Here is a 144179-nt window from a genome sequence, read left to right as displayed (position 1 = left end):
TAGTAACATTTTTAAACACCTTACAATACTGTTTGTAATGGGCTGCTGCATTTAGATTTTGACTGTTTCTAACGTTTTGATATAATTGCCACTTTGTTCGACAAGATGTTCTTATCCCTCTAGTCAGCCACACAGGCTGCCTGTTTTTGCTAGTACCCAGTTTTAAACGTTCTAACGGGAAGCAACTTTCAAAGAGCATGAGAAAAGTTTTGAGAAAAGCATTATATTTATCGTCTACTGTATCAGCGCTATAAACATCTTGCCACTCTTGTTCCTTTATAAGGTTTACAAAGGTCTCTACAGCAACTTGATCAGCTTTCCTGAACAGCTGATGACTATATTTAACACGTGTTGCAGCACAAAAATCTTTTAAAGTTAAAATTTGTGCATCATGCTCTGAAAGGCCATTCACCTCTTTGCTAACAGAATGCCCTTCTAGTAATGAGGAATGAACAAAAATGTTGCCTATGCTTGTTCTACTGTTCCCTTGCACTCTCGTTGGAAAGAATACGGTTTGCATAAGATTATATGAATTGAAGAGGTTTACCAGCATCCTCTTCCTTGCACAATCACTTATACAATTAATATTGAAGTCACCACATATAGCTAACTTTTTGAATTTCCTATAAAGTGAACCAAGAACCTCCTCTAGCTTTAGCAAAAATGTTGTGAAATCGGAGTCTGGGGATCTATAAATAACAACAGTTAGAAGTTTAGCTCCGTTAAATTTAACCACACCTGCACAACATTCAAACACCTTTTCAGTGCAGTACTTTGAAACATCAATTGACTCAAATGGGATGCCGTTTTTCACATACGTGGCTACTCCGCCACACCGCAAAGACCTCCTCGAAAAGCTGCCAGCCAACCTGTATCCTGATAAAGGAAGCCTCTGAATTACCTCCTTATTTAAGAAGTGTTCAGATATACCAATAATTTCAGTCAACATCTATAAGCAGTTCACTAACTTTATCTCTAATACCTTGTATATTTTGATAAAATATACTAATTCCCTCATTACTCAGATACCTAAGCTTTGTCAAAAGTGATTCCCTTGTTAGAGAGACTTCCCTTAAGCAGGAATACCTATCAGCTGACTTCAGTCTAAAAAATGTGCAGCTCTAACACCCACTACTGCAGAAATTTTCCCATGAGTGATCCCACTAATCCCACCTATGCTGTCACCTATAAGCTTTGCCAACCTCCCCTTCCCATACCTGTTGAGGTGCAGGCCGTGTCTAGTGGAACCCGTCCTGCTGATAGACTCCACCGACACCACTGAAATGTGATCCATGCTTTCTGTCATCAGCGCACCCCTAAGTCTCATGTTATTACGCCTGACGGCTGTATTAAGATGAGGCCGATCGTGACGCTGAAACAGTTCCACGAAATGCACATTCGTGTTGCCAGTCTGAGTGGCTATCTTTTCCAGGTCACCATCTATGTTATACTCCCCATCCCTATCAATACTATTACCAGCGCCACCCACAATCACTACCTGATCCTCTTTAGTAAAATCCCTACATAACCCCCCTATGTTAACAGTCACCTGAGCCAACCCTGCATTAATCTTCACAATGCTGGTAACCTGGTACTCACTCCCCAGCACTTCCTGCAACTGCTGGCCTACACCTCTGCCATGAGAACTACCTAACAGCAGAACCTTCTTCTTCCTCTTCGACTTTGCAACTGTTCTAGGCACAGTAACTACTGAGGTCTGCTGCATACTTCCTGCATCTACAGCTACTAGAGATCCCTCTCCACTAGACACTGACAGTTGGTCATATCTATTGTAAACACCAATAGTATAACTATCTGAAAATCTTCTTCTCCTAGCAGATCTCTTGCCAACAGCCAGCTCCCATTCCCCAACCCCCTTCTCCCTCCTCATCCTATCTAGCTCCTCCTGTGCGTTTTTCAACTATACCTGAAGGGCACAGATCTTACGCTCCTGCTCCTCTATCAACTTACTCTTCCTACATAACCTGCAGTTCCAGGAGAGGATATCACCAGAATGCCCACTGGCTTCCCCACTGCATTCCCCCCAGTGAAAATACTTCGAACAAGTCTCACACCGCAATCCACTACTCATGAACCTACGGCAAAGCCCACACTTCTCACTCATGGTACAATTTTACATTTTCTAAGTTCCGCTACTGCAATAGGAAGATGTTAAAATCCTGACTACAATAATCACAAACTTACTCTACAAGGGAAGTAACTACTATCATTAACAGTATTAATAAACAACAAATGTGAATATAACAAAAGACTAATACAGAAAGAGAATCAAACGTCTAATGACACAGTAACGAAGCTGAAAACAGTTCCCAAAAGGTTCTTCTGAAATTATTTCACCAAATAACACCAAGAACACCGGTTGAAGACTACTAAAGTTCCTAAATAAACCACTATACACAAACAATTAATTAGTACTTAGCTTTCGATGCGCCGCTACAGCTGCAACTGGTCAGCGCGGAATGTAAACACAGGCAAGAGGTTAAGTTGCTCGATACGAAACACTCACAAATATCAGGTCACAACACAAGGCAGAGGTGAATGAAGAAACCACTAATAAGTCACTTATATAGTAAATATTATCACAAAAACCGTTAAAATATGTATCTGAAACCTAAAAATATATGAAAACTTAGAGAGCGATCTCACACGCAGTCACTCGCTTATGACGTCACACCAAAGAACAATGATATGCAGGGAGCCAAGAAATCATTCCGATTATTGTTACTTTTGCAGTATTGATATTACTGGTCATAATTCGAAAAACAAGAAGGTAATGGGCTACCCTAACCTTCCGTCCGCCATCCGACCAGTGGGGCATGATGTAAATTTAGGGTTCCTGAACCATTAGATGATTTAAATCTATTCCAACAGAAGTATTTTCGTATGTACAATGTGATTTACATGGAACACATGAATTCCATTCTAAAACAAAGTCTAGAGCCCAAACTGTTTACTCAGACCGAGGTTAACGATTTGGTTGGGGTTCTGGGCTTAACTAAAGAAAAGGCTGAATTTCTTGGCTCTAGATTAAAAGACAAGAACTTATTGGCTGTTGGAACCAGCGTATACATGTATAGAAAGAGAGAGCAGCAATTTTCCAAGTTTTTTCAACAAGAGATGGTTTAGTGTAGTGCTCAGACATTACCAATCTGATGAATCAGTTTGGTATTGAATACAAAAAGGAAGACTGTAGGCTGTTTACTGATTCATCCAAAACTAGTTTAAAGGCTGTTTTATTACACAGTGATAACACGTATGCATCTATACCTGTTGGACATTCTGTACATATGAAAGAGAGCTACGAAAACCTACATATAGTGCTAAATAAAATAGGCTCTTCTGCTCATGACTGGATGAGATGTGGCGAACTAAAAGTAACATGCATGCTCCTTGGTCAGCAAGGTGGTTTTACCTAATTTCCATATTTCTTGTGTGAATGGGGCACTAGGGCTATGGATCAAAACCGGTGAAGAAAGAAATGGCCTATCAGGTAGCCATTAAAACCTAGTGAGAGAAACATTACGATAAAAACTTGTAGCTTCAAAAAACGTACTCCTACCACCTCTACATACAAAGTTAAGCCTAATGAAACAGTTTGTAAAGGATTTGCCTAACGATTGACCATGTTTTAATCATATCTGTCAAAAGTTTTCACACTTTCATAAGCTGAACTAAAAGAAGGCGTCTTTGTCGGACCTGACATTAGAAAATTGGTGCTCGATGTTAACTTTGAATCCACAATGACCTTAAATAAGAAAGATGCATGGGTATCATTCAAGCAAGTCGTTGCAAAGTTCATAGGACATGAAAAAGACCCAAAATATGTTTCTATTATGGGTACAATGTTAAAGAAGTTTAAAACCTTAGGATGTTTAATGATCCTGAAAGTTCACTTTTTGAACAGTCACCTTGATTACTTTCCGGACAACATGGGAGATGTTAGTGAGGCGCAGGGAGAGTGTTTTCACCAGGACATTGAAGTGATCGGAAAACGCTACCAAGTCCGCTGTAACACCAACATGATGGTTGACTACTGTTGGTCACTTCACCGAGAATTTCAGCCAGCGACTCATTGTAGAAAAAGCTACTGGATACTTTCCGTATTATGTTGTACATCTTTTATTTCTGACGATCGTTATTGCGCAGAGTATATCACACAATAACGATCAAGTTATGTCAGCATCAGTCTGCTTCCACGTAATTGTTTCATTTCGGATTCGGTGCCTTATGCAAAATTAATATCGAACCATTAGCAACATGGTAATTCCTTAATTAGGCTACCACCTGGAGAGGAAGGGGAGTGTTACAAGGTTGTGACTCACACGTCCAGTAATCGATATTTTATTTTCAGTAGATCAATGGTCAAACCAAATTTCTGATATTCTCTGTACTTAGTTCCAACCATGTAGGTCATGTAACCGCCATCCTCTATAATAATGACTTGGTCACCACCAGAATACTTAGTGAAGAGCTTATTATAATTTATAACCACACCACCAGAGCGTAAAAAACGTTTTCATTATCTTAAAGCAGGAGTGAAGTTCATTTTCAATGATGATGTTATTGTGTATCTATGTCGTCCTCCTTTGATGAATGAAATCTCTCCATATATTTTTGTAAGTGATTTAATTCCAAAAGCTGTGAAATTATATACGTCTCCCACGGCCTGAACACATAAACTAGTTACCAAATTTCTCGACATTGCAGTCCGCAATTTACAGAAGGGAATGCTATCATCAGCTTCATTAAGATAAATGAAAACCATTGGGGTCTGTAAGTCTTCTTTCCGCGGCCTCTTCTATAAAAAATATTTGCGTGTGCATGATCTTCCAGCACGGAGATTACCATGCTCTTCATCGCCGAGAGTATGTCATTCTCGCCTTTATATTTTTTCCATATAATCTAAAGAATAAATTTGTTTTGTTTAGCCCTCTATAGTCTGAGGATTTCCTACTGTCGCCTTTTTATATACGCTGGATATTTATTTTGATTTCCATTCATCTGGTAATTTTTCACCTCTTAATAAGCAATAAAAAACACTTTTGGTTTATTCCAAGAGTTAACTGTTGTACTCTTGAGCAATTCAATAGGCAATCCGTTCTGACCTGAACGTAGTCCATTCTTTATAGTCATCAACAGTTTTTTTTTTATTTCTACAGGCATTACAGTTATTGCATGTACTAACAAAAGCTCGAATGTGTCAATAATTTCTTGACGGGATTAAAGTTAAAGGTTTATTCTGAATGGTACACTGTGGTAGCAAAAGTCATGGGATAGCTCCTTGCCCGGCTTAGTGCAGCAACTCGACATGGCATTGACTCTGTAAGGTGTCAGGCAAATCCAACAACTTTCATGAAAATCCTGACATGATAATCAAATCCAGTATTATGTCACATAGCTCCGAATAAATCGTGACATTAAATTAACCAAAGCAATACGAGTAACGAGCAAATCGAATACCACAGACAAGAATGCCTAAATGCATGTCATACCTTCCCACCGTGAGACAGACGCAGTTCCGAGGGGAGAAACGAGAACAGAAGCCGAGAGCAGAACCGCGTTGAGCTGGAAGGCCCTACGATAAGGGACGGACACCCACGTCACCAGCTAACCGCTAGGACCACCTCCCAGCCCATGTTAAAAGCTAGAGCCTTCCAGAAGAACAGTATAGAGCTTCGAGAAGGAAACTCATTACATCCACGAACTTTTAATGATCAATTCCGAGTAGGATTATCAGAACACTGGACGCTAGAACTCAACATTAGACTTTATATGTGTACACATGTCAGGAACAGTCGCAGAAACCTTGCAGAATGTTGCAGCGACATGCCGATCGTACGAAGATTTCAGAGAGAAGTTTCTCTCACGATATTGGTCCAGCGAAGCACAGAACAGAGTGAAGTACGAATTATTACAGAACCCATATTTTGAAAATTCGGGAGAGAAGAGTCCCGTGAAATTTTTAGAATTAATGGCAAAGAAAAATCAATGCTTAGATGCACCATACAGTGACGTAGAGTTGATTAAATTATGCGCGATGAAGCTACCATTGAAATACCGGCAACATTAGTAGGTCGCGGAGGCAATGACGTCGAAGCATTTAAAGGTATTCTAAGGGAACTAGAGTTCATATTTTCGGAAGATGACGCAAGAAAAAGACGAAGCGCACGTGAAAACGAAAGCAAAAGGCAGTGGAATCCACAAGAAACAGTACGAAGAAATAGTTTTTACGAACCATGTGATAACTTCGCACCAAGAAACGACAATAGCTTTCAACAAAGAAGCGGTTATGGATTAAGAAGAGAATATGGCAATAACTATAATTCACCCAGGAACGGCAACAACTATTACAGAGGGAATAACGACAACCGGAACGGGTGCTGGAGAACCAATAGACCGGCAAATTATCAACAACGAAACCACTATCAACAAGCTGAACAAGAAAAGAGAATACAGATAGAAGAGGTGGAGGTAAGACCACCAAACCCTGAAAACGTTCGAATTGACAGCTAAGCGCCCATGCCAAAGAGAATGACGCACCGACCCAGGAAAATTGCAGCACCTTGAACAGAGAAGTAAAAATCTCATCATGAGAAGAAGGAAGAAACAAATCCGCAGCGACCAGATGAAAACGAAGACAAGAAAATAACAATATCGTGTTGGGACGAAATTAATTTTTGAGAATACTGACGAGGAAGATGAATTACCAGAGGAAAGGACGAAATAATGAGTATTGCAGAGCTATTTGAGATGGAAACCAGGGAAAGCGAATTCAATGAGGATAATGCGCAGTCGACAGAAGTTGAAAATAAGTTACGAGTGGGCACACAAGCCAACGTATATAATGAAGGAAGTTATGAAGCGATAATTAGAGCATTTAGATGCGATTATGTGGAAGTAGCGACAAACAAGAAGAAGACAGACGAGGATGAGTAAAAAGTAGAGGATTTTGAAGAAAGCGTAAATGATGGAAGAAATAGAGAAGAGGAAATAAAAAAAGAGAGAAGTACCAGTCGAAGCTTATCCTACAGAAAGTTCGAATTCACATGGGAAATTCCTAAAAAGACTCATGTATGATTCAGTGGAGGATTCGTTGATGCAAGAAGAAGAACTGAACCAACCGTGTCAAATTCAACCAATTGTGAAGGCCATGGTAAAATATCCCAGTATTGTAAGTGATGGCGGAAGTGAACTGATTGCGATCTCAGAAAATTTATTCATGCAGTGTAATGCCAATGAGGAATTGCCAGTTCTGAAAACACGTAAGATTAAAGTAAGAGGTCCTATTAGGAACAATGCTGCGGAAGTTACTAGACAAACAAGGTTAACTCTTTCGTGTCAGGGTCAAAAGATAGAAGCCAACTTCGTGATTATACCTAAACTAACTGTAGATTTGATTATAGGTGCAGATTTTTTAAATGAGAGACGAGCGATAATAGATAAGGGGAATGTCACACTTCTCTTTGAGCAAAAGCTAAAATTTGAAGAAATACCAGTTATAAACAAACAATTAAGAATAACACAAGGTTAATAGAATGAAGAATTAGAATGCTATGCACAAAAGGGGGAATCGACTCAACTCATGTTAGAAGTCCATAAAGAAATCGACGAAAAATTGCATGAAGTTCAAGGTATTTCAGAACACAGTAAAAGAGAATTAGAGGGTATTTTACGAGATAAAGCAGAGGTATTTTTACCTAAGACTGACAGTATTAAACACCTTCAGTACAAGTTTGGAGATTAATTTTATTACTGGTAAATAATCAGCACAATATTTCAAGATTATGTTGCAGATAAGATCGTCAGGAGAAAGAAGAATCAAGAGAGACGAAGGTGGGGAAAAGAAAGTAGTTTCAATAAAAACAAAAACAAAATAACACCAATAGTACCACAGATGAAGGTGAAGGGATAAAGCGTAGATAGCCTAACAGCATGAAATACAAAAATGCTATACACCATGACACTACACAAAAAATAAAAAAACAAATTTGATGACTTTGGTAGAAGTTAAGACTCAAAATATCTTAGAATTGTAACATGGAAAGGGCGCCGTAATTTGTAAAGCTTTTAAGAAGGCGTAAAACAATTTTGGTACTAGACATATGATAGATGATTATAAGTAAAACTTTTTGTAAGAACCATTCTAAAAACTCTAGCAAGGACAAGATGCAACGACCCACAAGTTGCAACACGAGAAGTTTCAAGAAACAAAAGAACGTAATTAGCTGGACACGATTTCTACAAGGCAGAAGCATCGAGAGAAGAGAAAGGACAGCCAGACCAACAGAGGGTAGCTGAAGTGGGCAATAAATCTGCTGAACCACAGGGTGGCATAACCCTGCTTGGACAGAAGACGGAACCACAGAGTGGCGGAACACGGAAGGGACCGGTGCAGGGACTGACAAGCAAACACCCGACATTCACCACTCAGAAACCCCGGGACGCAACGACTCAGCGGAGCGAGCAAAAAACGGCCCGACGAGAAGACGGCTTGGGCAAGCCACCACTGGCAAAAAATATGTGTAAAAGTCACACTACCACTATTAAACAGCACGCTGATGCACGAAACTGAAGAAAACGTTCACAAAGTAGAAATGACATGCCCAAACCATTTATCGAACTGTTACCAGGAGGAGAACGTCAAAGCGACTAGTTATCAATAAATATTTCCATATCCTGCCCAGAGAAGAACCAAGAACCAAATTAGAAGCAGAGAAAAATCAGGAAGAACAGAAGTAGAAGTTTCGCGATATTGAGACCAAGAAACAAGATGGGTGAAGAATACATGACATACCTTCCCAAATCCCTATCCTATTGTAAACTAGTCGTCTGCAAAGTATTACAACGAAAAACGACCGCTTTCAGCGACACATAACGATGACTTTCACGCATACAAAGCCAGTAAACCACGAGATACTGCACTCACAGCTCCATTCCACTATGGGACCTCCACAACAGCAACACACACTTGCAAAGCCAACAAGGAACGACGAATGAAGCTGTACGTCAAATACTTGCCCACATCCATCTCACTCAAGTCCACCACCTTCGTGCAAAAACATTCGCCAACCTCATGCTTAAACATTCATAGGATTGTGTGAATGTGTGAAATCAAATTATGTGATGTAGGAATTGTGCAAAAGAAAAATGTGAAGAAACTAAACAAGTTAAGCACATCAGACAGTTAATAAACTACAAATTAACAGTCATTGACTATGGACTTAAGTAAAAAATAGACTATCGATAAAAATAAGTCATTAGTTCTGAAATGGACAGTATATAAAGAACAAAAGTAAGACATAATAGACACTAAAACTATATGCCACTTATTTTCTCCTCATAAAAATAATATAATAACTATAATTTACTTATTTTCTCCTTATAAAGACAAAGAATAAAAAATTATCTTGTTGGATGTTTTCCCTTTTTTTAACATTTGTACCATTTGTTAGGATAATATCTCAACACTTGTGTATGTATATTTCTTTGTCAAAGCAATTCTTGGAAATAATTCTTTTTTGTTAGTGTAACAATGTTGAAATGAGTGTCTAGAAACAAAAACATTTTACTTGTACATGATATTTAGAAAATGTGTTAGGAATAGACTTAACTTAATTACTACATTTATAAAAACAATATTTATAAGAAAATCGATGTGAAAGACTCCTCACTTTCGATAACAAACTTCTTAAAAAACAAACTTCACTTTAAATAAAGGAAGAAAATAATCAAAAAAATAATAATTATAATAGAATTTCCTTCCCTAGTCAATATAAACATATTTTTGATAATAATGTGGAAGAATGTAAAAATATATGTTAGTAATACAAACTAGCATAGAACAGAATAACGTGGGTGAACAGTAGGCAACAAAATTTAGATACCGAAATGATTTTTGACTGGCTTAGACAACGATTCAATCATTGCCTAACTTCAGTACAAAAATTAAGTTCGAAGGGTGGTGATATGTAAGGTGTCAGGCAAATCCAACACCTTCCATGAAAACCTTGACATGATAAGCAAATCCAGTAGTATGTCACATAGCTCCGAATAATTCGTGACATTAAATTAACCAAAGTAATACGAGTAACGAGTGAGCAAATGGAATACCACAGACTAACACAAGAATGCCTAAATGCATGTCATACCTTCCCACCGTGAGACACACGCAGTTCCGAGGGGAGAAACGAGAACAAAAGCCGACAGCAGAACCGTGTTAAGCTGGAAGGCCCTACGATAAGGGACGGCACCCAAGTCGCCAGCTAACCGCTAGGACCACCCCCGCAATCCGTGTTAAAAGCTAGAGCCCTCCAGAAGAACAGTATAGATCTTACGATAACGCTAAAAGGACCACACCAGCTGCAAGTTTTAGCGTGAGACTTTTTCGCGTCTCTGTTACGTTGCAAACTTTAAAAACATTGCCCCACCACGAAAAGTATAACGTTTCTCATTGGATGTACAGAATTTTTGTAGGCAGAGCTTAAGGTTAACATTGAGACCCTGATTGGTCAGATGAAAACACAGCCAGATAGTTTTTTTAAACCAACTTCGGTAAATTGTAGTAAGGAGAAGTTAGGAGAGAGTTGCTTCCGAGACGGCGAGGTGAGCGGAGCTGTGCTGTCTGCCACCCCCTGACGAACACCGACAAGGTAATGGACGCACGCGATGCCGCATAACAGTGCATAAAGCTTCACTCAGAATTGCAGAAGTCTCATCTGTCACACCCCCTTTTTGCGTAATACTAGTGTCGATCGTCAACTAAAGCTCATCGTGTTCACATTTGCTACTTGAATTAAAAATCTGAAACGCGATGATTTTTCTGTTATATAGTTATTGAGAAGCCACATCAGCCACTGTAATTTACGACAAGTTAGATAAGTAATTAAAGATAATTGAGGGTCACTATAGACCATTTTGATAGTTTTCTCTTTTGTGAAACTTAATTTAAACCTAGATTATAGATGTGATATGGCATAGGTCATCCATCGATCCATTGTAGAACTTGGAAACCCATTCAGGGAATATTTGTTCACATTTTTGTTGAACGGAGTTGGTTTTTATCATCCTGTATTAAAACATTTCCTTTTATCAATAGCGCAATTTATAAACTATGTTTTGTGAGTAGAATAAAATTTCCAATGGTAAACTTAACTGCTTTTTCGACGTTTTTTTACCAGCTAACTAAAATTAGGAAAGCCTTGACCCTCTTCCACTAAATTTAGTTAGTATTAAGATTCTTTTACAGGGAGTGCAGTGGAGCTGACGCTGAAATCATTAAGCATTTGGTTATATCATCGCTAGTCTCTCTGAACTCTTCTGAACTCTACATGTCATGTGTGGTCTGACATCTCCTTACCTGCAACAGGCACAGGTTCAAACTAGTCAATTCCCTAAAAATCACGCTCAGAGCCTCGTTGCGCGAAAGTGGTAGGGAGACATGATATAGAACAAACAGACACGACGCAGAATGTTAGAACTCGACAGGTCGTATGCCCACTGCATAAAAATTGAGTCATGCTGCCTCTACAGTCGTCCATAATTGCGGAATTGTTGCCGGTGCATTTTGTGCACGAACTGACCTCTCGATTATATCTTAAAAATGTGAAATAAGATTCACGTCGGGTTGTATGGGTGGCCTGGTGAGATGGTGCTCTGTCATCCATAAAGTTCCATCGTTGTCTGGGAACAAATTAGCCGAGCATAACGATTTACAAATGGTTCAAATGGCTCTGAGCACTATGGGACTAACATCTACGGTCATCCCCTAGAACTACTTAAACCTAAATAACCTAAGGACATCACACAACACCCAGTCATCACGAAGCCGAGAAAATCCCTGACCCCGCCGTGAATCGATCCCGGGAACCTGGGCGTGGGAAGCGAGAACGCTATCGCACAACCATGAGCTGCGGACTAACGATTTCCACTCAACGATCGGATTAGCTGGACCAGAGGTCACAGTCGACTGCGGAGCCACCACCAGTAAACACAGTGCCTTGTTGGCAACTTGGATCCACAGCTTGTGTGGTCTGCGCCACAATCGAATGCTCCCATCAACTTTAGCAACTGAAATTGGGATTCGTCTACCAGGCCAGGCTAGGGTTCAACCGATAGGTCGTGAGCCCAGGAGAGGCACTGCAAGCGACGTCGTGCTGTTAACAAAGGCATTTGCGTCGGTTGTCTGCTACCATGCTCATTGATGCCAATTTCGCCACACTGCACTAACGAATACGTTCGTTGTACTTCCACATTCATTTCTGCGTTTTTTTCACGCAGTGTTGCTTCTCTGTCAGCACTGATGACTCTATGCAAAAGTTGCTTCTCTCGGTCGTTAAATGAAGAATGTCGTCCATTGCGTTGTCCATGGTGAGAAGTAATGTCTGAAATCATATGGTTTGCACACACTCTTGACACTGTGGATCTCTGAGTACTGAATTCCCTAACGATTTCCAAAAGGTAGTGTTCCATGTTTCTACCACTAACTACAATTCCGCGGTGAACGTCTTTTAAGTCCTGGCTTGAGGTTATTATCACCTGATTACAAATGACAACTCCGCCAGTGTACTGATCTTTTGTACCTTGCGTACTCCTTCTGTATATATGGTCTATTGCTATCCCATGGCCGGCCGGAGTGGCCGAGCGGTTCTAGGCGCTACAGTCTGGAACCTCGCGACCGCTACGGTCGGAGGTTCGAATCCTGCCTTGGCCATGGACGTGTGTGATGTCATTAGGTTAGTTAGGTTTAAGTAGTTCTAAGTTGTAGGGGACTGATGGCCTCAGAAGTTAAGTCCCATAGTGTTCAGAGCCATTTGAAATATTTTCGAGCTATCCCATGACTTTTGTCATCTGAGTGCATACACTATGATTAGCTTGAATGAGAGGGTCGTTCTTCGACAGAGCGCAAAAAAATGGTTCAAATGGCTCTGAGGTCTATGGGACTCAACTTCTGAGGTCATCAGTCCCCTAGAACTTAGAACTAGTTAAACCTAACTAACCTAAGGACATCACAAACATCCATGCCCGAGGCAGGATTCGAACCTGCGACCGTAGCGGTCTTGCGGTTCCAGACTGCAGCGCCTTTAACCGCACGGCCACTTCGGCCGGCGACAGATCGCAATTCCAAAGTTTATACAGAATGGCATAGCTTTGAAACGTGCTGCATGATACAATTTTAACCTAAAAATTTGAATTTCAATGACATGGCTACATTTCAGCGGTTTTTGACAAACGCTAGAAGGATCAAAAACATGCACCGCCTATGAATTAACGCTTTGTAATTTCTGACGAGCACTTTTTCACCCTTCTGTTTCTCTCGTTTTTAGTACATTATCTGTTAAATCTCTCACGCAATTGGCAATCAACTGAACAGCTACAAATGGAAACGGTCGACGGTGGCAACAGAGGACTCACGCACCAACAGCAGTGCCGTTATGGCGTACAGCAGACGTTAATCAGCCGAGATAAACGCTGCGATGCGGTGCTGCGGGGCGGTGTGCTCAAATAAAGTCACCACCTGGGGGTGGCGCTGTCAATTCGATTAAGGGCCGAGCGGAAGAGAGGCCGCGCCGCGCAAATCCCGGGAACCTCGTACCGCGCCGCCACCGCCGTCCCATCCCCACAACCCCTCGCCTGAACCTGATGAATATGTAAACAGCGGCGTGGCGCGCCGCGCGGCTAATTCCGGAACTGACACAGTGGCAGTCCGCTTGGCGCTGGCGACCCCGCCCGCCAGGAACACACTTGCTGCCGGCCCACGCTCAGTGGCGATCCGTGTTCAGCGTCCCCGTCTCCACACCCACCATCCCTCGCGAGGTTGTCGTTCCTTTAAATAAAGAATTTGATCAGTATAGTACCATACGCAATTCACGTTTGTGCAGGACGTCCAATCATTAACAGTAAAGAGCCCTGCAACAGTTCTCACTGTATTCTTCCACCTGCTGGCATTCGCTCGCTGCTCGTACAGTCTCGCAAGCCATTCCATGAGCCTTAGCTGCAGACACAAGGACGCTTGGGTAAGTGGGGAACTACCTTTATTTTATGCTATGGATGCCGAACATGTTAATACACTCTTCTTCATCGAAGATAGTGAGTTTTTATGGTTTGTACCTTCTTCTGATCCTGCAGTTCCTACGATCTTCAATGACATTCTTGTTGTGGTAGGCGCGAGGGGGGTGGGATGGGAGGGTTGGCTAATTAGTCTCTGACTACGTGGTAGACGTAATGCGCTCTTGCGCCTCCTACTGCTAATGGTGAGACAACAATGTCCTCTTTTCTAATATGGCCACTATACGCAGAGGAAGACACCTACATAGCAAGGCACAACTTTAAAGTTTTCCACATTATCTTTATTCTACTTAAACAAAAAAGTTAGCCTACAGGATAAGTGAAGGATCTTGAAATGGTAGCAAGTCTGCTTTTAACGAAGTCTTCATCTCTGTATACATATAAAAGGCCATATAGTGACTGACAGACTGACTGACGGACTCATCATCACCCAGCGCAATTGGCTAAGTGTAGAAAAAGGAAATCTTGAGAGGATGTAGATCGTATACATCTAAGTGAGTGAAATAGCAACCGAAATTTTTTTGAATTTATGTTGTTATTAATGTAATTTTGAAGCTAGAACTACGAAAACTGGTATTTGGTTTCTCGATTAGAAATAAAGAAGACTGCATTTCAACATTTTTCTAGAAACTGAAACATTATACCGCTGAATTTTTTTTTCCATACAAATCATTATTTAAAAAATTACTAATACATTTTCAAAGCTACAAGTATGAAAATTGGTATTTGACTTCTCAGTCACAAGTGTTTTTGGAAAATTCAGTTCCAATGGGGATCAAATATGAGACGAAAGTTTTATAGAAATATTTCGTTGTGAAAACAGTTTTTAAGCAAAATCTATGAAACGCTGTATTTGGCTTGTCGTTTAGAATTAAAAAGAATTGGGAATTCACCCCTAAACGACTGATTCACTGCGTCATCATCACATCATCACCAACTCAAACCAGTAGGGATAGAAACACCATACTCTGAGAGGATGTTGACCTTATGCTATAGGCATCGTTTAGTAATGGATTGTTAAAAAATCCAGCCTAAAAGGACGAAGTAGTCGATGAAAGGTATTTTGAATATATACCGCTATTAAGACAGTTTTGTAGTTAGAACTACTAAAATTTCTGTTTGGTTTCTCGGCCAAAAATAAAAAAAATACGTGTATGATTACTTTTTGGAATTCAACCAGTGAGAGGTAAAATAGTAGGTGAAATTTTGTTTTGAAAATAAATCATTGCTGAAATACTAATGAAGCCTATTTAAAAATACAACTTTAAAAACTGGTACTTGACTTCTCGGTTAGAAATAGAAAAGGAACGAGTTGCGTTGTTTCTAGAAATTCAACTCATAAGGAGGTGAAATTCACCGATGAAAACTTTTATTAAAATATTTCGTTATGGAAGCCTTTCTAAAACTAAATAAAAGAAAATTTATGTATGGCTTCTCAGTTAGAATCTAAAAAACACATGTTTCAGTGTTTTTTGATAATTCCACCCCTAGGACAATGAAATATGGAATGACAATTTTACACAAAATATTTTATTATATCACGAAGTTTCTGAAGTAACCTTACGAAAACTGTTTGCTTCGAAAGGAATATGTGTTAAGGGACGAAAGTTATGGTGGAAATATCACCACAAGAACTGAAAATGGAGGATCAAAAGTGACCTCTGAGTCCAGCTACCATAAACACTTTTTGGTCAGAAGTACAATCGGAAAAGACCTCATTAGCGTACAGAATTTAAAAGATATTGCAGTTTTTGAACAACATGAAATTTCGATTAAAGAATGTCTATGCGGACCATACCATCTAACCGATTGAAGCAGCGAGTGCTGAGCTAGATTAGTATAAGGCTGAAGAAGTATTCTCTGAAAATTTTTTCGAGCAGTTAGTTCATGAGCCCACTCGAATAGTAAACGGTTGTGAAAACACACATGACCTCTTTGCAAGAAATAATCCTTAGCTAATAACGAGCATCAAATTTGAAACAAGGATTAGCTCAGCGTAGCGAGACTGAATACTGCAACTGCCAAATCTTCCAAAATAAATGAATATATATATATTCAAGAAATGAGATAAAAATTAGCTTGACGCATTCCTGAGAGATAATATCTGCTATTCCGAAATTAGCCATGTAAGTGTAGACCAGATGTGTCTTGAATTCACAGAAAAAGTATCGACAGCAGTTGAGACATTTATATCAAATAAATTAACAAACGACGGAGCTGATCCCCTATGGTACACAAAACAGGTCAGAATACCTCTACAGAAACAACGACAAAAAGTATGCCAAATGGGAACGAACCCAAAATTCCCAAGATTGGTGACCTCTTACAGAAGCCCGAAAATAAGCTCAGACTTCAAATGCGGCATATTTGTAATAGCCTCCACAAGAAAAGTTTATCTCGAAACCTGGCAGAAAATCCAAGGAGATTCTGGCCGTATCCAAAGTACATATGCTAGCGCCAAGGCACAACCAATGCACTCCCTGCGCGATAGCAATGGAAATACTATCCGATGGCAGGGCTGCTAAGGCACAGTTCATAGTCACAGCTTTCCGAAATTCCTTCACCAGAGAACACGAAGCAAATATTCCAGAATTCGAATCAAGAACATCTGCCATCATAAGCAACTTAGATGTAGATATCCTCGGAGTAGTGAATCAACTTAAATCATTTAGCAAAAGCAAGTCTTCGGTCCATACTGTATATCAATTAGGCACCTTTCAGAGTATGCTCAGCAATCACATACAACTGCTTGGTGACGAAAGATTCCTACCCAAACACTGGAACGTGACACAAATCACACCAATATTCAAGAACGCCGGTAGGAGTAACCCACTAAATTACAGGCTCATACCATAAAGGTCGATATGCTGCACGATTGTGGAACAAATATTGTATTCCAACATTATGAATTACTTCCATGACAATGGTGTATTGACACAAAGTCAACATGGATTTAGAAAGCATCGTTCTTGTGAAGTATAACTAGCTCGTTAATCACATGAAGCGTTGAGAGCTGTCGGCAAGGGATTAAATTGGATTCCGTATTTATAGATTTCCTGAAGGCTTTTGACAGCGTATTTCACAAGCAGCTTGTACCAAAATTGCGTGCTAATGGATATCGTCTCAGTTATGCGACTGTATTCGTAATTTCCTGGCAGAGATGTCACTGTTCTTCGTAATTAACAGGAAGTCATCGAGCAAAACAAAAGCAATTTGTGGCGGTGGTGGGATTATTTGGGAGAGGAGAGCAAACTGCGAGGTCATCGGTCTCATCGGATTAGGATAGGATGGGGAAGGAAGTCAGCCGTGCCCTTTCGTAGGAATGATCCCGGCATTTCTCTGGAGCGATTTATAGAAATCACGGGAAACCTAAATCAGGATGGCCGGACGCGGGATTGAACAGTCGTCCTCCCGAATGCGAGTCCAGTGTGCTAACCACTGCGGCACCTCACTCGTTGATTTGTGGCGGTCTCCAACGTAGTGTTACAGACCTGTTCTTCCTTAACTACACACATGATTTAGGAGACAGTCAGAGCACGTGTCCTAGGTTGTTTGAAGAAGATGCTGCCGTTTATCGTCTCTTTAAGTCAGGAGAACATCAGGACTAATTGCAAAACGATTTACAAAAGATATCTGCATTGTTCAAAAATTTATTAATTGACCCTAAATACTGAAAAGTGTGAGAGCATCCACAGGGGTGCTAAAAGGAATCCGTTAAATCTCGATTACACGATAAATCAATCAAATTTAAAGGCTGTAGATTCAGCTAAATATCTACGACCTACACTTACGAACAGTTTAACTTGGAAAGCACATAGGAATTGTTCACGGGAAGGCGAACAAAAAAACCGCATTTTCATGGAAGAACTCTTAGAAGATGAAACCGATACGCTAAGGAGACTGCCTACACTGCACTTGTCCGTGCTCTTTTGGAGTACTGCTGCGCAGTGTGGGATCCTTAACAGATAGTATTAACGGAGTACATTGAGAACATTCTAAGAAGGGAAATAGAAGAGAGTGTCACAAACATGAAACAGGATCTGGGATGAACATCATTAAAACAAAGGCGTTTCTCGTTGTGGCGGGATTTCTTACAATTTCTTCTCGGAATGCAAGAATATTTTGTTGACGACGGTCTACATACGGAGAAATGATCATAACAATAATGTAACGAAAATTAGAACTCGCAAGGAGAGATACATGTGTTTGTTTTTTCTGGGAGCGGTTCGAGAATCAGGTTTCAGGTTGTTCGAAGAACCCTCTGCCAGGCATTTAAGTGTGATCAGAGTATCTATATATATATGTACAAGTAGATGAACAAAATAAGTTAAAAGTTACTTGCCATTATCGGAATTTAATTGATACTGAAGTTGTATTGTATTGTATTGTATGGTAACCGGGGGCCTAGAAACGACGGAGAGGCTCCGTCCCCGCCGCAGCCGCAGTGGTCCACACCCTCACGACGAATACTGCAGCCCACTTCACCCCTCTGCCGCCCCACGCCGAGCCACTCTTTCAGGGTTATTGTGCGGTTCGGCCCCCGGTGGACCCCCCCAGGTAACGTCTCACACCAGACGTGTGGAACCCCTATGTTTGCATGGTAGAGTAATAGTGCTGTACGAGTACGTGGATAACTTGTTTGCGCAGCAATCGCCGACATAGTGTAGCTGAGGCGGAATATGGGGAACCAGCCCGCATTCGCCAAGGCAGATGGATAACCACTTTAAAAACCATCCACAGACTAGCCGGCTCACCGGACCTCGACACAAGTCCGCCGGGCGGATTCGTGCCAGGGACCAGGCTCTCCTTCCCACTTCGGAAAGCCGTGTGTTAGACCGCACGGCTAACCTTGCGGGCCAATACTGAAATTAATAGAAAGTAATCAGTCTTTTGCAGAATACTATTTCCTCTGGAAAGGCGCAAGCATTACATAATGTGAACTGCGAAAAATTTTTTTGTTGCTCCCCCAATTAGGATAAAAGGGTGTGACTAAACCGTTGGAGGAAAACTGTGGTAGTAAGACCATGTGGTGACTGTGGCACCAACCTCTCATTGTCTTTGCCGCTTCCTGATGCAAGATTAAGGGGGGTTAAGTCTGCAATATATACTGTGCATCCGAAACATATGAGAAGCAAACTGCTCATATTACCGATCAAGCTAACACGGATTGCAAAAACGTACCTCTGCTCCAAGATAGGAGGAGCGGTAAAACAGTTGGGCGTCCGCTCCCGTCTCTTTAGATCTCAGACAGCTTGGGTTGAACTCCTTTTCCTAACTCTACCAAAATAAATATTCCTTATGCCTGAGTGCCAGCCTCTCAAAAATCACGGGTTGAGGGACTTTCTCTGTACTACTGCAAACGTGAAACCCAGGAAATACCACAAAATTTTCGAAGAATCGGGGAAAAGGCAGCCTAATTCTCCCTCTCTGCGTACACGAACTACGTTTCCCTTCACGGCGCTGGTAGCCGTGTTGCTTTTCCCATTGGTCTGTTCGTCGGCGCTCTACACTACGTGAACCTACGAAATCACATTGGAGACAATTTTTGGAGCACTCCAGCACTTCCACTGGCGCCGGACGTGATTCCATCAGCAGCTCACACAGGAGAGGCAGGTCATCGTAACCACATAATCACTATGGGATGGCGAGGCCAATGCGGCATCACCGCCTACCTTGGCGCCGCTTGGCAAAACACAAAGGCAATGGTGTGAGGTGTTCGACTTACGCCAAGTTTTTGCTAAGGGGGCGTGGTTGATGCAACGAGATTTGCCGAGAGCAATATGTCGCTACAAAAGGCCAATACAGCCTGTCCTGTGAATCAACGGCAGCGTGCATAGTCCCAACACACCACCAACTAAAAAAAGGGAAACGTAAATTTGTCGCGAATGGAATTGATATCACATAGCGGCCTATGATAGTTAGGTTTTATTTTATCTAATGACTAGTTTTTATATTCCGTAAAGCTACCATATCTGCTTTGTTATTAATGATACAATCCTTTAAGCGACTATGGCTTGGCCCATGTAATACAAGGGTCGTACCTAAAGTAATGACTCCTTTCTTTGTGGTCACTTTCAATGCCCGCGCCAGATGTAGTTGGTGTAGCGCTAACAAATGAACCTTACTCTTTCATTTGCAGGTGATTCCTTTGCCCTACGGCAGTTGGCGCCAGCAGAGGAGCGCTCCAAAATGGAGTCTGATATGGATACGCGTATAAAACAGCGACGTGTGATTGAGTTCCTCGTTGCTCAAGAAATTGCGCCGTCTGAAATCCATCGATGCTTGCTAAACGTGTATGGAGACAATACAATAGACGTGAGCAATGTGAGGCGATGTGCACGGCATTTTCAAAGCGATGAAAAGGGAGAGCAAGACAAGCCACGGCCCGGTCGATCCTGCACAGCTGTCATCCCTCGCAATGAAGAGCGTCTTGATCAAGCCATCCGTGCTGTTCGGCGGATAACGACGAAGGAATTTGTCCAAAGTTGTTGGATTTAATTCCTTGGAAACAATGTTGGAACATCTTTGTTATCGCAAACTCTGTGCGAGATGGTTCCTGCGGATGCATGCAGAAGAACAAAGAAATCTCATCGAATGGAAATCTGAGAGGACCTGCTGGACTAATATGAAGCCGAAGGTGACAATCTTCTGAACAATATCGTCATCGTAGATGAGACGTGGTTTCAGAACTACGAACCGGAAGAAAAAAGACAGTCCATGGGATGGGGACATGTGAATTCTCTGCCAAAGAATAAATTCAAACACAGCCTCGGCAGGCAAAATGATGTGTACAGTCTTCTGGGATAGGCATGGTGTCGTTCTTCCGGATGTCCTGGAGCCTGGCGAAACCGTCAGTTCAGCACGCTACAAGACGACACTAAGCTGAAATGCCGAATTTCCAGGCCAGAGGAGAAGGCCAACTTTCACCGGCAACATGATAACGCCAGGTCACACACCAGTTTTGCGACCACGCAGCTCATTGCTAAATTCGGCTGGACTCTCTTACCACATCCACTATACAGTCCCGATATAGTGCCTTCAGACTGCCATCTATTTGGGCCTCTGAAAGAAGGTCTAAGTGGCGAACATTTTCAAGAATCGGATGCTGTTGTCAAAGCTGTAAGGAACTGTCTAGCCTCACCTGATTCTGATTTTTGGAAGCGCGGCATGCAGGCTCTGGTTCATCGTTAGCAAAAGTGCATAAGGAACGGTGGTAACTATGTGGAAAAACAACAGTCTGTCGATGAAATATTGCTCTATTTAGCTGTTCTGTTGTGACTTATGTATCTATTGTAGTTTCCATGAATAAGAATAGGAGGCATTACTTTAGCAACGACCCATTATTTCTTTTATTCCTTTATTGTAGCATCTCATTTTTCTGTCCTTTGAAAATGAGGAACATACCTGTTGTTCACATTTTACACTTTTTCTCGCCATACTTTCACTACTCTCTTGTGTATCATATCGATTTTGTCTGTTTGTCTGCAATGAGTATGCAATACCAAACACCTAGGCGTTTCGAGGCACTGTTATCCACTTACCGTCCTGAAGGCACATGGCTGATCAGACTCCAACCAGCTAATCACCAGTGACATCACATCAACATTCCTGTAACAGTGGCTGTGCATGCCATCGACGCCGAACAACAAAAAAATTAGTCGATAAGAAGGAAGGTACCAGTCATCATAAGGCTGTGACTGCATCTATGACGATGGGTCGTACAAGGAATGTTAAGAAAGGTAGGAACATATATTTGCTCAGCAACGGTGACAGGATTCAAATTTCAGAATATCTCAGCAGTTCGGTGATGAGGACGAAGACGTGGAGAACAAATGGAAAAAATTCAAATGCATCTTTCAATATGCCCTAGACAAGTATGTACTGACTAAGGTTTTAAGGGATGGGAAAGATCCACCACGGTTTAATAGTCCTGTTAGAAAAGCGCTACTTAAACAAAGAGCACTTCATCTCAGATTCGAGAGCAGTAAAAACCCAGTTGAAAAACAAAAGCTGAAAGAAGCGAAAATGAGCGTAAGGAGAGCAATGAGAGAAGCGTTCAATGATTTTGAAAGTAAGACGTTGTCAATCGACCTGAGTGAAAATCGTAAGAGATTTTGGTCGTACGTAAAATCAGTAAGTGTGTCAAAATCATCTATTCATTCTCTCAGCGACCACACCGACACCGAAACAGAACAGAGAGAAGGCCGAAATACTGAATTCAGGTTTCCCAAGTTGTGCCGCCGCGGAAGATCGTAATACTGTCCCTCGTTTCAATCGTCGTACGAACGTCGACGCGTCAGATACTGAGATAACCGACTGTGGAATTGGAAAAAAACTACAGTCGCTTAGTAGTGGAAAAGCTTCAGCACCAGATGAGATACCTAGCACTAATTCATCGTGGAACGCTTGAGCAACGAAATGTACCTAACAACTGGAAAAAAGCAATGGCCGTTTATAATAAGGGCCGTAAGACAGATTCATGCAATTATAGACCTCTGTCGGTAACGTCAATCTGTTGTAGAATTACTAAACATGTGTTATACTCAATAAGTATGACGTTTTTGGAAAACGAATATCTTGTCCATAAAAATCAACATGGATTCCGCAAGCAGAGGTCCTGCGAAACTCGGCTCTCACTGTTCAATCATGAGATCCACATCGCATTTGACAACGGCGCTCAGGTTGGTACCGTGTTCCCTGATTTCAGTAAGGCATTTGACTCCGTCCCTCACTGACGTTTAATGAAAAAATACGAGCTTACGGCGTACCGGAGCAGACTTGCGATTGGATTCAAGACTTTTGTGCAGATAGAAATCACACGTCGCTCTTAGCGGATCAAAATCGACAGATGTAAAGGTAATATCCGGAGTACCATAGGGAAGTGTGCTGGAACTGTTGCTGTTTACAATATATATATATATATATATATGATCTAGTAGAAAGCGTCTGATGCTGTTTAAGGCTATCCGCAGATAATGCAGTTGTCTATACCAAAGTAGCAACGCCAGAAGGTATTAAGATTTTGCAGAACGACCTGCAGAGAGTTGGTGAATGGTGCACGCTCTGACGTTTGATCCTGAACGTAAATAAATGTAACATATTGCGTATACAAAGGAAAACAAATCCACTACTTAACAGCTACATTATTGATGACAAACAGCTGGAGACAGCGTCTGCCTTAAAATATCTAGGCGTAACTATCCAGAACGACCTTAAGTGGAATGACCACATCAAACAGAGAGTGGGGAAAGTAGATACCAGATTCATCGGAAGAATCTTAAAGAAATGTAACTCATCCACGAAAGAAGTGTATTATAAGGCGCTTGTTCGCCAGATTCCTGAGTATTGTTCATCTATCTGGGTTCCTTATCAGGTAATACTGATAGAAGCGATAGAGAAGATCCAACGAAGAGTTGCGCATTCCTTCAAGGGATCGTTTAGCTGGCGAGAGATCGTTACGGAGATGCTAAACAAATTCCACTGGCAGACGTTACAAGACAGCCATTGTCCATCACGGGGAAATTTGCTACTGAAATTTCGGGACAGGAGGAGTCGGACAACATTTCTTCGCCTCCACATACATCTCGCATATTGATCACAAGGAGAAAATTCGAGAAATTAGAGCCAATACAGAGGCTTACTGACAATCATTTTTCTCGCGCACTATTCGCGAGTGGAACAGGGTTGGAGGGATCAGATAGATGTACCGAAAGTACGCTCCGCCACACACCATTAGGTGGCTTGCAGAGTATGATGTAGATGTAGATGTAGATGATAGAAATGGCCGAAGTCGATGACCCATCGTCCGCGAAGAGTTAGGCGAAGGTGCACCTATGTGCCAATTAGTCATCGGCTTGTCCCTGGCATCCTGTGAACAGAGAGAGCCTTTGTCAGGCCGCCCCTGGCTGCACTTACTGCTGTGGTCCTGCGTCACGATCACTGCATACGCAACAGATGGCCACCCCTGCAGCACACCATCAACGCGTCACCTTAGCAGCATGCGAGGCATTCAGGCAGGACTACCTCCAATGCACTGAAGATACTATAGATCGACGCACAGTTGTGCCCTCCAAGAACACACCTGACAGCAGGAAGGATAGAGAAAGATCTGAAGACGAGTGACGTGAAGGTCAAATGGTCTTTCTACAACAAATCTCTTCTGGTATCGCATAATGTTTCTCGAATTGAGCATTTGTAGAATGGCCTCAGACGCCTTTGTGAGTAATATGGACATAATGCGGAAACAGAAGAAGGGAAGCGTTTGTAATTTTTAAGAACGGTCCGAAAGAGGCCTGTTAAAGTGGACGCGCAATACGATTGCAACGCCACCTGGTACAACGGCCGTTAACCGCAATCGCGCTGCTCTCAGTAATCACACTAATCAGACGCATTATGTCGCAACCGCAGTCGTCCTTGGTACATTGGTACGGCCAATCGACCGACGACCAGAGTTCTTGCTGAAATCCAGGATACTTCTGAAGCTTTGCGACAGGAGAGCTACGTGGTGCTTTGGGTACCTGCACGTCAACATATCTGAGACACCGGTAAATGCTGGTTGCTCAGTCAGCAAGAGGCATCGTATCGGTATTTCTTGTGAAGCTGGTTACTACTGAACGGTCCGAAACATGGTTGCGTTACCGCACTCCACAGGTGCTGCTATCAACGTCCGTCCTCCTATGTGGCTACCAGTTGTAAGGAGAAGCATCAGCTCTGTGAGCCCCTTCTAACCAAAAGAAACATAGCGTCTACTGTCGCCAGGCGACGCTAGCCAGATGTTGTGGGCTGGGGGCAGATGCCATCGCGCCCGTCAACACTTCTGCTGGGGCAGGTCACCAATACGCACTGCTCACGGCATCGCCGTGCCAGTTTGCTGCCTCTGCACATCACGCGTAGCTCCTGAGGAAAAGGGTTTCGGCCTAAATGTCCGCTTTCTGGACGAAGGCACAGAATATCCGTTACAGCCTGAACTTAATAAATAAATCATCTGCTTCAAACCGGAGCGTGAGAGGGTTTGCTACTTGCCTACCTGCTAGAGAACCCTGCGGCGTTTCAGACGAACAGTTCTAATATACAACAACCTCTTCCTGTTTTGAATAACGTGTCTTAAAGGGAACGTCTGTAACGTAACCTTGGACACCTTTGCAAGTGATACATGCATCATGGGAAATAGAAGAGAAACTTGTAATAGTTTGATATGGGGTACTAATAAGATTTAAAAGTGAACGAAACTGAGAGGTACAATTACAATTAAATTCATCAGGTGGAAATTTAACGCCCGTCACATGCCGATTAAATTTTAAAGTATAACTTGCATTATTTTTCAGCCATCATTAAACCATATGCTACGACCAAAAATTTCTTAAGGAATTAGAAATATGTGTGTGTGTGTGATAGCGTCAGTCAGTGTCAGAGACAGTAACGTGCAAGCGCTAATACTATAATGACATGCAAAGAGAGATTTCTAATGCCCATGTCAGAGTTAATGACTGTGTATGACATGTAGAACTATTTTAAAAGTACTACACAGCTCAGTCTATCGTATAACTGAGCGCAACGACTAATAAAGGATACTGCATATGGCATTGTATTATGAAATACACGAGTAAACAGATTCATGAAGACAACAAGTACAATTAATTGTCTTGTTAAAAAAGTAAATATTGATCATCAAAACATCGATACATATTTACCTTCCTCAGTGCTGATATATCTTGTGTGATATCGCCTGTTCTTTGTATTTTATTTTATTTTTATTTTTTGGGCTTGTATACAGCTGAACGTTTTCTGGCCTGTGACATTATGTACGACACATATCGCACTTGCACGGCTTACTTGTTAGCTTATTTGTTCATGCTTCTGCCGAGCAAGGCGAGGTTTCAACATATCAGCATAGACTCCAATCTTCGGATTCTTCTACAGCACAACATGTCTCGACGAAATAAAGGTAAGACAAATCATTCAAGTATTTCCACATTCTTTTATAACTTGCTAAGGCTATACAGATATTTCCCAGTTAATAGCTAACTATAAATTAATGTTATAACAGGTTTCAAATTTTCGTGTATCATATATGATGCACAGGCCTCAATGCCAACTTCGTATACGTCACTGGAAGTAGAATTATGTATGTATCTGTTAGTACTGACACGAAGTGCTTAACACATTCCACAGAAAATGAAATCTAATTACGACAAGTAATATTAACTTAACACTGATCCATGCGGTAATATCAGGAAAAGAGAAAATACTTTTAAAAAATTTTGCTATGGTAATTTTGTTAAAGTATTTCAAACTGATTACTTGCGATTGTTGACAGTTTTGTTAACAGGGGTTTATTCTGATCTACCTTGAAATCTATAGCAAATGTGAGTAATACGTGTCACGTATGATTGGTTGGTTGGTTTTGGGGAAGGAGACCGGACAGCGAGGTCATCGGTCTCATCGGATTAGGGAAGGAAGGGGAAAGAAGTCGGCCGTGCCCTTTGAAAGGAACCATCCCGGCATTTGCCTGGAGCGATTTAGGGAAATCACGGAAAACCTAAATCAGGATGGCCGGACGCGGGATTGAACCGTCGTCCTCCCGAATGCGAGTCCAGTGTGTAACCACTGCGCCACCTCGCTCGGTGTCACGTATGAGTTTTTTTTTAATATATAACAATAAGCTACAACGTTATGCTGAGGTATTATTTACGATACCTTCTAAAATAGATGTTCACTATGCTTTCAAAAAATTGTTTGAAGGTTATTAATTTCTAACCAACAATAACACAAAGCAATGAATACAAAACAGCGCACTAGTACTTTAATGACTCTTCGACGTACTAGTTAAACCTGAAAATCTACTTATACCCTTTAATGCGAATATACTTTTACTGACAGTGCACTTTCTTTTACTTCCACTTAGTTTCAATATGTCTTGTATTTTAGCGAGATGCTACCAATGGCATGCTACCAATGGTTTTAAGTGCCTCAATTCACCCTTTTCCAGGTACACTGTGAATGTTCTTCAGTCCGTAGACCAGTTTACCGTACTCTTGACTTTTTTTGTGCAAGCCTCATCATCTCTTCCTGAATACTGCAACCTATATGCATTTGAACGTTCTTACTGTTTCCAAGCCGTGGCCTCCTTCTACGATGTCTACCTTACACTTCTCTCCACAACAAAATAAACGATTTCTTCTTGCAAGTCCCTTCTTTTAGTCGGGTGTTCGATAAATTTCTTTCGCCCACAATTCAAATCAGTATCTTCCCATGAGCTATGCAATGTATCTATCAAAACTTCAGCATTCTTCTATAGCACTATATTTCAAAAGTCTCTGTTCTCTTCTTGTCTGATATTTTAATCGTCAACATTACACTTTCGTACATGCCTACGCTCCAACCGAGGGAGTTGACGTAATGTTTAACAAACTGGACTCGCATTCGTAAATATGACACTTCAAATACTCTTTCGGCCATCCTCATTTTGGTTTTCCGTCTTTTCCCTAAACTGATCCAGGAAAATGCTGAGGTGGTTCCATTGTAAAGGCCACTGAAGTTTTCCTTCCATATTTTTTCGCAATGCGATCTTGTCTCTAATGAACGTGCTGCCGTCAGGACAATTAAACTCTTGATCTTCCTCCTTCCTTCCCATTTACGTTCCCGACAAATACGTTCAGATAGCTAATTCTAACCCTATAAATTATATTCAGTCTTACCAAAAATCTCTTTCTGAGAAATACCGCCAGTCTGTCTTTTATATCAACTACACTTTGGCCATTCTCAGTTATTTTCTGCCCAAATGAAAAGACTCACCTCTGTTCAACTTTTATTGCCTCACTAGCGATCTGCTTCCTTCAGCGTAGCCTGAGGACTGAACACCATCAACCAAATTTCTGTACTTTAGTTGATATTCAGCTTTTAACCACTTTCCATGGCAATATAGAATCCGATGAACCATTACTAACAAGTCATAAGCTGCCATTAGAAAACCTCAGACTTTTAATGTCCTCTCTTTAAACTTAATTCCCTTTCAAAATTTCTCCTCAATTTCCTTCACTGTTCCCTCAGTGTACAGACTGGATAACATATCTTGCTCTATTCAAACAACTGCTTCCATTTCATGTCCATAACGGTGTCTCATTGCAGTTTGGCTTCTGCAAAAGTTGCAGATATTGGTTTCTGTACAAGCTGCAGATATCTTTTAGCTCTACTACGTTGAGAATTTTGAAGTGTGTAGGCAGTCTACATTTGGCTACATCTACAGTTGTTATAAATGTAGGTTTGACTTTATTTAACCCATTTCTTAAGTCAAAGGGTCAATACTGCGTCGCCTTTTATCTTGAGAGCTTCATGATGGTAGAAAGCAGATATGAAATAACATCCAGAACATGGCTGCCTACTTGTAACCAGACAGAACGATTACATCTAAAATGAAAACTGGAACTTCCCGTGCACCTGATGTCCGCAGCCAGCAGGAGGTGATGGCCGCCGGACTGCTACACGAGATGTGGACGGGGACCTGGACGTACGGTGTGGTCTGGTCTGTCGTGGCGGAAGCACCAAGGCCAACGAGCACGGGGATGAGGGCGACCGCAAGCGCCGACCGCGTCCGCTGCAGATGACCGCCGCTGACATTGGCCGCTCGGTCGTGTCACGGCGGAATACGCGGCTGCTTTCCCATCTCGTAACCGAAACTCATTGTAGCGCACGAGCGAGGAGGGATGATTTACAGTGTGCCCCGGAAAGGCGAATGATGGCGCACAGGCAACTGTATGTGTGTTAATGGAGACTCGTCTCTTTATAAGGCGAACCTTGACAACAAGAGAAAGCATCACTGAGTGAAACTGAGATAAACCTAATTCACCTGCTGGGAAAAGAAACGTTAAATCTGTTTCCATTAGGGTGTTCTTTGCGTCATTGAAACACAATAAGGACAGATTAATTTCTTCAACCAGTTAATATATATCTAAGTTTCATTTAAAAATATTGCACTGTAAAATAAGGCTATTGCTGATAACAGATGATTTTCATCTTGTGTAATAGTGAAATGAAGCATCTAGCAGCACGGCACCATGAAAGGTCCTCGTTTTCTATTCCATAACGGTTTCACGCTGCTATTTCCATATTCAATAGACTAGAGTTACGGTTTTACGTCGTTTATCGCCTTAGTATCAAAACAGCGATTTTTGTACACCATTAGAAACATTTTTCACTAGGAGATGAACCAAAATGCTGTGATCACTTCCCACCGAAGGACCGAGTCATGTCTGATGGTGTTACAGTCACGAGAAGCTATCTAGGAAGTGAAAGATACGAAGCAGAGAAGGATGGCAAATCATTCCAACGACGAAACAAGTCGCAAGTGAGGAAATCCACTGAGGTAAGTGAAATGGTACGAGCGGGAGGAGAGTGATAAGGTTCCAAACCACTTTCAAAACGTATATCAAAAACAGATTTATTGTTAGTCCCTTAAACACTTCATCACAGACAATCAGTCCAGAAAACTTTAAACAGACTCTGATAACCAGTGTTAAAGAACAATATTAATTTTGCAGTTGTGATTGCTGAAAGTAAAATAATATTGACAATAAACAACATGTACAAGACATGTCAGGAATCTTGAAGTTTGACTTTTCTCCTGGCAAAAAAATAATTACAGCTCATAATCTCAGAAACGACTGACTCGAGCAATCACTCAAGGATCCATTACAGTTTGCTATGGCACCTCACAATGCGCAACAAAGAAATCCTCCTCGCACTTTTAATGCCATTTGGGCGTCGGGTCACTTTCCTGACGCGTGGCATGAGGCAGTTTTTATTCCTTTTTTAAAACCTGGGAAAGACCGCACGAGCCCCAGTAGCTACCGTAGTGTTTCCCTCACTAGTTGCATGGGGAAGACCTTGGAGCGGATGGTCAACCGCCGCCTTGTCTGGATGTTGGAATCCCGGAAACTCATTAGTCGCTTTCAGCGTGGGTTCAGGAGGTTTTGCTCCACCTTCGATAACCTTGCCCTCCTGGAGGCGGCTATACAACAACCCTTCCTACGCCGTCATCATCTTGTAGGTGTATTTTTCGACATCGAGAAGGCCTTCGATACCACTTGGAGGCGTCTCATCCTGGAGCAGCTTCACGAATGGGGTTTTCGTGGCTGTCTTCCTCTTTTTATTCAGTCTTTCCTGTTGCCACGATATTTTAGATACCGAATTGGTGACGTTCTGTCTGATCGCTTTGAGCAGGAGAACGGTGTCCCTCAGGGTAGCGTTTTAAGTGTGACTCTCTTTGCCATCGCTATTAATAGCATTACGTCCATAGTGAAAAGTCCTGTCCAGTGTTCCTTGTTTGTGGGTGATTTCTCTTTGATTTGCTCTTCTTCAAGCCTTGCAACGACAACGCATCAGTTGCAACTTACTATTAGACGTTTGGATGACTGGGCGCAGAAGAGTGGTTTTAAGTTTTCCACCGAGAAGTCTGTCTGTGTTCTTTTTAACCGTTCTCGTTCGATTTTAACCTTTCCTGAGTTGAGGATGAGGGACACTATTCTTGCTTTTAAAACCGCGGTGAGGTTTCTGGGGCTCATTTTTGACTCGCGGCTTACGTGGTTACCTCATCTTAAAGACCTGAAACGACGGTCGCTTAAGGCTTTAAGTATTTTAAAATGTCTTAGCCACAGTACATGGGGAGCCGACAGGACTTGTCTGCTCCCGTTTTACAGGGCGTTTGTGGGATCTCGGCTCGATTATGGGTGCACGGTGTATTGGTCAGCGAGGCCTTCTTACTTAAAGACGTTGGACGTTGTGCACCATGAAGGGTTTCGGTTGGCCACTGTGGCATTCCGAACTAGCCCCATACCAAGCCTCTGTGCAGAGGCTGATGAACCGCCCCTTCATATGTGGCGACGGCTACTTACAGTTCGACGGACATATAAAACTTTGTCCACCCATACACCCCTGCATACCATACCGCTGCTCAGCCTCCTCTGGCACGATTATTTCATAACCGGCAACGTGCGACGCAGCCCTATGGAATTCGCGCACATGATTGCCTCGCTGCGATGTCTATGGCTGGTCTTCGTGTTTTACGTCGCGGTTGGAGCAGATCTCCACCTTGGCTCCTCCGGAGACCCAACCTTATTTTAGATTTGACTAATTTTAAGAAAGATGGCACACCAGATTTTACATTCCAATCTTTGTTTTTTAACATTTTAGATGCGCATCACGATTTCACTGTCGTTTACACTGATGGCTCCAAACAGGAGAATTTCCTTGGCTGTTCTGTGGTGTTCCCTGATCATGTTACCCGGATTCGCCTCCCTGCTGAATATACCGTTTTCGCAGCGGAGCTCCACGCGATTCTGAAGGCACTGGAGCAGATGCATCGTGTTTGGGGCGATCGATTTCTTCTCTGCTGCGATTCTCTTAGTGCCTTACAATCACTGCAGAACCTATACCCGACTGAGGAGATGGTCCAGCTGATATATGACCAACTGTACTTGCTCCAACGGCGGGGTAAGGAGGTATCCTTCTGCTGGGTGCCTGGTCATGTCGGAATATGGGGCAATGAACAGGCCGATCGGGCTGCCAAGGAGGCCTGCAGAGAGCAGGATGTGGTCCAGTGTCCTATCCCCTTGCAGTCAGTCATCGCTGCACTCCGCAGGAAGTGCATGGAGTTGTGGGAGGACGAATGGCTGGCGGTGACGGCCAATAAACTGCGGTTGGTAAAGTCAACCACTCGGCCGTGGTGTTCCTCCTGCCGGTTGCTCAGGCGGGAAGAGGTGGCCCTCACACGTCTTTGGATCGCGCACTGTCCTCCCACACGCAGTTATTTATTACGGCGGGAGGATCCTCCGCTTTGTGATACTTGTGGCGTGCACATCTCTGTCTGGCACATTTTAACAGACTGCATTTTATACCTTAATGCAAAGGCAGAAGCACAAGTTGATGGGGATCTGCCTTCTGTTTTAGCTAATAATGAGACGAGTGTGTTTAGGGTTTTTAAGTTTTGTAATGTGTCTGGACTCTGGCCTAAACTTTTAGGCTGGAGGTTTTAGTGTATTGCAGAGTGGCTGTCTCCTCACATTTTTTCCTTGCGGTCAGCCAGCCAATTCCATCTGTTACATTGTTTCAGCTCCCTCTACCATTTTCTTCCTGTGTTGTCCATGTTTTACTGCTGACACCCTGCTTCATCCCACGCTTCGGTGTGGGTGAGCACATATTTTTCAACGATTGTTCCCCGTGTTTTATGTTCCGTTTTATATTCCTGTTCTGGGATTTTTCTTGACACCCGTCTCACTATGTTACGGAACGGGCGCTGAAGACCATGCTGTCGTACGCCCAAAAAACCCCACTACTACTACTACTACAAGATGATCGACTAAACAACAGATACAATCCTTGCGAATCCGTTGACAAACGCAGAATAAATAACAGTAATTTACTCGTGGGGGGTTTAGGCGCCACAATTTGGTATTAGTTTTACAAATGGGACCTCGTTCAGTGCTGTTGCTGCCCTCTCTCTTTACGGTAGTTCACGTCTTGGGGCCTTCTGTTTAGAATAACTTACGTGTAACATAAACCTGGCGCATCCGTTACAGAACACGTTTAACAACGGAAACAAACATACGCAACCTCAAATATACACACACACAGAGAATTTGCAATGAAAACCTGGCTTTCGGACGCACTAATGGCTTAAACAGTCTTTTGGCCACCAAATCAACAAACAGTCACAGCTGTTTGTGAACACCCGTGCAAATCGGCCAAACAGACTCGGGAACAGTACACTCGTCAGAGTCACCACGCCATCTCCGCACAATCACAGTGGACAACACACCCCTCACGGCACCGCCCGATCGCTCCGTCACTCTTCCAGCAGCCACGTGACCCACAGACCCACAAACTCGTGGAGTATCCTCGCACCACCGCGGAACCAAACTAGAAAGAGTCCAAGGCAACGGACACGCAGCGCGTGCTTAAATAGCCTTCCAGTCAAACACCGTCAGACGGGCGTCTCTGGTAGAAAGACTAAACCACGGACTACCATAGACAACCAGAGAGGTACTATTCTGTCTGCGAAGCAAGCGCGCACAGCTCAATAAGTGGCGCCGACAAAGGACAGAGTTTTATGGCTTGCCGCCTGATAATGTCTGAAGTGGCGAAATCAATCGGATGGTCGTGTGCGGCTGTCGTAAGCACCAGTGGAAAGTGAGTGAAGTATTGTGAGCCCAAGAGTAGGAGACAAGGTGAATGACATCGAAATCTCATTGTACGACATGGAAATCGAAGGCTTGCAATTCCGCAAAGCAGAGAAGGAGACGATTTGTGGCAAATTTGACAACAGAGTGCGATGTTCTCACAGGCACAAGTGTATCTGAGCACGCCGTTTACCGCATGTTGTTGATCGTGGCGCTCTGCAGTAGAGAACCCCACGTGTTACAACGGTGACTCAATGGCATCGTCAACTACGGTAGCAACGGTCATCAGAACCGAATCGAGTGTCAGTCGAAACGTGTCGGTCGGAACAATCGTCTATCTTGTCACAACAGGCGACGCCGTCATTCACAAAAAACATCTGCTCGGAACATGCGTCGTAACTTCGACGCAGGGCAGTGGGGGCAGCACTGTGATGGAACCTGTGGTATTAATCGCAGGCACCTATTCACCTGTAGACTAAATGAACATTATTGCGGATCAACAACATCCAGTCATGCTTATGTCTTCCCTGATAGCGATGGATTCTTCTCACAGAGCAGTGTCGCAAAGCCAGCATCATAAGAGAGTAGTTAGAGTAGAATGTTAGTCAGCTCATACGGATGTCTTTGTTACGGCGTAAATTCAAGCGCTGGCACGTCAGTCGGGAACGATAGAGCAGAGAGGGCTGTGACAGGACGTCAGCCAATTGCACGCTGACCGACCCCTCTCCAGGACGACAACGCGATAGCAGCTGCCTCAACTGGTCGCGCCGAGTCGAACAGAACCCTCAAGAATAGTGACCTGAACAGAATCGTCAACTTTATTACGAGGCTGGTTTTTTAAGCAAGTACCGTCTCTAAATTAAAAAGAAAAGACATGCTAAGATATCTCAATAATTTTATTTTTACGTGAAAGCCTGTACCTTAATCTACTTTTCTACATAATTTCCGAAAATATTGAGGCACTTGTCATAACGTTTTACCAGTTTTTGAATACCCTCTTCATAGAAGTCTGCCGCCTGACTTGTTAACCACTGCACCACCACTGGTTTGACTTCGTCATCGTCTTGAAGACGCGGACCGCCGAGGTGTTTCTTCAGGTGCAGGAACAGGTGGTAGTCACTGGGCGCAAGATCGGGGCTGTGCGGAGGATGATCTAAAAGATGTGATGAGATCTTTGGTCTGATTCGCCACATGCGGACGGGCATTGCCTTGTGGTAAAACGATGCCCTTGCTCAACTTCCATGGACTGTTGCTTTGACTCTGGTGTGACTTAGACCACCTATGTTTCATCGCCCGTAACTATCTGGCTTAAGAAATCATCACCGTCGTTGTGGTACCTCTCAAGGAAAGTCAATGCACTGTCTAAACGTTTGGTTTTGTGCACATCCGTCAACATTTTCGGTACCCAACGTGCGAACAATTTTCGGTAATTAAAGTGCTCGGTCACAATGCCATACAAAACACTACGAAAAACATTAAGAAAGTCATCCCGCAAGGAGGAAATCGTAAAGCGTCTGTTTTCTCTCACCTTATTGTCCACTTCCTGCACCAAACTTTCATTAACGATCGAAGGATGCCCACTCCGTTGTTCATCCAGCACATTTGTGGGGCCATCTTTGAATGCTCTCACCCATCACTCATAATGTTTCCTCCGTAAACTGCACAGATCTCACGATGGATATCGATCGCTTTTATGCCTTTAGCACTAAGGAATCTTATAACAGCCCGTACTTCACAGTCGGCGGGACTCACGATTATCGGAGGCATCTTAAACACTCAGTTCACAATGTAAACAAGTAAGAATCAGACTGTAACGGCGTCAGTACGAAGATTAAGGTACACGCCTCGTACATCGTTTGTATTATGATTATTTATACTGAAGAACCTTGATTATTTTGTCTGTCGCCCTTTATATCTGTGTTACATTCAAAGTTCAGGATTGTCATTTCCTTTTTTGTAATAAAGCTCATTAACACGATTTGCTCGAAATTTTGTCTAGCGATCCAAGAAAGCAGGTTTCCTAGACACTTGATGGCTAGGCGGGATTTAACATTTGGCGAAGAGAGGGTTGAACGCACACCAACGCGACAATCCAGAGCCGACAGCCACCACTGTTTTCTTTTTTTTGTGTACTTTTGTGTTTTGCTGGCGCCTTAATTTTACTTTGTCTTTCCTATGCCAGGTGTGCATTTACTTGCTTTAACAGTATCTATTATAGTAGTCTGCTAATAACTGTTTTCAGGTGGGGGTTGCAGAAATGTTCTTCGCTTGTGTGTTTATATTTCTTGCTTGCGTTGTCTACTTATTGCATTTCCATAGTCCAAAATTACCAACTCACCTCTCCCTCACTTGCTCAGTTGCCACGACTGCAAGGGATAGATGCAACTCAGCTAACACAGATATTCCAGTTTCAGACTGTAGCAGATAGCAACACTGATGAACACGGTACAGCAGCTACTCACAACTCAAGCAGCCACCACAGCGTAAAATACAACAACTGTAGCTCCGTAGGCCATACCGCATTTTCGCCGGTTTGATGAAAAAGTCGAGGAATGACTCAAGTGGTTGCAACAGTTTGAAGCCCACGTAATTACTCTCAGCGTACCAGGTACTGTGAAATTATGTTAGTTTCTGTCAATGGTAGAAGTGCAGTGTTTCGCCTCATTCAGAAATCAATCCCTAACGCCATTCCGAGTGAACTTTCCTATGACCAGGTTATGGATTCACTAACTAACTATTATCACCAACAAGCGAATGTGGTGGCAGCTGGGTACCAATTATTTCATTGCAAGAAAGGTTCGGAACAAACTTACTGTGAGCGGGTAACCGCTTTTCAGGATATGACGAGGAAACGCAACTTCAGATGTGTTTCTGGTGCTTTATATTTGAATGTTATGTTGCGTGATGCGATTGTGTACAGTGTAACTCATGTCAAACTTAAAGAACAGATTCTGAAACAGGTAGATCCATCGTTTCAACATGTAGAGCAAATACTAGATCAGTACGATTCAGGTACCATGTCGGCCGATAAATTTGTCGGCGTAAGTCGTCCCTTGCTTACGACTGGCCCAGTAGACAGCTACAGCATGAGCGTGCCACTCCACGTAAACAGATCTCCATGCCATGTAAACTGCTCTCTAAACAGGCCAACGGAATTAAGTCACGCCCTCGGTGCTATTCGCGGCACAAACGCCAAGGCTGCCCATCCTGACAAGCACAAGCACAAGTTTATGGCAAGAAAGGTCACTTACAATCCGTATTTTTAGAATGGAACAATCGCACGAATTCTGCCCACTCCAAGAAATCTAGTCACATGGCCCATGTAGTTAATGCAGTGTATTTAAAGCCTGCTGGAAGTATTAGCAAAACTCGCAAGCAGTTTCTTCATTGCAATGCCAGTCCGACAAACTTTTTGTTCATATGCATACTGGCGGAAAACGTGTGAAATTTCAGTTGGATACAGGTGCCTCTGTTACATTGTTAAATCGTAACACGTATGAAGTGGTAGCCACCCCACGCTTGTCTAAAACTAGCATGCATCTGATGGTTAATAATGGACAAGACATTCCCATTCTTGGAAAATGTACTTTGACTGCCGCGTATCAGTCCCATATGTGAACTGTTACTTTCACTGTGCTACAATCATGTGATCGTGAGAAAATATTTGGCCTTAGATTGTTTTGATTTATATGGCTTTAATATTCAGGAAAATCTATTGTCAGTGCCTGCATTCAATCCCAAAGACAGTGCACCTATTTTACTGAAAGAATTTCCTGAGCTGGTTCAAATGGTTCAAATGGCTCTGAGCACTATGGGACTTAACTGCTGTGGTCATGAGTCCCCTCGAACTTAGAACTACTTAAACCTAACTAACCTAAGGACACCACACACATCCATGCCCAAGGCAGGATTCGAACCTGCGACCGTACCGGTCGCGCGGTTCCAGACTGTAGCAACTACAACCGCTCGGCCACATCGGCCGGCTTTTCCTGAGCTGTTTTCTGAAGGTTGAGGTACAGCTAACAATTTTGTGGCACATATCACTATGAAAGACAATGCTAAGGCGAAATTTGGCCGAGCCAGAACAGTTCCCATTGCATTGTGGGACCAAGTCGCTGTGAGTTTAAAGAATTGCACAATGACGGAGTTATTGCGCCCATACAAGCTAGTCAGTGGGCAAGTCCACTGGATTTGCTCCCAAAACCATTCGGTCGGATTCGCCTCTGTGTTGACTTTAAATCTATAGACAACCCACAAACTGTGATTGATATTTATCCATTGCCACGCCCAGAGGATCTCGTGGACAGATTAGGCGCTAGTCCCTACTTTTCGAAAATTGATTTGCGCGACGCTTATCTTCATATACCACTAGATGAAGAATCCCAAACTGTGTGTGTTGTGAACACTCATCTGGAATTGTTTAAATATTTGCGTTTTCCTTTGACAGTGCTTCCGCACCCGCAATTTTCCAACGGTATTTGCAACGGCTGACTGCTGAAGTGCCAAACTGTTCAAACTATTTGGACGATATTGTCACAGCAGGTCGTACACCTGAAGAACATGTTGCAAATTTGCCTGATTTGTTTCGTGTGTTTTCTGATGCACGATTCAAGTGTAGACTGCGCAAGTGGGATTTTTTGAAACCTGAGTTGCAGTATCTTGGTTACGTCATATACAATCAAGGTATATATTATCGTCAGTCACTCTGTTAGCCATACGTGATCTGCCAGTTCCCCGAATAGTCACAGAACTGCAGTCAGTCTTGGAAAAAATTAACTATTATATTCTGCTCATACCGAATGTTGCACAGATCGCAGCTTCATTGCTTCTGTTGCGTCTCAAGAACGTTCCTTTTGTTTGGAAAGATGAGTGCCAAGAAGCTTTTCAAAAACTTAAAGATGCATTGCTGAGTGATCGATGATTGGTTCACTTTGATCCTGAGAAACCAGTTGTGTTGCGAGTTGACGCTTCCTCTTACGGAATCCGTGCAGTTATTTCACACAGATTTGGTAATAAAGACAGGCCTGTTGTTTTCGTTTTGAAAGTGTTGTCCAAAGTTCAGTGTAACTATTCACAAATAGAGAAATAGGCATTGGCTGTTGCGTAGGTGTCACCAAATTCCACCACTATTTGTATGGCAGAAAATTCTACTTAGCAAGGGATCACAAGACATTGCCGTCCTTGTTTCATACGACGAAGCCGGTCCCGGTACGAACTGCTCAAACATTGCAAAGATGGGGTTGTTGTTGTCTCAATACCAGACCGAGATAGCATATCGTCCAACAAGGGTAATGCGGACGCACTTTCACGTCTTCCGATTGGCCCTGATACAGACTTTGACGCTTCTGCTACGTTTAGTTGCCACATCGATGCTCAGGATTCTGAATTGCTTCAATCCTTTCATCTGAATTATAGAAAAATTCCACAGGCCACAGAAACTGATCCAGATTTGCACTTTTTACTAAAATACATTTGCACATCTTGGCCTCACTCATTGCATAGCACAAAAAACTCTGTAGCGCGCAGATATTTCTATCGCCCGGATAGGCTCGATATACAGCAAGGTGTGATTCTTGTTCAAAATGACAGTGGACAGTCATGTGTGTTGATCCCCAAAGCTTCGCAAAAAGAAGTGTTGCAGTTACTCAACCAAGGACAGGGGGGGGGATTGTTCCTACGAAGCAGTTAGCGCGTCGAGGCTGTACTTGGCAGCGCATAGACATCCGAATAGAACAAATGAGGTCACAATGTCAAAAAAAAAGTCCGTCCGCTCCCCCACAAAAATTCTGTGCTTGGCCTAAGGCGCAATCACCATGGTAACGTGTGCACATAGATTTTGCAGGACCTTTTTGAAACATTCGTTTGTTGATTGTGGTAGGCTCTTATAGCCAGTCTCCTTTTGCTGTGCCTATGAACTCGATAATGTCAAGTAGCATAATTCCGGCCTTGTCCTCTATTTTTTGCCTCTGAGGTTTGTCTGAAGTCATAGTGTCGGACAACGGCACTCAGTTCACATCAAATGACTTTGAAACATTCTGTGAACGCAATAACATACACCATCTATCTAGTGCACAGTTACATCCACAGTCCAACGGCGAAGCGGAACGTTTTGTCAGAACATTCAAGCAGCAGATGCCCAAACGTTGCACCTCACACACCAGGAGTCAATCACTGCAACTGTTTCTCGCCTCCTACAATTTGCTCCCACGAGATGGGCCATCGCCGGCGGAATTGCTTCATGGACGGCGCCATCGGACGCTACTGCACCTGCTCCACCCAATCCACCCTCTCAGCGTCAGGTGCCGAAGTTAGGCCGCAAGTATCGCTTCGCGCAACATGATATTGTGTTTTGCAGGATTTTTAGTTTCAGCTGACGGTGGGAACGAAGCGAGATCCTTCGTCGACTTGGCGCGTGCATGTATCTCATTTCAGGTTCCGATGGATTGCAGGGCCCCCATTACAATCAAAATCGCTACTGTCATGTGCACGGTGATCTTTCTGTATTTCTTCTCCCAGACTCAGGGACCCCGAGGACAGCGCGGCCACAGCAGCCGCCAAGAGTGTGTCATCACGACACCATGGGTCGACCCATGGAGATGGAGGCAGAAATTTTATAGTTCTAACAACATTTATTTAAAAAAAAAAAAACAGACATAAATAATGCTAAACAAGTAATTGATTGAATACTGTAAACAACTAACAGGTGGGTTAAGATCACAATGGACAAGGATCTTTGGTGGCAATAATGAGTCAAATACTCTGGCCCTAAAAATGTGGATAACGCAATCTCAATTGATCTGACGATGAGCAGAGTTTGATTGATCAAATTTACAGCAGTTTCTCTATTAGGTGCAGCTGAGAGCAAGGGGCTATTGAGATCTGTAAGCCCTGACATTGCCGGAGCGGCAGTACGTTGCCCTGTTTGCTTCGTGCAGCGATGTAATTTGCAGCTGGTGAGATGTGTGCGACGGTGGCGAGAGGTGAGATGGCGCATGTGAATCGATCGCGGTCACAAAAGAAATGCAACAATCTCACGGTCTAGCGATCAGGCAGACAGATCACAATTTACTCTCTACCAGAGCCCTTAAATCATGGTAGATTTCAGTGTGTGATACACCCAATCACTGGTCATACCATGAACCAACTTGGCTCACTTATACGACAAAGCCAACAAGGATACCAAACGTCACGACGGTAAACCAAAAATAATAAGTGTGCCCTCGGCAAACGAGTAATCCGAGACATTTGATGCCACACTGTCGGTAGAGTAAGAACTTCACCACAGGCTCCCCATTCTAAACTACTTGCAAGTGAAGTCAGTCTTAGGACAGGTCCCATGTACCAACCACACAACAGCACAAACTCATCTCGACCCAGGGCAAGAGTTAAAAAGCCTGCGATCCTGGGAAAACGAAACCGCCAATTGCTGGCTTTTCTTATACAACTGAGGTGGCTGATGGAAGTGGTTCAAAGGCCTATTTGCAGTGTCAGCAAACACAACAGCTTGTGAATCGTTATTACATGTGGCTTTGCACCCTACTAGGCACCATCAAAGTCTGCTCAGGCCATTAGCTTTCTTCAGTCTGAGTGTATATCTGCTCCTGGGTATGTGTTACAATCCAGTATCTGATTCCGGAATTTCTGTCTCACCATGATGTACTCTAACTGAAATCTACCCATATCATCCAGCCTTTTCCAAGTATACTTCTTCCGCTTCTGATTCTTGAACAGAATATTCGCCTTTACTAACTGAAATTGACTAACAGAAATCAATTAGCCTTTCTCCTACTTCTTTTCTTGTCACAGGGCCATATTCTCCGGTAACTTTTCCTTCTCTTCCTTTCCCCATAACCACGTTCCACTCTCCCATGACTATTAGATTTTCATCTCCATTTACATATTGCATTACCCTTTCAATATCACCATATAATTTCTCTGTCTCTTCATGTTCAGTTTGCCTCGTCGGCATGTGTAGCTGAACTATCGTTATCGGTATAGGTTTGCTGTCGAATCTGCGAAGAGCAACCCTGTCACTGAACTGTTCACAGTAACACATATTCTGCCCTACCTTTCTATTCATAATGAATGCTACTCGCGTTACATCAATTTCTGCTGCAGTTGATATTACCCTATACTCATCTGACTAGAAATCCTGGTCTTCTTTCCATTTCACTTCACTGTCCCCTAATATATCTAGATTGAGCCTCTGTATTTCCCTTTTCCGATTTTCTCTCTTCCCTGCCACATTCAAGCTTCTGACATTCCTTGCCCCGACTTGTAGAACGTTATCATTGTTGTTTATTCAATCTTTTTATCATGTTCACCTTTCCCTTGGCAGTACCTTACTGGGGTCTGAATAGGGGACTATTCCAGAATTTTTTGCCAATGGAAAAATCATCATGACACTATTTTCAATTACAGGCTAGATGTCCTAGGAATAAACGTTATGTGCCTTTAATGCAGTGGTTTCCATTGCCTTCTCATGCCGTTGATCGTTGCTGGTTCTTCCGCCTTTAGGGACAGTTTCCCATCAGAGGGACATGAGAATGCCCTGAAACTCTGTCCACTTCTCCGCTCTCATTGACAAGACCGTTGGCAGAATGAGGGTGACTTCTTGTGCGGTAAGTCTTTGGCCGCCTATGTTCATTATTAATAAAAATTTAAGCGGTGGCGACTTTCGAACATGGGACCGACGTCGTTTTGTCTACTAATCAAAGACGCCACATCACTTTTTTATTTTTTGCTTTCTTTTTTATTCCATAGACCTCTTCCACTTCAGGTGTTAACCCCTATCACCTGCACTACCCCCAAAAATCTATCTAATCTAAAAACAAAAACAAAGTTAGTGCCACCGCCACTTTCACACTAACAGCTAACTAGAACAGTTGTTTGCCATCACTTCAGGCTCCGCCCATGGCCAAAAATTAAATACGCCTATGAACGTTTTATTAAAAAAAAGTAAAAGTACAAAGGAAGGAGTACAATACCTCCCTGGATGTTTGTCTTGCTTTCGTGGCCATATTAGATGCATACCTGTCTGCATCGGCTATCCTCATTTTATCACAATGTTGCAGCCCAGTGATCATATTTTCACCAGGGTTAATTCCCAGCTTTTTTTCTGTACCCAACACTTTCCATTATTATCTCAATGGAATGTAACAACAGCATCGTGAACTCCTAGTTTCATTGTGTGCATGCCTACAAATACAGTTTTAGGAAGGCTGTTCCAAATTATGCCGTTGAAACATTCATTTGGGTTCTGTGTCTGCCCATGCAGACATTTCCTTAGAAGGTCAGGATGAACCAAGTCTCTGAAAATAGGTTTAATTGCTGTAATAACAGCAGTAGGAAGAGAATGCTGGTGAGAATAGGATTCTCCAGTTGCCTGAGCCATATTGTATGGGTACCACGAGTTTCTCCTGACGGACACAATCCATGACATGGCTTATCATCAGTAGAGGACCTATGGAAGAATATGGCCCAAACATCTCTCCTCATTGTCTACAGATTTTCTTTATTTATCCTAATTTCCTACCCATAGGGTACCTGCAAGTTTTCGATTTCAGTTTCAGTTGACGGACCCTGTCCGGTCAAGAATTTTCCATCTTCTAATTTGTTTCCTCTCATATCAACAGATAATTTTCTCAGCCTTGTTTCCAAACGTTTTTGAACTTGGCCTACACATTCTATTTTGCTAATAATGGCCCCGTCTGGTAATGCGAAACGTAGAGAGCGAACGCTCTATTACTCCACTGAGGTAGCTCTGTTGTTTCAAGGCGTTACGGAGCACCTCGTGGCGTGCAGGGACTTTAACAGCGTCTTACGCCCTGAGGATCAGTTCGCTCACCATGTCCCATGCTATGGTCAGGGATCTCGCTTTGCACGATACATGGACTCTAATCCACGGCGACAGACGCGGATATACACAGTCACCAGCCACTCTAGCAGCAAGTTGGATAGAATTTACATCTCTCGAGGTCTTCGGGTAGCGACTGTCGGTGCTGAGCTGCATTCACCGTCACTGCTACCTGGTACTAATGTGAGCGACAGCGTCATACACACGCAGGCGACATTGGAATGATAAACGTACGGCCGGCCGGAATGGCCGAGCGGTTCGAGACTGTAGTGCCTGGAATCCTGCCTTGGTCATGGATGTGTGTGATGTCCTTAGGTTAGTTAGATTTAAGTAGTTCTGAGTTCTAGGGGGCTGATTACCTCAGAAGTTAAGTCCCATAGTGCTCAGAGCCATTTGAACCACAAACGTACGCAACAGGGCTCGCGCCCTCTTCCTGCGGACGATGCATCGCCTACGTACTTCGGACATGGACACCCCCCTTGGCACATTGATTCAGGAGGGGGTGCCTTACTTAGATCCTCTTGCCACCGAATCCTGTTGGGCACATCACTGTGTCACATTTGCAACTGTTGGATGTCTTACCGTCTGCGCGGGAGCCTAGAACCAAGAATTTCTACCGCTCCCTTCAACAGACGCTGATTGCTAATGGGGCTGAACGCGGCCTCCCGGTGGTTGGCTGGAAGCGGGTGTGGAGTAACATAAGTTGCCTTTCCTTCCCACCACGGTCAGGGCGCTTTGGAATGTGATAACGACTGAAAATATTTATTTACACATGACACATCTTGTCGCGGATCCTCTCTGCCCCAGATGAGTCGCTGTCGACACCGATGTGCGCCGTTTCGTTTGTGGTACGGCTACCGACTGCTGGCTGCTCACGTGGCGCATACTGCCATTGTCGCTGCGACGGACGCCTCGGTCCGTAGAGCCCACCGAACTGATCCATCCTGACGTCACTTACTTCACTACTACTCGTCACAACGCCACCGTGTAGCTTAAGGGTACGGCACTGTCATACCGTTTTAGTGAGAGCGTTGCAGGGTTGTTATATTTTTCTCATTATTTAATGAGCAGGGAGTGGCAACTGACCCTTAACATAGACAAATGTAATGTATTGCGAATACATAGAAAGAACGATCCTTTATTGTATGATTATATGATAGCGGAACAAACACTGGTAGCAGTTACTTCGGTAAAATATCTGGGAGTATGCGTGCGGAACGATTTGAAGTGGAATGATCATATAAAATTAATTGTTGGTAAGGCGGGTACCAGGTTGAGATTCATTGGGAGAGTGCTTAGAAAATGTAGTCCGCCAACAAAGGAGGTGGCTTACAAAACACTCGTTCGACCTATACTTGAGTATTGCTCATCAGTGTGGGATCCGTACCAGATCGGGTTGATGGAGGAGATAGAGAAGATCCAAAGAAGAGCGGCGCGTTTCGTCACAGGGTTATTTGGTAACCGTGATAGCGTTACGGAGATGTTTAATAAACTCAAGTGGCAGACTCTGCAAGAGAGGCGCTCTGCATCGCAGTGTAGCTTGCTCGCCAGGTTTCGAGAGGGTGCGTTTCTGGATGAGGTATCGAATATATTGCTTCCCCCTACTTATACTTCCCGAGGAGATCACGAATGTAAAATTAGAGAGATTAGAGCGCGCACAGAGGCTTTCAGACAGTCGTTCTTCCCGCGAACCATACGCGACTGGAACAGGAAAGGGAGGTAATGACAGTGGCACGTAAAGTGCCCTCCGCCACACACCGTTGGGTGGCTTGCGGAGTATAAATGTAGATGTAGATGTAGCAACTACACTGATTTATGGCGCAAAGCTTCGTATGGCTGGCTCTTTGCGAATTACTTTGGGGCATTGTCTGGGTGCCCCCCAGACCATTCAAGCGGTTTAGGCTCTTCAGTCCGGATCCGAGCTGCTGCTACGGTCGCAGGTTCGAATCCTGACTCGGGCATGGATGTGTGTGATGCCTTTAGGTTAGTTAGATTTAAGTAGTTCTAAGTCTACGGGACTGATGACCTCAGATAATAAGTCCCATAGCGCTTAGAGCCATTTGAGCCATTGGAACTCAGACCATTGGGGTGTACCGGGTGTAAGAAGAGACTGAGACATAGCACATCTGTCACAAATTGAGAAAAGTGGTCCAACTAAAACATTCATATTTATTTACGTAGTACACGAATATAGAATAAAAATGAGAGTTCCTATTTTAAAAAAACGCAGTTGATATCCGTTTGACCTATGGCAGCGCCATCTATCGGGCCATCCATAGCGCCATCTGGTTTTCCCCTTCAAGCTAGATAAGTTTCGTTTTTGTAGTTTCTTCGTTTGACGCTTATTTCGTGAGATATTTGGACCGGTCACGATTAATGGACCACCCTGTATATTATTGATCGGCTGAGAGAAGGTGTCCGTCCGAAGATCCACCGGCCGCGGGCATCTCGTTGTCACTCGACTCTGATATCATTCATTCCATCTCCATCTGAGACCTCCAGTCACCAAGCTTGAGGGGTAGTACGTTAGGCGACGCATGGCGATCGTCTGACCTCTTAGCAGCATTATGGCCAGGGGGCTCGTTGGTGAAATGAGCATCGTCAGCTTGGCTTTGTCCTTGGGCAGACATTGCCAGCACCGAACCCGGAACCTCCTGCAAAGTGTCACCATCTCGCGAATCATTTCCTGCAGATAGCCTCCTATCCTTTCGTCGCTTGAGCGGCTTCTGCTTGCGGGAACGCGTGTCTGCGTCCTGTGGATCACGACAAACCGTGGGCACTTCCCGCACCTCGATAACCGAGCTCGAATCGATCTCTTGGTGCTCTCCTTCCTCACACGACTCGAGTGCAAACGTGGTCAATGCTGTCGAGCACAGCGACGGTTCCGATGGAGGCTACGTCGTCGTGGTCGCGGAAACCCTGCCCGTGGGGGTCGGTAACTGGAACAGACCAACATCCGCGTCCGTCATGTTCCTCGCTGTCTCGACTTATGTAATAGGCAGCGTTGTCGGTTGCGACGTAGGCGTCGTGTCTGCACATGGTATCTGGACGATCGTCGTTGCAGGCAATCAGAGCGTACATGCCCTTCCTGCCCGCACCCTGAATAAGTCCTCCGTTGAGTGTCATAAATGAAGATCGCTCGACAGCAAGCAACAGTCACGTACTATGGGATGTGTTTGTGCAGTTCGATTAGCACCTGACGCACTCCATCAGTACAGGGTACGTCTCGACCTTATGCCACTTTTCTTCCGCGTGACTTAATACTTCCCCGTAAGGCCGCAAGACGAGGGTGACCGGAACTTCAAACGGCAGCTCGAAGATTCGGATGTTCCGAACGCCGAGAATTGCATGTTCGGCACTCACTACAACCACGTTGCCGTTCGAGTGGCCGCTCGGGGTAGCCGCGTAATCTAAGACGCCTTGTCACGGTCCTCGCGGCTCCCACCGTCGGAGGTTCGAATCCACCCTCGGGCATGTGTTGTCCTTAGCGTTTGTTAGTTTAAGTTAGATTAAGTAGTGCGTAAGCTAGGGACCGAATACCTCAGAGGTTTGGTCCCTTAGGAATTCTCATACATTTCAACATCTGAACATTTTGCTTCCTTCGTCAATCAGCTAAAGTGTTTCCTGTGTTACCCATGTTTTCTCCTTCGTACTTATGTTTTCCTTTCCAACACCTGCGATTATCCATTTTAAAGATGTCCATTCCTCTTCAACTGAAGGCCTACTGAGCTATTCCTTATCGCCAAGTCTAAAGCCACAGAGAAGTCAAGCGTATCTCCTCATTCCTTAGCACTTCCATATCCTACTTCTTTGTGCATTGATTTTTCCTGGCTGGTTTCCTAAATTTCAGCTTACTCATCATCACTACCAAATTGTGATATGTGTCTTTATTTGCTCTTGGGTACGCCTTAAAATACAGTATCTGATTTCGAAGTCTCTGCCTAACCGTGATGAAACATAACTGAAATCTAAACATGTATCCCGGCATTTTCCAAGTATACGTACCGATACTCCGTTTCTGATCCATGAACAAAGTTTTCACGCCACACAGCCGCGCTTCCGGTTTAGGAACCTCCTGCATGTAATGGACTTTAGGGGAACCCAAAACCCCACCACCCTACGGTGAAAGTTTAGAAATCTGTAGCCCACGCGGTCGCAGAACCGTCTGAACCTCTGTCTCAGACCCTCAATTCCGCTCTGTACCAGAGGTCCGGAATCGGTCCTGTCGATTATGCTGCAAATGTTGAGCTCTACATTGATCTCCCAGGCAAGACTGGCAGCCGTTGTCTTTAGTTATTCACCCGGCTTCGAACTGAGCCTCAATGATTAGCGTAGACATAGCTGGAGAGACAAATATGAATGTTGTCCGACAAAAGGCGCGGTAATGAGGAGTAAGACCTGTGTGGTTGCCCTCTTCGGCACGGGGATACGTCGACAATGTTGTATGCCGTCCAAATGGCTCTGAGCACTATGGGACTTAACTTCTATGGTCATCAGTCCTCTAGAACTTATAACTACTTAAACCTAACTAACCTAAGGACATCACACAACACCCAGTCATCACGAGGCAGAGAAATGTTGTATGCCCCGTCTGGCTGTCCTTCAAGGCAGGCCATACTCGGGTTGCGTATCAGTACGATAATGCCTGCCCGCACACGGCCAGAGCTTCTACTGCTTGTCTTCGTGCATGCCAGACCTCAGCATGGCCGGGAAGAACACCGGATCTCTTCCCAACTGAGAATTTTTGGAGCATTATGACCAGGGCCTGCCAAACAACTTGGGAATTTGACCATCAAACTCGCCAATCAGACCGAATTCGATACGATACCCTTTATGAAGGGACCCTACAACTTTATGAAACGTTGCCAAATCGTATAACTGCTTTCGTTAGGGCCAGAGTTGGACCAACGTGTTTTTGACTTCTTCAATTTGTGCAGTTGTTTCCTAGATATACATCACATTTACCGATTTCCGGCTCCTTTAGAAGAATTCCTTCGTGGCTTCGTGGTGACTGATTTTTTGTTTTTTTGTTTTGAGGAACGTGGGTTATCTCTTCGGTACTAACGGTGCCAGCCCCCTCCCCTCCCCTCCACAATCCACCGTGTCAGTGCGAACGTTATTATGTTAGTGCTGCACAGTCATTCCTCTTCCCAAAGTTTTCTGTCACATCCATCGTTCTAGCTCGACGTATGATGGACTATTTCAAAGTTTTAACTATCATCTCGAAGACATAAATAAAATGTGTTTTTTGTTGATTTGCAGGTATACAATAAAAACCCCGCGCAACAGAACTGTAGCTCAGCGCTTGAGGAGCCAAAACAAAGTGACGCAGCACATTGATAAAGTGTAGTACCATAGAGTAACTCTCCATTTGAAGAGCAGCAAAGCTGCTGCAGAGAAAGCAGAGTTGGTGGAAATATACAGCAACAACGCACCAGTCACCAGGAAGCGTGGACACCTCTAGTGATGTGAAGTCTTAATGACGAAGAACGATGTGACAGAACATCCCTATGTGAAGAACCGGTAACCTTAAGTGGGATTCGTGGTGCTGGAAGACCGACGTAAGAGGCCGGCCGAAGTGGCCGTGCGGTTAAAGGCGCTGCAGTCTGGAACCGCGAGACTGCTACGGTCGCAGGTTCGACTCCTGCCTCGGGCATGGATGTTTGTGATGTCCTTAGGTTAGTTAGGTTTAACTAGTTCTAAGTTCTAGGGGACTAATGACCTCAGAAGTTGAGTCCCATACTGCTCAGAGCCATTTGAACCATTTGAACCGACGTAAGATAATCGAGGCCATAGCGTAAACAGTGAAAATCAGTCATGAATCAGTTACTATTTGCACTACTTTTAAGCTTGAGAATGGTCGAAGTCCGGTGCGTTTCGCAATACTCATTTAAAAAATCCATCGAACGGAGACGTCAGCTGTAAAGCTGCAGCTACATGCTGCCAATCCGTATCTCCTTAGCCGCTTTGCTGGGCTGTGACAATCACTATGACCCTGAGACACGCGAACGAAGCAAGCAGTGTACACATGTGAACTAACCATCGCCGAAAGAGGAGAGCATCGGAAATATCACCCGATAAGGTGTGTCCGAGTAATTATTCGATCTGCCATGATGGCGCAACTAGATTATTCTCTTAAACGACAGACCTTCACTGGATTTACTGCTGAATTCACCTGGCGAGTTTAAGAAATGCTGCTAATAATAAGCGTAGCGAGAAACCGTCCGTAGGGGCAGGTGGCATGGGGGGGGGGGGGGGGGGAGCGGTTGTAGGTGTGGTAAGTTTGATCCACGACGTCGCACCAGTTTATTCAGTACAGGAGACTGTTCCACTTACTTCTAAGCGTGGGCTTCTGCGGCCATTGTCGCTGTCAATAAAATTATTCTAGATTCTTGAGCACATTGTCAATATAAAAAATTATCCGCTGTTTCGGCCATTATTGCAAGTGGCCTTCCAGCTTAGCACAAAGCCCTGAGTAAGGTCACTCAATGAGTCGGCTCAGCACAGAGCGCTGAGGAAGGCCATTTGCAATATTGGCCGAAACGTCGGATAATTTTACACATTGACAATACTCTCAGTAACCCAGAAGAATTTTATTGACAGCTCCACTTAGTCTCTCTAGGTTTTAATGTTATTCCTCACTCTCTATGTTCTCGTGATATAACCGCCAGAAAATTTTTTTCTCCTAAGACGAGGAAGCAGTTGTGTGGCTGACAATTTCAAAATGACGACACCATTATTTTCGTGTCTGAAGGTTTGCTTAGCAGCAAAAATAGAGAGTTTTACCATTAGTCATAGCGATTTGATTCACCGTTAGTAAAACGTGCCGCATTTGTGCTGAATACGTACAGCAGGACTAACGTGACGATGTTTCAAGTTCATGCTCATTGCAGTAATAGTCGGTCGAAGCTCCGTGTGTGTGTGTGTGTGTGTGTGTGTGTGTGTGTGTGTGTGTGTGTGTGTTTGTGTGTGTGTGTGTGGGTGCGTGGGTGGGTGTGTGGGAGGGAGGGTTTGGACGTTATCTCACCATGGCTTGCTGGTACCGGCAGTGACGATTCTAGGCGCTACAGTCTGGAACCGCACGACCGCTACGGCGCAGGTTCGAATCTTGCCTCGGGCATGGATCTGTGTGATGTCCTTAGGTTAGTTAGGTTTAAGTAGTTCTAAGTTGTAGGAGACTTATGACCTTAGAAGTCGCATAGTGCTCAGAGACATCTGAACCTTTTGAACCGGGAGTGAGCCATTGGCAGTGAGCCTTGTCAGCCGCTCGAACTACCCTACGCTCTCTGCTCTGTGTAATAGTGCTGGGCAAAACTTCATAAGAAAGCCATTCATTGATGCATAACGGGCTGTAATGGTGAACAATTTTTTGGTTCAACTTCCTCATTCTGCTTGTGTGGGCTTCAAGTTTTTGTAGACGTTGTCCGTTAAGTGGTGATTGGTGCTTGCGGCCTGCTGCTGTGGCCGAGCGGTTCTAGGCGCTTCAGTCTGGAACCATGTGACCGCTACGGTCGCAGGCTCGAATCCTGCGTCGGGCGTGGATGTGTGTGATGTCCTTAGGTTAGTTAGCTTTAAGTAGTTCTAGGGGACTGATGACCTCAGATGTTAAGTACCATAGTGCTCAGAGCCATTTGGACCATTTTTTGTGCTTACGCTTTCTGTCTCTGTCCAACCACGTTCTGTACTGGCGATAAGCATCAGTCTTACTCGGTTATTGTTATTATTGTTATTATTATTATTATTGATTTAACGGCTGCAAGCAGAGTCAGCATCGCCGGTATTCAGTTGCAGCTCTGTAAGAAAGATAAGCTTATTTGTATTTCCGTTCGAATCTCCGTGTTATTTGTTGAAGGAAGGTTTTTTTAAGCCATTTGTGTTACGCAATACAAGTTACTAAAAAATTCTATATTTGAGACCCTGCTGGTTTAGTAATTGTGTTATGTGATATTAAAAGGAAGTTATAGATTCGTTGCTGGGAAATGAATCTAATGTAATGAGCTCAACAGAAGTACGTAATTGATTCATTCTCAGGAGGTATGTTAAATTTGATGCATGATTGTTCATGTGTCTTGGCACCACTGTCGTGTTTCAGACTCGAGCAAATTTAAGCTTACTTTAGTGTAAACCAAAGAAAAGTATGTGTTGCGCACTAATTAAGGTATCAGCTCACTTGGACTGTAAGCTACATTTTTGGCCAGGTCATAAATTTCAAGTTTCATTTATCAAACTTTTTTTCTGAACTTCTTGAAGTCTCCTCTTGGCCAATGCATGTCACATATTGTTCTGTGTGTCAGTAAAGCTGCATTGTTAATGGTTTTGAGTGCGCTATATTTAATGTCCTCTTGGCTGTGTACTGAGTGGCCTGTGAGTCATTATTATAAATTCCACTGTCCAAGGGACAGGAAACCAAAGGACAGTGAAATTTAAATAGGCGTTGAAACAATAACTTAGGTTGTCTCTGTTTTTCGGTCTCACAAAAACTGTTCATTTCTTTGAACGAAAATTTGTAATTGTCTGTTAATTTCAGTTACTGGAATAATGTTTAAGATTTGTTTTCTTTTTATTGCCTGCTCTGTCCTGTAATGCTAAGGTAGTACTGGTAGGTTCATTCCACGTTTACTCTCTTGTTGAAAGTCAACATTGTTTACATGGTGTATCCAATGGAACTACATCCAAAATATAATAAATGTTGGAGGCTGTCTACTGTTAGTAAACGTTTGTATCATTTCTACCACAGACACTTTTAAAGAATACAAGCAACATAAATTTAAAGTCATTCTTGCACCAGACTGATACAGACGTATATCAGACATTCAGAGTAGTTTTGAAGCAAATATATTTAACTCCGTATTTTTAATCGCATTTATTGCAGATGAAATTATCTTACGTTTTTAATTGAGTGTAGTCCGTATTTATTTCATTTTTTTCAGTTGTGTACTTTCTGATGGCGTCCCTGTTGTAATTGAATCTGAAAAATTGCTTAATAATTGTTAATTGGTGTTTTCTCTGTAATTTTCACCCGGTTCAGCTCAAAATCACTTCCCAACCCGCTCCCTGCCATTTCAGTGTGACAATTCAGATTTTAGTCACTAAAAATGCGTACGCAATGGTTGAACCAACAACGGACAGAGCGTGTCTGTAAGTCTTTGCCGCTCAGTACATACTTAGCCTGTGATGTCATCGTACCATTATAGGCGCATTTGTGTGATTGTTACAGTCTTACTTTTTGTAAAGGTACAGATTAGAGCAGCATTGAAACGCATTTATCTAGGACACTGTGACATTATGTGGCTGTGAAAAGCTTGCGAAACACTACTAGAATCAATCAATAGCGGTATTCCGAGGCATATAACTGAAAATCAGTATAAAACTAAAAATTATAAAATAAATGACAGACTCCCAAATATGCTCGGAATTACAAAAATCGAAAACCTCGCGTCGGAAGAATCAAAAAAGCTTAAAAAATATCTAGCATTTAGCGAATGTGGGAACTAAGACGGAGTCTATGAGGAAGGAAGAAAACGGTGCAAAGTGATTCTTAGCCGGTCCATCAATCACTCACACGGCGGCAACCGACAGTCAGGGCATCTACTGATCTCGTACAGGTATCATGATGCAGGTGGCGACTATTGGGAGGCGTGGCAGATGGATGGTGTGTCAGGAGGCACGCTCCCAGTTGGCCAATTGCCGGTTCCTCAGGGAAGAGGAGGTGGTTGTAACCTGTGTACGCCGGTGGGTGCAGTAAGAGAAGAGTAACTTTTAACCATTTATTTCTGCAAATACAACTCCGCTTTGCGATGCTACGACAGTCCTCTACCACTGCTTCTACGGGTGTGCCGCGAGCACCCGTCAGCTACTCAGGATTTGGATGCTGCATCTCCACCCTCCACACTCGAAGAAGGTGGCCTAGGAGGTCCTCGATACCTCCCGCGACTGTGGCTCATCTCTGGTCTCTCAACCACGATGACGTTTGTCGTGTGGTCGCGAAGTGCGCCGACCCTGGCCTACCGTGCAGGTAGGTCCTGTGGCTCTGCTGAATTGTCAGGAACGCTGGTATCCTGGCCCACGTCGACACGGAAGACCCTCAGGCCTTGCCATCTGCGTGGGAAGCTGTCAGCAGCGCCAAATTTGTGACTGATGCTTATGGAGAGAAAGACGTCTCTCCGGGGGGTGTTGTTGGTGTCGAATACGAGCAGGAAACCTACAAGAGACCTATAGCCAGCGCTAATACCGTGTCAGGGAATCGACTACGCGCGTTCTGTACACCATCGATCTTCTGACCACCTCCGCCCTGAACTCAAATGCAGGAGTGTATATAGTGTGAAATATCGGCTGGTGTTGACCCAACGTCACTTGTAATGACCGCACAGGCTTTCGTAATACGAATGTATCGGTGATTCCAATCGCACCCTATTTGCTTAACACATTTGTTATACCAGCAGACTGGTCCGTAACATTATTCAGTGCGCCTTCTTGAGTTAGTGACGCGACTTCTTACTTCACGTAACACGTGGACGTGATACTTCTGAGACGTAATGCTGTACTAAGCTTCTGCTGATACTTGCTACCCAGTTCACAGAAAAGCGCTGATCTTCTGCTTTCCGCCTGACCTGCTAACGTGATGAAACGCTGTCGTTTCATGTCAGGCTTGTTGACACTCCCGCAAGGAACACAAAGCGAACGAGGTCTCGCAATTATGAAATTTGCGGCCATCTGCCTGATACAGGGTTGGTACATAACAGTGGGAAGGCAGTACAGAAATGAGTAATAATATAAATATAAATGGCAACGTGAGAGCGTCAGACGAGCATGCATCACGGCCGCCGAATGTCATCGTATGATCGACCGTGCTACATGTGACGAAAATGTGATTTATCTATTCCTTAATCATTATACTACTGTGTGTAACACTTGTGCTGATGAGCTTGATAGTTAAATTGTATATGAAACACCTGTTTTGATAATATTCCGACGTCTTCTCGAAAAACCTACAGCCCGCATCTCGTGGTCGTGCGGTAGCGTTCTCGCTTCCCACGCCCGGGTTCCCGGGTTCGATTCCCGGCGGGGTCAGGGATTTTCTCTGCCTCGTGATGGCTGGGTGTTGTGTGCTGTCCTTAGGTTAGTTAGGTTTAAGTAGTTCTAAGTTCTAGGGGACTGATGACCATAGATGTTAAGTCCCATAGTGCTCAGAGCCAAAAAAAAAAAAACCTACAAAGGAGACTCAAGCTGCAGATACATTTTCTTTTCTTCTGGTGTTGTTCAAAACTAGTGAAATAACAACAGTGCGAGAACTGAGAGCCAAGGTGCAGGTTGATGAGCACGTTGCTATCGTTTATAAGTCAGTAACCAAAAGTCCGAAGCGGCGTATAGCGGCTGCTGGTTGACTAGTGTCACTGCTTTCGCCAGGCGCTCCTTGAAGCGAGCCGCGAGCCGGCGACACGATGATGCATCACGGCCCGCGGCAGGCGCCGTGTACCGCGTTTAATTGCGGCGCTCCCCCCGGGCACGCCCGTCTGATTTACGAGGCAAAGTGTCGGCAGCTAACCGTTAAGGCAAACAAGGTGAAAGTGCGCGCGCCGCATCTGTCCTCATTACGCTGGGCCAGGGCGCAGTGGGCACGGCCCGCGGCGTTACTCACGGCACGGCCGCTGGCTCGCAGTTCGCCGCTCTTGATCACGTCGTCATCCAGCACAGACTCCTGTCGCACACGGTAATTCAAATGGTTGTAGTCTCTTTTTTTCGAGCAGGATCACAATATATAAGGCATGGCCTAGCAGAACTGAGCCCGATGTATGAATGGAAGACATATACTTGTTTATCTACAATCCGTAAACCTACGAGGTGCATTCAAGTTCTAAGGCCTCCGATTTTTTTTCTAATTAACTACTCACCCGAAATCGATGAAACTGGCGTTACTTCTCGACGTAATCGCCCTGCAGACGTACACATTCTTCACAACGCTGACGCCATGATTCCATGGCAGCGGCGAAGGCTTCTTTAGGAGTCTGTTTTGACCACTGGAAAATCGCTGAGGCAATAGCAGCACGGCTGGTGAATGTGCGGCCACGGAGAGTGTCTTTCATTGTTGGAAAAAGCCAAAAGTCACTAGGAGCCAGGTCAGGTGAGTAGGGAGCATGAGGAATCACTTCAAAGTTGTTATCACGAAGAAACTGTTGCGTAACGTTAGCTCGACGTGCGGGTGCGTTGTCTTGGTGAAACAGCACACGCGCAGCCCTTCCCAGACGTTTTTGTTGCAGTGCAGGAAGGAATTTGTTCTTCAAAACATTTTCGTAGGATGCACCTGTTACCGTAGTGCCCTTTGGAACGCAATGGGTAAGGATTACGCCCTCGCTGTCCCAGAACATGGACACCATCATTTTTTCAGCACTGGCGGTTACCCGAAATTTTTTTGGTGGCGGTGAATCTGTGTGCTTCCATTGAGCTGACTGGCGCTTTGTTTCTGGATTGAAAAATGGCGTCCACGTCTCATCCATTGTCACAACCGACGAAAAGAAAGTCCCATTCATGCTGTCGTTGCGCTTCAACACCGCTTGGCAACATGCCACACGGGCAGCCATGTGGTCGTCTGTCAGCATTCGTGGCACCCACCTGGATTACACTTTTCGCATTTTCAGGTCGTCATGCAGGATTGTGTGCACAGAACCCACAGAAATGCCAACTCAAGAGGCGATCTGTTCTACAGTCATTCGGCGATCCCCCAAAACAATTCTTTCCACTTTCTCGATCTTGTCGTCAGACCGGCTTGTGCGAGCCCGAGGTTGTTTCGGTTTGTTGTCACACGATGTTCTGCCTTCATTCAACTGTCGCACTCACGAACGCACTTTCGACACATCCATAACTCCATCACCACATGTCTCCTTCAATTGTCGATGAATTTCAATTGGATTCACACCACGCAAATTCAGAAAACGAATGATTGCACGCTGTTCAAGTAAGGAAAACGTCGCCATTTTAAGTATTTAAAACATTTCTCATTCTCGCCGCTGGCGGTAAAATTCCATCTGCCGTACGGTGCTGCACCGTGCTGGGACGTATTAACAATGAGTGCGGCCTCATTTTAAAACAATGCGCATGTTTCTGTCTCTTTCCCGTCCGGAGAAAAAAAATCGGATGCCTTAGAACTTGAATGCACCTCGCACTTCCGTTGTGTGGAGGAGGGTACTTTCGCTACTAGTTTCTCCTCTACACTGATCCACGTGCAAATGATGCTTGGAAAGAACAGCTGTCGGTAAATACTGTGTTGCCTTTGTTTCTAACCTTCACAGGATCTGCACACTCCCCACTCATTCCTCCTTCACTGGACAGAATTTGTGTCCCATCTCTCTCCATCTATTGTCTACCCACGTGAAGGTGTCCGAATATTTTCAAAATTTTTGTGAATTGTGTAACTAGGCGGGATGTGGGTGCCAACCCAATATTCGCATAGTGGGATGTGGATATCTGCTCATAAACCACACCTGGGGAGGTCGGCAAACTGGCCATCGTCGTTGTATGGAAATGGAATGCCTCCCTGAATTCCGGAAACAGTAAGTTAACGAACGTGACTATCCAGCCGGATTATGGTGCTTTGTCGTCGTAGTTTTTTGTGAGACATAAGTACAATGAGTTTCCTGGGTCTTCTTCAGATGTACGCTCTCCTCAATTCACCAATAAAACTCTCCGTGATGCACAACAGCTGTTTTAAAGCGTCTGCTACAGGAATTTGTTCAGAACTCTCTCTCGCTTACTCGGCAATCGCATGACGAAGCCTATCATTTTTTCTAGGATCACTTTTACATCTTCTGTTAATTCAACCAGTTATGGGTCCTAGACTGACGGCCAATAGAAAGATTCGCTTTTTTGCAGTCATTACGCTTAGGGTAGCACCTCATGGTTATTCCATGGTATCTTGCAATTATTACTGTTGCATTGGCTTATCGCCGATTACGTTATCGAACCATGATGTGTCTCTTCGCTTATTAATGCTCACTATGTTATACGTACAGGTATTTACACGATTTATCAGATCTCATGGGAAAGGCACCTAATATCCCATGGGACCTCCTCTGACCCTGCGGACTGTATTGAGACGCCATGGAAGTAAGTGTGAAAGTCGCCGGTACTTCTCTAGAAGCAGCTAACACAACATAGGTTGAAGAGCGGCAGCCAGTTTTGGTCTGTTCGTTGGTTCTGGATTCAGCGTTCCATGACGCCCGAGATATGCTCTGTAGGGATGAAATCTAGGCTCGAGGGTAGCCATCTAAGTCTTTGGCAACCCCTGCGTCTTCCTGGAACCATTATCGGGTGACATGAGAGCGATGTCACTGCGCATTATCATCTTGAAACATCGCAGAACCGTCAGGGAATTAAAAGGCAAAATATGAATGAACATGGGCCCCGAGCAGCTCAACATACTGTGGACCATTCAAAGTCCCTTCCGGGACAACTAATGGACCCATTCAATACCAGGGAACTGCATCCCAGACCAGATTGTAGAAGAGACACCACCTCCTTGGATGGCGCCTTCTTGGCAGGCGAAATCTAACGATTAAAGTGGTCAGCCCCATACACAGTGTCCCTTATCGATATGGTGCAGTTGAAACCACGGTTCTTCAAATTGAAACCGTGATTCGTCAGACCATATCACTTTACTATCACATTACATCCTTGCCCCAGTGTCCATCCCTGGTGACTGGCTGGAAATCCAGGCTGCTGTGCCCAATTACTTTGGGTTAACAGTTGCACTCATGTATGGCACTGGCTCTCATACCCCATGGAGCCCACATTGCTATGAACTGTCCACATCGAGACGTGTCTAGCACGTCCTGTGTTGAATGGAATCTTGCCGAACGGTTCTAGGCGCTACAGTCTGCAACCGCGCGACCGCTATGGTCGCAGGTTCGAATCCTGCCTCGGGCATGGATGTGTTTGATGTCCTTAGGTTAGTCAGGTTTAAGTAGTTCTAAGTTCTAGGGGACTGATGACCTCAGAAATTAAGTCCCATAGTGCTCAGAGCCATTTGAACCATTTGAATGGAATCTTGATTTGTTGCACTGTTGCCCTTCTGCCACCACTGACGGCCTGTCTCAGATGTCACACGTCACGGTCATCGAGAGTGGCTAGATGGCCGGTAACTCGTCTGTTATGGATTACGACACCCTCATTCATTCACGATACACCCTGGGCACTGTTGAACGTATGAAGCCAAACTGCCGAAATCGAAATTCTCAACTGTCGGACGCAAACCGTCATACCACGTTCGAAAGGCTTCAGCTCGCGACGACGTTGCACGTTACACAAATCACTTACGTAACCATTGCTAGGAAGGACTCCTATACAGCTACAACTGGTACAGAGGGAGTGTGGTGCGAATACAACCAACGCACGTATGCCATCTGTATGTGCCATCTGTACCTCACTATCCCATGACATTGGCTAAATTCGTAAACAACGAGGTTTCAACAACCGGTCCCTGCACCAATTGTCTGTATCACGCAGATATTTTAATAAACATCTATGAGGTATAGTTTCATTTTTAAAATTTCCTTTAACACTTAAACATCAATTTTTTGTAGTGAAAGACACTAACGTACGGTCATTTTAATTAACGTTCTAATCAGAAGTAACAGTAGGAGGAAAATATTTTCCATCATTTCCTCTTCCAATGCAGGAAGATGTGGGACATAAAGGTTTCCAAAAGACAACTGAGCAGAAACTACGGGATTGAAGATGCGATAAAAAGTCGTGCAGGAAGCATGTGACCATGTTATCTAAAGCAGGGAGTACGGCACAGATTCTGAATAGCGCGCTTAATGAAACGTCACCAGTTGGTTACCAAATGACTTTAATGTCACACGTTTCTAGATAAGCAACTGTCAGGTATCTCAAAATAGGGGGTAAAGTCATGAAATAAAAATTAACAGCAGTGACATCTCGCATGATTGGAACAAAAGTGGGCTGAAACAAAAGGAACACGTAACAAATACATCACGGTGTTCCGGTGAACTGAAACTCTATGTTCACTACATATCTGTCACAGGCAGACTGGCTGTACCACAATGATGACACCACCATTAAACAAATTCTACCGAGCTTTGTCATTTACTATATTCTTAAGTATTATAACTATTCTCTTACTTCAGTTGGATGTCATGCATTATTGATTGATTGGCAAGCAGCTCTGTTGAATGAACTCAGTAGTCACGTTCCGTGTTTCTATGTAGCACATTTATTATGGCACAAAATGTGACGTAATCTGATGTGTGATAATGTAAGGTCAATAACATCGCTTACAAGAGTGGGAGGACAGCTGATTCCAATCGCCAATACTTTTTTACATAGTTTTGCTACATTACATCCCTGTCTTTTAACACGCAAATTTGATTTTATCTTTGGATATCATGATTTACCGGTTGTGAAATGATAAATTTTATTTCAGTGTTCCGTATATTCACGTCTCTCATTTTCTGTACTGCACGTGAATTAAGATATAAAATGTCATTGCATTCGCAAATTTGTAATTTGGATCTTGAAGTCGAATTGTTGTAATATTAGTGACAGACATAAGTTACGATTTCTGTACTTTTGAATCTATGAGAAACTTGTAATCATTGTCAAGCCTGTTGATCTGGCGTTTATAAGTTAGTAGTAATTCTACACTTATTTCCTTCTGTAGCTGCGTGGATCATTGGTTACGATCTTTTGCAGTATATAGGTTTTCTTTAAATTCACATTTTATTGTTCTTATTATAAGTGTCTCCAAAACATTCCTTCGGTTATAAGGCAATTGCCTGTACAGTTTTTAGACAGTTCTTGCTTCATCTTATTTATACCAGTGTGTCTGTTAATTTTTACGAGTGTTATCTGAGTGCTTATTGTCTTTAACTGAACATCTATACGTTTTACATTATTATTTAAGTGTTCCACATTGTAAATAACACATATCATATTGTTTTGCTATTGGACGCTGAGCAGCTCTACTTCGGACATACTGTTATGTCCTGTCGGTAGAATATGTTTGATGATTGTGTCGCCACAGAGTACCGCCAATCTGCCTCTCAGCATTATGTAGCCACCGTATAATTTCAATTCATCTAAAGTGTCTGATGTATTTGATAAGTGTCGGTTTTGTTGTAACCCATAGTTGCTCTCACCAAGTGACACGCCACTGCTCTTAATTTTTAATTCATGACTATATATCCTCTTTTTTCAGGTATCTGATGGTGCGTTATCCCGAAATGCACAGTGTTAAGGTAATTTTATCACAAACTGATGACGTTTCATTAAGTGACCTATTCAACATTTGGGCAGTACTCTTTGTTTTAAAACTACAAGGATTACACAAAATACACACACAGTGCATAGATCGCCTCTCCAAGCTTCTAACTGACATTAATGCTCAATATGAAGACCGGTTTTGTCGCAGCAAACATCAATACGTGTGTGAAATGTGCGGTAACGCACATTGTCAGCCCCCTTTTAAAATCACTTCACTGGGTGGCCTACTTGCTGGCTGAACTAATTCGATGGGATAATATGAAGTGGAGCTGAACAGAGGGCGAACAACGAAACATGAAGACACGACCAAATCTTCAGGTCCAGTCTGCAATTGTAAGAATCCGGCAAACCATTATTTGGTTTCCCTTCTATCTGTCGGACATTGATACATATGAATAACACGCAGAGAATATCTACTGGCTGAATACAGCTCGGTAACGAGAGTTTCCATAGAGGACGTAGAGTATCAATTCTGGCGAGTTGGCGTCACGCGTGAATGTGGTGAGAGCCATTAATTGGCTGTGTGATTCGGTTAAATTGTCGTCACTCATGTGTGAACTGAAGTGATGTGCACAGCTAGGCAGATACAAACTCTTTAACACAGTATACAAAGATGTTTTCGCTAGTACATTACACGCCAAATACTAACTTTCAAATGGCTCTGAGCAGTACCGGACTTAACATCTGTGGTCATCAGTCCCCTAGATCTTAGAACTACCCAAACCTAACCAACCTAAGGACATCACAAACATCCATCCCCGAGGCAGGATTCGAGCCTGCGACGGTAGCAGTCGCGCGGTTCCGGACTGAGCGTCTAGAACCGCTAGACCACCGTGGCCGGCTACTAACTTTCAGCTCAATGAATGTGTGAAAGTTAAAGTTTTAAAATGAGCTTCTTGAATGCTTTGAATAGAGAGAAAACAAGTAAGAAGGAGCTGTGGGTGATTGTAAACAATCTGTAAATTCAGAATTAACACTAAAGAATTACGACATTGCGGTAATTATGAAATGTGGCAATGATCAGTTACTTGCCATTTCTTTATGAGTTTACAACTGGATGTTGAAGCACTAAAGCAGCATGGCTCTACATCAATTAATAAAAAGGAAATCAGTCGGAGCACCAACTTCAGTGGACGAATAACTAACTTAGAATTATCATTTTCAATTCAACATCGATGAATACAAAACCGTCAGCCGTTGTCGACGTAACACCTTGGGATCCAGACGTAAGGTAAAATGTCGCCTAGACCCATGAGATTAATGCGATGAACTCCTACGTAATGCAAGCACAGAAACAGAGTTATGTATCAGTCATTCTCTATTTAATTTCGAAGCTCAATTTTTTGTAATTAGTGCAAAATTATTTGCATCGAAATAATCAGCAACCAACTGTATAATAGAAATTTAATTTCCTTATCCGCTTTATGGCACTTAGTGCCCTTCTCCATAGAGTTGTAATTACCGCATCTAGCTATAATATTCTGAAGAAGGGCACTAAGTGCCTGAATCCTGTTAAGGAGATTAAATTTGTGTTATGCACCCCCCCATGAACCATGGACCTTGCCGTTAGTGGGGTGGCTTGCGTGCCTCAACGATACAGATAGCCGTACCGTAGGTGCAACCACAATGGAGAGGTATCTGTTGAGAGGCCAGACAAACGTGTGGTTCCTGAAGAGGGGCAGCAGCCTTTTCAGTAGTTGCAAGGGCAACAGTCTGGATGATTGACTGATCTGGCCTTGTAACACTAACCAAAACGGACTTGCTGTTGTGGTACTGTGAACGGCTGAAAGCTAGGGGAAACTACATAAATAATTTTTCCCGAGGGTATGCAGCTTTACTGTATGGTTAAATGATGATGGCGTCCTCTTGGGTAAAATATTCCGGAGGTAAAATAAACCACCATTCGGATCTCCAGGTGGGGATTACTCAGGAGGACGTCTTATCAGGAGAAATAAAACTGGCATTCTACAGATTGGAGCGTGGAATGTCAGATCCCTTAATCCGGCAAGTAGGTTAGAAAATTTAAAAAGGGAAATGGATAGGCTAAAGTTAGATATAGTGGGAATTAGTGAAGTTCGGTGGCAGGAGGATCAAGACTTCCGGTCAGCTGAATACAGGATTATAAATACAAAATCAAATAGGGGTAATGCAGGAGTAGGTTTAATAATGAAAAAAAATAGGTAAGCTACTACAAACAGCATAGTGAACGTATTACTGTGGCCAAGATAGACACGACGCCCATGCCTACTATAGTAGTACCAGTTTCTATGGCAACTAGCTCTGCAGATGACGAAGAAATTGAAGAAAGGTATGATGAGATAAAAGAAATTATTCAGGTAGTGAAGGGAGACGAAAATTTAATTGTCATGGGTGACTGGAATTCGACAGTAAGAAAAGGGAGAGAAGGAAACATAGTAGGTGAATATGGATTGGGGCTAAGAAATGAAAGAGGAAGCCGCCTGGTAGAATTTTGCACAGAGCATAACTTAATCATAGCTAACACGTGGTACAAGAATAATAAAAGATGGTTGTATACATGGAAAAATCCTGGAGATACTAAAAGGTATCAGACAGATTATATAATGGTAAGACAGAGATTTAGGAACCAGGTTTTAAAATGTAGGACATTTACAGGGCAGATGTGGACTCTGACCACAATCTATTGGTTATGAACTGTAGATTAAAACTGAAGAAATTGCAAAAAGGTGAGCATTTAAGGAGATGGGACCTGGATAAACTGAATAAACCAGAGGTTGTACAGAGTTTCAGGGAGACCATACGGGAAATATTTGTAGGGAAGCAGCCTACCCACGCCGTATAAAATTCAATCAGTCTTTCCATTGTGTGCCTGCCTAGTCCGCTGTAACTAGCTCTGACGTCATGAACGTTGTGAAGTAACTTAAAAATCAAGTAAATAACCTGAGACGTTTCTAGCATGTCAGGAGTAAAACTAAATCAATATGTGTTGAATATCAGTTCAATAACTTCAACCATTTTCGAAATTTGGACATTTTTCTGCAAAAATCATTGGCACAACAGAAAAGGGCTAGAAACTTAAAAATTTATATTTAGATTCCTTTTTCATAACAATTTAGTAGAAACAGTATTCTGGATCTCACAAATTAAAATTTTAGTTGAAATTCATGATTTTCTGGTTTTTGTCTTAAAAATTAAGGAAGCAAGAAAGATTAAGTGGGCGAATAAATAAGGCTCGGATGTTTAAATTTAAGTGGAAGGGAGATCTGCTATAATCATTAAGATGTGAGAAGTTTCAACTGAATAACTATAAAACTATAGCGATAGCGTATCTCCAAAGGGCAAGTTCAGAGCTCGTCTACTGTGTGTAGTGTAATTAAATTAATTCTCTCGCCCAAAATATTTGACTTAGCCACGTCAGACTTTTATTATGATTACTTACCTGTGTGCTGATTGCACATTTAAATTGAGAGCTTCATCGGCCATCAGCAAAGGAAGCAATGATTTATTCAATAACTTAAAGTGGTGCATTACTAGCCCAGCGGCTAGTCGGGAGAGCGGATTTGATCAGGCGCTCCCTTAGCCGTCCGCACCGCGGCTTTATATATAAGAACGCTGCGCGAGAAAAATAGGCCCCAGTTCTCTCCAGATGCTGATTAGCACACCACTTGTGCCGGGAGTCGCGTCGCGTTGGTATCATTGCTATAAACAGCCTCGGATGCCATAATAAGTTACTAGGGATACGCGTAACCATGAAATCGTTTTCGAGTGAAGTGTTAATTCTGGGATGACTTTAATGATCTATCTTCAGTTTGCGTATGTCGTATTTCTATGTGCCGCCGCAGGACAGACATTCTACCATTATTTGGCTTGGCATTTGATGAACATTATCATCAAATTACGGCGAGCATTCACTTAAACATTTAATTTGAACAGTTACAGTTGCATCAGCGCATTAGACTCTGAACTGCCCTGGTAGTAGGATTGTGTGGATTCTTTTTGGTCTGTAACTTTCAGGATATAGTGAACATTCTAGAGAGAATCGTTTTGATTATGAATCCCAGGCAATCTCCTAATTCCTCAGAGCTATAAGCTGTAGCTGTAAATGTATTTCTCAGATGAAGTGGGCACTAGGAATTATAATTACAGGTTTCACATTTTGCTAATCACTTTCTGGTTGCCAATATTGTAGTTAGAGAGCCAGTGTTGAGAACAGCAAACAACAGCATTAAATAAATAATAGGAACATTTTATAACAAATATTTCCACCTGCTGCCCCACATATGGTGCATTGTCCAGGTAAAACAAAACTATTCTATATGACAATTATTGCACCCACCGCCCCACATATGGTGCATCAGCGGGGAAAGAAACTGAGTAAATATGAGAGCGATTTATAAATATTCAGATTCAGGAGTGAAACGCGACACGCAACTGAGTAAGAGAACAGTGATAGTGTTACGTGTGTATATGGACGACGCAATTGGATTAACAACACAGCTGGGTTGACGGAGCTGGCACTAGGTCTAGCGGCGCTGCCAGCATCGCGAGAAGCCAGTTTCGCCTCACCACAGTAGTCCGCCGGGGCAACCAGAGCCGCGCCTGCAGTTGCGGGCCATGTAAACACACAGCACCTGTCGAAGTGCCGTCTGCAGTTGAACGCGCCGTGTCGCATCAGTAATCCTGGTATGCCGCGCCGGCAACGCCATACGTCGTGCAGAAGGAACTAAGTTAAGTGAAAAGCTGCTAAAAATTTTACTAACCTGCACTAAAAGACTGTCGGCGATGGAACCGCCAGAAGAAACAGAGGTTAAACCTAAATCAGAACCTATGTCTGTTGAGGGAACTGTAAATCCAGACAACGGTTCAAGTGTAAATATGCATGAAAATAGTAATGTTAAAGTGAAACATGAAGTATTGTCTCCTGACAGTAGTGTGAAAAGGGGCAATGATTCAATAATAGAGACCCCTGTAGTAAAGCAGAAATTGGTAATTTAATGGATGATAGTTTATCAGATGAGTTAAAAACGAAACAGTCATCAGAGGTGGTAGAGTTTAAACGGGAGAAGTTACATATGACTGATCAATCAGACGTTTCATTTAGTTTCGATGATTCTGGTGTTGGAGCTAGTTTTTCATCACCTGAGTGTGATGAAAAGCCAGCTAGTGAGCAACCCTAAGTTACTGGGGCTATTGATTTAAATGTTATATTACAAGCAATAGCTACCAGTAATGCTAAAATGACAGCTGATTTAAAGTATGAGATTGTGGCCAGCCAAACTAATTTTAATAAACTGTTTGAGGTAATGGACAATAAATTAGAATCCAATAAAGCTGAATTAGAAACTTCCTTCAAAACTGGCTGCAATAAGTTGAAAGAGGATCTGGACAGTTTAAATTATGAAACTGATTACAATTATGAGGATATTAAGAAAAAGGTTGCTCAACAATTTTCTGAAATGTATAAAACAGTAAAATTCGAAGTTGTTGAGGTTGGCAGAGACTTCCAAATGGAAGATGCGAAGCTGGAGCACAAGTTAACACAAAAGATCAAGACGGAATCTGAACTGTGCTCAGCTAGGTTTAAAGATGTTAATATAGAAGTAAACATATGTCAAGCAGAAGTAGATGCAATCAAAGCTCATACTACTCATATTGTGCAAAGAGTAGATAATGTTGAAATGAGAGTAGAAAATATTAATACTAACATTGCTAACATTGAGAGTAAAGTAGCTTCAGTAACTTCTGGTAATGGTAGTATGCAACAAGTTGTATCTGCAAACGCCGCTTTTATCGGGTGTCGGCAGTTCTTGCAGTTCGATTCAGATAAAAATATCCACCCGCTAGATTTCTGGAACGATTTTGAAGATGTGATTCCACCAACTTGGTCTGAAACGAGAGAATATCTCATTTATTAAAAGCCATTTAGCAGGTGACGCGATGCGTTGGTCAGCTGATGTTATGTTGAAGTGTAAAACATTAGCGGAATTTAAAACAGCTTTCATTAATGAGTATTGGTCTAGTAATAAGCAGAATGAAGTGTTGAGAGAATTTTGGAGTGGAAAACGCTTCAGTGCAGGCAAGGAATCTATTAAAGAGTTTGCTAGGTCATGGATCCCACGTTTGTCACATTTGGCCGAAATGCTAAAACCTGAAATGATAATAGTAGGTCTTGAAGCCAAACTGCTGTGGTATTGGAAAACTAGAATTATATCTGCCCCTAGAGACAATCTGGATCGTTTCATTAAATATTGGGAAAGTGTAGAGCGTGTGGCTGCCAATGAGGAGCAAGCACGTAATAACAGAAATGCTAATAAAACTAGTAGTAATTTTAAGAACGAGCAGAATGGCAATGTGAACTTCAGAACAGTAGGTGTTCGCCATCCTAAGAGAGGTAGGAATTGGAGAAATATTTATCAGAACCAACAATGGCATCCAAATGATAGTAATTTTGTTCCGAACAAAATTATGCAGGTAAACAACAGTGCAGAAAGCAATGCTGTGCCAGTTAACTATAAAGGAAGTAAAGGAAACAGTAGTAGGCCGAGGCAGGAAAACTAGTTCCCGTCTATGAAGACACTGGCGCTCGCCAGGCGGTTACTTTTCCTAAGCCAGTAATTACAGTAATTGGTAAGACAGATCAGACTACTCAGATTGGACATGTGGATGAGGGGTCGGTAGCATCTAAGGATACAGCAGAAATATTAGATCACTCACGGTATTTGATAGATACCGAGTTAGAGACGCTTTCTAAGTGGGAAGACAAACAGAAGGCGTAGCAGTGTAACGGTAGGGAAGAGCTACAAAACACTGAATTTTCAGGTGAAGAAGCAGAAGAAATTCATGCTTATATTTACGATGAGGATGATGTGCTCTTATCTAAAGTGCTTGTGCAAGATGTTGATACTGTACTAATAGATTTAGGACAGGAGGTAAGTGAGAATGTAGAGGATAGCCTGTTGGGGGTCGATGAACCCAGTAGCTGTGACCAGTTGTCACTTGAGAAGGAACCCGACGATAATAGTGAAAGTGGTTTAGCTGTAACTAGTGTTATGCCCGGTCTGGAGGCGCAGAATAGCTCAGACTACAGTAATTTGAGTCATTTTCAGCAAACTAAATGTAATGAAGTCGTGCGGTGTTTCGATTTGAAATGTATAGACCGACTGGAAAAGGCAGCTGAAAATGTAATTCAGGAAACCCCTACTAACTTTGACCTAAATGTAATGAAGACAGATGTCGATCACTTTAGTTGGAGACAAATCCAAAAGGAACTATTGGAGGAGTTTGAGGAACCACCTGTACGACCTAGAATAAGCCACTCTATAATTATAGTGAATATGTTGGGTATCAATCTACGTAGTCTCTTAGACAGTGGAAGTGAGGTGAGTCGATATCTCAGTCCTTCTTTCATGCATTACCTGGCAAACACAGGCTTACAGTAATGAGGGTATCAGGACTAAGAATAATTGGTGCTACTGGTAAGGTTTCAAAAACGGTAAAACAAGAAGCTTTGCTGCCCTTTAACATTATTGGTAATTTAATTGCTTAATTGTAAATAATCTCTGTATTGAGGTTTTAATTGGCATAGATTTCTTGTCGAAATATCAGTGTGTTGTTGACTTTGAAAGAAGAATTAAGAATGGTCTTGCCGATAACCGGAGTAATTACGGTACCTTTTATTGATGCACAAAAAAGTCCGATCTCTCGCGGATATACGGAGATTTGGCACGGACGGAAAACGTACTCCGATAGACCAAGGGGTTAGAGCGCAAACTTTCATCTGTCGCCTTTGAGTGACCCAATGCACCGAGCGAGGTGGCACAGTGGTTAGCACACTGGACTCGCATTCGGGAGGACGACGGTTCAATCCCGTCTCCAGCCATCCTGATTTAGGTTTTCCGTGATTTCCCTAAATCGTTTCAGGCAAATGCCGGGATGGTTCCTTTGAAAGGGCACGGCCGATTTCCTTCCCAATCCTTCCCTAACCTGAGCTTGCACTCCGTCTCTAATCACCTCGTTGTCGACAGGACGTTAAACACTAACCACCACCACCACCCAATGCAGCAATGCAGCAACAGCCAGAAATTTCTTTCGTCGAGAATGTATGCTTGCGAACAATGTCCTAAAAGAATTCTCAGGAAGGAGAGGGGGTAGGCGGGTGGAGGCTGCGGGTAGCAGAGGAAGCAGGCTCTTCTTAGAGACACTCAGCATCTCAATATTGAAACGTCCCCTTAGAAAAATTATACATGACTGTGATTAAACTGACACACAATATTTTTTAGCGCAACGCAATCTGACTTTCAATAATCCCTACAAAAGAATGGCCCTGACGAACATTAACCTATACCTTTCACAGATCACTTACCTCACAAAAATCTTCGTTACTCGAACTACTGCAATACAGCGAGCGCCATTACTGCCAGCTAAATAAAAGATCCAAACTACTGAAGGCACTAACTACTGATAGGCATAGTTACCAAATGAAAGATTTTGATAGACAACAAACAATGTATTTATAGTGTTCAAAAATCATAATATATATAGCAGTTCATGACATCCAGTCTTAAAAATGTACTGTCTCTGATGGACACACGTCCAGATCATCCTCTCTCAAAACTCCGCCATTTCTCTCCCCACACCTATCACTGCTGGCGGCTCACCTCCAACTGCGTAATGCTACGCGCTGTTAAGAGCCAACTGCTCAACACTACAATAGCCAACAACAATGCAAACCAGCCACAGACTGCACTCAGCACAGCCAGTGATTTTCATACAGAGCGCTACGTGGCGTTACCAATATAAGAATAAAACAGCCAACTTACAATTTTACAAATTGTTTTGGGCAGTGGCCAATACAGATTTGAAAAAATTTTCATAATTACAATAACAAAGAAATCAAATGCACACACTTATCCATACAATGTTGGTCAAAAGCTACAATTTTCTCACAGTCCATAAAGACAGTCCTGATCATTCATCACAGTAAAATTGCAGTGTTTTTCTCAAAGTCTGAGCAGTAAAAGAAAATGCACACGGAAGTAGTGGATTTCCATGCAGTCTTGAAGAAGTAGTGTAGTTCTTCCAACGGAGAGACTGTGCTGACTCTTGACATGCAGTCAGGTAATGGGCCACAACAGAGCAAACCCACCGCAGAATCAGTAGAAGTTTTGTAGAATATCGGTAGATAGGTCATCACAGAGCAGACCCACTGTAGTCCTGGTAGAGAGTGTGGTATTGGTGGTTCATCGAAGGTGGACCCACTGCAGTCCTTGTAGAAATAATGGTATTGGTGGGTCATCAAAGGTGCAGACCCATTGCAGTCCTTGTAGAGATGGCCGGCAGCCATCTGCTGTGACTGTGCAGGTGCGCAATCACCATCGGAGAGTGTTGCAGACAATATAACACGTCCATAAACCACCACTTGTGTACTCACAAAACCTTTTGGAATGTCCTTAGAACCAGGAATGCTGTTAATCAGTCCCTTGCTGAATTATCAACACACGTGCAATCACTAACAGTCCTCTTTTTTTCACATATTGTGCATATACTATGACCAACAGAAATGTGTGCAGTGGAATGTATGCTTACAAGTTACTTAATTTGATGAACTGGTGTCCATTACAATTTTATAACATGAGAATACAATTACAGAGATACAGAAAACATCATGAAAACATAATAATACAGATAACATTTGTAGTAATACAGGCTTTACAAAAGAATAGAAATAGACATATACATCAGTGTTACAGGAATTATGACATAAGTAAATATATAAAATAATGAGAATAATTTTCGAAACATTAATTTCACATACGAGCATTAAAACAGAACAGAATAAATAATGTCTAAATATCTTTACAAAGAAAATAACATATTATAAATGCAAATTATATTTGAGGATAACAGTATTCCTCATCATAGTGAATGTAGCTTAGTACTAGAAAAATTCTACAACATAAATCTTATAAACTGAACACATAAAGACAGGAAGAACACAAATACACAAGGGTAGACAAACGCATAGAGGGATAATACAAAAGGAAAGGACAGGGTTTGTTTTACTGCAGTATTTTGCATGGAGATCTCCCTTCGTTCATCATTATTCCCAAAAAGTCCTGGATTCTGTTCATCCTCTTTTAAAATAATTATTCTTCATTGTACAGTATCTTTTCTCTTACAAACTTTTTTCGTTTAACTTCTCAATGCATTTCTTCCAATTCATCATAACTCATTCTCTTATATAGCCTACCCCCTCTTAAGCTAACTTAAATCTACTGAGCTCAAATGCATAAACTAAGGGATGAGGCAATGCAGCAGCACAAAACAATTAATACAAACAGCAATTTAAAAAAAAACGAAAATTGGCAACGCTAGCAGCAGTAAATCTAAATTAGCAAAGCAAAAGCAATGTTACAACTGATACGAGCCAATGTGCAGCAACAAGAAAAATAAATCAGTAGTAAAACTGGCTTACCAGAGTAATACAAAGTGCAATTTAGTAGCACTATGCCTGGAAAACAGCAGCAGAAAATGTAATAACTTAAATCTAATCATGACAAACCCACAAGCAGAAAAAATAGTACACTAAAGACACGAATGCAGATAAGGGAAATGTATATTCTCATCTTAATATCTATGTCATTAAAATTGTGCACCACAAGAAGTTATTCTACCAAAAAAATTACCAAGTAGTTGAAAAGAAAATTATGTATGCAGTAAGTGTTATTAATCCCTTCTTATTGTTCTTTCCTTTCCAAGTGCTCCTTTTCCGAAGAATGTGGATCATAAAATTACTATTTAATAGATCTGTTGACAGAAAGTGTTCACATTACCAAATGCATTTAATTTTACTTTATAAAACCAACGCTGCAACACTGCTGGAAACCAGATATCAAATGAAATAAGCAGCTATGAAAAGCAAAGCATAAAAATATCATTCAATAGTCATGTGGCATTTCATAAGTTTGTAGAAATTCTCTCAACTCTTGTAGAAAGACACTTGTCATAGTGAGGTGTGCAGATGTAAGAATATTTCTCATCAGTTTATAAGCATTTCAGTAAGTAGCACAAAGTATGCGCTCCACAATATAATCATATGTTTCCAAGTAATGAGCGTGTCGTATTTGCGAAGCTTTCTACAAAGGAATGTCAATAGCGAGGTTAATAATCCCTACAAAAAATGGCCTTGACTAACATTAACCTATAACTTTCACAAATCACTTACTTCACAAAAATCTTCGTTACTCGAACTACTGCAGTACAGCGAGCGCCACTACTGCCAGCTAAATAAAAGATTCAAACTACTGAAGGCACTAACTACTGATAGGCATAGTTAGCAAATGAAAGATTATGATAGAGAACAAATAATGTATTTACCTTACTAGTGTTCAAAAATCATAATATATATAGCAGTTCATGACATCCAGTCTTACAAATGTACTGTCTCTGATGGACACACGTCCAGATCATCCGCTCTCAAAACTCCGCCATTTCTCTCCCCACATCCACCACTGCTGGCGGCTCACCTCCAACTGAGCGACGCTACGCGCTGTTAACGGCCAACTGCCCAACACTACAATAGTCAACAACAATGCAAACCAGCCACAGACCGCACGCAGCGCAACCAGTGATTTTCATACAGAGCGCTACGTGGTGGTGGCGTTACCAATATAAGAATAAAACAGCCTACTTACAATATGAGAAGGGATGGCAGTACGGAGGGGAACACCTGCACTTTCATGACTACATATTTTCCCTCTAGTTTGGTACTGCACTGCAGGACATTCGCTTCGTAATAGCTGCGGTACACAGGGATAGTGTATCGCTAGAGTTCCACTGTTGGCAGTAGCCATACACCTAACGGGCCTAAGGAGACCAACTAACGTCGGTACATAACTAACAGCCTTTCTTCATGAAGTTGTGCAAACAAACGAGTCACATTAAAGAGAAAAATGATATCACTCTTGTTTTAATATGATTCTTTTGCTATTGTTTAAAGGGATAGAAAGATACTAGTGAAAGACGAAGATTTCAAGACTATTAATGAACGAAGGGGAGCAAATTAAGTCTGATACTGCGAAGGGCGGTATTTTGCATTGTATTGCTAAAGGGCCTAATAAACCAAAAATAGAGTTTCGCTTACATTCGGCAGTCGCTGGTTCAGAGCCATTTAAGCGTCCGTAAGACTAGGAGTCACGTGGAACCATGGTTGGGGCGTAGCCTTATTAATTAATTATGAAAAGACCTTTACCCACTGCTCAAATTTAGAATCAGAATCATCAGTATGGCGGCCGAAGTCTTCCGGCATAAGGAGTCAGTCCCGTTTTGCCAACGGCTTTGTCGGAGACGATGAGGGAACGAACAGTTCAGTTCTGATGAAGACGATCTGGAATGTAGACGTGTTGACGAAAGACGTGTTTACCATTGTGCTCTACAAGCAATGTTTACGGTTTATATTGCTGTTTCGCTGAGTGCTGTCTGTCCGTTACCTTAACTGTCGTGTTTGTGTACGTCAGAAGGAAGATTATTGTTTAATCTCCTGTCAACGACGAGTTTATTCGTTTGAGGTTACGTGACTTGTTCTTCGCTACGCTGCCGTTCAAAAATATTTAGGTTTATTGAGCCGGAATTTCATCACTGCAGTGAATATTTATCTAAGATCGTCCGGAGAAGCACAGTGATCGTCTCTTTTTAAAAGGAAACGCGCCATTAATCCAGAAATCCCTGGAAATCCACGACTGGATATCGAGCTGAATATTCCGTCAGACATACTTGATAGTGGTTATAAGGTGCAGCCAGCCGGTTCTAGGCGTTACAGTCTGGAACCGCGCGACCGCTATGGTCGCAGGTTCGAATCCTGCATCGGGCATGGATGTGTGTGATGTCCTTAGGTTAGGTAGCTTTAAGTAGTTCTAGGGGATATGACCACAGCAGTTAAGTCCCATAGCGCTCAGAGCCATTTTTATAAGGTGCAAGTAGTTCATTCTGACTGTTCAAATGGTTCAAATGGCTCTGAGCACTATGGGACTTAACATCTGTGGTCATCAGTCCCCTAGAACTTAGAACTACTTAAACCTAACTAACCTAAGGACATCACACACATCCATGCCCGAGGCAGGATTCGAACCTGCGACCGTAGCGGTCACGCAGTTCCAGACTGAAGCGCCTAGAACCACACGGCTACAACAGCCGGCTTATTCTGACTGTGACACTAACTTTCATATCTGTAATTAATATGGCCACTTTCTGCGTCAGCTTTTTGTGTTATAAAGTGATTGAAGGCAATGCCGAAATGCGACTGTTGGATATTTTCTGACAACCAAAAAAACAACCCCAACTGGTTGAGGAAATACATGTTACAAGCCTCTCTGAAGTTCTCCTCCATGATAACAATCAATTTCCGCCGTTAAAACCAGACACACAATTTCATTCTCCTGCCCAAGGTAGAGATTTGCAAAAGAAAAAAAGAAAGAACCATTGAACCAACAACTAGTTTTTCAGACGATGAACTGTCTCATAAACCACACTCTGGAAACAAAAGCAATGCGACGAGCTGGTCGTGGGAAAACAAGAGGGAATACAGTTGGAAATAGATACCCAAATGAAGAAGAAACTGTCGGCAAACATTTCTATGTATGGGAACTTGCTGTATACATACATTTGTTCTTATCAGATAAATGTAAATTATAAATAACCAGTACTCACCAGACCAGGAGTTACTACAGCTAGTACAGTAGAAACAGTTTCAAACAAGGATATTTCAAAAGTAGTCACGACACCTCAGTATTTCCCACGACGAATTGTATGTTATCAAGGGAAGCCTAAGTCTGGGAAGGACACGAAAATAAATAATTTGCGACATGACAGTGTAAGATGAAAATCACTAGATTACTTGTCTGATAATCTAGAAAAAACACAACCCTAATGTGATCAGTCCTAAAAGTCGTAAAATACAGTAGAAGACTGTAGTACCTTTCGTGTTCTTAAATGAAATTGTATGTTCTAAGACATATTTTTGTGGAAATTTGCGTGCAGGTGTTACTGTCAATAGAACCTTCAGATAATTAAACTATTCATTTTGATAGCGCCAACAAAAGTGATAGTGTGATGACACTGTCTTATTCAGTTACTACTTTAAACGTAAGTAGGCAATGTCAGAAGCGAAGAGCATTCCTGTGTGACTATAGGATGGATTTTCTCTGCTGCAAGAAGGGATGTTACCGGGTTTGAAGATATCGGGACGTGCTGATTATATAAATGTGTCATGCAAAAGAAGTGTAGGGACCGCCGTTTCAGTAAGGGAAAGCATTCTACTAACCGAAACAGAAAGATTGTAATCTGGAAGAGGAATGATTCTAAGGCTCTCTGGCGTCAATCTGATCAAGTTGTACGCCCGTTAATGGAACTCTCATAGTTCCGACAGGGCACAGTTTCTCAAAGGAGAACTTCTATATTTATTATGGAGAAACCCAAACCATTTCATGATCTGTGGTGAGTTTAATTTTGTATTGAACGTGGAAGGGCACGAACCCAATATCGATTTATCTGTTGAACTAAAACATTTAGTTAAGCACTTGAACTTAGAGGATTCAATCGAAATAAAACAATCTACATTTGTCCATTTGCATTTTCGGCTTCTAACGGCTGTACCATAATTGAAGAACTCTATATTTCGAAAAACTTAAAGCTATTGTAATTAAAAATTGCGAAAATACTCGTATATTTTTGCGGCCTTAACAATGTGTAAGTTTGCGTAGAATTAGTAACACAGTCGACCCATCGGTCAGTAGAATCTTCTTATCTCCTTATTACAGAAAGTGATTTACAAGACGCGTTAAATCTTGAGCTATATTCTTGTGTGGCATGCATATAACTGTGATAGATTCATGGACAAAAATAGTGAAACATAAGAAATTTCATCAAGAAATACAGCGCAAAAAGAACCAAAGAGCCTTGACATACTACTGAGCTTACCTATGCAATGATTAGAAATTTGTATTATCCCGCATCTAGGCCACAATTCGTATGGAAGACATTAAAAAAGTTTAAGCACGGATACTAAATATCAAAGAGGAAATAAATGGTGGGGCTGAAAATAAAATATAAGCCTAATACTGCAGCGGAGTATGAAATTACCTCCGTACATCAGTCGTTGAAGCCAGAAATAGCAGGATTGCTATTGGTGAAATTCGAACTACTAATGATATAGTACTCAAATCGCAGAAGAAGGCACTGAAGGAGATTTATCAATATTATGAAGAACTCTACTCCAGAAGTCCCCTTTGTCAAGATTCTCTTCGGGGTTTCCTTGAAATTATAGCACCACTGGTTTCGGTAGATGACAATGAAGAAATCCTCTCACCGGTAAGGCAGTATATGAGGCTGTGTGCAACTAACGACCAAAAGAATCCCTAAGACCTAAGGGTTTCATAATAGAATTTCAAGCATGGTACTAGGTACTAGTAGGACAAAAAATGACTGACATTGTAATAGAGACTATTAAAGGGAAAAAGGATACCCATTTAATTAAAACACAGCAATATTGAGAATGTACCGCAAATTAAAGGAAACAACGATTTAAATAAGTTCCGCTCTATTTTTCTGTTCACTTCTCCTCACTAAATAATTGCTAGAATGATAGAGAAGAGAATTTCGTCATTCGCAAAAAAAATCTTGAATGAACATCAAAATGATGCTGCAGGTGAACCGTATATGAAAACTTAGCCGAGCATCGGTAAATCATTTCAATAACCTGTGAGACTAATATAAAACTTCTTTTGCTGTTCGTAGATTTTCATCAATCGTTTTATGTGGTAAACGCAACGTATCTCCTAAAATCGATAGTGGACCTGGGTTTCCTCATGCGATCCTTACACGTCAACATGGATAAACACAAAAACAGTGGTAAACGCTAAGCAACTAATCAATTACAAATAAAGCAAAGTTTTTCTCCGAGGAGTCCTCTTTCCATGATTTTATTTTCCATTGCGTTAGACCTAAAATAGTCATTAGAGCCTACGCTAATGATGATGTCGGTTTGTGGTGCGCTCAGCATCGTGGTCATCAGCGCCTCTACAAATTCCAATCCATCCATTTCCAGTCTCGCATTAGCCAAATAATGATGATGAGGGCAACACAAACCTGCAGGGAATGGAGCCTGGGACCCCGTGATCCAGAGACAGCCACGGTGGCTACTAAACTATGTGCTGCGGACTATGCTGAGGATGCAGGAATCATAATATAAAATGGCAACAAAGCAGCCATGCTACCAAACATGAGGCAAACACATTGCCACGCTTCGGGAGCTGAGACAAAAGAAACATGAAGTGCTTCGACCAGACGGGTCAAATTAAGTCAAACAACACAAAACGCATCGGAAAACCTTAGGAGCGTACAGAATGAAAATAACCGCAATAAACAGGAAAGAACAATCAGGAAAAGCCCAAGAACCAATAACACGAAATTTATCAAAATACATTAGAGATTAGTTTAGATTAGTACTTGTTCCATAGATCATGAATACGACACTTCGTAATGACGTGGAACATGTCAGGTTAATAAAAGGTGTCTATACAAGATATTACATTACACAAAATATTACATGACACTTAATATTATTTTGTGGGGGTTGGGGAAATTACCCACTTATCATATCCAAAAATTCACCTAATGAGTAGAAGGAGTTGCAATTAAGAAATTCTTTTAATTTCCTTTTAAGTGCTATATGGCTATCTGTCAGAATTTTGATGCTATTAGGTAAGTGACCAAAGACTTTAGTGGCAGCATTATTTACCCCCTTCTGAGCCAAAGTTAGATTTAACCTCTAGTAGTGAAGTTCATCCTTTCTCCTAGTGTTGTAGCCATGTACACTGCTATTACTTTTGAATTCATTCAGGTTGTTAATAACAGATTTCATGAGTGAATATATATATTGTGAGGCTACAGTGAAGATCTCTAGCTCTTTAAATAAGTGTCTGCAGGATGATCATGAATGAGCTCTAGCAATTATTCTGATTACACCCTTTTGTGAATGAACACTCTTTTACTCAATGATGAGTTACCCCAGAATATGATGCCATAGGAAAGCAGAGAACGAAAATAGGCATGGTAAGCTAATTTACTCAGACGTATATCGCCAAAATTTGCAATGACCCTAACAGCACAAGTAGTTGAACTCAAACGTTTCAGCAGATCCTCAGTGTGTTTTTTCCAGTTCGACCCCTCATCAATGCATACACCTTGAAATTTAGAGTATTCTACCTTAGCTACCGATTTCTGATCGAAGTCTATATTCATCCCTGTTGTCATTCCATTTACTGTGTGGAACTGTATATACTGTGTTTTGTCAAAGTTTAATGAGAGCCCATTTGGAGAGGACCATGATTTTCTGAGAAACATCGTTTACAGTTTCACCAGTTAATTCTTGTCTTTTGGGTGTGATAGCCATACTTGTATCATCAGCAAAAAGTACCAGCTTTGCATCTTCGTGAATATAAAATTGCTAGTCATTAATATATATTAAGAACAACAGAGGACCCTACACCAAAACTTGCAGCACCCTATTCTTGATTGTTCCCCAGTTTGAGAAATCACCAGTTTTTTGCATATTATGTGAACTGCTTATTTCAACTTGCTGCATTCTTCCAATTAGGTATGATTTAAAACATTGGAACACTGTCTCATTCATACCACAGTACTCAAGCTTATCTAGAAGTATTCTATGATTTACACAATCAAAAGCCTTTGATAGATCACAAAAAATCCCAACAGATGACTTCCGGTTACTCAGAGCATTTAATATTTCATTAGTGAAAGTATATATAGCATTTTCCGTTGAAAAACCCTTTTGGAAACCAAACTGACATTTTGTTGGAACTTTATATATACAAAGGTGCGAAGCTACTCTACAATACATTACTTTTTCAAAAATTTTGGATAATGCAGTCAGAAGAGAGATTGGGTGGTAGTTGTTGACGTCAGATGTATCCCCTTTTTTATGCAGTGGTTTAACAATGGCATACTTCGGTCTATCTGGGAATATACCCAGCTTGAGAGAGCTGTTACATATGTGGCTTAGAATCCCACTCATTTCTTGGGAACATGCTTTTATTATCCTGCTGGAAATTCCATCAATTCCATGTGAGCTTTTATTCTTGAGAGAGTTTATTATCTTCCTAATTTCAGCAGGAGAGGTGGGTCGAATTTCAATTCTATCAAATGGTGTGGGTAAGGCTGTAGTGTTGGCAGAAGAGCCAACACTGTTGCTAGAGGAGGCCGAAATGCACGCGTTTAATTACACGCTGACTGGCGTGAGGTCTGGAACAGTTAAGGGAATTAATAGTACCAAATAAAGTACGTAGTTGATATAATACTTAACTTTAATCCACAATTGTAGAACATCTCTCGTTACGGTACATGCTTCACAATATTAATTATCAAATGCTATGGCGCCTTGCTAGGTCGTAGCAAGTGACGTAGCTGAAGGCTATGCTAACTATCGTCTCGGCAAATGAGAGCGTATTTGTCAGTGATCCATCTCTTGCTAAGTCGGCTGTACAACTGGGGCGAGTGCCAGTACGACTCTTTAGACCTGCCGTGTGGCGGCGCTCGGTCTGCAATCACTGACGGTGGCGACACGCGGGTCCGACGTATACTAACGGACCGCGGCCGATTTAAAGGCTACCACCTAGCAAGTGTGGTGTCTGGCGGTGACACCACAAAGGCCTCTTCCATTAACTACCTTGCTTCTTCTATTCACCATTTAGATCCTATTTTCTCTACAACGTTTAAAAAAATTATTATTCAAAATGTTTTCGACTTCCGGCTTGTTGTTTATGAAGTTTCAATTAGCTTTGATGGTGATGCCATCATCCTGTACTCTTGGTTGCCCTGTCTCCCTTGTAATAATATTCCGAATTGTTTTGATTTAGTTATCAGAGGCATTAATCTCAGACATGATGCACATGCTTCTGGACCCTTAACCGGTTTCAGAGGGTAAAATACTTAAGCTCTTGGATATTCTCTAAGGCTTATTACACTGCACTGACCTTCTTGTACCAAAAATAAAAGCTAGAAATGTTGCAAAAACTTCTTGTGGAAAGGAGAAGTGTTTCCCAGAAACTGAGAAATGGAGCTCATACATACAATAAATCAGGCATCTGCACTCTTCGTAAAAGGAGGATGAATGTCAAAAGCTAATCATCACAGAGAATTTCGGGTAAATTTTTTGCAATTATCAGAGGCCAAAATCTTTACCCACCTACTGACTTTCGAAAAATAAACGCTCAGCAATAAACTTGCAAGGTCCCAACAGTTAACGTCAAGAGTTATTATACATAAAAGAAATAAATGAGAAGAAAGAATCAAAAATGGAAAGTAAGTTCAAACATACAACCATGGCTGCTGTTTGCCACTACATTTATGAATGACCTGTCTTCACATATAGTAAAGGCTAGGTAAAACTCAGGCAGAAATTTAGTTAGAACTCGAAAACGGCTGTATGAAACAGGACTGAGTAAAACGAATATTTCGCGAAGTTGCAATTTACTTGACTCAGATATACATGTGAAGGGGTCAGAGAGTAAATATCATCTATTCAGCATGTTCATCTTGTGAACATATCATCCATGCTTTGTAGACGATAACGACGATACTTTCCACATAAAAAGAACACCTATGTTTACTGGCTAATCAGCAAACACGTCAATTATGGAAATAACAACTTTGGCCTGACCCCACTAAGGAATTCAAGAAACATAGACAATGTGAAGATGGCAAAATATGCAAGTACATGGACCACAAGACAAAATATCATTGGTAGAAAATTGTATTCGAAGTAATAGGAGTAGGATAAAATAAGAAAAAGTTGTAATAAAGGAAGTTATGATGCCCAGCAACTCTAAAGTACATTCTCCTCATGTATTTCGTCTCCAGAAAATAAAACTATAAACTAGTGTCCGTGAAAAGCAATTTCTTAGTTTCATCTACCATTTCCAAGATGAGCAAGTATTGCGTCACTTCCTTAAATTATTTATAATTACGTGTACGAGGGCTATTCGGAAAGTAAGGTCCGGTCGGTCGCGAAATGAAAACCGCAGTGATAATCAGATAAATCATCACTAAGACTTGTTGTATAATGTCTGTAGTATGCCCATCGTTCGCGTCAAGTTGCTCTTTTCAGTTCCAAGCGCACTGTGAGCATGTAAAGATGCCTAGAAAATAGTGTCTCGAGCAAGTATTGGCTCCTGCTGAGAGACTTCGCCTAATTTCTGTTCCGACACTGACAATGTTGAGTGTTTATGGAAAAAGTTCAAGGCAATCGTAAAATGCGTTTTAGACAGGTACGTGCCGAGTAAAACTGTGAGGGACGGGAAAAACCCACCGTGGTACAACAACAAAGTTAGGAAACTACTGCGAAAGCAAAGAGAGCTCCACTCCAAGTTTAAACGCAGCCAAAACCTCTCAGACAAACAGAAGCTAAACGATGTCAAAGTTAGCGTAAGGAGGGCTATGCGTGAAGCGTTCATTGAATTCGAAAGTGAAATTCTATGTACCGACTTGACAGAAAATCCTAGGAAGTTCTGGTCTTACGTTAAATCAGTAAGTGGCTCGAAACAGCATATCCAGACACTACGGGATGATGATGGCATTGAAACAGAGGATGACACGCGTAAAGCTGAAATACTAAACACCTTTTTCCAAAGCTGTTTCACAGAGGAAGACCGCACTGCAGTTCCTTCTCTAAATCCTCGCACAAACGAAAAAATGGCTGACATCGAAATAAGTGTCCAAGGAATAGAAAAGCAACTGGAATCACTCAATAGAGGAAAGTCCACTGGACCTGACGGGATACCAATTCGATTCTACACAGAGTACGCGAAAGAACTTGCCCCCCTTCTAACAGCCGTGTACCGCAAGTCTCTAGAGGAACGGAGGGTTCCAAATGATTGGAAAAGAGCACAGATACTCCCAGTCTTCAAGAAGGGTCGTCGAGCAGATGCGCAAAACTATAGACCTATATATCTTACGTCGATCTCTTGTAGAATTTTAGAACATGTTTTTTGCTCGCGTATCATGTCATTTCTGGAAACCCAGAATCTACTATGTAGGAATCAACATGGATTCCGGAAACAGCGATCGTGTGAGACCCAACTCGCCTTATTTGTTCATGAGACCCAGAAAATATTAGATACAGGCTCCCAGGTAGATGCTATTTTTCTTGACTTCCGGAAGGCGTTCGATACAGTTCCGCACTGTCGCCTGATAAAGAAAGTAAGAGCCTACGGAATATCAGACCAGCTGTGTGGCTGGATTGAAGAGTTTTTAGCAAACAGAACACAGCATGTTGTTATCAATGGAGAGACGTCTACAGACGTTAAAGTAATCTCTGGCGTGCCACAGGGGAGTGTTATGGGACCATTGCTTTTCACAATATATATAAATGACTTAGTAGATAGTGTCGGAAGTTCCATGCGGCTATTCGCGGATGATGCTGTAGTATACAGAGAAGTTGCAGCATTAGAAAATTGTAGCGAAATGCAGGAAGATCTGCAGCGGATAGGCACTTGGTGCAGGGAGTGGCAACTGACCCTTAACATAGACAAATGTAATGTATTGCGAATACATAGAAAGAAGGATCCTTTATTGTATGATTATATGATAGCGGAACAAACACTGGTAGCAGTTACTTCTGTAAAATATCTGGGAGTATGCGTGCGGAACGATTTGAAGTGGAATGATCATATAAAATTAATTGTTGGTAAGGCGGGTACCAGGTTGAGATTCATTGGGAGAGTGCTTAGAAAATGTAGTCCATCAACAAAGGAGGTGGCTTACAAAACGCTCGTTCGACCTATACTTGAGTATTGCTCATCAGTGTGGGATCCGTACCAGATCGGTCTGACGGAGGAGATAGAAAAGATCCAAAGAAGAGCGGCGCGTTTCGTCACAGGGTTATTTGGTAACCGTGATAGCGTTACGGAGATGTTTAATAAACTCAAGTGGCAGACTCTGCAAGAGAGGCGCTCTGCATTGCGGTGTAGCTTGCTCGCCAGGTTTCGAGAGGGTGCGTTTCTGGATGAGGTATCGAATATATTGCTTCCACCTACTTATACCTCCCGAGGAGATCACGAATGTAAAATTAGAGAGATTAGAGCGCGCACGGAGGCTTTCAGACAGTCGTTCTTCCCGCGAACCATACGCGACTGGAACAGGAAAGGGAGGTAATGACAGTGGCACGTAAAGTGCCCTCCGCCACTCACCGTTGGGTGGCTTACGGAGTATCAATGTAGATGTAGATGTAGATGTAGCCCCACATAAGGTAACTGCTGTGCACTTCGTTCTTCATGGGAATTGTCGACGAACACTGCAGGGGCAATGAAGTCGCCCCTGCGGCATTTTTGTCGGGAAGTATTTGTTGAGCCACCGTATTATCCGGACTTGGCTGCCTCTGATTTTCAACTCCGCTCATATAAATGGTTAGATATGAAGGTAATATTTTGGCACAAATAACGAGCTGCAGACCAGCATAGGCAATTGGTGATAACTACAGGAGGCTGCCTTTTATTACGAATGTACTGGAGAGTTGGTGCAATGCTACGAAGAAAGTGTAAGTCGGCCCAGCAACTACGTGGAGGGGTATCTGTAAGGTGTAGATAAATGTTGCGAATAAATCATTTTAGATTTTGGCCGTGGCTTCCGTTTCGCGACCGATCGGACCTTACTTTCCGAATAACCATCCTATTAACAAGAATCACGCGGGTTAATACGAAGAAGGAATATTTCAGTTTCACACCAAAGAAAGTACTTTAATTTTATTGTTAGTTTTGTTTCATATGCAGAGATGGGAGGAACTGTTCAGTTCTCTTTTTAAAATAAAGAGATTGCAGCAGACTGACAGAGCTAACAGACAGAGTCAAGTTTTAATCCTACAGTTGGAAAAAACTGTCACGACGATGAAGGTAACTAAGTAAGGCAAAATGCCAGCGAATGGAAAGACCGATGTGTGCGATGGTTGGAGGTCCGAAAAAATAGAAAAAAAGACACTAAACTGAATTCCACGACAACCATTTGTCCTTGGAGAACGTGCCGCTAAAATTCAGAATAATCAGGGAGATCAAAGGCCACGGATGCAGAAGAGAATAGAAACCGCTGCAGTCGAGACACATAACGTGCATCTTGGGGAAATGAAGCCTGTAATTCAAAACGTGTCAAGAGTATCTCTCCACTGGAAAATGATTCCAGATCAAAACTCTTTTCGGATCCCCGAGAGGGGACTGCGAAGGAGGAGGTAGTCATAGGCAAAAATTGGAGAGGCACCGAAGTCCCATTGTATGACAAGTCGGACCGAGGAATCAGAAGTCTTAACGTGGTATGGAAAATAGCACTTCTGCAAAGGTAAATAAAAAGGGTTAATTTGAATACAGTAAGGGATAGCGAGGTTAAATTCAAAGAAGACAAAGAACTCTGGTCACAAGATTGTACAATAATATCAACAAGAGCAGACAACGGTAAACAGGAGGACAATTCGTGATGAATAGGAATTTAAGGCAGAGAGAGAGAGCCACTGCAAACAGTTTAGGGATAGGGTTGTTCTAATGACAATCGACCGCAAACTAACGCCAACAACAATAGTTCAGATACACATGTTGACGTTACAAGCAGAAGGTGAAGAAATAATGCATATGTGGCACCGAACGATGATAATTCACTTATCATGGCAGGATTGGAACGCAGCAGTAGGGTAACGTACAGAAGAAAGAGTTACAGGAGAATGTGTGCTTGATAGCAGGAACGAGAGAGAAAAAAGGCTAATCGAGTTCTGCAATAAATTTCAGTTGGTAGTAGCGAATATCGTCATCGTCATTTCCAGTTTTGATTTGGACATCCTTGCCTGTTTCAATTTCAAGTAGATTGCAACGCCCTTGAGGCATATATCTATATATAATTTTGGGTATTTGTTCTTCTGGTATCCCTTGGATGCCTTCATGCCTTTTCTGTCTGTACTCTCCCATTTTTTTTAAGTATGCCTTCGACACCCAATTCATTCCTTTTATCACGATTTTTTATAATTTCTATGAGTTTGTAAACAGCCAGAAGTCCTAGCAGTCTCATTTCTGTTGGCTGAGTCCTCCTCCTTTGTCTGGAGATTAGAGTCCAAGTGTTTGACCCATACATTAGAAAGGCACTGCCATCACAATGTAAAATTTTAATATTGTCTCTTTTTTAGGAGAGTGCTATTTCTAGTTCCTACCAACTGCGGAATTTTTGCTGTTTTTAGTCTTGTTTATTGTGTGTGGTGTGTGAGATCTCACATCCCAATATTAGTAATATTTGTGTGTTCTAGCGGCTTATCATCAGTTATTAATTTTGCTTTTAACTTCTCCTCATCCTGGAATTCATTTATCTAAGTTTTACTTTTACATATTGTCATGCTGCAATCGTCTGCAACCTTGTGCAAGAATCAAATTATTCTGAGTCTGCTAAGATTATTTGATCATCTGCAAACGTAAGTGTGTTTAGAATTTTATCATTCAGCTTATAATGCCGCAGAACTTTATTCTGCTATCTGTTTATGACGTCACCTTTTTATTGTTCTTCTTTTCTTCAATCTGAAGAACGGTGCTCCACGCTATTCTATCCTGTGCAAGCCTCTTCATCTCCAACTGAATGTACTTGCTTTATTCATCTCTTGATCTCCCTCCACAATTTTTACCTCCTCCACACCACGCTTGTATTATGCAGACATTAAATAATGTGAGCGATAAAGGACCGCTTTGTTTCACTCCTTGACAGATGATTCCCGCAAACGGATTTCCTTTTTTTACTTTGAATTTGTTGTGTATATGCATACTCTGAAATGTACTTATTGCATGCTGGGGTATAGTATTGTTTACCAAATGCTTACTCATGGTCAATAAAGGCAATGTATGTGGGAGCATATATCTTCACCCAGAGTTCAGAAAACTAATACCTCGATATTTGTAACATTTACTGCGATCTCACTTTTCAACTAATGGCATAATAGGAGATGTTTGCCGATCCTCTGGTATGTTGCTGTGTTCCCGACAGGTGCAGTTGTGTGAGTAATGATTTCGAATCATATTTAAATAATTCCACATTGAGGTCTTTTTTAGACGTTTTTAACACAAGGTTTAGTTCTTCCTTTGATATAAGACCAACATAATCTTAACTGCAGTTTTTATATCCTCCTCATCACTTGTCCATAGATATTGAAAATAATCTGTCAAATCACTTTCTGAAACGTGGTTAATTTGATGCATATCTCTTTCGCCTTTATTGTTTCCTCATCCTATAGACCTTAGCTAGTTTTCCATGTGCATCATTCTCCATTTCACTCATAAGAATTTTCACAGCTTTTTTGTTTTATTTTTCTTTTATCTCTTTTGACCACCGTCATGTGTCGCTTATACTCGGTATAATCATCTTGTTTCTTTGACTGTAGATTTCAGGTAGGCCCGTTTCTTACATTTTATGATGTCTGACTGTTCTTGGCACCAGACTGGGGGTCTCCTTTTGTCTTTATATTTTATCCTCGCCCCTAAAGCTTCACCAGCAGCTACGTGTTCTTACTAGCTGCTTCCACTCGTCATTAAGTTTTGTTTTTCTTGCACACATTATAGTTCTTCATCTAAACGTTTGCTGTTTAAACATCCAATGCTTAAATCTTCTAACGGAGTTTTCTATAGAATTCTTGCGTTTTCTTTTTGATTGTGTTGTATTGTTATACAGTGGGATTATTAGTTTTCACATCCTCTATAGAGTCTGGTGTCTTTTATCAATGGGTTGGCTTTCTCATTTGAGCCGGCCGGTGTGGCCGAGCGGTTCTAGGCGCTGCAGTCTGGAACCGCGCGACCACTACGGTTGCAGGTTCGAATCCTGCCTCGGGCGTGGTTGTGTGTGTTGTCCTTTGGTTAATTAGGTTTAAGTAGTTCTAAGCTCTAGGGGACTGATGACCTCAGACGTTAAGTCCCATAGTGCTCAGAGCCATTTGAACCATTTTTTCTCATTTGAAATAATATAGTATATTATAGATCCAGTACCCCTAGAACTCCAAGTAAATTTTTCAATATCTTTATGTGGGGGGAATCTATTTATTATCCTTAAGTGATTGAAGACAGAAATATCTTCAAACCGATTGCCATTATGGTGTTTAGTATCCTGTACCTGGACGCACTATTCCTCTCATGGTAGATTTACCTACCCTTACACTGAAATCTCCTGAAATCATGCTTTAGGTATTCCATTAAACCGTCGTCTTTCCACCTCCACCAAATATAGTGTTCAAAAAGTAGAAGACGACTTGAATCAAAGTTTAATAACGATGAACAGTAGGATAAAGTTTAAGACACTTATCCAGAAGAAAGACTGCGCTAAGAACGTAGAAGCAATGACAAATGATGAGATGTGTGTGAATTTCTCCGAGGCTGTAGAAATTACAGTAATGAATACCACAGTAGACAGTCAAATTGAAGAGGAATGGACCCCTCTAAAAAGTGCAATCTCTTAAGCAGGGCAGAAAAAATAGACACAGAGTGAAAGCATGTGTAACAGAAGAAATATTTCCATTTGTCGGCCATGAGGACGTACAAAAATGATCAGTGTTATTCAGTGTTATTAAAATATAAGTGATTTAGGAATGAAATAAATAGTGTTGTATGCCAACCATTTGCTTATACGAAACAAATGGTTAAAATATTTAAACTCCCAGAGCGAAGCTATCTCTTTTACATTACAACGGTGTCGACACAAGGCAGGCATGAAGAATAAAATTTCACCACCGTGAGTGGGTTAGGGGAAAACACAACGTCGGCGCTTCTGGCGAGCCTGACAGCGGACCTAAGCAGAAGAGTAATGAGGAAGAGTAACTAGATAGGAAAACGACACGTTCGTTATATGATGAATGAAATGCTGTTGGTAGTGCAACAATGTATACTAACAGCTTTTCCAAACCACTTACGAAGCAAACACAACAGAGTGAGAACCGCTGATACATCGGTGACAATAATGCATATGTGTCCGTGTCAAGTGACGTCAGATAAACATTAGCCACTACTTCGCTCCATAAATACCCCAACATTTTAGCTCGTTAGGAAGTCAGCCAGTTTTGTTACAAAGTCCCTGCACGCTACGGTGTAACGACAGCCGCTGGTGGAAAAGATGGCTACTTCGCCGTAATCACCAGTCGCAGAGATCAACACAACAGCCTGCTGTTGTCACAGATAGGTGGACCCGAGGATCTTCCCTATCGTTCTGATTCAGAACACCAGGTCTGCTGGAATTGGCGGGAGAGATTCCTGCACTGGCGGATGCAAGCAAGTTTCACTGGTTAAGGAACAGAAGAACAGTTGATGCCAGGCGACGAAAAGAAAACACTTTGCTACCAGGCAACTGACGAGAGAATAGTTGCTGCTGGGGCACTGGAGAGAGTAATTTTGTTGCTGAGGTGTCATGCAGAAGACTGTATCCTTATTATAACTGACTACAGTGGGTGGCTGGACTCAGATTCTGCAGCCTTTATGACACTGTCTTCCGCACACACACCATTTAAGAGTTGTAACAATGAGCCGGCAACGCAGTCAGTGAATTTAGAGGGTTGCAAGACTAGTTAACACCAGGGCTTAAGCGCACCGGTATAACGTTTGCAGCATTAGTTGCTTGCATCAGGCGCTCAGGCGATTTTACTGATGTTTGTATTTATTTCTCAGGTTCTTTATTAAACAAACTGAATGTCTTGTGATCAATGGTGACCACAGCAGAACCTCATGCCTTATGCCGAGTGGCCATTGGCAGTCACAGAAGGGTCTCACGATTAGCGCTGTGTGCCTGGCCTGGCACGCGGATAAAACATTCGTCACAAAGCGTGTGGCAGTCCACACGTTAAACCACTACCTATTTTCGAGTGGCATTGGCCGTAACTGTAGAGAGCTTCACCGCTTTCACGCGTTCACTCACCTGTATCAAGGCTAAACCTCAAATTTACAATCGACTGTCCACTTATTAAATGTTTAAATGATTAATTTAGTGGGTAGTTTATTTGTTTGTTATTTTACAGTAATAACCCCATTTGTTACACTAACCTATAGTTTTCTAAGTATATTAATGGGTAGTGTGGAGCTTCTGCTTTCATTCATAAATGGGCCACCACTGATAGATTCCCTTCAATAAGACTTTCCTGTTAGTTAAAACTGTTTTACTAAAAATTGCGGGATCTAATGGAGGGCGTCCCTTCCCTGTAGGTCACCAGAGATCGGTCTTATAACACCTTATAGGTATGCTAAACAGTTCAACCGACACCTCACAGTGAACAACCAAGTCAATCTAGGAAAAGTGTCTGCACACAGAACGGCATACATGTTCACTGCGCGTGAGTGCGGAAAGAGACCCACAAAAACCATGATTATTTTGTATAGTTGTTTCTCCTTCACACAGGAGGCCAAAACATGATGCTTAGGGAGCTTACTGAATTTGTGGCTCCTACATCCATGGACCAAAGGAGCCAAAAACGGCGGCGTCCATTCAGTGCCAATCCCTTTCTTTATTAAGTTTTTTCATCATTCTGACTGGTTCCTCTCTGGTGACAACGTCCGCATTATGTCTTCCACTATTTCTTGGGTGTATTCGAATCTCCATTTTCCTCTACAGTTTTCACTCTCTACAGATTACTCTGCTACCATGAAAGTTATTTCCCAATGCCTTAACACATATCCTATTACCCTGTCCCTTCATCTTGTCAGTGTTCCTGTCTTTCCCTATTCTGTGGAGAACCTCTCCATTCCTTATCAGTCCACATACTATTCAACATCCTTCTATAGCACCATATTCAAACACTTCGGTTCCCTTCATTGTGGTCTTCAGTATTCCACAGTTCACAACCACAATATAACGTAGTCTAAACCTGCATTCTAAGAACTTCTCCATCAGATTAAGCCAGATTTTTGATATTAACACACTTCTTTTGACCATGAATGGCCTCTTTAAATGCTGTCAATTGCCTTTTATATCCTCCTTGTTTTCCCGGTTATGTGTATTTTCACTCCAACGTAGCGGTGTATCTCGGCTTAGTCTACTTTATGTTTCCCAGCTTTGATGTTAGGCTTCTCACTAGTCTCAGATCTCCTACTCCTCATTATCTTCGTCTTTCCTATATTTTCTATAAATCCATATTGTATAGGACCTACTCATCTGACAATGTCCATCAGCGAATCTCGCTGTCTTTCCCCTTGAATTTTAATTCCATTATTGTATCTTTCATTTTAATATCCAGCATTGCCTCTTTGGTGTATACGCTGAATAGTAGAGGCGAAAGAAAAAAGCTTAGTCTAAAGCAGTTTTTAACTCGAACATTTTGTTCTGGTCAGTTTATTATTATAGTTCACTGTTGATCCTTGTACAATATATGATCAAAAGTATCCGAACACCTGACTGAAAATCACTTACGAGTTCGTGGCGCCCTCCATCGGTAATGCTCGTGTTCAATATGTCGTTGCCCACCCTTAGCCTTGATTACAGCTTCCACTCTAGCAGGCACACATTCAACCAGCTGCTGGAAGGTTTCTTGCGGAGTGCTGAACTGATATGAGGTATCGATGTCGGTCGGTGAGGCCTGGCATGAAGTCGGTTTTCCAAAACATCCGAACAGTGTTCTATAGCAATCAGCTCAGGACTCTGCGCAGGCCAGACCATTACAGGGATGTTATTGTCGTGTAACTACTCCGCCACAGGCCGTGTATTATGAACATGTGCTCGATGAGCATTATGAGGCTCAGATCCATATAGCTGCAGCGATATTTAAGGGCCCTGAATAGACACTAAAACCGTGGGTTGCTTAAGTAGAAAGGCTAGAAAGACGTTGCAGGTTATTGTGATCTCAGCTTAGTGGTGTCATGTTACCATGTTACATGACGCAATCACCTAAAATGTGATAGAGGCATGCATCTGAATTCCTATCTTAAAATTGCCAGAGACACATCTGACAACAGCTTCGTCCCTTGTAGAGACTGGAAATGTGAACACAACGGAAGTTGATTTTGAGCCTCCATCTACACTATGTGATCAAAAGTATCCACATACCTGGCAGAAACTGACTTACAAGTTCGCGGCATCCTCCAACGGCAATGTTGGAATTCAATATGGTGTTGGCCCACCCTTAGTCTTGATGACAGCTTCGACTCTCCCAGGCATACGTTCAATCAGATGGTGAAAGGTTTCTTTGGAAATGGCAGCCCATTCTTCACGGAGTGCTGCGCTGAGCGGAGGTATCGATGTCCGTTGATGAGGCCTGGCATTAAGTCGGCGCCCCAAAACATGCCAGAGGTGTTCTATATGATTCAGGTCAGGACTCTGCGCAGGCCGGTCCATTACAGGGACGTTATTGGTGTGTAACCACTCGGCCTCAGGCCGTAAATTATGAACAGCTGCTCGACCGTGTTGAAAGATGCTATCGCCATCCCCGAATTGCTCCTCAACAGTGGGAAGCAAGAAGGTGATTAAAACATTAATGTAGGTTTATGCAGTGATAGTGCCACGCAAAACAACAAGGGATGCTCTCCCCCTCCATGAAAAACATCACTGTCTCCGTATTTTACTGTCGGCACTACACACGCTGGCAGATGACGTTCACCGGGCGTTCGCCATACCTACACCCTTCCATCGGATTGCCACATTGTGTACCGTGATTCTTCACTCCACACAACGTTTTTCCATTGCTCAGTCGTCCAATGTTTAAGCTCATTACACAAAGCGAGGTGTCGTTTGGCCCGACGTATGGCTTATGAGCAGCCGCTCGACCATGAAATCCAAGTTTTCTCACTTCCCGCCTAACTGTCGTAGTGGACCCTGATGCAGTTTGGAATTCCTGTATGATTGTCTGCCTATTACACATTACGAACCTCTTCAATTGCCGGCGGTCTCCGTCAGTCAACAGACGAGATCGGCCTGTACGTTATTGTGCTGTACGTGTCCCTTCAGGTTTCCACTTCACTGTTACATCGTAAACAGTGGACCTAGGGATGTTTAGGAGTGTGGAAATCACGCGTACAGAATTATGACGCAAGTGACACCCAATCGCTTCACTACGCTCGACGTCAGTGAGTTCCGCGAAGCGCCACATTCTGCTCTCTCACGATGTCTAATGACTACTGAGGTTGCTTACATGGAGTACCTGGCCGTAGGTGGCAGCACAATGCACCTAACGTGAGAAACGTATGTCTTTGGAGGTGTCCGGATACTTTTGATCACGTAGTGTGTATTATCCTGTTTTTCCAATAGCTTACTCCTATTTCTCTCAGAATTTAGAACATCTTGCACAATTTGACGTGTTCGAGCGTTTTTCACACCTGTTACACGCGACCAGATGACTTCACTGACACACTCAACTTCGTTCTCAATAGAGACAATACTTTTGTCAACTACAATGAACACTTTTCGTCCTATGGCTGTTTTCCCTGTGTCCTCACTATGAAAGAATGTTCGTTTGAAATTCTTGTAATGAAGGCTCTATTTTGCACACAATAACTATTTCTGTAGAAGGTTCCCTTTCCCTCATTTCTCTGCATTCAAGCCTTTCGATTGTTTGTGGTTAGAATACTGTCATGGATTAGAGGAAATTTTCAGCGTTGCTCTCCACATCAAATCATAATTGGTTAACCTAAACAAAATCGGCAAGACTACAAGTCGTTAACTTGTTTGTAAGTGTATTATTTTTCAGAACTCACAAGTCAGAACTCACAACTCTGCTAAGTTAAGTATCGTATGTTTTACCGGCCACCCGATTCCGCTGTGACAGTTCTAGAGTCATTCAAAGAAAGTCTATGGTCAACAGCGCGTAAATACCTAGATCATGCAATACTAGTTGCAGGCGACTTTAACCTGCCAATTATAGACTGGGTTGTCTATTGATTCATTGTGGCTGACGCAGACAGACAGTCATGCGAAATACTTTTGAATACGTTTTCTGAAAATTGTCTTGAGCAGCTAGCTCGCAGCCACAAGCAATGGAAATATCTTAGACCTTGTAGCTACAAATAAGCCGGACCTTATCGACAATCTCAGTATCGACTTCTATGTTCCCTTCAGACGCGAATCCGTCGAGAATCACTCTCCAGACCAAATCGGGACTCATCTGTGAAAAGAACAATGGCATGCTGACGACTCGACTCTAAACGTTTCCTTCTGTGAAGACGAGTCAGAGGTACACATACTGCAGGTCACCAACAATAAAGGCCACCCTACCGAAGTCTTCTGCACACCGTTTGCCTCGATACAACACGTCCGGTGGATTCTGCGGGGTCAGATGCCAGTTGCCGTGCAGAATTAAGGCTGTGCCGTCCTGCCCTTACAGCTAAATAACGATCCCCCCTTTCTGATGCCACAAGTGGTCGCCCCTACCCTGGTCTCCGGTCTCTAAAAACTGTTGTCACATCAGAGAAACAACAGAACGTTTCACATTATGCTATCGGGCTACAACAGTCTGCGACTGTTCTGCTTCCATTCTGCCTATGGCCTTTCTTCACAGGAGTGCGGTATTCTTCTCTGCGCCACGCTGCACCGTCTGTGACTGGGTACGCAGCGATTGTGGATGTGGGACTACGCGGCAAAAACTAACCCGTTTGACAGGTACCACATGCCATGCAGATCGTGATTGTACGGATATCTGTTTGACGGTTTGTGTGACTACTTCTTTAATTAGAAATAAAGCGGAGAAATAGTAGTTTGTTGCTTTAATTTTGGACACCAGGTTAATAGGGAGTGACGGCTAGCTAGGGTCAAAGTGCACTTGCGCAAATTTTGGGTTAAAGGGTTGACTGTGGCTATCGTGCTAAGGCACTTACCATGGTTATGGGCACTTAACCAGGAACATCAACTTAAAGAAGGGCACACCTTTCGAAAGCTAGAGTGGCACACGCTGGCTGACGTTAAAGCAAGGCTCCTGCTTTCCAGAAACCTATAGCACATACATTACTATTACCACATATTGCACAATGTATGCAGCTACCCACCCAGCATTCAGAAGCCCTGACAGCCCTTAGTAGAATATCATATAGTGTAAGTAGGCTGTTTAGGTTTTTGTGTTGGTAACGTCACGTTGCGCTCTGCATGAAAACCACTTGCTGTGCTGTGTGTAGTCTGTGGCTGGTTGGCATTGTTGAAATATTCGCTATTGTAGTGTTTGGCAGTTGGATGTGAACAGCGCGTAGCGTTGCGCAGTTGGAGGTCAGCCGCCAGCAATGGTGGATGTGGGGAGAGAGCTGGCAGAATTTTGAGAGCGGACAATCTGGACGTGTGTCCATCAGAAAGAGTAAATTTGTAATACGGATATCATGAACTGATATATATATATATATGATGACTTTTGAACATTATTAAGGTAAATACATTGTTTGTTCTCTATCAAAATCTTTCAATTGCTAACTATGCCTATCAGTAGTTAGCGCCTTCAGTAGTTATAATCTTTTACTTAGCTGGCAGTATTGGCGCTCGCTGTATTGCAGTAGTTCTAGTAACGAAGATTTTTGTGAGGTAAGTGATTCATGAAAGGTATAGGTTATTGTTAGTCAGGGCCATTCTTTTGTAAAGATTATTGAAAGTCAGACTGCGTTGCGCTAAAAATATTGTGTCAGTTTAGTGTTGATCAGAATAAGTAGAGAGAGAAATGTTTCAGTATGTTTAGTTCTGCTCAGCTGTTTGAAACTCAAATAATAAGAGGTTTATCAGTACAGTAATTCATAAATTTTTCTGTGGGGAGGTTTCAAAAGAAAATGTCTCGAATTTTGACGTTCCGCAATGGACAACCATAATTAAAGTTCGTCTTGGCCTAAATTCAATGATTCACGGGAAAACAAATATCCATTGTACCGCTACCTCTATTTCACTTAAATGGATGGTCCAACACGTTTGGTTAACAGATATTCAAAGTCTAAGTTACCGTACACTTGTGTTTGTGTTTAACTAAGACAATCATGATGCCAAATCGCTACTGATACAACCAGTTTCACTCAGATTAGAAAGCATTTCAATTATACAAAGTTAACATTTCTGATGTGAATTATGTCTCAATGACTAAGATTCACGCCAACTGATGGGAATTTGCCGAAGTGTTTCTTACCCGTTAAATTTGTGAATCTGGAGATTGTACGTAATGTGAATGGATTTACTTGTATTAATAAAGGTTATGAATGTACTCTTCCATGGAAAGTCTCTCTTTAAACTAATCTCGTAACTGTAGATCATTGCCTCCTGATAATAACTAAAAGTTAATTATAACGTTCCCTGACTATCGGACCTTTGGATATGAAGACTGAAATGATGTACTGCGTGTTTATAACCTAGTTAAACAAAAGTAACCTTTAAATGTCTAAAAGGTATATAACTTTCATAAATGTATGATAGAGAATTGAATGCAGTATATATTTTCAAGAATTATTTGCAATTTTTCAAAGTAGCTACCTTTTGTAACACGACAAATGTCCCATCTGTAATCAGTTTCCTGCTGGATCCTATGTAGCGAGTCCTGACTTATGGCGGCAACTGCTTGTATTATTCGTTGTCACTGCTCGTCGACATTTCCCGTAAGTGGAGAAACATACACTCTGACTTTGATGTAACCCCCATATAGAAATCCATCGCCGTTAAATCACATGACCTTGGTGGCCAGAATATTGCCCACCGCCGGTCCGATGGCCGTGCGGTTCTAGGCGCTGCAGTCCGGAACCGCGGAACTGCTACGGTCGCAGGTTCGAATCCTGCCTTGGGCATGGATGTGTGTGATGTCCTTAGGTTAGTTAGGTTTAAGTAGTTCTAAGTTCTAGGGGACTGATGACCTAAGATGTTAAGTCCCATAGTGCTCAGAGCCATTTGAACCATATTTCCCACCACGTCCCACCCAAGTCGGCACATTCGTATGGACATACGGAACAACTTCGCATTGATAATGTGGTTGCGTGCCATCTTGCTGCAGACCCAGATATGTGCCTATAATCCGTTGTAACTGGGACGTTAGATAATGTTGAGAGATGTCGAAGTTCGATACGCTAGCTACAGTTGACTCGGCAAGAATGTAAGTACCGTATATCTTGTTACAGCTTAGAGTGCAAAAAACCATTTATCTTTGGCGAGTCCCGTACATTTTCAAGTACGTTATATGGTTTCTGCTCATCCCATAAAACAGTCATCCGCAGTCGCATATTGTTGAACACTTCTATGTAAATTTAGCTAGTTTTTCTTTGGAACTTCCTCTTTAACCTCGCAACACTTCCAATTTGTATGGTTTCAATGACATGTGTTTTCATAATATATTCCACGTGGTAACGTTAGGCATGTTCTTTTCTGTGCCTGTATGTCTCATTGATTTATCCGGACTACGAATGTAATTCTGGTGACTTTGTTCAATTTCCGTGTCACAGATGGCTGGCCGACTCTGACCTGGCGTCCTATGTGATGCACAGCCAGTTTCGGTGAAACGCTAGTACGGACTAATAACACTCTGTCATTGAGATGGTGAATTGAGAGATTTAGTGCTGGATTGCCTCTGAACTGTAGTAGAGGATTTAGATTCATGAAATCATATATAACATTACGGTAACGTTGGGAACTAACAGTTATGGCTAGGAATAAAACTTTAGTATATTCTGCATTCAGTGCTGTATCAAACATTTCTTTAAGTTACTTATCTTTTCCACTTTTGGAGGCTACTTTTGTATAGCTACTTTACAAACAGCCTGAATTATGAATAGAAAGTGAGCTATTTGGTGTGATGTTACTTATACTTTGTTGAAATGTTTTTATTTTCCTACCCACTTGTTGCCAAGGTTGTTTCGAGTACGCTGCTAAAGTTTCGCTTGCAAGCCCTTACGCATCTGCCATACAGTCTCAATATCTCCCCACGCGATTTCCATATTTTTTTAGCACTAAAGAAAGACATTCGTGGCCGTAGATTTGCTTCGGACAAAGAAGTGCACTCCCGAGCACCAGCGTCGTTCCGTAGTCAACCTCAAACACATTTGCATGAATGCGTTTATCGTTATATCTCACAGTTATGAAACAATAAACAATTCTGTCTGTCTCGTTTTCATTTGACTGCCACTTGTATGTGAAGTTTGTTGTCAACACTCAGTCATAATTGCTCAGGTCACATCGGTATTCAGGAAGGTAGTAGGAGAAATAAACTGAATTACAGGCCCATATCATTAACGTCGATATGCAGCAGGATTTTGGAACATATATTGTATTCGAAAATTATGAATTACCTCTAAGGAAACGGTCTCTTGATAGACAATCAACATGGATTTAGAAAACATCGTTCTCGTGAAACACAACTAGCACTTTACTCGCATGAATTGTAGAGTGCTTTCGACAAGGGATTTCAAATTGATACCGTTATTACTGGATTTCCGGCTTTTGACAGTCTACCTCAGAAGTGGCTTGTAATCAAATTGCATGCTTACGGAACATCGTCTCAGTTTTGCGACTGGATTCGTGATATCCTTTCAAAGAGGTCACAGTTCGTAGTAACTGACGGAAATTTATCGATTATAGCAGAAGTGATTTCTGGCGTTCCCCAAGGTAGTGTTATAAGCCCTTTGCTGGTCCCTATCTATATAAACGATTTGTGTGACAATCTAAGCAGCCGTCTTAGGTTGTTTGCAGATGACGCTGTCGTTTACCAAAGTCATCAGAAGATCGAAAAAAAATTGCATTAGATATACGTATGGTGCAAAAAGTGGCAGTTGACCCTAAATAACGAAAAGTGTGAGATCACCCACATGAGTGCTAAAAGGAAGCCGTTAAACTTCGGTTACACGATAAATCAGTCAAATCTAAAAGCCGTAAATTCAACTGAATACCTAGGAATTACAATTACGAACAACTTAAATTGGAAGAAACACATACAAAATGTGGGGAAGACTAACCAAAGGCAGCGTTTTATTGGCAGGAAGCTTAGGAAATGCTACAGATCTACTAAGGAGACTCCCTAGACTACGCATGTCCGTCCTCTTTTAGAGTACTGCTGCACGGTGTGGGATCCTTACCAGATAGGATTGATGGAGTACATTGAAAAAGTTGTCTTATCGTGAAATAGGGGAGAGATTGTCACTGAAATGATACAGGATTTGGGATCGACATCATTAGAATAAAGGCGTTTTTCGTTGCGGAGGAATCTTCTCACAAAATTCCAATGACCAACTATCTCCTCCGAATGCGAAAATATCTTGTTGACGCCGACCTATATAGGGAGAAACGGTCACCACGATGAAATAAGGGAAATCAGAGCTACATCTACATCTGCGTCTACATTTATACTCCGCAAGCCACCCAACAGTGTGTCATTATCTCCCTTTTCTGTTCCAGTCACGTATGGTTCGCGGGTAGAACGACTATCTGAAAGCCTCAGTGCGCGCTCGAATCTCTCTAATTTTACATTCGTGATCCCCTCGGGAGGTATAAGTAGGGGGAAGCAATATATTCGATACCTCATCCAGAAACGCACCCTCTCGAAACCTGGACAGCAAGCTACACCACGAGGCAGAGCGCCTCTCTTGCAGAGTCTGCCACTTTGCTAAACATCTCCGTAACGCTATCACGGTTACCAAATAACCCTGTAACGAAACGCGCCACTCTTCTTTGGACCTTCTCTACCTCCTCCGTCAACCCGATCTGGTACGGATCCCACACTGATGAGCAATACTCAAGTATAGGTCGAACGAGTGTTTTGTAAGCCACCTCTTTTGTTGATGGACTACATTTTCTAAGGACTCTCTCAATGAATCTCAACCTGGTACCCGCCTTACCAACAATTAATTTTATATGATCATTCCACTTCAAATCGTTCCGCACGCATACTCCCAGATATTTTACAGAAGTAACTGCTACCAGTGTTTGTTCCGCTATCATATAATCATACAATAAAGGATCCTTCTTTCTTTGTATTCGCAATACATTACATTTGTCTATATTAAGGGTCAGTTCCCACTCCCTGCACCAAGTGCCTATCCGCTGCAGATCATCTTGCATTTCGCTACAATTTTCTAATGCTGCAACTTCTCTGTATACTACAGCATCATCCGCGAAAAGCCGCATGGAACTTCCAACACTATCTACTAGGTCATTTATATATATTGTGACAAGCAATGGTCCCATAACACTCCCCTGTGGCATGCCAGAGGTTACTTTAACGTCTGTAGACGTCTCTCCATTGATAACAACATGCTGTGCTCTGTTTGCTAAAAACTCTTCAATCCAGCCACACAGCTGGTCTGATATTCCGTAGGCTCTTACTTCGTTTATCAGGTGACAGTGTGGAACTGTATCGAACGCCTTCCGGAAGTCAGGGAAAATAGCATCTACCTGGGAGCCTGTATCTAATATTTTTTGGGTCTCATGAACAAATAAAGCGAGTTGGGTCTCACACGATCGCTGTTTCCGGAATCCATGTTGATTCCTACAGAGAAGATTCTGGGTTTCCAAGAACGACATGATACTCAAGCAAAAAACATGTTATAAAATTCTACAATAGATAGACGTCAGATATATAGGTCTATAGTTTTGCGCATCTGCTCGATGACCCTTCATGAAGACTTGGACTATCTGTGTTCTTTTCCAATCATTTGGAACCTTCCGTTCCTCTAGAGACTTGCGGTACACCGCTGTTAGAAGGGGGGCAAGTTCTTTCGCGTACTCTGTGTAGAATCGAATTGGTATCCCGTCAGGTCCAGTGGACTTTCCTCTGTTGAGTGATTCCAGTTGCTTTTCTATTCCTTGGACACTCATTTCGATGTCAGCCATTTCTTCGTTTGTGCGAGGATTTAGAGAAGGAACTGCAGTTCGGTCTTCCTCTGTGAAACAGCTTTGGAAAAAGGTGTTTAGTATTTCAGCTTTACGCGTGTCATCCTCTGTTTCAATGCCATCATCATCCCGTAGTGTCTGGATATGCTGTTTCGAGCAACTTACTGATTTAACGTAAGGTGAGAACTTCCTAGGATTTTCTGTCAAGTCGGTACATAAGATTTTACTTTCGAATTCACTGAACGCTTCACGCATAGCCCTCCTTTCGCTAACTTTGATATCGTTTAGCTTCTGTTTGTCTGAGAGGTTTTTGCTGCGTTTAAACTTGCAGTGAAGCTCTCTCTGCTTTCGCAGTAGTTTCCTAACTTTGTTGTTGAACCACGGTGGGTTTTTCCCGTCCCTCACAGTTTTACTCGGCACGTACCTGTCTAAAACGCATTTTACGATTGCCTTGAACTTTTTCCATTAACACTCAACATTGTCAGTGTCGGAACAGAAATTTTCGTTTTGATCTGTTAGGTAGTCTGAAATCTGCCTTCTATTACTCTTCTTAAACAGATATACCTTCCTCCCTTTTTTATGTTCCCATTCACTTCCATATTCAGGGATGCCTTAACAGCTTTATGATCACCGATGCCCTGTTCTGCACTTACAGCGTCGAAAAGTTCGGGTCTGTTGTTATCAGTAGGTCCAAGATGTTATCTCCACGAGTCGGTTATCTGTTTAACTGCTCGAGGTAATTTTCGGATAGTGCACTCAGTATAATGTCACTCGATGCTCTGTCCCTACCACCCGTCCTAAACATCTGAGTGTCCCAGTCTATATCTGGCAAATTGAAATCTCCACCTAAGACTATAACATGCTGAGAAAATTTATGTGAAATATATTCCAAATTTTCTCTCAGTTGTTCTGCCACTAATACTGCTGAGTCGGGAGGTCGGTAAAAGGAGCCAATTATTAACCTAGCTCGGTTGTTGATTGTAACGTCCACCCATAATAATTCACAGGAACTATCCACTTCTACTTCACTACAGGATAAAGTACTACTAACAGCGACAAACACGCCACCACCGGTTGCATGCAATCTATCCTTTCTAAACACCGTCTGTGCCTTTGTAAAAATTTCGACAGAATTTACCTTTGGCTTCACCAAACTTTCTGTACCTATAACGATTTCAGCTTCGGTGCTTTCTATCAGCACTTGAAGTTCCGGTACTTTACCAATGCAGCTTCGACAGTTTACAATTACAATACCGGTTGCTGCTTGGTCCCCGCATGTCCTGACTTTGCCCCGCATCCTTTGAGGCTGTTGCCCTTTCTATACTTGCCCGAGGCCATCTAACCTAAAAAACCGCCCAGTCCACGCCACACAACCCCTGTTACCCGTGTAGCCGCTTGCTGCGTGTATTGGCTCCTGACCTATCCAGCAGAACCCGAAACCCCACCACCCCATGGCGCAAGTCGAGGAATCTGCAGCCCACACGGTCGCAGAACCGTCTCAGCCTCTGATTCAGACACTTCACTCGGCTCTGTACCAAAGGTCCACAGTCAGTCCAGTCGACGATGCTGCAGATTGTGAACTCTGCTTTATGCCGCTAGCGAGACTGGCAGTCACAACCAAATCAGATAGCCGCCGGAAGCCAGAGAGGATTTCCTCCGAACCATAGCGTCACACATCATTGGTGCCGACATGAGCGACCACCTGCAGAGGGGTGCACCCTGTACCCTTCATGGCATCCGGAAGGACCGTTTCCACATCTGGAATGACTCCTCCCGGTATGCACATGGAGTGCACATTGGTTTTCTTCCCCTCTCTTGCTGTCATATCCCTAAGGGGCCTCATTACGCGCCTGACGTTGGAGCTCCCAACTACTAGTAAGCCCACCCTCTGCGACCGCCCGGATCCTGCAGACTGAGGGGCAACCTCTGGAACAGGACAAGCAGCCATGTCGGGCCGAAGATCAGTATCAGCCTGAGACAGAGCCCGAAACCGGTTCGTCAGACAAACTGGAGAGGCCTTCCGTTCAGCCCTCCGGAATGTCTTTCGCCCCCTGCCACACCTCAAGACGACCTCCCACACTACCAAAGGTGAGGGATCAGCCTCAATGTGGGCAGTATCCCGGGCAGTCACAGTCGTAGTCCGATAGGGGGATGCGTGGGACGAGCTGGCCGTCTCGGGCAAACCCCCATCCGGACCCCCACAGTGATGCCCATTGGCAACAGCCTCAAGCTGTGTGACCGAAGCCAACACTGCCTGAAGCTGGGAGCGAAGGGATGCCAACTCAGACTGCATCCGAACACAGCAGTTGCAGTCCCCATCCATGCTAAAAACTATTGTGCAAAGAACGTCTGAACTAATCTACAGAGAGCACAAACAAATCGACACAAAATTTAAACTATTATTAAAATACAAGATTGCCCAGTAAATGCAGTAATGCTGCTACTTGCGCACTGCTGACACACTGCTCGGGGCGGAAGGAGACTACGCGATTTTACACTATTCTGGTACTAAAATGCGATGCTACAACTCTCAAATACTATAATACGGCAGAAATTTATGAATTAGACAATACAAGTACCAAAAACACGCAAAGAAATTAAGAATTAAACTATGTAACAAACAAGTGATCTAGGAGTATACGACTTTCTACTGGCAGCTGCTTATCCAGCGGCGGCAGGGAAGACACACATACGGAAAGAAATGTGTTCGTTCTTTCCGCACACTATACGAAATTGGAATAATAGAGAATTCTGAAGGTGGTTCGATGAACCCTCTGCCTGGCACTTAAATGTGATTTGCAGAGTACCCATACACACGTAGGTAGTTCGAAAACAATAATAACATTTATGAATAGTGCAGGGCCTCTGTGCATTTATAAATACAGGGCCCTTAACTTCAAATAAATTTCATGTTGCATTTCCCTCCATATTGCAGTTCCGCCTGAGGTCAGGAATGAATCTGGAGTTCACGTCCTAGGTGTTGTGCTTATTGAGAGTGACATGCCGCCACGTTTCGTTTAAAGGGACAAATTGTCACAAGAGAAGTTTGTCTCCAAGGTCAGACGAATGTCGTGAAACCGTGGATGGTAACTGTGGCCCCGGGGAGACAATACGTCTCTCAGTAACGAGCCATTTGGTCCATCACCGACTCTCGGCTAAGGTTGACATGTTCTGGTCAAAGGAGTTCTGCCGAATTTGAAACCCCTCTACTACTATGTTTGGAGCGTAGTCGAAAGAGTTAGCAATATGACGATAAGAGGAGACACCCTAATCACAGCTCCATGCATCGCTATCGAAGCAGCACTCTCGAATATGGACAGCGCTGTTTTAGCGAGTGCGTGCGATCGCTTGAGGAAAAGATTGGAGGCGGCCATTGCGCCTGAAGACGGTTACATTCAGTAATATTACTCTTGAAATATGCCACTGCTTATATTTAAAAGGATTTTCACTGTCATTTGTATTCTGTTTTAATAAATTTGCTTTAAAAATGTTTTATTTGATCGGATTTAAGTGTCGCACTGTGTACGGCATTTTGTAAGTTTTCACTGACTTGAAAAATTTGCAACGGTTTCTAAAAGTTAGGCGGAAGATACAAATACATAGAAGGGGAATGTACGGTGGGGCTAACAGTAACATTCGCACCCACTTATTTTCTTGGAGGTGTGTGTCAATTCAGGGATACTTTCTTCTTCATTTTAACTGCGATTGGCCCCCTGGCGTTGCACTCCTCCTGGAGACACATCCTTATATGTGGGTAGCGATGGGCTGGCCAGGAAATCAATACCAAACTCTTCTCGTAAGGACGGACTATACACTTGAGACCCAGTGACCTCCAATTGGGCTGATATTTGATTTCATAAGTATCAAAATTTCGAACCAAAGTGGTATGTGCATAGTACAAGAATTTAAATAGCCTCTGCGGGAGTTACTAACTACTAAGTACGAATTTAAGAAACCCACCGGGAGTAAAACACTTAGTGAGCATTATTGATGCTCATTTCAGAAAGCCTATTAAAATATTCTCTCATACAGGACTTTATTCATTAAACGCCAGGATACTGAAATAATGTTTACACAGTTTGCCAAAGGATTTTCTATTACGTTTATCCTCTCTGCAATTACGTAAAGAACGCTAAGAATATCGCACAACTGTGTAGTTAACGTAGCCCCACTTAAATAGCAGCTGCGAGCAATGACGCAGTGGAGCAGCGCAAGCTTTGTCCATTATTATCTAACCTCGTCTATTTGTCGGTTGTACAAACTCTAGTTATAGTTGGTTAAACTCTGTTCTGGGAATAGCGCGGGACACGTGCATTACCGGCAGAGAATAACGTCCAACTGGAGCGTAAACTCGGGACAAGTTAACTGGCAATTTCTAGTGGGTTAGCTAGTTCATCTGGAGAGTACATTTGATAACGGTCGGAATAACTTCAGCGAACAATGGTAAGCGATTTTGGCGGTATTCTTTGTTACCAACGAAAGAGATGAAGAAAGTGAGACACTACCCGAATTATTTTGAACAATAAAACGAATCTGAATTTACAGTACAATGTCACTTTTGGGACTCGGGTATGGGTCAAAACGCAGAGAGCACAGAAAAACCCTAATTTACATTAATATAAACTATATCTGAACTCAGAAATGAATACAGTACGTAGGTAAATTGCTCCTTGCTGTAAAAACATTGAATACAAGGCCCAAAAGCTTTTACTATTAGACACTGAAAAAGAGCAATACTATACAGTAGGTATTTATTGTACTGTACTGTACATAATGTATGTATGTATAGTACAGTAATAATTGAAGGTAGCCTATACACTAGTAAAACATTACTTAGGAACAAAGTCAATTATATTTTTTGTGTTACAGGTTATTTTTTATTTGTGTACAGGTGAAATTCTATGCTTAGCTGCATGTATTGATGGGCAATACAAAAGCGTTCTTCGAACCGTTATGTGAAAACCGAGTAGGGGTTTTTCGTCACCCTCTTAGTTCTCGTTCACAGTCTCCTCAATATTTTTTTCCCAAAACAGTAGCAATAATCTCGTGGTCTTCACTGGTTTCATAGTCTTTGTCGCACTGGGCAATGCACACCTCAACTTCAGTGACAGGGGCGTTCGGTTGTACAGATCCTTAACGATTTTCTTGTCCGTCCGTCGTTATTTTGCTCATCTTGTATCCGATCACTTTCTGTCATAACTTCCGGCCAAAGCTTACTCCAAGATTTTCGCAGCATGACTTGATTTTATTCCACCCGTGACTCTGCAACCGTATAGTTAGAGTCTTTGACGCTGAAAGACTTCATTGCTTCAAGCGCGTGACAACGTTCTTGGCACTATTCTAAAACTGAACTGATGAACTTTCTGCGATACTTCCTAATTAAGCATTATATCACTCACTGATGCATTGATTAGATACGTGATGTGACATTTGGTGAAAAGAAGATAGCTTTTACGTCCCTTTTCACTGAATCCTCCTCAGATTGATGTCATAGTGCGTTATGTAACAACCTTAGAGAGAGCACAAACAGCGAGTTTATTTTTGTTTCAAGTCTTTTTCAACAGATGGAACGAACGTAACGAAAAACCTACATTTGAGAAGATTGTTGTTCATTCGTGCAGATTTTTTGTTGTGGTAATAAAACGGCAAAGAAGAAAGGTCAATAATGTTTTTGAATGCTCTAATCTTCTTACATTTGCCAATAACGAACAGGGAAAGACTGTGTGTACCATCAGCGTTTCTGTAAGGAGCAACGATTAGCCGATCTTTCCTCAATTTCGTTCATGCCAGGGTTTCATTTGATTCAGCATGCACCTTTTTTGTATATTTTAGACCTGTCTCGTCCATGTTATAGACTTCTCAAGGTACTAATTTCTTCGGCAAGTTCTCGGAACTTAACAGATAGCTCCTTAGCCGCCTCGCCATCGGCAGATAGTTTTTCACCAAAAAATGAAACAAATCGAACGCCATGATGGATTTCCCAGAGATAAATCCAGCCTTTATTAGCTGCAGCTCAGTTCCGGCTTCTACTTTCTGTGTAAAGTTATTCCTTTTTCTTTTATAATGGGCCTAGACATCGCGGCCCCTTGTCTTCCTTCTTGGTGAAACCACATCCACAATGCGTTGTCAACCACTTCAAGTTTAGGCTATTTCATTGTTTCGCAGTTATTAACAGCGTTTTCACCATGTATCGTCACTGTACATGATTCAATGTCTTTTCGATTTCTTCTCCAATCTTTTACGGTCGTAACGCCTACATTGAACTCCATGGGAAATTTTTGGAGTGATCTCCCTCTGTCCTTTCATTTAATCAAAGAGTTACGTATTTCACTCGTGACATGTTGAAAAACAGCCGATGCGGTGTGGCCGCACGGTTTGAGGCGCCCTGTCACGGACCGTGCGGCCCCTCCCGCCGGAGGTTCGAGTACTCCCTCGGGTATGGGCATGTGTGTTGATTTGGAATAAGTTAGTTTAAGTAGTTTGTAAGTCTAGGGCCGATGACCTCCGCAGTTTGGTCCCTTAGGAATTCACACACATTTGAAAAACACACACAATTGTACAGCACATAAATGTTAAACAAATAGAAATAGTACTGTAACGAACACAGAAGAATAATATCGTAAAACCACCGAACATTAAGCACTAAAAACTTCATAGTGCAGTACTGTACAAAAACTACGTACGACGACGGAAACTGTGCATGAGATGACGGAGCACTAAAATGAACCGATAACAACGATTACTTGTACACAACACTACGGTACACAGTAGGCCCGCCCTGTTAGCCGTGCCGTCTAACGCACTCCTTTCCGGACGGGAAGGCGTGCCGGTACTCGGCACAAATCCGGTCGGCGGGTTAGTGTCGAAGTTCTGTGTGTCGTCAGGTCTGTGGTTTTCCATCTTCCTCGGCGAATGCGGGAGGGTTCCATTTATTCCGTCTCACTTGCACTATGTCGGCGACGTCCGCGCCAATACTTTCTCCACGTATGCGTACACCGTAGTTACTCCACCACGCAAGCATTGGGATTACACTAGTGTGGTGTGAGACATTTCCGGGGGGTCCACTAGGGGCCGAACCACACACTAACTTTGGATTCGGTGTGGGGCGGCTGTGGGGTGAGTGGACTGCTGTAGCCCGTTGTGGGGTTGTGAACCACTGAGGGTACGGTGGGGACGAAGCCTACCCGTCGTTTCTAGGTCCCCAGTTCCACACAATGCAATACGGTGCACAGCAGTGTTGCGACGGACAGTGAGCCACGGGCACAGGTCGGGCCAAGTTCAGCTCGAGCGCGGCCAGATTAACGGGTCTGACACACCAGCCAAAGCAGACGAGAGGGTTTCTACTGTGTAGCTAGATTTCTTCTGTCGTAGTCCGCCTACTGATCTCGTAAATGAGAAACTGGAGTATAAGATTGACAGGTGAGACTATGTCTCTGTCCTCTAAAACGTACTGTTGATTTGATGTAATATTCATTCCAGTCAGTACTTCCTGAATGAAATTCCGTCTTATTATTTTGTGAATTCTATTCCCTCAAACAACATAAAAGTGATGATTTGTGCTAAAACAGCCTAGTTTACAGTACATTCGTTATAGTTACCGCCGTCTTGGAAAGAAGTATTTCGTTTTATTTAACAGCTGAGCAACTATTTCGTTTTCTTTAGCAGATGTTGCAAAAATGGGCGTAATCAAATAGACCTAATCAACTACACTTAATGAAATTGTATTAACCCTTTCTTCAGCATAAAGTAGCAATATTACGATTTTTCTTGTAGCACGAGTTCATTCAGTCACTGAAGGCGGCCACTGCATTAAAACCTAAATTAATGTATACACAGCATATCATGACTCCTCTTCTAATGCACTCAGCCAATATTTTTAGTAAAGAATTTACTAGTGTATCAACTTCCACATCGCAATAAAACAGTAAAAGCTGTTTTTGACATGAGCAGCAGCAAGATATATTGCAACCAGAAGTCTCCAACTGTTGTAATGCGAGTCGTCAGTTTTCGTCTTACTCATTATAGGAATGAAACGTGCAATTCATATGTTCCTGTACGTCTAATTTCGAACATGAAACGAATGGAAAATGATCCTTTTGAAAGAAAAGTCTTAAAGTTCTCATCGCTGCAGCACGTGCCTCGAAGATCCACTATGAGCCACACTTACCTTAGCTGAAAATTTCATATAAGGTCAATAAATGTTATTTCTGATAAAAGCGTTTCAAGAAATATTGTTGCTTCTATAGGTAGTTCAAAAAATATTTCATATACGTTGCACCTGAACGTGGTGCTTTCATGGACAGACTGATCTACCAAAGCACTACCCACCGCTCGTCTTCACAGATTAAATTCAGCGACTACCTCACCTCCTTCTTTCCAAACTTCACAGAAGTCCTCCTGCGAAAGTCGCAAGACTAGCACTCCCGGAAGAAAGGATACTGCTGAGACATAGCTTAGCCACAGTCTGGGCCGGCCGGAGTGGCCGTGCGATTCTAGACGTTACAGTCTGGAGCCGAGCGACCGCTAAGATCGCAGGTTCGAAACCTGCCTCGGGCATGGATGTGCGTGATGTCCTTAGGTTAGTTAGGTTTAATTAGTTCTAAGTTCTAGGGGACTGATGACTTCAGAAGTTAAGTCGCATAGTACTCAGAGCCATTTGAACGATTTGAACCACAGTCTGGTGGTTGTTTCGACAGTGAAATTTTCACTCTGCAGCGGAGTGTGCTCTTATTTGAGACTCCCGGGCAGCTTAAAACTATGTGCCTGATCGGGACTCGAATTCGGTACCTTTGCCTTTCGCGGAAAAGTGCTCCACCGAACTAGAGTCTCAGTCCAGCGTACAGTTTTAACCTACAAACAAATCTCATCTAAGTGCGCCCTCTGCTGCAAAGTGAAAATTTTACTGTGGAAACATCGCCTAGTCTGTGTCTAAGCCATGTTCCCGCAATATTCTTTTTTCCAGGAATGCTAATCTTGCAGGTTTCGCACGAGAACTTCTGTAAAGTTTGGAAGATAGGAGCCACCCGACTCGATAAAATATCTCTGACGCTCTAAAACCACTTCCTCTCGATGAGGAACATTGGCCGTCTGCCATTCCTCATCGTGACATCTACATATGTACTATGAACCTACACAGGCAATCTATATAGCACAGTGCAGGAACTTGGAAACTCGTCACGCTAATGCGGGGTCCTGAATGTCGATAACAGGTCACCGACTCGTGGCACGCTTTTGTTAAACGCATCATGCTTTACGAGCCCCCACTGCAATGGTTGTTACTGTGCGCCAAACCAGCCATTCGACGCACCTTGACACGTTATGACTCAGCAAAAGCCAGGTAGATTTCTAATGTAGCCCTGAAAGAAGCTCAGCGCATCAAGTGAAGATTTTAATTTTGACCATGTGCCTTCTGGAAGGAGTCATTATAAGAGCACGTGGACAAGATCGGATTAATGGAGAAGAACATTCTGTGAATCATATTGTTCAAAATGTTCGCCGACGCCGACAGGCCTTAATGACAGCTCTAGACATACGTGATCTACGACATCTGAATTCGCAAGCTTCCATTGCCGATGCCCTCACAACGCACTGAAGACTTTTCTCTGCAGAAGTACCTGCTGGTGCAGAGGCTATTGCTGAAATCGCCCAGGAGATCCAGCAACCCTTCTGACTGTTGTAGTGACCACCGACGATGTCCTTGACGCAGTGACCAAAGGATTACTAAATCGCTCTCCCAGCCAGGATGGTTTACCTCTCGAATCTTACAGAATCTTCCAGGATTTGATTCCACCACGATGGCAAGACATGTAATGTGAACTTACGTCTGGCGCGGCACTTCCACTGTCAACATTCATGGAAGGCTTACTCATAACAGTCCCGAAACCTGCAGGAGGAACACGATTCGATAGTTATTGGCCGATCACGTTACTCAATTCCGACTTGAAGATTTTCACACACTTTCCAGCTGTGTGACTCAAACATGTATTACGAGAAATTCTTTCCCATGAACAAACATCCTTAGGCGGCGATCAACTCATTCTCCAGTGCCAGACGCTTTAATTTCCAACGACTTCAATCAAGCGATTGAACTCGTCAATTATGCACTACTCAAAGCAGTGAAGGACCGGATAACGATTGCCCTGAGGTTCACGCAGGTGATTATGTGGCTCCTTCGTGGGGCAATGTCCAGGCTTCTCATCAACGTCAGATTTACAGAACCTTTACTGATCGAGTGCTCAGTTCGGCATGGTTGCCCACTGTCGACGGTGCTTTATGCCATTGCATAAAGTTATGGTATCACCCGATTACGGCGACGCTTCACTGGTATTCCACTCCGGGACCTTGTGTTTCGCTACCGAACCTATGCGGACGACCTGGCCCTCGTCGTACGCTCAGCGACCGGCTTACAAGCTACGAAGGAATGGATTACCCGTTAAAGTGCAGGCGAATGGAGCATTATGAAGGTCGCAAAATCATGCGGCATAAAGATCGGCCGTTCCTTTCCCAAAGTCAGTGTAGTCCCCTTACCGCTGGTGGACACCCTTCGCTGTCTCGGATTGGTGTACGTGCGAGATATTCGCCGCACCCGGCGATCAGTTTTCGGGCGATATTGTAACGCATACAGAACCCCTTTTACGCCCGCTGAATATGTGTCAGAGTGTCACCTTCGTCAATAACCTATGTGGTAGGCCAGACACCCAATCACTGCGACAATGGCGACCGGACTACTGGCGGCTTTCGAGAATTCCATACCTTCCGGACATACCTTCAAAGTCAAGTATGACGACCTCACCTCACCGAAGAGGGATGGTGGCCTCGATCCGATTAACGTGAGAGACAGGACCACTGACTTTATACTCATAATATGCTCCGGTTATGGTTAAGTATTACTGCAATGTTGAACACCGAGCTCGCACCTGTTGCGAGACGCTCACCGACGACTTTGGCACACATCCCACCTCCGATGTCGCACATCGGCCGTTTCTTTTTTGAATAGAGCTACATATGCACCAAGCACTCCAGGACCAGGAAGAAGACCACACGCAACATATACTGCCTTCTCTGAACGTAAACACCCCGAAACCCCGTCGAAGCATGTCACCCCCAGGTTTCATGACCTACAGTTTGGAAAACGATCCACCAGCCATGAGCCATGCAACAGCACTGACACCACCGTGACGAGGTACATTCTTGTCAACGACAAATATACAACAAGACAAAAACTGCATCGCATAGCGCTGGTGGACTCACTCCTGCACCTCAAGTGCAATGTCCAAGATACAGATTGCCACCGTTTAAAGTGTGGGGCAGCAGCAGGTGTCTGGACCCTCGTACAGAAGTTGTGGCTTTCTACCGCCGAGCACCTGCACATCGCGTATCTCCTGCCATGCCGATAAACCCTGTCACGACCTACTTTTCATCGACTAAGTGACACGTCATCACAAGGATGACTGGCGTGGCTATCAACTGCCTCTTCCGGGATGACATCGTCGATCCGACGAACTTCTGGACACGTCTCCAAGTACCCCAACACACCTTTCTCTGACATCGACATTATCGCGAACTATTTACAGAGCATTGGCGACAACCCACTGGAATCTCGACGAAATGTGGCAGCCAAGACTGGACGATTCCATATTCCTCCTCCAATGCTCAATGACAGAATGGACGCTGTTCTGACGGCGCGACAATGTGGATCATGGTGAAGTAAATCTTCCTAATTTCTTTCACTTCTCTATCCTTTTCATCTTCTAATTTTTTTCCTTGCACATATCTATTCATATGTGTTGTTTCTCATACGCTCCCCTAATTAAAAAAAGAAAAATGTAGGGATGTTAAATGATGTTAAGAAAGTATACTTATTTACGTGTACAAAAAAGAAGAAAGATATTGAGAAAGTATACTTATTTATTATGTTTCGCGTTTTCAAGAAATATTATTTTAATTTATGAAGAGCGTCGTTTTTTATCTTCAAACAACAGATGTTTATTTGTTTCCTCATTATCTGCAGATTTACTCATATAGTACGTGTTTATTTTTTCCTTCTTTTTTTTGTTCTCTACAAGGAAGATATTATTCTTTGTTTCAAGAAGATATAAAAATAATATTAAAGAGAAAAACTCGGTAGAGCACTTACCCAAAAAGTCTGTAAAAAAAAATAATAAGTCGGTAGAGGACTTGCCTGCGTAAGATGAAGTTCCTCAGTTCGAGTCTCTGTTCGGTACAGAGTTTTAATCGACCAGGAAGTTTCATATCAGCACAAACTCTACTGCAGGGTGAACATTTTATTTTGGAAAAGTTGATATTGAGTCCTATGTATTACACCAAAGACTCGAATCGAGCAGTGAACGAGTATTATTCTTACAGAAGATAGGAGGGAGTTTTCAGAAGACCACAAAGAAATGGAGATTTATTCTTTGGAAGGGGAGGCTGACAGTAATGTTCATCAGGCCTTTCAAAAATCAAAAACTGGAAGGTGGGAGGTGCTGAATATGTAGTAACTGTGTTATGGAAGTATGAAAGACCTAAAGAAGTAACAGCACTAGCAGCTATTTTTAATAAAGTGGTTGAAAGTCATGAAGTACCGTAAGAATGGAAGATGTATATAAAAAAGGGAGCAGGAGATGCTCGATTAATTAAGGGGAATAAATGTAATGGCTTTGGTAAGTAGTTTGTTCATTTGTATGGTAAACAGCAGATTATAAATGACTGCGTGTGTTGTTGTATCGCAAGAACAGTGAGGTTCCACTACTGGGAAAAGCTGTATTCAAAACATTGTTGTAATTCCTTCGTGTCTATATTCGGAAGGGCTGCTGCATCAAAATAGCGTCTGTTCTTTCGGGCAGGGGGAAAAATGAGACTGCCGAAAGGCACAGGTTGTGGCGCAGCATGAAATCGACCCACTTACATCTACTGACGAGCGAATATGTGAGAATGTGGATGAATGCGGTGGAACCAGTCACAGGTAGGACTGATTCTCGAGCACTGAGATGGTCCTCCGATGGAAGAAGGAATAATTACGGCTGTAGCGTTTCCTCGGCTGATCTTCACCAAAGAGAAAAAACAGAGGGAGACCGAGGGGAACTATGGCCAGACACAAGAAAAGGAGAGGTTCGTTGGAAGAAGACTGGTAGGATGGAAGTTTGTGGCGTCTGAAAACAGGGGAACGCCTGCTCAAGTGTAGTAAAGAGATATAATTTTTAACAACTGTGCGTATTAAATACATCTTGACTTAATAAGTTAGTTTGTGTGGCTATCCTCCTCAGCAAGCCAAGAAATACTTGTTTTGTAAACGAAACCACTTTTTCTTGCTGCAACTTAAATTATTTTTCCCAGACGCGTTTCGCCTTTTCCTTGCTCTAAGGCATCATTAGCGGGATCTATAACGATATAGTTCGGTTTTTTTTTTATTATCAAACAGTTCAAGTAGCGATTTTTCACGTAAATAAGTTGTTACTTAGGGTTTGCTGTGATCTTGTGGTGTCGGAAATAAAGTGGTAGTGCGGCCTCCAGACCAGATGAGAGGGAACGCAGATCGCAACAAACCGTAAGTAATTACTTATTTACATAATAAATCGTGACGTGAACTGTTTGATAATCGAAAAATAACAAAACTATATATTTATAGATACCACTAATGATGCCTTAGAGCAAGAAAAAGGCGAAACGCGTCTGGGAAGAATAAATTAAGTTGCACCAAGAAAAGGAGGTTTTATTTTCAAAGCAAGTAGATCTTGACTTTTCCAGTAGGCCAGTACAGACATACAGTAGCAGTCTTTCAAAAGTTACAGTAGTGCTGTAAGACGTCGTTGTCTCCTGACCTTCATTGCTAACTTATTCCGCCCTCACAATGATATCCCGCACATCAAGACGCTTCATTCGAACTCAAACGCAATAAGATAAAGTCAATGTTGTATGAATTCATGTAAACGACATGCAAATAACAAGTTAGGGCACCGTGGTTGAATACTCGAGGCTGGCGTACACACATACACATTCCAGACACGACGGTCACAGGAGCTATTAGTTCGGGAGAGCAACCGCATGCCAGGAGGCTGGTCCAACCTATCTACGTCGGCCGGTGACCACCCGTAGAGCAGACAGCATTTGCCCGAGTGAAAGGCCGACCCCATGTTCAGCTTAAAAGCAAATTCCGCTACATTGTGTGGGAGCGCCCAGCCTATGCATTCTGTACAAATATAGCATGCAGATTCAGAGATTTTCACAGCAAACGCCAAACGGCGATGCTACAGATTTCCGAATTGGTCGCCTTAAACGAAACGTCATTCTCCCGTTTTAGAAGAGAAATGCTGATTGGCAGACGATATTTCTGACGCCTTGAGCTGAAGGAGTAATGGAAGAGGCCGAAAGATATACCCCTTCACGTCTGGCGTGCAGAGGGGCCGTTCCACTCTCGCTCTTGGAGCGAGAACACATAACGAGAACGTGCGCGCTCGTATGTGTACTCAAAAAGCGAGGAACAAGTCTCTCCTCAGTACTTCACTGGGAGAGCACATCTGTCGAGAGCCAATCGGAGTGCAACCCTATATTGAGTCCTTGCAATTAAGCATTGTTCAGTGGGTTGGCCGACACACTTATTGTGCAGTGTGAACGGACAGAGTTATAGTTAAACGCCTGCGAGCGAATTTTTGAGTGACATCGCGGTGGACTGGTTATCTAACCGGTGTACCACGCCAATAGTTAGACTAGGGGTGAATACGAGTCCTTGACTTCATCAAGGCGTAGGGAGATTTTGATTGGCGAAGGTCAGTCCAGATAGAACGTGAGTTATCTTATTTGTCAGCACCGAGCGGCGAGGACAGCAGTCATCGCAGTTTACGGTATTGTGCGCTACAGCTTTTGCGAGCCTCATATTTCCTCCACAACAGTACACTTCACTGCATTTCACACGCGACAGCCTCCACCGTACCTAGCACCATTCTAATGGATAATTATTAAAGTTGAGTAGGTGCAGCTCTCAGCCATTCTGCCAAGTCAATGACAATCTTAAACTTTGTATAGAAATTTCATTAGCGAATCCTATCCTTAAGAGGTAACTTCGCATTCCAGAAATAACCTGGAAATAAAATGTTCAGTTCATAACTAAAAGTTCCATTGTGATTTCTCAGAATTTTTCAAAAATAAATAATAATTTTCGTTAGTTTCATGTTTTTCTTACACTAACTAGCACTACTCCAGTACCCAAGTATCCCACTAGTTACGTAAGAAATTTTGTGAATTTTTGTGTCATTTCGTTTCAGGCGACGACTGCAGAAGATATTTATTGCTGAAAATTTTTCAGGCATTTCTCTATAGAACGTTAGGAGCGTCTGTCTGACTTCTGTAGTAGTGTGGGGGTGGAAATTGCATCTTGCAGGAGCCACAGAGTAAAGGAAACATCTCAGATTAATCCGTTGCACAGAACGACAGAATAGCAACCCCCCCGTCATCACAGAGTGCTTCATGTGGCCACAGGAGCTGGGTGATAGTAGACAAGCATAGGATTCTGTTCAAAGTAACTGCATCCTTTAACTGCATCCTTTTAGTAAAACACATAGACATCTGCAAAGTAATTTTCAAAACTCTGCTATAGATTATCCTTGGTTACAATTTCTAATTAGAATCCTTCCAAAAGCGAGCTACTGTGGCTGCTCCTTCCTCTGCGTAATTCCAAAACATTTAATGCTGTCCTTGATGGATTTGCAAAGCGCAATGCATGAATGAATAATGTGAGTCATTGCGGGGATAACACTTGACAAATGTGTGTTTCAGTATCAGGGGAGCCTAAATCTCTATACCTACACCGCGTTATTGTGAAGCAAGCTTACTTGTCACACAAATTATCTGACATTATTCTGAAAGAAATGACTCTGTTCTACCAGTGAATCAGATTCTACGGACACTCAAGTATTGGGTGCTGGTGGTTTCCTTCTGTCTTTTGGAGGCTTAATTGGTACTGACGAGGGGACAGCCTGCAGGATTATTAAATACCCTGCATACCTTGCCCCAGCGTATACTGAATTTACGAAACCGCAGGAGAAAATTGCTGGAGCGCAAGAGTATACATTTTTTTTTCAACGGTTTCAGTCTCTCGATTTTTTGGTACCATACATGGCACATATACAGGAATTAAAATGATAATTATGTCCCCAAGTGGCGAAAATGCAGAAGAGCACAGTGGAAAGAAAGGTTATTTTTATTTTTAATGTGTAAACAGTGGTCAACCCTGATTTGATAATTCTGAACAATGTTTATGATGCCAGACGTTGTTAAGCTTGTGATTAAGAACCACGAAAACTAGAAAAATACATGTCAAGAGTATTACTGTGGCATATCTGTTACTGATGAAAGTAATACGCCTTCTACAGGAGTAACTGCTGCATCTGTGTCCCTCATATTGAATAAACGGCATTAAAATATTTATTAGGTTACAGTTAGTACCTTTCCATTACTGGGAGAGTTTTTGACGACAGTATTATATTAATGTGCTCACTATTTCTTCCATTTGGCTCTAGTTCCAAATTTCTGCCACAACTGTTACCAGTGTGGGTTATGTTTCAGGAGCTCTTATTTACAGCTGAAGCAGGGTGTACAAAACACCTTAAAATTTTCGTGACGAGTCTTATCTGTAATCAAAATGCATTAATTAAAAAAACACAAAAGGCTTATACGATGATTGACACTTCTCTCTGCCCAAGCCAGAAAAACTGAAGTTGTGGATTAACCTACAGTCCACGTACCTAAATTTCTTTGTTGTTGTTGTTGTTTGCTACATTCACTCTGTGCTGCGGCTCAATGAGTTGCACACAACTTTGGTTCGTGGTAGGTAATTGCAAGAATATGGTACATGTAACGCTTATGTATAACGCACCACACAAAACTTTTATTTAAAACTGTAATACATCGTTTGAAACTAACCCATTTTTAAAAATGAGCAGAAAGTGGGTGCTACATTATTGCAATATTCACGTTTGCGACTATTAACAGCATGAAGTGCTATGGTATAACAAATTCATATTTATGGAGTTGCTTTTTTGACTCTTATATTTCGAATGTGTCTCCACAAGCTATGGCACATTGACTTCACACATTTGAGAACTGATACTTTTATTCTGAAAACAAAATTTACTGTTTTAACTGAGGTAATTGTACAAAACTTAACAGGGAACAACAGTGCGAAGACAGTACTTCTCCCGTTGCTTCCCCCTTCCTTCCAGACTACATACAGCTGGTAGAAATTACACAAGCCAAATTTATGTATGCAATAGTTGTTGTTCCTCCAATACTTACGTGAGATACGGCGACAACAGTCTCCATTTTGGATATGTGCCTAGGGTGTAGTTCAACCTCAGAAATACAAAAAAGGAGTGTGATCGTTCATTGCAAATGATGGTAGCTTATCCTCCATAAATGCCCCCAATATGATTGATAACAATCATCACTACAACTTACGTTGATACATGACACTACAATCAGTAATGAGTGTTGGCAGCAAAATGAAAAATCACCGAAGCGTTTAAACCTGCAGAAGACATAAAACGTGACATCAAATACACCTTCAGCCGTCTATTTTACTTACGCGATCAGTTTCGGCGTTTCACTTGGCCATCTTCAGGCTTCCTGACCGACATTTGGGAGGAATCCAATATTACGTGCAGTCGAAAAAGAGGCCAACATTCAGTAGCTAGTATCCATATACATTTTCGTTTTTTTAAATGTTTTCATAATTTTTTTTCAACTGCTCATAACATTGGATTCTTTCTATACGTCGGTCAGGGTGCCTAAAGATACCATAATGAAACGCCGAATTTTCTCGCGTAAGTGAAATAAAATTGGAAATACAGACGGCTGAATGTGTTTTTGATTTGTCTTTTTTATACTGTACAGCCGAAGTTCCTCAACCACCCTGTACAGGCCGCGAGGAGTAGTCGTTTGGTCTGAGGCGCCTTGTCAAGGTACGCGCAGCTGCCCCCGTCGGAGTGCTCCCTCGGGCATGGGAGTGTGTGTTGTCTTTAGCATGAATTAGTTTAAGTTAGATTAAGTAGTGTGTAAGCTAAGGGACCAATGACCTCAGTAGTTTGGTCCCATATGACTTACCACAAATTTCCATCCTGTGCAAAAGCTGGAATTAGAGGTACATGAGGAAATGATTTACACTAGCCGTCATTCAGACTTATTTTGGTAGAGAAAAGAATTAGATATTCTGCACACGTAAATCCCTGAGCACCTGTTGACCGACATTAAACAGAAACTGAATTCATTTCTGTGAGAAAACTTCCATAAATAATAATTTATAAATGTGCAGTAGCCTGTGTGCGCGCGCGTGTGTGTGTGTGTGTTTTTGTGGCTTTTATTTTGTCTTTTAAGAGAGGTGGTCAGAATTTGTGGCAGCACGTGCCGTAGTTTGCACCGAGAAGATGGCCTATGATCACCAAACTCATTCGTTCCGTATCGTAGCGAGAGGTAGCAGTTAAGATGCACGGAACGAGCAAAGAAGATTCTAACAAACTGGCATGTATTTTACAGTAGGACAGACAAAAGAAAAGTTAATGTCGTAAGAGACTGGGAAAGCCTTTTCGAAAGGCAAGTGGTCGATGATAGTTAGCTATGTGTCTTCACTAACTGTGGTGCGGATGGTTGTCATGTAGCTCAATCTAAGGAACCAGAAAAGTAGTTCAGACATCCAGTACGCAAAGGAAAAATTTCCACACTGTATTACTATACTAAGCCGGCTGTAGTATTTTCAAAACGAAACTAATAATCAAGACTGACCGCCTCTGAGAGATGCAATCGTAGCAGTGTCAGACGTCTCCTAGCCCACTACAAGTCTTTGAACAACTGTTAATGAATTCTAAGCAACCAACTACTTCTGAGTCTTTCATAGTAATTACGAGAAAGAAATTTGTGCAGTAAATGAGAAAACTGAGAAGTAAATGAGTGAATAGTGTCAAGCAAGAAGCTTACATCAGTTATACACCAGAATATACCGGTATGTTGATTGCTTGCGTAGTTACACGTTACACTGAAGACACTACTTTTGAGCAGAACATGCTGCTACAAAGCAAATATTTGGAACGTCTTGCTAACGGGAACCGTGCAGCTGCAATCCGCCTTCAAGAAAGTCTTCACCAGAAGAGAGAAAGCATTCCTGTCTTCGCAGCGCACTGCGCCCAAATGCGCGCTGCGCAAGTTGTGGAGAGGTGTTTGCCGAGCTGTTGGCGAGCAGCCCGCGGATTCCGGACGGTGCCTTCCCTTCCCTTCCCTTCGCTTCCGCTCCCTTCCCGACGGCAAACACAGCGGCAGCAGCAACTGGGAGCACCGCGGGGCGTGGCTATTAAGGCCAGCGCGCAGCCGATTAAACTTTTACTGGGCGCGGACCGCGACTCCGGCTGCGGACCGCAGCCAGTCGCCGCCGACTCCCCTGCGGCGTCGTAAAAATGCGCTGGCGAGCGGCCGAGAGTTGTGGCCGCCTGCGGTGGGCTGCCGTATTCTGCGGGCCGTTTAGCTCTGCCAGCAGCACCAGCAGCAGGAGCAGCCCACTGTTCGAGGTGCTCGCTTCAGCTGAGTGCGGTAGTGGCTATTTCTACATCTAACTCTTCACTCCGCAGGCCAGCTAGCGGTGTGTGGTGGAAAGTATCACTGTCAGTTCCCCCCTCAATGTTCCATTCGCTAATGGTTCTCGGGAAGAGCGACTATGGGTAAGCCTCCGTGTGGACAGGAAAATAATTTTACCTTCACGGTGTTTTCGCTTTCAATAGGTTTGATGCTCTCAAGACACACGAAGATCAACACCCGGATGTAAATAAACAGTTGATCACTGTGAGGAATAATATCAAAGAGGCAGCGAAGGTCACAATAGGTACAATTATGAAGAACAGGAAGAGACCGCGGTTTGATGAGGAATGCAAGGAATTGGTAGAGGAAAGGAGAAAAGCGGCTATTTGATTGGGATAGAATGGGAGACAGAAAACGAGAGGAGTTCTTGAACATGAGAAGGGAAGTTGGTCGTAGGCTACGGGCAAAGAAGAGGGATTATTTGAACAATCAAATTTAAAAAAAAATGGAAACAATCAGTAAAATAAGAAACATTAGGGAACTCTACCTAGACATAAATGGGTATAGGAAGGAGTTCAAGGCTAGGACAAATGCACTTCGAGGGGATGCCGGGGGAATACTGACAGACCCCAGTGTTATATTCAGTAAATGGAGGGCGTATTTTGAGCATCTATTAAATGTACACCAGGAAGCAGAAAATGAGCAGGCGTACGAAATACAAACAGCAGAACCCCAGATACCTGAGCCAACGTTAAAGCAAGTAAGAGATGCAATCAACAAATTGGAAAACCATAAAGCACCTGGAATAGATTGCATAACTGCAGAATAAGTTAAAAATGGGGGACAGAAATTGGTGGAAGTAGTTCACAAAGTAGTAACTAAAGTATGGAACTCAGAGCTGATACTTGAAGAATGGCAGGAGTCGATTCTGGCCCCAATTTTTAAGGAGGGCGACAATGTGGATTGTAGTAATTACAGAGGGATATCGCTGTTACCAGTAAGTTCCAAAGTTTTCTCTACTACTCTGATAAGCAGGCTTACACCATATGCAGATTAAATTGTGGGCGATTACCAAGCTGGCTTTCGGAGGAACAGATCAACTATGGACCAAATATTCACCTTGAGTCAAATTTTGGAAAAGAAATGAGAATACAATAAACCAGTTCATAATTTTTTCATAGATTTTACAAAAGCATATGACTCAGTTTTGCAATGAAACTTGTATAGAATTCTTTTGAAACTTGGAATAACGAAGTAGTACTTTAGACTTATAGAAGCGAGTTTGAGAAACACAAAACGTAGAGTACGCGTGGGGAAATTGGAGTCAGAAGAACTGGTAATAAATAACGGACTTAAGCAGGGAGATGCCCTGTCTCCACTACTTTTTAATTTAGTCCTAGGACAGCAGATAACTCAGCGGGTATGGAGTTAAATGGAAATATTAAGATATTAGGGTACGCAGATGATCTAAACATCATTAACGATAGGAAAGAATCTGTAACAGCAAATGCGAATGCATTGATCAAAGCTAGTGAAGATGTAGGTCAAAGGATAAGTGAAGACAAAACTAAATACCTGGTTACCACTAGAATGCCAACAGCAGTAGATCAGGAAATGTTAAGAGTTGGAGACATGCAGTTTGAAAAAGTGGTCACATTAGGTATATAGGCGTGGGCATCACTTCGAGAAATGAGATTGTATCCGAACTGAAGAAGAGATTACGGGCGGTAAATGCGTGCTACTTCTTACTGAATAGATTACTTTCATCACGGATATTGTCTAGGAATTTAAATATTAGGATATACATAAGTATTATTCTACCAGTTATGCTGTATGGGCGTGAGACTTGGTCTCTCACTGTGCAGAATGAAAAGCTGTTTCGAGTTTTTGAAAACAATATTTTGAAGAAAATTTTCGGAGCAAAAAGGATGACATTAGCCGAGAGTGGCGAAAACTGCACAACTAAGAGGTTCACGAACTCTATTCAAGCACTGACATTATCAGTATTATTAAATCACGTAAGTTGCGATGGGCCGGTCACGTAGCTCGAATGGATGAGGGCAGGGCAGCGCGCAAAATACTGGTAGGGCACGTAGAGGGAAAACGTCCTGTGGGGACACCGAGACGATGATGGGAGGACAATGTCAAGGCTGATTTGAGGAGCCTAGGTATTGAAGGTGAATGGAAGGAAATAGCCCAAGTCAAGGACAAATGGCGAAAATACGTTGCTGTGGTAATGGTCTCTCAAGTCCGGTATGACCAGTGGATGAGAGTGACTGGGTGTTTTCGCTGGATATACGTAGGAGGAAGTATTATATTTGATGACTCATCTAGGAAACTGCGCTCTTATGACAGTACACCACACCGTGATGCGGAACACCTTCCTTCCGGCGTGGATTCGGTTGATCATCTCAATGCCACTTTGGTTACTATTAAATGAAAATCTAACGAAATGCGCGGCTCTTCCGGCGTACGTTTGCTGAGCATTCTTCCAATGATTCGGCCAGGCCTCTTTCTTTACAGTTATTAATTTTATGTCGTTCTGCTTTAAATCGCTCCGTACGTGCATTCCTATTGTATGGAATTAATTGCTTTCACTGATTCTTCTGCAGTCGTGTGATCTTATAGAAATGTCTATTTGCGTCTATTACACTAGGTGGTTAAAAGTCTCCGGACACCCCCAAAAAACATACGTTTCTTGTATTAGGTGAACTGTGCTATCACCTACTGTGAGGTACTCTATATCAGCGCCCAAAGTAGTCATTAGACATACTGAGATAGCAGAATGAGGTTTTGGCGGTTTTTGAGTATCATCAACATCGACAACTGCAATTAATACGGATGATACGATACTCTATGGTATTCTGCGGTTTGAATTCACTCTGTTTTTTTTTCTTTTTTTTTTTTTGCAGTTGCATTGATTTGATTTTGTAAACGATACTGACAATATTAGACACATGTATAATACATTATTCAAACTAGAACTTCTCCCGGATAATTATTTTGTTCATATTGCACAAGAATTCCACCTGCTGTAGTGTAATGATGTTGACTGTAAGCTGCGTTCATATCACTAAAATTACAGATCGTACATCAGAGCTTTTATAATTTTTTGTCTTCGATGAATTTAATTATTCTTAGCAAATTGATCATGAAAAGGAACCACAGAATACCACCCGCACACAACACTGACATATGCTACCAGAAATATTTCTCACCGTGATTCGTGCGAAGTTTAATTTTTGCCACATACATCAGCAATGAAATCTTGTTCAACAATAAATACCATCAGCACTGTTCTTAGAAAATGCAGTCTGATTCGATTAATTCTTTTTTCTTTTATAAATAGAGTTCAGTACCACTGGTACACATTTATTTCTTACACATTGGAATATTGAAAGTTGGCAGTTTCAAGTAATTTAAATTTGCCGCTGTAATGAAAGTTAAGATGGCGGCCAAAAAAAGATAAAACAATTAATACAAAATTATAATTAAAAGAGAAAGTGATTTTTCAATAATTAATCATAAATAGTTTTAACGCATTTGGCTCTATTTGTTTTTATCGGCAAATGAACATAAAAGTACAATAATTTTAATTAAATGTTTTTCATTTAAGAGACCTCAAATCGATTCGGGTCTTGCGTCGGCGATGTACATCAGAAGAAGACGACAAAAGGGTTCAAAACAGAAGAAAAGAATTACGTAGATTAACAAAGACTGTGAGACAAATATTGTCTCTGTTTTACATAATTATCATCTTTTTAAGAAATAATTACATAAAAGAATGAATATTGTCCACACATTCATATTCCACTTGTAATATATATTTATATATCGTGGATGTTATATTGCCCCTTGGGTTGATAAAAAAAATAGTTTATTCACCATGTTTATTTCTCATCAGCCTTTTTTTTATCAGTCCACATAATCCACGAAGATTCATTGTTTTTAATGTCCGAATATTTGACTTCAATGTAACTTGTCACGGAAAATTGTATTTGAATTGAGCAATTAAAAAAAAAAAAAAAACTCCGTGACTGTATTGCCTCGGAAATTGCTTCGGATACTACCCGGATTATCTTATCCCCCCCCTCCCAATTCGGGTTAGCTGGAATCGGAAAACCGGGATCAAAACTGTCCAAGGGGCTTCAAGAGAATACATTCACCTACTATTTACAGTCAGGTTTGACATAGTTGAGATTGTACAAACTGGAACACGAATTTATATTTCTGTCGTATACGCGAAATACATTGAAGTTTTATGATTTTTTTTAACAGTTTTAATATATTTCTTGTGTATGACGAAAATTTCTTCCACGTCGACCCGTTGGAACGCAGTCAGATAGTGACTGCCACAGGTCCACCCCTGGCAGCGTTGGCGTAGCGTCAACTGCCGTCGGCTGCGTCGTGATTGCGACCTGCGGCCGGTCGGCCGGCAGCAGGCCGGAACTACCCCTGCAGCAGCTCTGGATTCTCTTGTGCCTCGTCATTCAGTTCAAGACGGGTACATGAAATGTCAAAATACATGTGTCAGTGACAAGATAAACACTCTTACCATCCTTTGGAGAAAATTTGTTAGTGCCCATATCACTCGCATTCACACAGAAGGAATTAATTTTGTCCTGTATCTTAACACTGTTCAGTACAATGTAGTTCCTTTTAACTGCTAATATTGGCAACAGAACTTAACGTTCATAGCGTTGCTGTTACCTTCGACACTACATGAGTATTCTTAAGGTTTCTTGATCACAGTTTATCAATGTTCACATTTTTTGCTAAATAAATCAGTGTCCACTAAACTTTTGTGCAGTTCTTGTAAAACACAGATCAAGTTCCTGATTGCTGTGAGTGCATGTCCATAGTACTTACACACAGTCTATATGCGAACGACATCTTTAATGAAAAGAGGTCTGGTACATTTGCACATTTTTTCGGATTACAATGACTGAATAACAAGATCAAAATTTTATCCAGTTACGTAAACATCATACAGTATAAAACTTTAGGAATCTGCTACATTGTTGTGATCATTAGATCATTCTCGAACAATCGAGATAACAGTACATTCCATGTTCATCGCAAATACACATATTTCATCATTTCTTGGGACAGATATACATGTTTGACTTTTTTTAACCGGAATGTCCCTGGTAAGTCATTTTATATGACTTCATATTGAAATGTGTACATTAATCAGTACACAGTGAGATAGTATTCGAGAGGTGGCTGACAGGATCACACAGCTCACACATGACCAACACTCGTTGCATGTATGGGACTATATGACTCAATGTCATTTAAAATATTTTACGCATTTCATTGATACGTACACTACAAAAAAAATAATAAAATTTATTACATCTAATACAATAATATTGAAGTGAACTTTTATGAAGATACTGATATCTTTTATTAAAATATGTTTATCATGGAGATTCTTTACTCCTTGCACAAATAATTCAAGAATATTATATTGTGACACTTGACGTGTAAATCTACAAACTAACAAACATATAATATCATTGCAATACTAAAACTAAACATCACATTTATTAATGTTCGTTACATTAGCACCTCTTATTAGTCCTTTCTAAATATAAACATTTTATTGCAAATATTTTTTCATGTCTTTATGGCAATATAGACCCTAGTCCAGGGAACCGAGTAAGCTGCTCTACAATAGGTCTTGTGCGGGAATACATTCATTTTATACTGGTAATTTTTTATGATACCAGGTTGTTAAACGATTACTTCATGATATTCAGATAATAATTCGGTCAATTGCTTTAGCCTCAGAAGTATTAATACAAGTTGTCTCCTTTATTTTTTCTTGTATTGTTGCCACGATGTCATTCGCATCGCTGGGTACATCGTTATTTCGGTTTTGACTACATATCTGCGGGTGCTCTTAGTTCGAGATTAACATCTTCTGTTTACTGACAGAAAGATGTACCTTTTGCATTAAAGGAAGAATTGCACCGAACTCCCGATTTAACATCAAAGTTATCGGTCGCTGTTGGTGATTAAGATCACACGTCCCCCGGAGAAGATTAATTATACATTCCTTTTCCCGAAGGAACTCAAGTCCAAGTACCACTGGTACGGATAATTTATCTATCAATAGGAACGTGCATGTCAAGCGATCATTTCCTAAGGTAACTTACGCCTGTGTCTGCAATTTAATGGTTTGTGTCTTAGTTCCCAATGCTCCAATAACCTTGCAATTTGCGACGGGTAAGATCAGTAATTTTCCTATTTGCGAAACCTTCTTGAAAAATTGCATATTCTTTACGGATACATTTGTACCTGTATCGAGCAGAATTGTAGTTGGTATACCATTTATACTCCCAGTGACACTTGCTTGAATTATTTCCTTTTCTATCTTATGAGAAATGACAGGTTCTTGATATAGCTCATCTGCTGATTTATTTCCATCCTGATATCGAATCATGTTTATATTGTGCTTCTTCGACCTATTGCCTTCCTTGTTGCCCTCGGTCGCCTGGTGAAGGCCTACAGGGACCGCAATTAGTTTGTCGGCTTATGTGAATTTTGTTTGGTATCGGAAGGTACCTCTGTTATTTTCACATTTTGTGAATTTTCTGTTGTACTTGGAGCTTGCCTGCGTGTATCCCACCACGGTGGATATTGGCTGTTTGACATCGCAATAGCTTGGACATAGTTTACCGGCTGGCCTGTGTTAAAAGAACCTTGCGACGGTTGCCAATGGCTTGGTCCTGGTTGCCGCCAATATTCGTTATCTCCACGCATATTCTTTTGCTTATCTTTGTACGGACTGTTTGGTCTGTGGTCATTCCGTCTTTTTCGGTTATTAATGTCACTATGAAAATTTGAATTCTGATTGTGATGCTGCCTTGGATTACCATTCGGCTGTTGGTATTCTTCGGCTTTCCTATAACCCTTGTTATTATTATCGTTGTAACCACAGTCTTGGTTGTATTGGTTTCTATTCCTGTAATTGTTGTAATTGCTGTTTCCATAAGATTTATTTTTATTTTGTTCAGGACTAGTTTCGCCCCTATTTCCCTTGTTTGAATTCCATTAATTCTTTCCGTTCGGACTGTTTGTATTGCTGATGACATCAGAAGTTTTTCTGGCGTCCTCCTGCACAAGATCCAGGGAATCGATTAGAGACAGAAATTCTTTTAAGTCGATGTCAGTAACATTGAACAGTTTCTCTCTAATGTGGATTAGTAGTCTCGCTTTTAGTACTCGTAACATATCTCTAGTGGTAACTAGCTCATCCCAGTATCTGGTCATGTTAACATATTTTTCAAAATACTTCCTTAATGAAGGTGATTTAGGATTATAGACTTCGGCATTGTATACTATTTTACGAAGTCGCTCTTGAATAGACGCCGACCAAAATTGATCTAAAAACGACTTTTCAAATTCATGAAAGGTTTTACAAGTTTCTGCGGCATTTAATGCCCATAATGACGCATCACCAGAGATATGTGATACTACAAACTATGTCTTTTGTTCTTCTGACCATGATTTTGGAAGAACACTATTGAAATTACGGGTAAATACAACAGGGTGTACGTTTCTTTTGCATTCTTCATTGAAGATCTGAAACTGCCGATGCTAGATGAGACTCTCTTCATGCATCAGAATTGTTAGTTGCATTGAACTGCTATCATTTGCAGGTGTCGCATTTACCTTTCTACAAGTACACTCTCCTTCGTTATCATGATTGTTTCTTGCTGTCACGCTTTGCTGTGGCAAAATCATTTGATTACCAAAGTATGGTTTTCTTTGCGGTACAACAAGATTCGGTGCATAATGTTCTGTGTAAGTTTACCTGTCAGCATGTGTTGTTATTGTTGCATACTGACAGATTTTGTGGGTTACGGTTTTCAGGATACATCGCTCTGGCTATCTCGGTTTTGACTTGTCTATGAATTTCGGAAGGAATATCTTCCTGCAATGTTTCAACAGCTGTGGCTAGAGCTTTGAATCTATTTTCAGGTTTAACGACATCAATTTGAAGGCAGCTAACCTGAACTGGAATTGTCACTAATGGTTCGATCGTGGATTTCACTGCATCGATCTCTTGTTTCACATAATTAGTAATTGCACTATCCCATTCGTTTAAAGTTTGATTGATCTGGGGGACAATTTCCTCATCTCTTTTAAGAAATATGTTGTTGATATTTTCAACTAATTTCCTTTCCCTTTCTTGGTCTTAAATTTCTTGTTCCTGTCTCTCTCTAGACCTTTCTTCCCTCTGCTGGACAGTAAATTTTTCGTATAATGCTGTTAACATATCCTGCAACGGCATAGCTCGTGCGTTGTGCACTTGTGCCCTGGGTCAGTACAAATAGTTTCTCTATTTTCTAACTGATCGACTGGTGGAGTGCCAGTTTGCTTCAGCAGCTCTTCAGTCTCACTACCTATCGGAACATCATCTACAAAATTGTCATCGGTAATTAAATTCTCTAATGACTGAGTAGGAGTGTGAACAGATTGTTCTACATGAGGATCTGATATCATTTCTGCCTCTGTATCCTCACTAAGTTTAACCAGTTTCCTGGGCCTGACCATTTTATACACAATATAACACAACGAGTCAATATATATCACTGACACATATACAATACATCAACACAAAATAATCTTATAACTAACACACACACACACACACACACACACACACACACACATATATATATATATATATATATATATATATATATATATATATATGTGTGTGTGTGTGTGTGTGTGTGTGTGTGTGTGTGTGTGTATGTATATATATATATATATATATATATATATATATATATATGTGTGTGTGTGTGTGTGTGTGTGTATTTGTTATATATATATTAACACTGAAAACTCTTTAGATCTGTGTAGAGAAACAGTAACTCTCTCACAGCCGGTTTATTGGATCTGTACTACTGGTATTGAATCTAAGTTGAATGCAACGAATGTTGTCCATGTGCAACTGCAAAATTAATAAAGCAAAGATGGATCCCTGTTCCTACCTTCGAACTCTTCTTAAGTGGTCAGCAGTGCTCTATTGTGATTCGTCTGTCACACCAGCTCTAGTAATAGTAGTAACAGTAACTCGGTAGACAGGTGTCAATGTTCGTGAAAAACAATACATACAAATAATTAATAAGTAGTTGTGACAATTTATACCTGTAATAAAATACAAATTTTTGGTGTTATTATTTCATTTAAATAAACAAATGTGCATTGGTGGTCCCTGTTCGGGCGCCAGTGTGGCGGTTTTTGTGTATCATCAACATGGACAAGTCCAATAAATACGGATGATACGATACTCCATGGTATTCTCCGGTTTGAATTCACTCTATTTTTTTAGCAGTTGCATTGATTTGTTTTTGTAAATGATACTGACAATATCATACACATGTATAATGCATTATTCATACTACAACTTCTCCCAGATAATTATTTTGTTCAAATTGCACAAGAATTCCACCTAACAAAGTGTAATAATGTTGACTGTAAGCTGTGTTCATATCACTAAAATTACAGATCGTACATCAGAGCTTTTATAATTTTCGTCTTCGATGGATTCAATTATTCTTAGCAAATTGATCATGAAAGGGATCCACAGAATACCACCCGCACACAACAATAAATCATTTAAATTGATGCCACCAATTAAAAAAATTATAAAATTTTTTGCAAATTAGTTTAACACAAACCCATGCTATTTTCAACTAGAAGTACAAACGAAGTTGCTATATAATCACAACTAACAATGGCTGCGCTTTTTGCAGCTATGATAAAACAATTAATACAAAATTATAATTAAAACAGGAAGTGATTTTTCAATAATTAATCACAAATAGTTTTAACGCATTTTGCTCTGTTTGTTTTTACCAGCAAATTAACATAAAAGTACAATAATTTTACATTAAATGTTTTTCATTTAACAGACCTCAAATCGATTCACGTCTTGTGTCGGCGATGTACATCGGAAGAAGACAACAAAAGGGTTAAAAAAAAAGAAAAGAATGACATAGATTAACAAAGAATGTGAGACAAATATTGTCTATGTTTTACATAGTTATCATATTTTTAAGAAATAATTACATAATTTGAAACATCCCCTTAGAACAATTATACATGACTGTCCTTAAACTGACACACAATACTTTTAGCTCAACGCAATCTGACTTTCAATAATCCCTACAAAAGAATGGCCCTGACTAACATTAACCTACACCTTTCACATATCACTTGCCTCACAAAAATCTTCGTTACTCGAACTACTGCAATACAGCGAGCGCCACTACTGCCAGCTAAATAAAATATTCAAATTACGGAAGGCACTAACTACTGATAGGCATAGTTAGCAACTGAAAGATTTTAATAGAGAACAAACAATGTGTTAACCTTAATAGTGTTGAAAAATCATAATATACGTAGCAGTTCATGACATCCAGTCTTATAAATTTCAAAACTCCGCCATTTCTCTCCCCACATCCACCACTGCTGGCGGCTCACATCCAACTGCGCAACGCTACGCGCTGTTAACATCCTGCTGCCCAACACTACAATAGCAGACAACAATGCAAACTAGCCACAGACTGCACACAGCACAGCCAGTGATTTTCATACATAGCGCTACGTGGCGTTACCAATAAGAAAACTTAAACAGCCTACTTACAAATTTAATGAATATTATCCGCCGTTCATACTCCACTCGTAATAATATATATATATATATATATATAAACAGTGGACCTAGAGATGATTTAGAGTGTGGAAATCTCGCATACAGAAGTATGACGTCGAACGTAGTCAGGCGATTGGGAGTCACTTGCGTCATACTTCTGTATGCGACATTTCCACACTCTAAATCATCTCTAGGTCCACTGTTTACGATGTAATAGTGAAGTGGAAACGTGAAGCGGCACGTACACCACAAAAGCTTACACGCCGACCTCGTGTGTTGACTGACAGAGATAGCTCACCGTAGAAAAGGGTCGTAATGTGTAATAGGCAGACATCTATCCAGACCATCACATAGGAATTCCAAACTGCATCAGGATCCACTGCATGTACTATGACAGTTAGGTGGGAAGTGAGAAAATTTGGGTTTCACTGTCGAGCGGCTGCTCATAAGCCACACATCACGCCGGTAAATGCAAAACGACACATCGCTTGGTGTAACGAGCGTAAAGATATGACGACTGAAGAGTGCAATAACATTGTGTGGGGTGACGAATCACGGTACACAATGTGGTGATCCGATGGCAGGGTGTGGGTATAGCGATTGCCCGTTGAACGTCATTTGCCAGCGTGTGTAGTGCCAACAGTAAAATTCGGAGGCGGTGGTGTTATGGTTTGGTCGTCTTTTTCATGGAGGGGGCTTACACCCCTTGTTGTTTTGCGTGGCACTATCACAGCACAGGCCTACATTGATGTTTTAAACACCTTCCTGCTTCCCACTGTTGAAGAGCAATTCGGGTATGGCGATTCCAGCTTTCAACACGATCGAGCACTTGTTCATAATGCACGGCCGGTGGCGGAGTGGTTACACGACAATAACATCCCTGTAATGGACTGGCATGCACGGAGTCCTGACCTGAATCTTACAGAACACCTTTGTGATGTTTTGGGACGCCGACGTCATGCCAGGCCTCACCGACCGACATCGATACCTCTCCTCAGCGCAGCACTCCGTGAAGAATGGACTGCCATTCTCCAAGAAACCCTCCATCACCTGACGTATTTCTGCGAGAGTGGAAGCTGTCTTCAAGGGCCAACACTATACTGAAATCCAGCATTACCAATGGAGGGAGCCACGAATTTGTAAGTCATTTTCAACCAGGTGTCCGGATACTTTTCATCACGTAGTGTATACGCAATTCGTTACTTTTATGTTGAAGGTCAATTGCCACACCTTGCGTCTAGCGTTGGGTCTTTGGTGGCCTTCCTGAATTTCTTTGCAATTTTCCAGCGTTTCTACTTCTCTGTATACAAAGTCATTCGCGAAAAGTCTCATGAAACTTCTGGCGTGGTCTACAACGTCACCTACGTATATTATGAGAAGTACTGGTACAACACTCCCTTGAAGTACGCTCGAAGTTACTTTCACGTCTGAAAACTACTTTCCATTGAGAATGACTTGCTGTGCTCTGTTTGCCAGAAACTTTGTGAACCATTCACACAGTATCGCATGCCTTACGACAGTCAAGGACCACGGCAACTACCTGGGCCCTGGTGTCTACTGCTATCTGGGTCTCGTGGACGAACAGAGCGAGCTGGATTTAACACTGACTTATTTTCGGAACCCATATTGCTTTCCATAGAGGACATTTTCGGTCTACGGAAACGACATAATAAGCCAACACAAAACGTGAGCCAATATTCTACAATAGACCGATGTCACAGATATACCCTAGGCCTCCAATTTCGTGCGTCTGTTCGACTAGCATTTTTGAAAAGGTGCTTTTGCCAATCATCTACATTTACATTAACATCTGTATCTCCATACACCGGACGGTGCATGGTTGTACCCTGTGCCATTTCTAGTAACTTGCTAGAGCGAAGAAAAACCACTGTTTATATATCTTCGTATTTCTATTATATTCGTGGTCCTTACTCGAAATGTACATTATCGACTATGAAGTCGTTCTGCGGTCAGCTTGAAATGTCGGCTCTTACATTTTCTCAGTTGTGTTTCACTAAAAGAACGTCGCCTTCCCTCCAGGGATTCCCATTTGAGTTGCCGAATCATTTCCGCAATACTCGCGTTTTATTCTAACCTACCAATAACGAATCTAGCAGCCGCCTCACAATTTCTTCGATGGCTGACTTTAATCCGATCCCGTGCGGATATCAAATACTCGACAAGTTCTCAAGAATGTTCCGAACTATTATTCTATATGTGACCTCCTTTGTAGGTGAACTACATTTCCCTAAAATTTTCCCAATAAACTGAAGTCGACCATTCGCCTTCTCTCCTACAATACTTACATGCTCGTTCCATTTGATACCAGGAACATTTCACTCTCCAGAGAACATGGGCATGTTCTTTCACACATTCTATGTGCAATCGTACTGGTATCCGTTGCGTCCACTACCCTTTTCCTGTTGAGCAATTTCAGTTCCTTTTCTATCCACTGGTCACTTATTTCAATATCAGCCACTTTGTAGGCCCTGCGACGACTTAAAAGAGGTGCTACAGTGTCGTGGTACCCTGTCAATCAGTTTTGGAGGAAGACATTTAGTATTTCGGCCTTTTCTGTACCGTCCTCATTACCAATGCCATTACGGCACAGAGTATCTGGAAAGATAGTTTCGATCCGATAACTGGTGTACGATAAGACCAGAATGTCTTAGGGTTGTCGGTCATGTCAGTAAGAATTTTATTAATTTGAGAAGAATACCCCTGGCTGAAAGCTATTTGTGGTTGCCACATATTTTTCTCTAAGCTTGAAAGTTCTGTTACATTTCAACTTTAATAGTTAATTTGATACTTTTAAAATTATTTTCGCCTACCAATCGCAGATTTTCCTACGATTTGGAACTCTCTATGCCACCTGTTTTCTGAGGGCTAGTAATAGGTGGCTGCGTTTTACTCATTTTTCTGAGGTCAGTTACATAAATTTTAATTGTAATACTCTCACCAATCATTTTCCTTGCCACTCATTCTCCTATTTAAATGAATTAGGCCCACTTGCACTCACTGGTTCGAATGTACTAATATGATGCGAATCATACTATTTGTATTTGCACCACTGAAAGTGATAAAATTTTCTAATTTTTATTGCCATTTACGTCCAAAAGCAGTTGTAATTGCGGCTTATAATATACTTCACACTTCTGTACATGCTTTTCTGCAGAAAACGTTAGTTTTGGTGTTCACGGGGGTGCTGAGATACAGCGCTTCGTTCAACAGAAAGCTAGAGTGTTCGTTGCTTTATATTAGAATGTTATTATTACACATTGGGTCCACAGGCAGATCTGCACTCCAGTTGGCGATAAGCCAAGTTGCTTAAACACTTATGCTTCGTGAGGTACCTGGTAAGACAGTTCATGTTCACTTGAATTAAATTTTCCTTTTTCTATGACCACTGCAAATCGTTGCACCAATAGAGTAAATATTCACTGCGAACGACCACTGTCGAGTTCACTTATAAAAGGCAATATTCCCGCGTTTATCCTAGGGATGTGTGGTTACCGAGTGAAATTTTTCTGGTTACTACAGGGTGGGGCACATAAAAGCGACCCGCACAACTGAGTTCCAGGGTACAAAAAAACACACCACAGAAAAGAAAATTCGTTACTAACCTGACTATAGCAGATGCCGACAGTTCATATCTTAACACTTTTGGGACCTGGTGAGCTTGTTGCTGAAGGCGGATCGAAGTTGGACTGGAAGAACTGCTGTGGTCTCGTCCGAAATGTTCTGTTGCAGTTGTTGATGACTATGAGCGCTGTTGCGATACACCTCAGATTTGAGGGCCTTCCTCAAAATAAGCACACACTGACAGACCAGGTGGCCTGGGTGGCTGGGTAGGGCCGCAAACGTAGCGACCTCTGCTGACAACTTCGTCTGGCGTTGAGATTACGTAAATGTGCTCCATGGTTCGGTCCGCTGTATGGACAGCTGATCCATCTTGTTGAAGTAACCGTAAGCCTTTTCCTCGTGCGTTAAAATTGTCACATTTGGTTTCAGAATGTTGGCAATGTAACGCTCCGAAGTCAGCGTCTGATAAAAGAAGACGAGACCAACAATGCGGCGTGCAGGCACTGCAAACGAAACTTCAACATTACGATCATACAATCCTGTTTCATGGATTCTCCGCTGCCCAGAACTCTGATTCTATGAGTTGACATAACCACTGAGGTGAAACCAGGCTTCATCAGACACGAAGAACGCATCCATGTCCAAGCCACCCGTGGTTATTTCAGTGAATAGCCTCTCACAATACAGGAGGCGCTGAGGAACATCTGCTGGTTTTAATGCATGAACAACAGACAGTCCATAAGTGTGCTTGTGCATCTCCATGTGGAATATTCGTCAGCATGATCGACGTGACATGACTGTCTCTTGCGACGGACATGAGGTTGATTTGGTAGCACTCTGAAGCCTTTTCAGGTGAAGTGCAGCCACATTTTTTGGTGTGCGGGCACGTTTCGGAATGTTTTTTGGCTTGTTCGAAACAGATGCTTTCTGACGCCATATTTGGACTACGCCTTGCATGATAGTTTCTGCTGGCAGTTTGACACCATTAAACTTCTCAGCGAACAACTAACCATACGTTTCCACTACTCTGTTGGTATGTAACTTTCTACAACAAACACCCGTGGCCCCTCATTGAGTGCCATCGTCCTCTTTGCACTGCTGCACTCACACTGAAACAGCTTGCACTACTCTCTGAACCGGTGAGGATCAATTGGCGTTCATATACATGGTGTGCGCGTCACAGAGTGTAGCTATATGCATAGTTTCTAATATGCATAGTTTCTAATCGTATCCTATCGCCCGGGCCACTTTTATTTGCCGCATCCTGTATTTGTGGGTCATCATCATTGGATATAAATCGATGCAGGGAGAGTAAGAACAGAGAATGATTTTTAAAACATTATTATTGTACGGAAGAGTTGGCTTCCCTGTAGCGTTTGTATTTTACGCCGAGAGTGGCTGAATATTTAGATCCCTGATGGCGGGAAAAGACGAACCTGAAAGCCTGTAACTGTCTTCTTTACTAAAGTTACGTTTATTCTGGAATTCCTCAACCGCTCTCGGCCTTTTCTCTTACAAATGTTTGGTCTCCTTCGCTAGTAAACGTACGTTGTTAAAATGAATATCAGAATTCTGGCAGCACTTTTCATGATGCCCCGCTAACGCTGATTTCATGGTTTACTTTTACCAGGGTTGTGTTCGTGCCCTGTAATACGTTCTTTCACCGTACTTCCTGATTGTACTACATACACAGTGCCACAGCCACGCATCACTTAATAGACACCCGCGGGGAGAGACAATCAAGTGTGTCCGTTTTGCAGTATCCTGGACGCTGTGGAATACCACAAGAAGATGGAACAACTGTTGGCGGATCCTATGTACATCCGTGAGGAAGGGATAAGAGTCCACCTACTGTCATACAAATTATCTCTTAAAACAGGTTTTCCACGGAACAGCGAATAGTAGCGTTCTACCACTCCGAACATTAATACGGTTATGAATATTTGATGTTAGACGAGTAATACAATTCAAATTAAGGGATAATCCGGTTAATTAATTTTCGGCGTTAGTTCCCGTAATAAGCTAGTAAAGTTAGTATGCAGTCCAATTATTATTGCAGCTACATATGTAAACGTTGTAGTGCGTAAGTGTCGAATAATGACGTACGCTGAATGAAAATGACGGTACGTATTCTGCACGGGTCGAGCTACTCTTCCGCCTCTCTTCCACACACCGAAACAGATAACTACACAGCTGCCATTGATATTCTGTGTGGGGCGTACTGCACCGGAAATAAATTAGACCGCACGCTACCCCTCAAGATATCCTGCAACTTCTGTTCGTCCTAAGGCATATTTCAGAACTGTATGTTCTCTTCCAAATATTCAGCACTGGGAATCACTCTGACCCATTACCAACACCTTTGGTATTCCGCTGAAAAGAATCCAGGCTCTGTAATGTGATGAACCCCAACAGCCTGCCACACTCTTCTGAGGAGAGAGCAAAACGTAGTCAAACAACACTAAGGTAGGGTGATAGGAATATACATGGTCCAGTCCATGGTCCGTGAGCACCGCCTATATTTGTTGTCACCGTGCAACACTCGCTCACAGACGCAGGTCGCAGCTCTAGCGGTGGAAGGTATACAGAACGTGTAGGGAGGACGCAGGAAACACTGGAGATGTCATAATGCGGCAGTGGAGTGATTTACGAGTATCTGACGTACAGATGAGCATGATCATTGGTTTTCGGACCACAGGAGGAATAATTTCGGAAACTGCTAAGTTTGCAAACTTGTAAGCAGGCTGTTTAGGTTTTTAAGTTGGTAACGCCACTTAGCGCTCTGTATGAAAATCACTGACTGTGCTGTATGCAGTCTGTGGCTGGTTTCCATTGTTGCAATATTCATTATTGTAGTGTTGGGCAGCTGGATGTGAACAGGGCGTAGCGTTGGGCAGTTGGAGGTGAGCCGCCAGCAGTGGTGGATATGGAGAGAGAGATGCCAGAGTTTTGAGAGGTTACTCAAGCAGACGATCTGGACGTGTGTCCGCCATAAAAAGGAAAATTGTAAAGACGGATGTCATGAATTGATAGATATATATGATGACTTGTGAACATTATTAAGGTAAATACGTTGTTTGTTCTTTATCAAAATCTGTCATTTGCTAACTATGCCTATCAGTAGTTAGTGCTTTCAGTAGAATCTTTTATTTAGCTGGCAGGATTGGCGGTCGCTGTATTGCAGTAGTTCGAGTAACGAAGATTTTTGTGAGGTACGTGATTCATGAAAGGTATAGGTTATTGTTAGTCAGGGCCATTCTTGTGCAGGGATTATTGAATGTCAGATTGCGTTGCGCTAAAAAATATTGTGGGTCAGTTTAGTGAGGATCAGAATAAGTAAAGAGATAAATATCTGAGTACGTTCAGTTCTGCTCAGCTGTTTAAAAAATCAACTAACGTACGAGATTTTCCAGCACTGTCATTTATATTTTTTCTAACTGGACGTTACAAACTGTTCTCATGCCGCTGTGGTCTAAATATACCGTACACGGCCAAATGGTGCTGTCCAAATCTGGCACCGAGGTAAATGCAGTGCATCACGGGCCGTAGATGACAGGGATGAACGACGGCTGCGGAGATGTGTACGAGGGAATAGATGTTCAAGTGTTGAGCGACTTACCATCCAGATGAACCCAGAGGCTATCAACAGCGTCTTCTAAACGGCCGTTCAGTGAACTTTGCTTCTTGTGGGCCACTGCAGTGGATGACTGGTTCCTTCACCCATGTTGACCGTTGTACATCGATGACAATGTCTGGAAATTTCACGGCAATGACGCAATTGGAGGTGCATAGAGTGGTGACGGGTGGCCTTAGCAGATGACAGACGGCCGTTGGCGTATATGACCTGATACATCTGGAAGCAAGAACACTGCAGCAATCGTCAGAAAGCTCCAGGCCAGTGGAGGGAGCGTCTAGGCCCGAGGAATGTATCCCTACATGTTGTTGTAGTTATTGTCTTCAGTCCTGAGACTGGTTTGATGCAGCTCTCCATGACACTCTATCCTGTGCAAGCTTCTTCATCTCCCAGTACTTACTGCAACCTACATCCTTCTGAATCTGCTTAGTGTATTCATCTCTTGGTCTCCCTCTACGATTTTTACTCTCCACACTGCCCTCAAATGCTAAATTTGTGATCCCTTGATGCCTCAGAACATGTCCTACCAACCGGTCCCTTCTTCTTGTCAAATTGTGCCACGACTCCTCTTCTCCCCAATTCTATTCAATACATCCTCATTAGTTATGTGATCTACCCATCTAATCTTCAGCATTCTTCTGTGGCACCACACTTCGAAAGCTTCTATGCTCTTCTTGTCCTAACTATTTATCGTCCATGTTTCACTCCCATACATGGCTACACTCCATACAAATACTTTCAGAAACGACTTCCCGACACTTAAATCTATACTCGATGTTAACAAATTTCCCTTCTTCAGAAACGCTTTCCTTGCCATTGCCAGTCTACATTTTATACCCTCTCTACTTCGATCAGGTATTTTGCTCCCCAAATAGCAAAACTCCTTTACAACTTTAAGTGACTCATTTCCTAATCTAATTCCCTCAGCATCACCCGACTTCATTCGACTACATTCCATTATCCCCGTTTTGCTTTTGTTGATGTTCATCTCATATCCTCCTTTCAGGACACTGTCCATTCCGTTCAACTGCTCTTCCAAGTCCTTTGCTGTCTCTGACAGAATTACAATGTCATCGGCGAACCTCAGCGTTTTTATTTCTTCTCCATGGGCTTTAATACCTACTCCGAATTTTTCTTTTGTTTCCTTTACTGCTTGCTCAATATACATACTGAATAACATCGGAGACAGGCTACAGCCCTGTCTCACTCCCTTCCCAACCGCTGCTTCCCTTTCATGCCCCTCGACTCTTATAACTTCCATTGGTTTCTGTACAAATTGTAAATACCCTTTCGCTCCCTGTATTTTACCCCTGCCACTTCTAGAATTTGAAAGAGAGTATTCCTAGTCAACATTGTCAAAAGCTTTCTCTAAGTCTACAAATGCTAGAAACGTAGGTTTGCCTTTCCTTAATCTATTTTCTAAGATAAGTCGTAGGGTCAGTATTGCCTCACGTGTTCCAACATATCTGCTGAATCCAAACTGATCTTCGCCGAGGTCGGCTTCCACCAGTTATTCCATTCGTCTGTAAAGAATTCGCGTTAGTATTTTGCAGCTGTGTCTTATTAAACTGATAGTTCGGTAATTTTCACATCTGTCAACACCTGCTCTCTTTGGGATTGGAATTATTATATTCTTCTTGAAGTCTGAGGGTATTTCACCTGTGTCTTATATCTTGCTCACCAGATGTTAAAGTTTTGTCAGGACTGGCTCTCCCAAGGCCGTCAGTAATTGCAATGGAATGTTGTCTACTGCCGGGGCCTTGTTTCGACTCAATCTCTTTCAGTGCTCTGTCAAACTCTTCACGCAGTATCGTATCTCCCATTTCATCTTCATCTACATCCTCTTCCATTTCCATAATATGGTCCTCAAGTACATCGCCCTTGTATAGACCATTTATATACTCCTTCCACTTTCTGCTTTCCCTTCTTTGCTTAGAACTGGGTTTCCATCTGAGCTCTTGATATTCATGCAAGTGGTTCTCTTTTCTCCAAAGGTCTCTTTAATTTTCGTGTAGGCAGTTTCTATGTTACCCCTAGTGAGATAAGCCTCTACATCCTTACATTTGTCCTCTAGCTATCCCTGCTTAGCCATTTTGCACGTCCTGTCGATCTCATTTTTGAGACATACCGTGGATGATGTCGTCTTTCTGAACTGCGCAATGGATCAATATATTCGAAGGGGCCATCTCCACTTACATGCGCTTTGTATTTCCTCGGCACGATGGCAACTACCATCATGGCAATGCGAAGTGTCCCACAGCTCCCAGTGGTTTGAAGATCAACGTGCTCCGCTGCGAGCCAAACTTCCCGGATTTAAACCCAATCGAGGGTCTGAGGATCAACTTGAGTCAGGTTTTTCGCGACATGGATCCTCAACTGAGAATCCCAGCGCAGCTGTTCAAGGCACTGGAGACGGCATAGCTCCACATCCCCTTTGGTACTTTTCAAAAGTTCTTTGTCTCTCTGTCTGTCCGTTTCGCAGTGGTCTGCGCAACAAATGGTGGTTATTAAGGATTTTGACAGGTGGTCGCATTAATATGGCGGTTTCGTGTAACACTTCATCAAGTACTTTGTGTCGGTTTACTACAGTAACTTTCAATTATTACCACTGCCAAAGGCAGGGAAACGCCTAGAAAGGTAGAGCGAAGTGGTCTTATTCATACGCAACGTATCCCAATATAGCACGGATGGTCACTAACGAAGAGAGTGAAAACTGTTGATAACAAACAAATTTACGTAGTAGACTATTCAGCTCTTTTGTAGTTTTATAGGGGTCTTCGTATTAGGATCTGCTTGTATCAATGTGTGTGCATCCTTGCATCTCTCAGAGTATAAGCTAGATTTGCGACTCTGGCTTGATTTTCCTTTAACATTGAAAGTAACTGCATAGGCATCAGCTATATGATTGGACATATTAATTGAAAATATAGGAGGATGATAAGTTACTCGTATAGAAATGTGCCAAGTGTTCGAAGTAGCAAAGATCAAAATACATTTGTTTACTTTAGCGGTAAATTTTGTGTGTGTGTGTTTATGTTTGTGTGTGTCTGATGACAAGGTAGTCCACCACTCGTTAAAAAAAAAAAAAAAAAAAAAAAAAAAAAAAAAAAAAAAAAAAAGGTAATAATACAACACACGTACTGTGAATTAAGAAAAATCATTGTTATAACTGCTGTCAAAAACGACCCCAAAAGATTGCACCAGGAGAGAGGGGTGGCAACTGCTTGTGCGTTCATCTCGATGTGTGGTCACAGACTAACATGCTGAGAACCAGTTGACCTTCTCTTCCTGCCTCTCATTTATCCTCCATCTCCTTACGAAAAAAAGGGATACAGACCTGTTCCACCCCGTTGTTGATGGTTCACAAAGAGCTCCATCTGGTGGCAGTGATATACTGTCTCCGGACTAGCCGGCATCTGTGGCCGAGCGGTTCTAGGCGCTTCAGTCTGAAACCGCGCGACCACTGCGGTCGCAGACTCGAATCCTGCCTCGGGCATGCATTTGTGTGATGTCCTTAGGTTAGTTAGGTTTAAGTAGTTCTAAGTTCTACAGGACAGATGACCTCAGATGTTAGGTCCCATAGTGCTCAGAGCCATTTGAACCATCTCCTGCCTACGGAAATCAGTCACAAATGGACAAAAGACTCAAGAACAGGACGCTTCCCACAAGCTGTTCAATATTTTTCTCGGAAAGAATGGCCCCTACGGAACAGCAACAAAATTCCGGAAAACTCTCTAGAACACGTTTTCTATCGTCCACTGCTTGGGAAACGCTCCGGTGCCACCACCTCTGTTGCCGCAACCCTTGCTGCTGCAGCCCAGTGCTGTAGCTGTGGGCAGGTAGTCCACTGGGCAATCAGCCATAGCCAGATGCAGCATCTCCGGTGTGGCACACAGCTCTGGAGTCCGGCGCTACTGATACAGGTTAAACTTTGGATGCAGATAGTTCGTAGTCTTTCCATCTACTCTTGGTATTACACAATGGTCTTGAACGTAGTAAATAACCTTATAGATGCTGATTGTGGCCGCGCGGGATTAGCCGAGCGTTCTGAGGCGCTGCAGTCACGGACTGTGCAGCTGGTCCCAGCGGAGGTTCGAGACCTCCCTCGGGCACGGGTGTGTGTTTTTGTCCTTAGGATAATTTAGGTGAAGTAGTGTGTTAGCTTAGAGACTGATGACCTTAGCAGTTAAGTCCCATAAGATTTCACACACATTTGAACATTTTTTTTTTTTTTTTTTTTTGCTGATTCGTATCGGTATTTCATATGTCTGGAAAGAATATAATGCTCTCGTGCATGGCAATTTCTAATTTGAACATGATGAATACCTTTAAACTATATCGATTTTTGTCATAGAGGTGATGTAAATCGACTGTATGCATTCTCGTGGAAACATGACTGTTGTTACTGTTATTGTCAAGATTGTGTGTTTAAAAATATGTATTAACGCAAGTCCTTTGTTATTTCATACCTCATAACCTCTAATTATAAAGTAACCACCACTTGACATGTTGTGGAACGTAGAAATAATAGTGTTTTTCCTGACATGAATGAATGAAACTGGCTGCTCTGTGATAACCAAATTGCTTACGAAATTACAGCACAAGAATCTGCTGCTATTGTGCATGATGGTCTGCTGGGTGTTGTCTTCTTCTTCAAATACGAGTGACATAAACATTGCACACAGCTTGGTAGAGACAAATTATGAAGTAAATATGTCAGATGGCAGCACGCAGACAATATTTGTTTTTTATGATGAAATATTACAGGGTTCTGTAATACTAATGTTAGGAATTTCTGTTATAAGGCAAGTTCTCGTGACTTCCTTTTTACATTTCGTAAACGCCAGCATGATATATCATTGCACTGGTAAACGGGACCTACCATTGTGTACCAAACAACAATATCCTCAGGAAAAACAGCTGGCGGCCGCCGAACGTAAAATTGCTGTGTTTTTTTGACATGTGAACAGATAGCGTGAAAGACTGAATTCTGTAATGTCATCTTATGTGTCTGAAATGTCTGTAATATCCACGTGCGTGACAGTTTAATTACAGACACTGATTTGAAAGCCAGGGACGCTCTAAACACAATGTTGCTTTGTTTATCAGCCTGAAAGAAATCGATTAAAATAGATGTTTTCTGACTCAATGTTTTTTTTCCTTTTTTCTTTGGAGTTTATAGTTCTCACGTTTTGTAAATAGTCTTCACTGGTTTGCCGCCGGATCACGTTGTGCAAATTCCACAATATTTCCTCGGAGCAACTGTCCGACATCTTCAGGATGGTTCAACGTTTATAGGACATACTCGCGAAGAATGCGCAGCCGCGGAAATCGAGCATGCGCAATGATTTGCCACATTAAAACTCCCTCTGCAGAGCGGCTGTTGCGCGTGCACGCGGACAGTTGCTTCGAGGAAAATTGTGGAATTTGCACAACGTGATCCGGTGGCATACCCATGAAGACTGTTTACAACATATCCGCCGGGAAAGCTTGAAGAGCCACTTCCCACTTTTTCTTTACCCCAGTGAGAGATTCGCAGTGATCAGTCGTTTTCATAGCAAAATAGAATTTTTTTACGATTTTACGTAGGGTAGACATGTGTAGGAGATATGAGATAAGATAATATACTTGTCAGATGTATCGCTATGGAGCACCGACCTCTGCAGTTTGCTCGTCTGTAATCGGCAGGTGAGCTGTAGTTTTTTTCACATCATATGAGGTCACAAAATAAAGAGCGGCGCAGTGAGAGACACCCTGAGAAAGAGAGAGAGAGAGAGTTGCAAACTATATCATGCAGTCGAACGTAGGAAACTACACGCCTGGAAATTGAAATAAGAACACCGTGAATTCATTGTCCCAGGAAGGGGAAACTTTATTGACACATTCCTGGGGTCAGATACATCACATGATCACACTGACAGAACCACAGGCACATAGACACAGGCAACAGAGCATGCACAATGTCGGCACTAGTACAGTGTATATCCACCTTTCGCAGCAATGCAGGCTGCTATTCTCCCATGGAGACGATCGTAGAGATGCTGGATGTAGTCCTGTGGAACGGTTTGCCATGCCATTTCCACCTGGCGCCTCAGATGGACCAGCGTTCGTGCTGGACGTGCAGACCGCGTGAGACGACGCTTCATCCAGTCCCAAACATGCTCAATGGGGGACAGATCTGGAGATCTTGCTGGCCAGGGTAGTTGACTTACACCTTCTAGAGCACGTTGAGTGGCACGGGATACATGCGGACATGCACTGTCCTGTTGGAACAGCAAGTTCCCTTGCCGGTCTAGGAATGGTAGAACGATGGGTTCGATGACGGTTTGGATGTACCGTGCACTATTCAGTGTCCGCTCGACGATCACCAGTGGTGTACGGCCAGTGTAGGAGATCGCTCCCCACACCATGATGCCGGGTGTTGGCCCTGTGTGCCTCGGTCGTATGCAGTCCTGATTGTGGCGCTCACCTGCACGGCGCCAAACACGCATACGACCATCATTGGCACCAAGGCAGAAGCGACTCTCATCGCTGAAGACGACACGTCTCCATTCGTCCCTCCATTTACGCCTGTCGCGACACCACTGGAGGCGGGCTGCACGATGTTGGGGCGTGAGCGGAAGACAGCCTAACGGTGTGCGGGACCGTAGCCCAGCTTCATGGAGACGGTTGCGAATGGTCCTCGCCGATACCCCAGGAGCAACAGTGTCCCTAATTTGCTGGGAAGTGGCGGTGCGGTCCCCTACGGCACTGCGTAGGATCCTACGGTCTTGGCGTGCATCCGTGCGTCGCTGCGGTCCGGTCCCAGGTCGACGGGCACGTGCACCTTCCGCCGACCACTGGCGACAACATCGATGTACTGTGGAGACCTCACGCCCCACGTGTTGAGCAATTCGGCGGTACGTCCACCTGGCCTCCCGCATGCCCACTATACGCCCTCGCTCAAAGTCCGTCAACTGCACATACGGTTCACGTCCACGTTGTCGCGGCATGCTACCAGTGTTAAAGACTGCGATGGAGCTCCGTATGCCACGGCAAACTGGCTGACACTGACGGCGGCGGTGCACAAATGCTGCGCAGCTAGCACCATTCGACGGCCAACACCGCGTTTCCTGATGTGTCCGCTGTGCCGTGCGTGTGATCATTGCTTGTACAGCCCTCTCGCAGTGTCCGGAGCAAGTATGGTGGGTCTGACACACCGGTGTCAATGTGTTCTTTTTTCCATTTCCAGGAGTGTATATCGATTTTACTCGAAAAACAGCAAGATAATTGTCTGCATCCATTATCGTGGAAGAAAGACTTTTACTGTGGTCACCATTGCGTTTATTTGGTTTTTTATGCTCTCTTGTAGGAGGAGTGTTGATGGTAAATACACTGTTCGCCTGAAATGATTCGACCCTCAGAACGGCCAGTGCTTGAGGGAGCCTCTTCTGACAGCTGCACTTTTAGACAAACAACATTTAATTATGATCTGTGGCCCACTGGAGTCACTGCATATTGTGTATGTGTAGTATTGTCGGTATCGATATTGCTGGCCGTCCCAGTCATGACACCATCTCC

Source organism: Schistocerca americana, chromosome 1 (genome assembly GCF_021461395.2).
Source record: "Schistocerca americana isolate TAMUIC-IGC-003095 chromosome 1, iqSchAmer2.1, whole genome shotgun sequence".
NCBI lineage: Eukaryota > Metazoa > Arthropoda > Insecta > Orthoptera > Acrididae > Schistocerca > Schistocerca americana.
This window is presented reverse-complemented; position numbering follows the sequence as displayed.